Source organism: Pelobates fuscus, chromosome 12 (genome assembly GCF_036172605.1).
Source record: "Pelobates fuscus isolate aPelFus1 chromosome 12, aPelFus1.pri, whole genome shotgun sequence".
In the NCBI taxonomy this organism is placed as follows: Eukaryota; Metazoa; Chordata; class Amphibia; order Anura; family Pelobatidae; genus Pelobates; species Pelobates fuscus.
The window spans coordinates 64,196,125-64,340,303 of record NC_086328.1 but is presented as its reverse complement, the minus strand read 5'-3'; the positions used below and the strand labels follow the sequence as shown (position 1 = coordinate 64,340,303).

Here is a 144,179-nt window from a genome sequence, read left to right as displayed (position 1 = left end):
TTATTAAAATTGGCTTTTTTAAAATTATACGTTTTAATATACCCCACGTGCTTTTGTTTTTTTGAGTTTATTTAAAAAGTTAACATATTGTGATCACTATTTCCCAAATGCTCCCCTACTTGAATGTTGGTTAAAATATCAACATTGTTTGTTATGAGATCCAGACAATAATCTTTTCTAGTTGGTGCTTGTACCAGTTGTGACATAAAGGTGTCATTTAACACATTCAAAAACCGGTTTCCCCTTGCTGAAGTACTAGTCCCTCTATCCCAATTTATGTCCGGGTAATTAAAATCTCCAATAATTAACGTGTTACCCCGATTTGCAGCTTTCCCAATTTGCTCTAACAGCAATTCTTCCTCATTAATTTTTACATTTGGTGGTTTATAACATGTCCCAACCAATAACCTATTTACCGTATATACTCCATAAGCCGACCCGAATATAAGCCGAGGCCCCTAATTTTACCCCAAAAAACTGGGAAAACTTATTGACTCGAGTATAAGACTAGGGTGAGAAATGCAGCAGCTACTGGTAAATTTCTAAATAAAATTAGATCCTAAAAAAAATATATTAATTGAATATTTATTTACAGTGTGTGTATAATGAATGCAGTGTGTGTGTGTGTGTGTGAATGCAGTGTGAGTGTATGAATGCAGTGTGTGTGTGAGTGAATGCAGTGTGAGTGTATGAGTGCAGCGTGTGTGAGTGTGTGAGAGTGTGAGAGTTGCAGAGCCTTGGTGGGGGTGGGTGTTTTTTTTTTTATTATTTAAATTTGTATTATTTAAAAAATTTTGTTATTATTAATTATTATTTTTATTTATTTAATTATTATTATTATTATTATTGTATTATTTTTTTATTATTTAATTATTATTATTTTTTATTCATTATTTTTTTTTCGTCCCCCCTCCCTGCTTGATATATGGCAGGGAGGGGGGCTCCTTCCCTGGTGGTCCAGCATTGGTAGTTCAGTGGGGGGAGAGGGGTGCTGGCAGAGCTGTACTTACCTCTCCTGCAGCTCCTGTCAGCTCTCTCCTCCTCCGCGCCGTCCGTGCAGCTCCCTCTGTCAGCTCACAGTGTAAGTCTCGCGAGAGCCGCGGCTCTCGCGAGATTTACACTGGGAGCTGACCGAGGTGCTGAACGGACGGCGCAGAGGAGGAGAGAGCTGACAGGAGCTGCAGGAGAGGTAAGTACAGCTCTGCCAGCACCCCTCTCCCCCAGTCTGTATTATGGCAATGCAATTGAATTTTAGCACAAAAATGTGCTAAAAAACTCGGCTTATACTCGAGTATATACGGTACCTTTGTTTGCCCCAAGCAGATATCTACCCATAAAGCTTCCACATTTTCCTTGTCACACTCCACATGCCTAAGATTTGATTTTAACTCATGGCTGACATACAAACATACCCCACCACCCTTCTTGTTTTTCCTATCCTTCCTAAATAACGTGTACCCATTTAAGTTAACTGCCCAGTCATGTGTCTCATCCCACCATGTTTCTGTTATGCCTATTATATTGTATTGTTTAGTGTATGCTATTGCCTCTAATAAGAATAGAGAACTCAAGGGGCCGGAAGGTGGGGAGGGAAAAAAACCCAGTACCCTACTCCCGTGCCTCGAGAGAACAAAGGTCACCTAGACTGGGTAATAGGGGGTAACCCTAGAAATTGTAAATGAAAAAAGGAAAGAACCCAAAAAGGATATCTTACAAGAAGACAGCTAAAAGGGTAAAAACCCAGTCCAATCTCAGTAGTAATATAGTAACCAAAATAACAAAGCTTTATTGAAATCTATTAAAATACTGGGACAAAACAGTGATAGACAGAGTCACATAAGGAGGGATATGTATGGTAGAGAAATGGCTCATAATAAGCCCAATAGCAAAAAGAGCCCTCACAAGAAAAAGAGAGGGGGGAGACAGTGTGCTTCACCATACATAACTCAGGGTACAGAAGCAGTAGGAGAGATAAAGGAAAAGGAGAGAAACATACTCCCAACAAATACCTTACTCACTGTGCTAGCCCACTATCTCCTATGTAACACCTTCGCGGGTGTTCTAATCTAGAGTCTGTCTAAACATCTGAAGCCCCAGATACAAAAACCGCTAAGAAAACATAAGTGCAAAAGTGCTCAAAGCAAAGTGCTTAAAAACTAAGCGAAACCCGACGCGCGTTTCGGCGTGACCGCACGCCGTCCTCAGGGGTATCAACAAAGAGGAAAGCTGTCCCGGCGGTTAATTTTATATCCAAGGCTTATTGCAATCACCTGTGTACCTGCCAATCCGTGTGCTCAGACCATCCCGGTCATCCTGCGAATGGGGTTGTGGGGGCGTGGTATAACGCACCACAGTACCAACCCACATTACCACGTCATAAGTGGCCGGAAAAGACCGAACACATATGGATCGAGTATAAGGGGATTAACCCTTGGAGTGCCCAATAATTATATCACACAGATCAAGTGTGAGGGGATTAACCCTTAAGGTGCCCAAATGACTATATCCATTACTTAACAATGCACTATAGTACAGTGGTATATAAAGGGAGAAACAACTCATATAAGTTGTAACCAATGAGTAAGGTAATAAGTAAAATAGTCAGATGGGCAAATATTTATGAGGACAAGCATAGAGAGCATCTGATACTGTGTTTCCACTATAAATGTATCAGAGTGTTCCATGCATAGGATAACCAATATGCCTGTTTATTTGAGTATCTTAACAGTTTGTATACTCAGACATTCAGATGATCAACTTAAATACTTACATCTTAACAGGGATATATAATAAGCGCACAAGTAAAATGGATATCACACCCATCACTGCATGATGGACATATAAACACCGGGGATAACTAAATATAGGAACTAATAGAAATAAATAAAGAATTATATACATATATACAGGCTTAACTCAAGATATCATTTCTTATCAGAATTTTAGCAGTACATTAAATAAACGGGGAGTATGAAAAACCTTCATTCAGCCCAAGTGGAGACAGCGTTTTGAGATGATAAATCCAAAATGCCTCTCTTTGTCTGAATCTTAGGTCCCAATTCCCATTCCTAGGGGGTTGTGGTACATGTTCAAGACCCATGAACCGAATGCCTGCCGAAGAATGGTTATGATGTAGATGTAAATGCCTTGAAACAGGCGTCTCCATATGTCTCTTGACAGAATTAACATGTTCTCGTATCCTGAGTCTAAAATGACGAAGAGTCTTGCCTACATATTTTAGGCCACAGGAGCAAGTCAGCAAATAGACTATTTGTACCTGTTGTATGGCAGTTGAAAAAGGAACGAGGTTTGAAGTTCTTCAAATCACTGCTGTCAGAGACCCTCTTGGATTGTCTACTGATGAACGGACACGCACTACAATGGCCACATTGAAACGTACCCATTGGTAAGTATTTTTGGAAGTAACCTGAAGGAGAGGTAGTCGAGAGATGACTGGGTGCTAAGATATCTCTCAGAATTTTTCCTCTCCGTGCTGTAATCGAAGGAAATGATGGCAAGATTTCCTTTAGATGCTTATCAGATTGAAGGATAGGCCAAAACTTATGAAAAACATTCAACATAGTATCCCATCCTGCATCGTATGTACCGATACAGCGTATTTTTTTCCCCCCAGTCTTACGACCCCCATCTGTAATTAGAGTTACCCGTTCAGTATGGATTGCCCTAAAATAGGCTCTTTTCAAAACCCTATTAGGATAACCCATGGCCTTGGACATATGACGCAGATCATTCGCTTTTAATTTAAACTCTTCCATAGTAGAGCAATTCCGGCGAAGTCTCAAATATTGGCCTATCGGGATACCAGATTTGAGTGATATGGGGTGGTGATTAGACCAACATAACAGTTTATTTGAGGCTGTCTTTTTTCTATACAGTGTTGTTTCAATTTTGCCTCCTTTGGATACCTGTAATGTTAGATCCAGAAAGCAAAGGTTTTGACCCCCTACTTCACTGGTGAATCATAAGTTGAAATCATTGATGTTCAACAGACATACAAATTCATTAAATCTGTCTGATGTATCTAGCCAAATCAGGAACACATCGTCGATGTATCTTTTCCAATAAAAAATCTGATCGACGTATGATTTCAACTTAGGGTCTGCCTTAATACACCTCTCCCACCAGCCTAGATGGAGATTAGCATATGAGGGCGCGCAAGACGTCCCCATAGCTGTACCAGTGGTCTGATGGAAGATTTTTCCATTGAACAGAAAAATATTCTGAGTTAGAATAAATTCAAGTAATTCCATCACAAAGTTCACATAGTGTTCGGGTAAGTCAGTTTCAAGTTTCAACAGTTCACGGGTATGTTTGATACCTAGGTTATGGGGAATAGAACTATAAAGGGCCTCCACGTCTAGGCTACATAGGATAGCATTTGGAGGTAAGGTAAGGTTGGTCAATAGATTCAGCATTTGTTTTGTATCTCTAAGGAAAGATGGTAGCTTCTGTACTACTGGAGACCAGATTTTTTTTTTTTTAATAATTCTTTATTTTTTTGTGCAGGTAAGTACAAAATCGTTGTCAGGACGCCACAACAGCGTACGTATATGTATAACTTTACAGATTGGGTAGAGGCATGAGTTCCTTGCACATTTTTAACGATTATAAGTAGGGTTAACGTTATGATTCTATAGGTTAAACATTAAACATCTTCAATCGAGTTTTTACCGTTACAGTGAAAGAATGGACTGTTGCTGGCTTTCGTTTATAGGTTAAATATTAAACACATTCAATCTAGCTTAACATTAGTGAAAAATAGACCGTTGCATGCTTTTGTTGCAGGAATACACTATTATTCATGCTATTCCCAGCTTAAGTTAGTATTTTCAGTTACACACGTTTTCCATTTTTCGCGTTATGAGTTTTGCGTTAAGCACAATCAAATAACCTGAACGTTACAGGGAAAGATAGACTGTTGCCTACTTTCGTCTATATGGTAAGTACTAAACACATCCGATCGAGCTTAACGTTACAATGAAAGACAGACTGTTGCATGAACTGTGCAAGAAAAATACTGGCATATGTAATGTGCCACAACAGCGCATTTTAAACAGGCAACAAGCATTCAATTTGGCACTTGGGTTCTGCACATTTTAGTACTTGTGGTAAAACAAGCTAGACATAGATTTAGGCATGTTGCAAAGAAATGACATGGTAAACTCATGTCAGTTTTTAGTGGTGAAACAAACTTTAACTGTTCTAACTGACCTCATGAAGGTGATCTTCAACAGAGGTGTACTGCTATCACACACATCCCTAGGTAAGTAGTTATATTGCAGGCTATTCATGTATGTCTGATTTATATAGAGTAATTGAGCGCATGTATGGTGTGCGTTATCCAGACCTATGAATGTTTAAGTGCACAGAGGGTTAACAACCTGCTATGAGGATGTGAGGTGGGTGTGAACATTGGGATTTACTACACATTCTCAAGTGAATATGGTCAGGCTAAATAAAACATCAGCTTGTAAACTTATGAGGCCACTACAGCTTGGGCTAGCGCATTTGTAATATGTGTAACATCAGCATGGCATTTGTAGTTACCGCATTTTGTTTAAACGATAGATTTCACATAACGGAACAATATATGTGTAAGACTTGCTTAGATCTGAGCTTGGGTACTCTTCTCACAGAGATATAGTTGAGATACTACCAGTAATATCCCCGTGAACCCCATGCGAGCAGTTCATAAAACAGAGAGGAAAAGCAGATGATCGTGAGGGTCCATTTGGAGCAGATAAACCTGAGTGGCAGTGTGCCTGGTGGTAAGTAGTAAGTCCTAGTCCCCTCAGTGTCAGCCGATGCCTGTTAGGGGTTGAGCATGTGCCTCCCATGTTGGTCGGTGCAGTAGTGGTGTGGGACACAGTCCCTCTCGGTCCGGCTGTGCATGGATAGGGTGTCTCAGCGTGGGCAGGCATCTGTGTTGGCAGTTATAACGTCGCTCCGGTAGCGGTAGAGAGGGATACTTCAAAACTGAAGGGATGAAGAAGTATGCAATGTTCTCCCTTTCATGGGGTTTGGTTCTTGCAGCTTTGTGTGACTCCTGAGAGCTCTTGAAAACCAGGACATGGCTAGTATTTGGGCAGCTCCATAAAGAATTGTATATAAAGACACTTTCTCCATTAATAAGGAGGCGCAGTGCACCAGCAGGAGCCAGTTCAAGTTCAGGACCCACAAGATTGTTCAGGTACTCAGTTGTACACCAGGTGTATTGATGCTGACAGTACCAGGGGATATGTTCCAGTGACTCTCTGCTTGGGTTGGAGACCGCATAGGTGAGAGTCTTTGGATGAGTCTCGTGAGTCAGCCGATGCCCCTTCTAGAGGCTGGGTTTCCAGGTGCTGCGTGTGGATTCTGCTTTCCTGTGTTGCAGGCAAGCCGCCATTCAGGCCCCCCTGATGGTATGTACCCGACCTGTTCCCGCTGAGGCCACTTTACTGCCGGGGAGGCAGCGCGAGACGGGGGCCAGCTCCAGGGTCTCTTTTCAGTATGGCTCCTGTCCTGCTTCCTCTGCCAGGTGTTTGTGTGGCCGTTTGAGTGATCAGTTGGTCGGCGCTGAGCGGGAGCCGCTCTGGAGGCGCGAGGGGTATTCCCGCCTAATCTCCGCCGGATCGCTGGGCAGATCCAGGCCTCCACCTCCCTCATCGCCCTTCTGAATGTCCCTTTCTGGGCATGAAGCCTGGACCAGAGCGTGGCGCGGATCTGTGCGTGGAACTCCCATGTGCGTTTGGGAGGCTTGATCTGCAAGCCTGGTAAGGTTGGCTGCGTGTGGGCCGCCATCTTGTCGGGGCCCAAACATGCCCTTGTTGCTTGGGGTGCCGTTGCTTGCCCATGCTTTGTTGTGGGGGTATTCGCCCCCATCGAGGAACGGGATATCCCCCGCCGGTCCAGAGGGGGGGGTAGCAGGGCTATGCTTGTGTGCAGGACCCGTGCCGAGAGATCGGCCGCTTCTCTCTGGCCTCGGGCATCGCTCCACCGCAGGCCGCCTGTTCGGCACCGGACTGGTATCCTTCTGCTTCTCTCGGTATCCTGAGCGTGTTTCTGGTCTCTTAGTTCTGTTAGCGGTAACGGTCCGGTCGTTAGTCGCTTGTTTGTATGTGGTACCGCTGGAGCATTTAGATTGTGCGACCGGCCATCTTGGCTGTCAGGCCCCGCCCCCCCTGGAGACAAGATTTTATCCACATAAATGCTTACATTTTGAGTTAAATTATCACAGCCGGAGACAATCGGCCTACCGGTTGGATCTGTTAACGATTTGTGCACTTTAGGCAAACAGTAAAATGTAGATAGACATGGTTGTTTAGTGCACATAAATTCAAACTCATCTTGATTGATGAGTTGATAATTCACAGCCTTAGTAAGTATATTTGAAATATTTTCGTAGGATCTTTTGCTAGTATGTGGTAAGTACTTTCGTCGGATAGTAATCTTTCAGCTATACGAATGTAGTGGTCTCTGTCGAGTATCACCACATTACCCCCTTTATCAGAGGGTTTAAAAATCAAATTCGTATAGCTCTGTAGTTTTTTCAGAGCTATTAATTCCTGTGTATTGAGATTACCTCTAGGGGATAAATCAAAATCATCCACGTTTATATTTTCTATTTCCCTAGTCACCATTTCAAGAAATACCTCCAGATTTTTATAATCCTGAAAATGAGGGGTAAACTTACTCTTGGGTTTCAAATTGGTATATGGAATATCATGATGTATAGTTCCATCACCAGAGTTAAGTAACTCCACAAGAGTATCTAGGCACTCCAGGTCTTTTGGTGATAGACCCAAACTTTGTGCCTTTGTTTCTTTTCGTACTGCATGATATTTGTATAAAGCCAGCCTTCTCACAAAAAGATTTACATCCTTAGTCCAGTTGAACTTGCTAAATGTCGGAATGGGTACAAATGAGAGCCCCTTCTCCAACACGCTAAGCTCAGTCGGACCAAGGATAGTGTCTGAGAGGTTTATTTTAATAGATTTCAATAAAGCTTTGTTATTATATTACTACTGAGATTGCAGTTTATACACCACCTACATCACATGGGCGGGCGGCACGTGACGTCGGAGCGCACGTAAGCCGCGTCTCCACGGACCAGGAAGTGGGGCAATGCAGCAGGCGAAGCTATCGAGGCAGTGAGGACGCCGAGACTTCGAAAAGCAGCGAGGCACAAGTAAGAGGCTGAGCAGCGGAGCAGCTTTTACAAGCTACAAGCTACAAGCTGCTTCAGGTACGGGATAAGTGAGCACTAACCTGCCGAGATATAAAGCCGGTACACTGTGAGCCTACTTGCCATGGATTGCCATGGATTTCCATGAAGCTGCTACAAAGTTATAAAGCTACAAAGTTACAACGCTATAACTGAGGCGTCCACCTGTCACTAACTTTTCATGAGTAAACCGCTACAAATTTACTAAGTTGTTATAAAGACACAAAATTACAAAGCAAAGCTGACACACTGGGGCATTCATCTGCCACTGATTTATACTCCCACCTGATGTTTAAAAGTTAACCTAACGGGACAGTTACCGGGCGCTGCTGACACACGACGCTGAGTGCGATAAGTATACATCTACAGTCTGAAGGTATTTGTGTTTGTAAATAGAAGAGTGATTTTGGCAGAGTATAAGAGGAAAGGAAAATGGTCCCAGAGTATATGAATTAAATTCTGTGAATAAAAAAAAACTTGTCTACCTATTTGCCACTAAATCTCTACTCTACATCTGATAAATAAGAGCTAATTTAAAGGGGCAGTCATCTGGTGTTGCAGTGGAGAGGAAAGGAAATTTTTGGGCGTTAAAAGTATAAAACACATTTTTGTGGGTAAAAAGAAAGGAAAAAAAAAAAAAAAGGAAAAATAGATTTAACTATTCATTTTCCACGGATCCCTACTCCACATTTGACAAATAAGAGCTAATTTAAAGGGACATCATCCGGTGTAGCAGCAATGAGGAAAGGAGACATTTGACAAATAAGAGCTAATTTAAAGGGACATCATCCGGTGTAGCAGCAATGAGGAAAGGAGACATTTGCTAAAACTGACAAAAGAAATATTCAACAGTTAACCCTAGCGGAGTATAAAGTTTAAATTGGAAGCTTCAGCACCTTATATGGCTCCTAAAAAAGATAAAGCCCAAAATATGGAGAAAAAGAAGGCAACAATAAGCACATTTTATTCACCCAAAGTGCCTAGTACAGAACTAGAGAGGCAACGAAAGTCTCTGCCATTAGAAAATGCTCAGCTCTCTGTTCTTCAAATATCAAATATATCAGAGGACGACTCACCACATCTGTCAAAAAACTCACAGGGTTTGACACAACAATTGCTAACTCAAATGTTGGACAATTTACATAAAAAGATTCAAACGGATATTGAAAACAACTCTAAAGATGTCAGAGCAGAAATTGCTACTCTCTCAGAGAAATTTACAAACCAGGCAATTATACTACAAAAAGTCCAAGAGGAATACGAACAAATTAAAACATCTAATATACAGTTAGAGAAGAGACTGCAGGACACTGAGAAGAAGCTGACTGACTTAGAGGATCGCCCCAGGAGAAACAACGTAAGAGTCAGAGGTATACCGGAATCAATCTTACAAGAAGACTTACATGTGTATTTGAACAGTCTCTTTTCCAAAATACTATCCAGACAGACGCTGGGCCCGGAGACCTTCGAAAGATTCCATAGACTGGCTAGACCAAATGGAACCGACAAATCCTATCCAAGAGATGTTATGATTTGCTTCTCGAGTTTTTGGATGAAAAACCAAATAATGCAGAAGATAAGGAATGGGATCCTAGACACGGAAGAATGGAGACATTTAAAAGTTTATCAGGACTTATCCCAAAAGACAAGACAAGCAAGAAGAACTTTTTCCGAAGAAACGGTTATCCTCAGGAATAAGGATATAAGATACAAGTGGCTGTTCCCGACGGCAATTATGGTCTTTTATAAAGATAAATCATATATCTTCAGAGATAACTTGGCACTAAAACAGAAGATGACAAGTTTGAAACTTATCCCTTAGTCAAACCGAACTCCTCCCTTTTTTTTTTTTTTTCTTTTTCTTTTTTTTGTGTATAGAAATGGTAAAATGTATAGAGCTTCATCACAGATTTAAAGTTACAACTAATGCATATACATTAACTTAGAAGTGAATGTACAAGGAGTTTATAACACTTATAATTCTAGAAAATAATTTATAAGTTTTTTTTGGCACTAGAAGAAAAGGTGTTAAAAGGTTTTAGGAACGGCACAGGTGTTACCCACTCACGTATATAATGAATATAACTATAGATTCATATATAGAGTAATAATTATAGATTTATATATAGAGCAACGTAAGGGAAAATGAGCATAAAGTATAAGTTACACTTATTGATACACTATTTATTGTATATGAATGAAAATGAAACGAATGAAGTGAGTTTCACAATTAACACAAGCTTATAATCACATAAAAGGAGGAGAAGGGAGACTATAGATTATGACAAGAGCCAGGGAAAGGGAGTATCAGAAGATAAAAATAGGAGGATAGAATCGCCCCAGATAAAATAAAAGTCAGTAGAAGGGGGACTTAGCAGATAGATCTCGTGGCAGGACAAAGGGAAAGAACATCGTTACGCCTCTAGGAATAGGTCTGGCAAAAAGAAAAAGAAAAGGAAAAGAAACGGAGGAAAAAAAAGGGAAAAGAAGGGCAGAATAATATGAAGGATAGAGGGATTATAATAAAGAACAAAATGCCTACTACCCTGGTCCAGGGTCCTGCGACGGCAGCAGGGTTAAATATGAAGACTGTATACAGAACTTCATATTACGGTTTGAATGAGGTATTAGAAAGTTGGAGTTCCACCAGGAGGTCCAAATATATAGGACCGACCGGCGGAAGTATGAATGGGTCGGAGTGTCGGATGCTACCTGAGGGGAGGATAGAGGGGAGGAGGGTGTGGGGCGAGCAGCGGTAGTATGTCATTAAACATACTATCTATTAACGCAAGGGGCTTAAATTCAGGTCAGAAAAGAGGATATTTGTATAAATTATTGATTGACAGTAAAACAGATATTGGTTTCGTTCAAGAAACTCACTGGTCTAACTCAATGCCTAAACTATGGAACTATAAAAAATTTCCAGTGGTCCATAGATCTAATGTGTTGGGAAAGAGTAAGAAAAGAGGGGTGGCAATCCTTTTTTCAGGTAGCTTAAAATACGAGCTGATCTATGAGGAGACTGATCCTGGTGGCAGGTTTCTTATAGTGATAGTTCGAATTAATGATATTTTGTATACTTTAGTAAATGTTTATGCTCCAAATCAATCCCCATACAGATTTTTGGGAAATTTGATGCAAAAGATTGACCGCGTATCGTCTGGTAGCCTAATCATAGGGGGGGACTTCAACTGCATCATAGATGATAAAATAGATAGGAATAGAATCAAGTCCGTTTATACAGACGGCAAGCAAAGAACAGGCCTATCAAGGATGCAGACTATTATGGCAAAAAACTGTTTATATGATGCCTGGAGAACGTCTAATCCAGAAGCGAGAGATTACACGTTTTTCTCAAATGTTCATCAGACATGCACTAGAATTGATTATTTTTTGGTAAAACCTGAAATTTTGGAGCGGTTTAAGAAAGTGTCAATTGGACCTATAACATGGTTATAACACACCTCACAGGCCCCGGTCCCCCCCCCCTTGGGCCGGGGGGGTTATCCCGGCCCCCGCAAAGGAGAACCAGGGTGGCACGACAGGCTCCCCGACCAGCAAGCAGAGTGAGTACGCAGGTACTCTGTGCCTCCAATATGGCGACCTGAAGGCCTCAGCCAGGCGCGAGGACACAAACCGCCGGTGGGCAGCAAGATAAAACCATAGCCCAGCTACACACCGCAGCAACCTCCTGGCTTACCCGGCTCACATACCCTGGATCTGGATCCGGTCTCCACAGCAGCCTTCCTGAGCCTTGAGCCCCTTGAGGATGTCCCTCTAACCGCAGCCCTAAGCCCACGCACACTCCATCAGCCAGGCAACCCGTTACCGGCCAGAAGTGGAACCGGAACCGAGGGCACAGGCGGCCGCTCAAACAGAGCCCGGGGCTGGCACAGTGGAATACACCGGACCGGCCCTCCAACCAATCCTCCACTCACAACAACACCGGGCTGGAGGCGGGTGAGCCGCAAGATCGAAGGACTCAGCAAGCCCTGCTTTATAACCTGCTCAGCAGCACGATGAAGAGGAGCATGAGAGACAGTGTGATTTCTACGATACACATGGGTAACGGGACGTGAGCCGTTGACATATTATGACATGAATCTTTCAGCGCAGGACCACCAGAGACTGTCATTGCTCACGTGTTTCTATCTTAATCTCACTAGTGTGATCTACTGTTTAGCATCTATATAGGCCTTACTAGTGTCTGTACCCATACTCAGAGTGACATGTAATCTAATATAGGACAACTGTATGACCATTTAGACCAGATGCCACTGTATATCATGCATGTCCCTCTCTCAAGCTTAGACAACCAAACCAACTACTGAGTTTATGCTCGAAGCCTGTAAACATTCATACTGCAACCTGAATCTATGTCAATGTTAATCATAATACCATATTACTATTATGGCAGCATAACTAAAGTTCCTATCCTAGCACTGTTAAGCGTATAGTATCTCACCTTGTCCTAACGACTCCATTGCGTAGCCAAGCTTGTTATTGTTATAACTGTATAAAAATGTGCAACCCATCACGCCACTGTATAACTTGAATACATCTATGAACACGCTGCTGTGGCGTATGTCGATGCTATGAAACAACATGCACAACAAAAATAAAGAATTTAAAAAAAAAAAAAAAAAAAAAGAAAGGAAAAGAGCTTAATGAGCTTTATATTGATCTGGCAAAACAAGAACGCCTACATAAACTCACCATAGATTATAAAATCTTGGAGGTTATTAAAGAGATCAGGGGAAAAATATTAGTAAGAACTCAAGAAAGGATTGATAAAGCTATGTTAACTCTAAAACAGAGATGGTACTATGGAAATAATAAAACAGGGAAAAGTCTTTCAAATAAATTAAAAAATAAAAATAAACTTCAATCTATAAACTATATAACCGTTGGAAGTAAAAAAATGATCTCTCCAACCCAAATAGCTAAAGCATTTGAAGACTATTATAAAAGCTTATACAATATAAAATTTAATGAGCCATCCGAGGGTGAAACAAAACAGTTTCTGGATAAATTGAGCTTACCAACAATATCAATGGAGAAATTGAGCCAACTAAATGCCCCCTTTTCTATTCAGGAGATTAGCAATACCATTAAAGCACTAACAGCAGGTAAAGCACCAGGCCCAGATGGCTTTTCTTTAATCTTTTATAAAAAATTAAGTGATATAATCTCTCCATATATATTAAGAACATTTGAAGATTTTGCTAATCATAAAGCCATCCCAACGGAATTACTCCAGGCCTCTATAATACCAATCCCTAAGACAGACAAGGACCCTACGTATACTTCAAATTACAGACCAATTTCTCTTATTAATCTGGATATCAAAGTATATTCTAGAATTCTGGCCGATAGATTAAAACAAATCATACCCAATATTGTACATATAGATCAAAGCGGATTTGTAGAGGGTAGGGGCACATCTGATAATATTAGGAAACTACTGAATGTCCTATATCATGCAGACCAAAGTTTGTCTCCCTTTGCGGTGGTTACCCTCGATGCCGAGAAGGCCTTCGATCGGGTTAACTGGAAGTACATGGAAGAAGTACTGAGGGCCTTCGGCATTGAGGGTTTCTTTAAGGAGTGCACAATGGCGCTATATAAGGATCCTCAAGCTAAAGTATCAGGATATATGTTTCAATCAAATTGGTTCCCTATTAGAAATGGGACGCGACAGGGATGCCCTTTGGCACCCCTGTTATATATCCTGTCCATAGAACCGTTGGCAGCCGCGATTAGACAGAATGAAGACATCAGTGGGCTAAAAGTGAATAAGATCGAGAATAAAATTGCACTATATGCAGATGATGTCCTACTGACCCTAGCTGATCCTATTAGATCCATCCCAGCCGTATTTCGGCTTATCAACGTATTCGGTATACACTCAGGTTATAAAATAAATATAAATAAAACACAAATCTTGTTAAAAGGCCTGAGTGGACCAGGCGTAGATAAACTCAAAAAAGATTTTAAATGCGATTGGGAAGCAAGAAATATAAAATATTTAGGGGTAAAACTTTCTCTAGATTATAGAGAAATTGGAGAACTTAATTATACTGATATTGCCATCCACTTCAGGAATACCTTAAACAACTGGCAGGGATTGGAACTTTCTTGGTTGGGTAGGATTGAAGCAGTAAATTTCTATCTCCTTCCTAAGTTGACATTTTTATTTAGTAACCTCCCGTTGAGGGTGACATACCAGACGATACGCGGTCTCCAAAGGCAATTATCAAATTACATTTGGCAAGATAGGAGACCTAGAGTCTCATTGGAAATATTACAGAGAGATTGGAAAGAAGGGGGGATCCGTTTCCCAGACATACAGAAATTATATATGAACAACATGGTAGCACACCTAATTAAGTGTGACAATTTTACAATGGCCAGACCAAACTGGTTAGACATTGAAAAATCAGATCTTGGTGACATGGAACCTCTATCGCTCTGGTGGTGCGATAGCGAACTTCTAAAAAATATAAGATCTAGCAACCCGATGAATAACACAATGATCTATATCGTTAAGCACTTGAAAAAGAAATATGGAACAAAACATATATCATTAAATGCCCCATTAACAACTCTAAAACTTTATATAAAGGATATAAATATACAAGAATGGGAAAATGGTGGAGTAGAAAGAATAGCGGAACTTTTAAATAATAACAAAATGTTGCCATTTCCAACACTACAATCTAAATATAATCTCCCTGCGAAGGAAATTTTTAATTACCGTATTTTTCGCTCCATAAGACGCACTTTTTTTCCCCTCAAAAGTGAGGGGAAATGTCTGTGCGTCTTATGGAGCGAATATGAAGCTTTACTTACCTGTCTTGCAGCGTTGGCCGGCAGCACAGGGCGCACCGCGGTAGTGGAACTTGAATTTCATGTTCCGGTTTCCGGCGGGACTGAAAGGAAGTGCGCACTCAGCTTGTGCGCACTTCCTTTCAGTCCCGCCGGAAACCGGAACATGAAATTCAAGTTCCACTACCGCGGTGCGCCCTGTGCTGCCGGCCAACGCTGCAAGACAGGTAAGTAATTATGGGACAAGGGGAGGGGGACAGTATGGGAGAGAAGAATATGGGGAGGGGGATGAAGTCTATGGGGGGGTGGGGGGGGTGGATGAAGTCTATGGGGGGGTGGGGGGGTGGATGAAGTCTGTGGGGGGGTGGATGAAGTCTATGGGGGGGTGGGGGGGTGGATGAAGTCTATGGGGGGGTGGGGGGGTGGATGAAGTCTATGGGGGGGTGGGGGGGTGGATGAAGTCTATGGGGGGTGGGGGTGGATGAAGTCTATGGGGAGGGGGGGATGAAGTCTATGGGGAGGGGGGGATGAAGTCTATGGGGAGGGGGGGGATGAAGTCTATGGGGAGGGGGGGATGAAGACTATGGGGAGGGGGTGGATGAAGACTATGGGGAGGGGGTGGATGAAGACTATGGGGAGGGGGTGGATGAAGACTATGGGGAGGGGGTGGATGAAGACTATGGGGAGGGGGTGGGTGAAGACTATGGGGAGGGGGTGGGTGAAGACTATGGGGAGGGGGTGGGTGAAGTCTATGGGGAGGGGGTGGGTGAAGTCTATGGGGAGGGGGTGGGTGAAGTCTATGGGGAGGGGGTGGGTGAAGACCATGGGGAGGGGGTGGGTGAAGACCATGGGGAGGGGGTGGGTGAAGACTATGGGAGAGAGGAGAAGACTATGGGAGGGGGGGACACTATGGGACAGGGGAGAAAAAAAATATTCTGTACAAACTGTCCCATAGTAAGAAACACTATGGGACAGTTTGTTCAGAATATTTTTTTTCTGGGTTTCTTCCTCTAAAAACTAGGTGCGTCTTATGGTGAGGTGCGTCTTATGGAGCGAAAAATACGGTATTTAAGAATAAAATCCTTTACTATGGGGAAAGACTTTTCGGAAAGTTCCCTAATGGACCAGTTTGTAGCATTCCATTATAAAAAAAAAATCGCCTCCAGATATAATCAATTCGCAAGAAGCCAAAGGCAAATAGATAAAGCACCAGCAATGTATAAATGGGAGCAAGAACTTAATTTTTCATCCTCGGTGGAGGACTGGCTGTTGGGTTTACAAGCCGTAAAAAGATATATACACGGGGTGAATATACAGGAAGTGTACATCAAACTAGTATACCGTTGGTATCTGGTCCCTACTCGCCTTCACAGATTTCAACCCACACTCCTACCAGATTGTTGGAGATGCGGTAGGGAGTTGGGTTCATTCTCCCACATCTGGTGGGACTGTGAGGAGTTGAAACCTGTGAAATCAACCTTAGCGGAACTGGTAGACTTTATGTTTGAAGTTCGGACTGAGATCACGCCTCAAATGTTTTTGTTTCATTTAGATTTACCAAAAAGCAATATAAAATTAAAAATTCTTTGGATTCATATCTGTATGGCAATAAAAATAGTTATGGCCAGAAACTGGAGAAATATGGGTGCGTTAAACTGGCAGGATATATGTATACAAATGGAATACCAACGCAACATGGAAGCTGGGATAGCCAAGATATCTAAAGAAAAATATAATGAAGTCTGGGTCCCTTGGGTTAGATTTATTAATTACAACATGTAAACCCCTCCCCCCCCCCCTCATAGAGATAGCTACCCGCAGGCAGGCAGTTGAGAGAATGGGAAGTAGGTAAAGCACGGCCCGATTGGCATTTACAATTATTATCTATTGTATCGCTATTGTAAAGTTACTTTTTGTACCGTGTTTAAAATTATATAGTTGATAGCTGTATCTGTACTTGAATGAACTTTAAAAAAAAAACATGAAAATAAAGATTTATATATATAGAGGATATTACTACTGAGATTGGACTGGGTTTTTACCCTTTTGGCTGTTTTCTTGTAAGATATCCTTTTTGGGTTCTTTCCTTTTTTTCATTTGCTATTGCCTCTACTTTCCCCATTTTGTTATATAGGCTCCTTGCATTAGTAAGCATATATTTAATATTACCATGAGTCATTTGTACTTTTTGTGAATTATCAATATTACATACCTCCTCTGTTCTGAGCTTTCCCCTCCCCCTATCTCCACCCCTTTGTTCTGAGCAAAAGCCCATGTAATTTCTATCCTATCTCCATTTTATAGATTACTTTGACCCTCCCCCCCTACTACTAGTTTAAAATCTCCTCCAACCTTCTAGCCATCCTATCCCCCAGCACAGCAGACCCTCTTCCGTTTAGGTGCAATCCATCATGACTATACAGGTTGTACCCAAGCGCAAAATCGGCCCAGTGCTCTAAAAACCCAAAACCCTCTTTCCTGCACCAAGACTTCAGCCACGCATTGACCTCTCTAATCTCCCGCTGCCTTTCTGCTGTAGGGCGCAGCACAGGTAATATTTCTGAAAATATTACCTTGGAGGTCCTTTTCTTAAGCTTACTTCCTAGATCCCTGAACTCACTCTTTAGGACCTTCAATTTTCCTCTGACTTTGTCATTGGTACCAATATGGACCATGACAGCTGGATCATCCCCAGTCCCTCCCAATAATCCCTCCACTCTGTCGGCAACATGCCGGACCCGAGCACCTGGGAGACAGCAAACTGTCCGGTTGAGTCGATCAGAGTGGCAGATTACCCTATCTACTCTCTTAATAATACAAAACTTGTTGTAACAGGGCTTTTGAAGGGGAGTTGGCTATTTTTTTTTAGCTGTGGGTTTGTTGATCAGATACTCCAGTTCTGAGTCCCACATGATTTAATTGCAGTGCATTCCCGCCACACATGAATGAACGTGCCACAGTGATTATTATATCTCCAACATTTTAGAGAATGAGAGACATTTTAGACAACCTAGAGCAGACCAGGTACTTGTTCATTGTTTTAAATAGAGTTTTTCAATTCATAGGCAGCGGATTTGCAAACCTTGAGAAGAACTGAGCACCACTGCTTTCTATTGGTTATCTTGAGCTCTTTTTCGCATTAATGACATAAAGGAAAACTGACTGGAGCATCGATCTTTTTGAAACAAGTTTATCTATTAGATAATTATTGAGCATCTTAAAGGACCACTATAGGTCAGTAATACAAACGTGTATTTCTGACCCTATAGGTTTAAAAACACTAGGTTCCAAGCCCTTCATTCCCATAAATAAATTGTTTACCTTTAATCCAGCGCCGTACAGGTCAGCTGGTGCTGGGTTCACCCTGATCCACCTTCTTGGCTGAGATCATCAAAATTGTCAATCTCAGCCAATGCAATGCTTTCCTACTGGAAAACATTGGATTGGCTAAGATCGGCAATTCGGATGATCTTCGTCAATGAGGCGAGGGCAGAGTCAGGAACGACCCAGGAATCACCTCTAGTCGCCATTTGAGTCACTGCCACTGGAGGTGTCACTAGGCAGCAATGAAAACACTGCCTTTTCTCTGAAAAGGCAGTGTTTACATGAAAATACCTGCAGGGAAAATACCAAAATAACTACAGTATGCTGTAGTTGTCCTGGTGACTATAGTGTCCCTTTAATATCTACCTAACTCGCTCATTGGATTCCACAATAATGTTCTAATTTAGAAAGTTGTTTAATCTAATATAGATAAGGGGTATTTTTCTAAATCCCTACATACTTATTAACCCTAGTGTTACACATGTTACATCTAATGGCCATTTCAGTGGAATTAAAAACCATTTATTTAAATATGGATAGGTGTGGTAGTACTTGCTTTGTATTATTGTCTCCATAAAATACTATATTGCTTTCTCTGGCTTTCTATACCTTCCGTTCTGGACTTGCACTGAATGCGCTCTTCCCTATTTTAGTCCCCAGCGGTTCCAGAGAGTCGGGGGAAGTCGTTAAGACTTCAGCAGGGCATAGCTACAAATTCTCTGGAACTCCCGTTCGCAAGCTATGAGCCTCATCTCCTGGTCAAGTCCCATCCTCGTTTTATCCCACTTCTACTCATCCAGAAGAGCGCTTATTGGAGGGAAGGTACAACAGACCCTGAGGAACAATCGCTCCCTGAGATCCAGTGGGAGCTCCTTTTTTCCACGGCACCAGAATGACTGTAAAATGACCAACCACAGGCATTGACTTTATGGAACTCCTTTTAGCCAGGATTCCACAAATGGCCGGTCAGAACTTTAACCTGTGGCGTTTCCCCAATTCCTTATGGATCTGAGTGTTCATTTGCCAGAATGGGCGCTCATATCATAATATGATGTATTGCATGTGTGGGTTCGGGGTTGTTTTATTAATTTCTTTTTTATGTAAGACGTTCTGTATCTGGGAGATAATTGATTTGGCGAGAGGTGACTCAATTATCTCCCAGACACAGAGACGCCAGGGAGGGACTATCTATATAAACAATGGAGACCTCCTGTTGGGGTCTGTGTATAAAACACCACCTTGCCCCATTAGACTTTGTCATTGCCCCAACATCAAGTGTCGTCTGATGTGTTGTGGAAATAAGGGCTACAACACTAAACAGCGCATCCCTCCAGCTTCAGGAATATTCCGGCAGAGATACCCAGCCAGGGTATAGGAGCTCTGCTGCAATAGGGATTTGGGATAGCGCGCAAGTATTTTTGCGACAAACTGGACCTCGTTACGGGTCCTCCGAGGGGCATACTTGCTAGCCTGTGACTATGGCCCCTGTATTAAACCGTATTTGAAAACATTATTTGCGCCTGTTGGGACTTATAACCGGAACAATTAAAACTTTCGAACCGGCACTTCGAACTCCAGAAGCCATTCGAAGTGCCATTTGACTACGTGGTGGTGGCAATCTTGTTTGCACGGACCAAAACCGCAAATAGACTTCAGGGGGAATGCCCTGAAACTATTTTCGGCATGAAAACTTCGCGATTTCCGGTCGGTCCTCCAGTGGCACTTAGCCGCAATTCTATGGAACTATTTTCGGCTACGGGACCATGCCTGCTGTCAGGATAAACTATGACTTCAATAAAATTGCTGAACCCCTGAACTGATCTGGGTGGATATGTTGGTCACCCAGATCAGGGCTATCGGGGGATGTAACATTTGTGGGGATATTATGTGTTTTGGTGTACTTTTGGGACTTTTTGAAAAATGTGTTATTTTTCTGCCTGGCGATAATTGGGTTAATACAGTATCTGACTCAATTATCTCCAAGGCAGAGGGGAGGGATTGTATGCTATGTGTGGGAGTGCCTTACATTATAAATGTTATTTTTGGTTTGTAAGTTTGTGTCCCTGTCCCCAACAAGGTCCATGTGGGCGTACCTTGCTTAGGGACTTACATAAAAGGCCAGTGTAGCTACCACTAAAACAGTCTCACTTTGCCCTCAACACAGAGTTCTGTCTCTTGTTGTAGGGAACTGCTATACAGCTATCACTAATAGCTCTTGTAAGAGCTTCACAGCTATACTCTCTTGGAGGAGAGGCCTTCCCACTGAGTCCCTGGATCCAGCAGTTTGGTCCAGGGTGGGAAGGGACGGCGAGACCCCAACCAAGCTGCGGTGGTTTTTGGGGTCTATGGTGCTTATGGTGTCTGGTGCAGTGGTTATGGTCCTCAGTATATCAGCTAATAAGAATCGATTGGCGGAGGTACCCAGTCGGGGTGCCAGGTGGTCTGTCACACTCTTTTCTTTGTTTTTTATTGTATGCATTGGGGCTGATGTGTACTATGGTCGTTGCTGCCGCCCAGGACTAGTGGGAGTCTGGGCGCAGAACTTATTTTTGTGTATTTAAAGGAATTTTATTACCTATTCTACTTTTCTATTTAATTTAACCCAGTAGTCTAAACTTATTTTTGTGTATTTGAAGGAATTTTATTACCTATTCTACTTTTCTATTTAATTTAACCCAGTAGTCTAAAATAAGATACAAGCACTAGAAGCCCTATCCTTTAAAAGCTGAGGATTACTATTCCCATTCCAAACAAGTGCTCCCAAATGGACTAGGCCACATGTCTCACTTTCCAAACAATACCATCCTTATTTCACAGTATCAAGCTGAGACTTGTAAACATGGATCATCATATTAGGGTGGTAAGTAATTTCAATAATTGGAAACTCCATACTTCTGGATTTAGTTTCCTGAGCAAGATAATTTTTATTCATTCTTGTTCTCTTTCATTTCCAAAATAAATTTGAAAAATAACTTTGAATCATGTCCACACAAGGCTTAGGAACTTTTAATGGGAGTATAAGAAATAAATAAGAACACTTGGGTAAAATGTAAGCACTGATACATTTCATTCTACGTCACCACTAGATTTCTGTTTTATTTTTTTCAGATATATATTCATTGCTCTAAGATTATTTATATATATATATATATATATATATATATATTTGACACATTTGAGTGAGTATAATACCAAGATATATGGAAAATATATTTTTGATTAAATTAAATTATAAGATCGTCTAATAAAATTTACATTTTCTTTATTTAACTGTTATCCAGCACTGTTATTGTTTTCATATTGATTTGATCATTAGAGGTACGACCTGGTATAAAACCTTTCTGATCTTGGTTTATGATTGTATTAAGATGTGATATGTGTCCACACATTTTGACTGGAAGAAAAGAGATTTAGTCTAAGACAAAGGAAGTTTTTTTTTTTTTTTACAATAACAATGTGAAATTCTCTGCTTGACGAGGTGGTTTTATCAGAGTCTATACGGATGTATAAACAGAAATTGGATAAATGCTTTTAGGGAAATCATTTTTAATTAGTGGGGTTAATAGCTTCTTGTTCCAAAGAGATATCTGATTGCCATTCTGGGGTCAAAAATATTATTTTTCTAAGTCTGTTGCAAAACCAGAGGTGCATCAAACTGTTTTTTTTTGGTTTGTTTTTTACCTTCTTTTGGATCACAAAACGTATGTGAGAGAGGCTGAACTTAATGGACGCATGTCTCTTTTTAGCTATGTAACTATGAAATAAGTCTATAGCATTGGTAGGGTCTTTCTCTTGCTTAAGAATTGGAAGATTGTTGACTTAACATTTCTTGGGGCAAAGCACCTTGTTCAACAATATAATTATAATTAAAAGCTGATCACAAGTAATCCTTTGAAAGGTTTAAAAAATAAATTTCAAAAATTTGTGTTAATTTTGAAATAATGCCTTCCACTGCTTGCTATGAACTAGGACAGTTTAGGGTATCTTTTTGACTTTCTGAAATTGTAGGAGTTGGTGTGCTATTCAAATATGAATCTATATCCATTCTAGAAAAGTTATAAAGTTTACTATAATATCAGTTGTGGCAAACCTAGCCACTTCTGGACTGTAATATAGAAAGGTTGTCTGTACTATGTGCTGTGTGTATTCTGCTATGTATCCTGTGTGGTAGATGTAAATGTACTGTGTATCTATGCTATGGTAATTCGCATGCTGGCAGCCGTAAGCTACCAGCATGCAAGTACTTCGTTCGACGAACAGCGGCTATCCGGGCTGTTCGTGGAACGAATGCGGGCTCCCCTGATAGACCACACACTTAGGAGCGTGTGGCACTCGTTAACCGATTGCAACAATGTTGCAATCGGTAATTAGAAGCTCTCCTAGGTGGCTGTCGTTCGGCTACCGACCATGCGGCGGTCGGCCATCTTGGATTCGCTATTCTTCAGCGGTGTTTGGTCGTCGAGCGCCTGGAACTGAAAACGGCTACTCGATGACACGAAAACCGCTGGACTTCCAGACCGTTCGGGAGCCCGGTATTCGGTAGAATCGTTCCCCCAAGTATAATCGACAGTTTGAGGGGAACTTCGATGTAAACTGTATTTGTTGCGGCGTTCGGTCATTTCAGCTGGGATCTGAGCGGTATTCACACAAAAGATGCGCTCAGACCCCAGCTATCTACCGAACGTTCAGTCAGTTAAATGTACCGTATAAAGCTTATAAAACGGATTTTAATGTGAATTGTCAGTTTTGCTACACGAGGGGATAATCCACTTAATCGTCCATTTTAGTGGGAGTATCCCTCTCATGTAGCAATGTACCCTGGGAGAATTACACTGTATTATGGGAGAAATCCCCTGAAACTTCTGTCAGGAAACCCCTTGCATGGGGAACTGTATAAATATAGAGCCTGTGAATAAAGCCAGTTAGTTGACTCCCAAACTGTGTTTCGTCCGGTTATTGGGAGGATTGGGATATTGCCTTACTTTTCAGCGCTGACTGTGGATTTACCTGTGATACCAGCGGAGATCGTGGATTCTACTATTACACTCCGCTACATCAGTTAAAACAGTTACCAATCGATTTGGGTGTCAAATACACTTCATTTTTATTTACTAATCTTGTAATTATGTTGGAGGCAACCCTGTCCCTACGTTTTTGCGTAAGCAGTTTTTTCGGGGACCACCAGGGATCGTGTGAGAGTGCCGCCCCCCTCCCTCCCATGCTAAAGGTAAGAAAGGAGGGAGGGATATAATGCCTACTTTTTATTTTACCCCCCTCCACACACACACAAACCATTCTAAAATTCACACACAGCCCTCTCACACACAGCACTTTCATACAACACAGCCTAAATCCCTATGTACATTTAAACAAATGACGTGGCAGGTGAGCTTATACTCAAATGGCCATTGGAATAAAACTAAAGAGCCTCCATTTTGTTTAAATGTACATAGGGATTTAGGCCAGAGAACAGGTAGCGTTCTCTTTGTTTCTACTATGTATTTTGAGCTGTTGGATACTAAGCTACTGCTGCTGTAAGTGCGGTGCTTTATCTTTGTGTTTGTATAAAAATATGACATAGAATAGCAACACTGCAACCAATCAGGATCCAGCACAGTCTATAAAGGTGTGGTACTCCAAGACTCTTCCTCTTTCTTTGCTGCTCCCTCAGACCAGTTAAGTATTCAAATTTTCATCTGAGTGTGTCATCTGAGTCTGTTTTGACAGGAATTGATGTACTCATTTTTATAATACTCTTATTACTCTCCTCCCTCTTCCGACGTCATCCGCCGCATGTGCGCGCATTTAATCAGTCCATAGGAAAGCATTTCTCAATGCTTTCCTATGGATGCAAGCGTCTTCTCACTGTGAAAATCACAGTAAGAAGCGCGGAGGCGCCTTTAGCGGTTGTCAATGAAACAGCCACTAGAGGCTGGATTAACCCTAATGTAAACATAGCAGTTTCTCTTACAGCTGCAGGGTTAACCCTAGATGGACCTGGTGTGATGGATAGAAATTATTGTATGTAAAATGTATATGTACTGTGTGTACCTGTGCTCATTCATTACTCAAAATGGCTGCTAGAGCACCCCCTCCCATCGACTAAGACCCTCATGTAGCAAGATAGCGTCTCCATTCGGAGCTACACCTAAAGACGATGATGGAGGAAGTACATCAAGATAAAACACTTAACATCTAACCAATTAAATGTTTACTTTTACGAATACCTAACCCTGAACCAATTCAAAAGTTTACTTTCTGTATTTGCACACGTTGCATTCTTTTGCCTTTTTAAGGGGCTACACCGCCCCCTGACCATACACTTGGAAGTTTTCATTTTAACTGAAATTTTGGTGTCAGTGTCATTTCTTCAGCGTGCACGCATCATTTCACTTTAAACATTTGGACAGGGGCAAATACTCAAGCACACACTTGGCTTGGTCTAAAACACTGGTACCCAGACCACTTCATTGAGCTGAAGTGGTCTGGGTACCTATAGTGGTCCTTTAATGTCAGGAAATAATGTTTTGCCCTTTTGTGGGCTGAGGAAGAGAAGATTTAAGAACACAGCTCATTGTAAGTATGTGTTTTCTTTTACAGGTTTTAAATGTATTGCTTTCCACACTGTTATTAGGGCATGAGGGTACCTAGGGTAACCCTAGACACTTAGGGATTTATGGGTGGACAATGTGAAAAATATTTTTTGAGGGGGTTGGATGTTCTTTCTGTATTTTTTCGCCCATGCTATTAAATTGAAAGCCACCACCCGCTGAACAGCGATTACCTGCTGGCCTGAAAGTGATCTATTCACTCCCATTATTTAGTTATGCGGGCATAAAGAAGGTTAAAAACCAACCATATAGTAATGAGGGTCATAGTGACACCCACAGGCTTTTATTCTTTCACTTTTTTAATGTGGTCGCTGGCTAGCCAGCGACCATATGGTTAACTCTCACGTCACTGAACGCATTTTTAAAGTTCAAATGATAATTTTCTTGTAAAAAGCAAGTGAGTATTCAACCTGTGGAAAGTATTTGGTCCTGTTTCAATTTAAAAACTGAGCTTTTATTACAAATTGTATACTGTGTATAAGGCTCGTACGCGAAAAACACATTTTAGAGCACACTAAACACTCTCTTCCAAACAAATGATACAGATCAACCAGAATTGGCTTTAGTAAATATGAGAATTGCAATTTTGGTAGAATTTTGCCCATTTTGTTGTCACTTCTGTTTGCTCAAAGTAATGGTGGCCAAATTACATTATACCAGCTGGTGTGGACTAAAATCCGGTAAATCTCGCCCACCATCAACTAAACAGCCTGGGTCAGTGACGGTCATCCCTTGACATAGAAATGCTGACCTGGCTTTCTCACTAAACCCACTGCCCCGACAGCTTTTGGACACTACAACTGGATTGTGAGCCACGACTCGAGCAGTCCACCGTTTGTTTTTAATATAAATAATACTTTTAAAAGGCAGTCCATAAACGTCATCAGTAATATAGCATTTTTAAGAAACCATAACAGCGCCTGAATGAAGTTCTATAATATGGAAATTAGTACACTATAATTATATTGTGTAAATGCGCTCCATACAATGCCATTACATGTGGCAAAGACACAAATCTATATAGGCTTCCGGTAATGGCATGCATGCGACACTTTTTCAGTGGAGACGTTCACCCCAGTCTCCACCTTTGCAAGTGACTGACCAATGAGAAACGCAGGCGGGTATAACCTAACCGTGATTCGTTGCTTTCAAAGCTGATTGGACACAAGAACACGTCGTCATCACCATAACGCCAATTAGTGACGTCAAGAAAGGAAGCCTCGCCCATAAACACTGGACGAACGGCTTCATTTGCCAGAAGAAAGGTGCGTTCTCTCCACAGTCGTGCATCCTCTGATTGGTCCGGTCGCGTCTAGTCACGCGTTGAATTCCTCACCCTGTGATTGGTTGGCTCGACAGTCTCCTCTTTTCTTCACACCATGACCGAGCGCTCTGTCTCTGCGGGGCCGTTGGGGGCCACTGCCATTCCCCCGCCGGGATGCCCCGCCCCTAGCGGTGACGCGCTGGTGACTGGCCCCACCCCGACTGCCGGAGGTCCCGTTCGTATGAATTTATACGCGACCTGGGAGACGGATCGAGGAAGCGCTGCCTGCGTACCCAGGTTTGACGTCATTACGTTAATTTTTTTTTTTTTTTTGGGCTTCTCCCCTGTGCTTTGTGGGCGGAAATCCTCTGGGGAAGTCTCTTCATATCCAGAACTCATATTTGTATAATTAGTTATGGTATCCGTTAAGACTTTATGAAAACATGATGGCATAGAAAAAAAGTTTGTGTCACAGGAAATAATTGTATACATTTAATTTGTTGTAATTTGCAATTAAAAAAAAAAATCATTAAAAATATGGCGTCAATTTTTAACTTTACGTCTATTTAAAAAAAAAAAAAGTATTGTCTCTTGCATGTTTCCCAACATTTTAACTGGACAATGAGGGACACTTTAATTTTAGGGGTGTGAGTGAGGGTGTGGCCACATGCTGGGCTGTTTTTGGTGATTTACTAATCATTTATAATGCTAAAATGTAATATAGAACTAGAACAATGTATATTATTAACACAGACTGATTTCTAAATACATTTATTATAGTTTAAACACTGAAGGACCACATGACAGTATATGCCGTCATGCAGTGTAAGACTTTAATGACCAGTGACTGCGTAGAGCGTCATGCAGTAAAGGTACAAACAGGGGTTAAATCCCTGTTGTTACCAAGAACCCCCAGGTATCCTTTGATATTAGGTGGTTTCTTTGCCAGTTGGGGCTACAGTTAGTGTCCCCAGACTGACAGGTTAGCTGCGGTAAAAAGACCCTGGGGAGATCTCCCTGCTTGCAACCTGAAGCAGGATTGGTGCTGGGCTCTGCCAGCTGCCCAGCACTGATCTCTGAGTGAGGATCTTCAGCATGAGAGTGAGCTTTCTCTCTCATGCTGCAATCACGATGTACAGAGAGGTCATGAATGGAAAAACTGTTTTCATTCTGTTAGGATGAAATTCGGTAGTTTCGCCGGCATCCTGTCGAAATGACAGGACGTTCAGGAATACTGACAGGAAGCATCGCAAGATCACGGAGGAAAGGCAAGAATTGTGGGAAAATTTCTCTGACCACATGAGACGGAGCACACTTTGCTCCTCCGCTGGTCAAAGATATTCATGCGCAGGAAACCTCCATAAGACAAAATAGTCCCTACATTGTCTTATGTTTTAAAGAAAACTAGAGCAGACACGAAGAAATGAAGAACAGACCCTGACAGAGGGAGAGAGGAGGAATCGACCTGAGGAAAGGTAAGTTCAGCATGACAGTGCTGCTTTAAGTACTATGACTTAGGTTTGTGATCAAATGGTTAAATGAAAAGTGTCAAAATGCTCTTTGTTTCATAACCTGGGGTATGTGCTTTCTATAACTATATTCTTTTGTGTAGCGGTTTTGCATTTTGTGATTACTATTGAAGTTGTATGCTCAGCATGCCAAACGTTTTAACTTTAAAACCATAACTGACTCAATGCAGAATTTGTTTTATAGCTTCTACAAATACCGTATTTATCGGCGTATAACACGCACTTTTTTCCCCTGAAAATAGGGGAAAAATCGTGGGTGCGTGTTATACGCCGATATCCCATAATTACTTACCTGTCCTGAAGCGTGGGCCGGCTTCACAGCTTGCACCGCGGTACAGGAACTTTAATTTCATGTTCCGGTTTCCGGCGGGACTGAAAGGAAGTGTGCACAATAGTGTGCACACTTCCTTTCAGTCCCGCCGGAAACCGGAACATGAAATTAAAGTTCCTGTACCGCGGTGCAAGCTGTGAAGCCGGCCCACGCTTCAGGACAGGTAAGTAATTATGGGAGGAGGAAGTACACTATGGGAGGGGAGGGGGGGGAAGTACACTATGGGAGGGGAGGGGGGGAAGTACACTATGGGAGGGGAGGGGGGGAAGTACACTTTGGGAGGGGAGGGGGGAGAAGTACACTTTGGGAGGGGAGGGGGGGAAGTACACTTTGGGAGGGGAGGGGGGGGGAAGTACACTATTGGAGGGGGGGGGAAGTACACTATTGGAGGGGGGGAGTACACTATGGGAGGGGAGGGGGAAGTACACTATGGGAGGGGAGGGGGGGGAGAATACTATGGGAGGGGGGGAGAATACTATGGGAGGGGGGGGAGAATACTATGGGAGGGGAGGGGGAGAATACTAGGGGAGGGGAGGGGGAGAATACTAGGGGAGGGGAGGGGGAGAATACTATGGGAGGGGGGGGAGAATACTAGGGGAGGGGAGGGGGAGAATACTATGGGAGGGGAGGGGGAGAATACTATGGGAGGGGAGGGGGAGAATACTATGGGAGGGGAGGGGGGAGAATACTATGGGAGGGGAGGGGGGAGAATACTATGGGAGGGGAGGGGGGAGAATACTATGGGAGGGGGGAGAATACTATGGGAGGGGAGGGGGGGAGAATACTATGGGAGGGGAGGGGGGGAGAATACTAGGGGAGGGGAGGGGGGGAGAATACTAGGGGAGGGGAGGGGGGAGAATACTATGGGGGGAATACTATGGAAGGGGGGGGGACACTATGGGATGAGGGGGGAACACTATGGGATGAGGGGGGAATACTGTGGGATGAGGGGGGGGGAAATACTATGGGAGGGGGGAAATTTCCTGGAATTTCTTTCTAAAAATGAGGTGCGTGTTATACGCCGATAAATACGGTATTTGAAATCCTAGACATATTGGAAATTTTAACAATCGGTAATAAGAAGTGAATCTATTTTGAATTAGTTTTCTTTAGTTGCCCTTGGTATGTAGAAATTATTGCATGTAAAACGGATTACAAAGTCGTGTTCCCCATTACCCAATTTTTTTAACTATTGCATTATGTATACATATAGGGAATCAAAATCAAAGGCCATATTTCTACTTTAAAGTATGATTTATACTATGTATGGGTACACTTAAACAGAGGGAAAATTATGTGAAATTAATGCATGACAAGAAAGCTAAAACGGCCTTGGTCGGGGTCAAAGGGATTCTATGTTGTGTTAGGAATACAAATCTGTATTTCTTACATTACAGAGCCATTTGATCTTCCCCACAGCTAAATGGTTGAAAAAAACCTTTTTAACTCTTGCCCGATTCTAGCACTGATCTCCCTCGGCGCTGGATCAGTGTTTCGTCTCCTCTGACGCTATCCGGCAGGGTGGGGGCTAATGCGCATACGCGTCGAGCGCTGAAAGCACATTAGCCCATCCCTATAGGAAAGCATTGCTTCAAATGTGATTTTACTGACGCTGGATGTCTTCATGCAGAACGTGAGGTCATCAGGCGACCAAAAGTCCGTTAGCAACCAGGAAGCGCCTCTACTGGTTGCCTGATTGACAGCCACTAAAGGCAGTCTTAGTTCTGCAATGTAATCATTGCAGTTTCTCTAAAACGGCATTGTCTTACATTGCAAGACTAAGTGGGTGGGGGACAGTGCACCCAGACCCCTTCAATGAGATGAAGTAGTCTGGGTTACTATAGTGTACCTTTTAAAGAACAACTGTCACCTCAAAAATATTTAATATAATACAGTAACCCTTTCATCAAGTATTGAAAAACTCATCCATACCTTTTTAGTACAAGATACTACAGCACCTCTTTTGGTCGGTCTGTGTTTGAAAATCAACCATTTGTCTTTATTGTCTTTCCTGCTTCAAACACTTTTTGTTTTTCCAACACTGTTCGACCAAAGGTGCATGTAGATGGCTTAGGATCCTGTCATGTACTGAAAGTATGGATGAATTTCTGTCAAAAACATATATAATTTCTTTTAAAAATTGATGAAAGGATTATTTAAATATATTTTTAAATTGCAGTTTCCCTTTTACCCGCACATTACTGTATTATTGCTGTGGAGCTCTGTTTTATACTCAAGCAAACTAACAATTTGGAGCTCCTAGAAAAGAGGGACAGTAGGATAGAAACAAGGGACAGTGGAATTTGGGCCAAAAGTAAAGACTCTCGGGAGGTATGCACTTGCAGGGTCTATAGTTTGCAAATACCCCACCCACACTGCCCTTGATGTGCTATGTACACATGCATGGTGGCACCTGGAGGTTGAACTCCAAAGTCTATTTTGATTATATGACTGAATAACCTCTTTGTATAACTGATTGGCTAATGCCTTTTTTTTTTTCTTTTTAAATTATTATTCCTTGTGACACTGGTAAGGTTTAATAGTTGGAGGGGAGGCAGTTTTAAATTGAGTATATATCTTCTATTTATATTGTAACAGATAAAGTGTGTTAATTTCTTCCCAGGCTTTTTTCTCTCACACTGAGGAAACTCATTATGTTCAAAGATCTGGATAAAGATTTATCATCAGTAGTTATTGCTGTCAAACTTCAGGTAACCTGCTATAAGTGCTTTTAATACATTATTACTTGTACGCATTCATTTTTTTTTTTTTTCGTTTTTTCATCTCTCTCTTTTTTTTTTTAATATAGTGTCAGGTACGGATATAAATGTAAGGTACCTGTAGGCATAGAATTCTAAGGCACACCCTGCTGCCCTCCTCCCCTCTCCCCCATTAACCAAAAAAAAAGAGAGGCAGATAAAGTTAGTTTTAAAACATTTATTAACTGGACATTGCAGATATAACATCATAACAGATATGTTTGTGCATATTGCTGCTGAAATATATTGTGTTCCAATCTGTTTATATATAGCTGCTGTTATGCAGTGTGCATCACTCAGTTCTGTCTCTGCTACTGTTACAAGGTTCTTGCTTTGTAAGAGGTGTTGGTGGGTAAATGTGAAGTGATCCTGACCTGCCTCACATACACACTGGAGGAACTGGCAAACACCGAGTTTTACACCCTCTAAAACTATTTGTACAGCTCTGCTATGAAGCATAGGACTGACTGGGCTATAGAGGACAATGGCAAAGGCTCCTGGTACTTATCGGTATTTCCCCACCAACCAGCTAAGCTTCAAAAAAGGCACATTATAAGTACTGAAAACATTGCATAACATTTAATCGTTTTGACCTAAGGTTTGCATTTAGTTATGCATTCGGGTTTAGAAGTTAGTTTTAGGTATTCAGCTATAGTTAGAGATTAGTTTTATGAATTTGATTTATAGATTAGAAGTCTGGACTAGGCCTCTGTACTATCCGTTAAGGAAAATACATAGTTACTAAGGAAAATGTGATTTTTCTTTTCCTGATCATTATACATGGCAACATTTACCTATGGGTTAACTCACTTTACTTACTCACAGCAGAAATGACAGGAAATAGAACTCTTAAATTGGTATAAATAGATCCACCCTGTCCTCATCAGGTAATCTTTGTAGCTTTACAACTCTCATAGAAGAAGGGTGGGTATGTAATGCTGCGATGTATAATGATCAGAAAAATATTATGATAAGTTGTGAGGATATTTATGGGGTGATAAATATTAAAATAATATTTTTATAAAAATGATCAAAAGTTAATTAAATTGTTGTTTATATAAAAAATTATATATTGGCACTGTTCCCCTTGATTAATTTAAATCGAAGAGCTACCCACTATTTTAACTCTTATAGACTCTGGAGCACATTTTATTAGAGAATTTGTATTTCACACATTAATCACAAACTAATTAAAAAAAATATATATAATTTATTGTGACAATAATTATTAATGTGTGACAATAATCGGTGAATATTTAGGTATAACATAAGTTTACAATATGGCAGTTTAATACAGTTTCAGATAGTTCAATAGCAACATTTATATCCATGTAGAGGCAATTTCAACAAGATTTACGACAGGACACTTTCTTTGAAATCAGCTATGACTTGACATAGAACGCAGCATCTCACAGCCTCACAGGACAGCACATCATATGGTCGTAAAAACTTTTCTCTGTCTGTCTGAATCACATTGAGTTAACTCACTCAGTGCTGGCTACAATTCTCACAGGAAAAATACCTTTTTATATTGAAGTTTGACAATATAATCTCTCATACCAGATCAGTTAACCATTCCTTCTCATCCAATGACCAATAAGAATAATTCTAACCAGATTTTACATTTGCAGAAGATCCCTTCCTGACTAAAAATTACTATCCCAAATTCAGATAAGTAAATAACTCTGGATAAAAACTTGGTATGCAGGGGGGCGGGGTCTGACCGCGGAGCTGAGAGGACATTGGCCTGAAGAACTCCTGCAACAAGCTTCATATAAAACAGTCTTTCACGACCTAAATGGCGACTAATCGTGCCACAAAGGACAGGAAATGAGAGGTGACACTGACCGGAGCACAATGACACCCCCTAAGCGACAGTACGAATACTACCCACCCGACAAGTGTCTAAGGCCTACTCGCATGGCGGGCGTGGGAGGGACGGCCGCTCTCCCGCCGCCACAACTAGCTACCTCTGTGTGTATGGGCCCTTGTTCCCTCCCCTCTGGACCGGCGGGGGTCATCCCGGTCCACCTGCCCACAGGGAACACTCACCTTTGGGACGATCTAAAGCGCAATTCCAACCAACGGGACACACGAGGCCCAGCCAAGATGGCTGACGGAAGTGCAGCCCACCCAGAACAACAGACCGCTAGTGACTGGGCAGCAGCCTTTCAGGACAAATTTGACGCCATATGCAGGTGATTCCTACGGGGAACGCTGAACAGACTACGGGGATTCTCGGAGGGGGCGCTCATAGTGGGGGGCAACTTTAACGCCCCACTGTACCCTCGGCTAGATGTGTCAACTGGGCATAGCTGCTTACCACATTCGAGTATCCAGTCAATACGTAAATCAATTAATGAACTGGGGCTTGTCGACTGCTGGAGAGCACTACATCCGGAAGTCAGAGACTATACCCACTTCTCAGCTCTCCACGGTCGTTACTCGCGTATCGATTACATACTGCTCCAACAAGAAGGCCTGTCACGCCTCCGTTCGGCTACCATAGGACCCGCGACCTGGTCGGATCACGGGCCGGTGATGGTGGAACTAGAATCCCCACTGTTTAAGCCAGCACGCTGGACATGGCGAATTAACGAATCCCTGCTCCGAGACCCTGAGGTGGTTGAGGAAATCACACGGGCATTAGACAACTATTTTAAGGAGAACGACGTGGGAGATACATCACCAATAACGATCTGGGAAGCGCACAAGAGCGTCCTCCGAGGCGCGCTCATCAGAATAGCTTCCCGCAAAAGGAAAGCAGTCATGCAGGAGATGGCAGAATTATACGGGACCATCTCGACTTTGGAACTCCTACACAAATGGACGCAACAGGCAACCACCCACGAGGAGTTGACGGATGCGAGACGCAAGCTGAGAGTGCAGGTACCATCGCTCCCTACAGTATTCCAAAAATGTCTTCTACCTTCACGCTAATAGAGGAGGTAAATACCTGGCTCGTCTCCTGAAAGGGGAAACTCCGCGAACAAGAGTGCACAAAATACGTCTGCCTGGAGGGACAATGTCGTCGTTCCCGGAAGAAATTGCAAACGAATTCCAATGTTATTATCATCGGCTGTCCAACCTCACTACACTGACGGAGACGACATCCGGACTAGACATCACCGAGCTTACTGGGACTTTCCTACAGGATAACGTACGCAAGCGGATCAACCCGGACACGACGACCCTTCTAGATGAACCAATCAGCGTTCAAGAAGTAGCGGCGGCCCTGAAGAACACTAAGAGAGGGAAGGCGCCGGGCCCGGACGGGTTCCCAGCGGGATATTACAAAGACTTTTCCGCAACCCTCATACCTTGGCTGACGAAAGCAGTTAATTCCATCACGGAGGGGAAACGCTTCGGCGCGGAGTCACTGGCAGCCACAATCTCGGTTTTACTCAAACCGGGGAAGGATCCCGAGAACTGCTGCAGTTATCGGCTTATCTCCTTACTGAATGTGGACACGGAACTTTTAACTAATGTGTTGGCCACCAGAATACAGCGAGTGCTACCGAGTATCATTCATGCAGATCAGACAGGGTTTATCCTTGGAAGGGAGGCGAGACACAGCACCTTACGCCTGTTCTGAATACAAGACAGAGCACGGAAAGCAAAAGATCGCCTTCTCATCCTCTCCACAGATGCCGAAAAGGCTTTTGATCGGGTCAACTGGTCATATATGATGACTACACTAAACACCATGGGACTGGGACAGAAGATGATGTCGTGGATATCCGCTGTGTATGACAAGCCTCGTGCATCGGTCCGGGTCAATGGCGCGCTGACCGACAGCTTTGAGATTAATAATGGGACGAGGCAGGGATGCCCTCTGTCCCCTCTTCTGTTTGCAATGACCTTGGAGCCTTTGCTACAGGCGGTGAGACAAAATCCTGACATTCATGGGTACACATGGAAAGGCTCGGAACATAAGGTGGCCGCTTATGCAGATGACCTCCTCTTCTTCATCACTAGCCCCCGAATTACAATACCCTGCCTACTCGCGAAACTGGAACACTATGGTAAAATATCAGGATTCAAACTCAACCTGTCAAAGTGTGAGGTGCTGAATGTGACCTTCCCATCGAATGAATACACTGAACTGAGCACTATTTTCCCGTTTCAATGGCGTGAAGAACGGATGAAATACTTGGGTATATGGATAACCACCGACCCCCAGGATATCTATCGACACAACTTCTCTTACTTGCTACGGACAATTACATCAGATTTAGAAAGATGGGCGTACCCGCACGTCACATGGCATGGGCGTATAGCAGTTCTTAAAATTAATGTGTTGCCAAGAATTCTATACTTGTTTCAAACCATTCCACTGGCACTACCAAGAGCCTTCTTCTCACCCCTGAAAACGGCGATTATACGCTATGTCTGGAGAGGGGAGAGATCCCGACTGTGACATGAGACGCTGTGTTTACCCAGGTTCAGGGGAGGCCTAGCGCTCCCCGACTTCAAAAAATATCACCAAGCTGCCACAATGCAACACATTCTGGAGTGGCACGCAGCCGAAAATCCGAAGCAATGGGTGACCCTGGACAGAGGTGACTCGGGCCAAAAGTGTGGCAGGAGAAATTGAGATGCCGTAGGAGAGATGACGACGGGAACCCGGTGGCTCAGACGCTGAAGGTGTGGGAAACAATTTGGGGATTGGCGTTTGTCTTTCCGAGTCCTAGCCCCTTAATCCCGATCACACACAACCCTAATATTGGAGGGGGCCTCCCGGCTGGGGCATGGACATTCCTGGGGGAGAGTGAATATATTACGATCCGCGCGGCGCTAGAGGGGGGACGGATGCGATCCCTGGATTCCCTGCTGGGTGATAGAACACGGACGCCCATGACAACTATGCGATACCTGCAACTGGTACACTTTTATGACTCCGTCCCCCATAAGGAGCTCCTCCACAGGGAGCTAACGTGGTTTGAGGGCCTCTGTCACAGAGGAGCCCGATTGGGTAACGCAGTGTCCGCACTTTATCAACACTTGCTGGTGGGAAACAACGCGGACAATAACCCTTTCAGGAGACGGTGGGAAAATCAGTGGAACAAAACACTCACAACTTCACAATGGGACACAGCACTCCTATGGCAATACAAAAGTTCCTCTAGCTCATACTACCAAGAAGTCAATTATAAATTGATCTCTATGTGGTACAGAACACCGGTGGCTCTACAACGGATATTTCCGGCGGTGTCCCCGATATGCTGGAGATGCCAGAAGGAAAGAGGCACCATACTGCACCTGTGGTGGGAGTGCCGAGCCATTGCACTGTACTGGGACCAAATTCACACGGAAACTAGAGCTATGCTAGGTGATGACGTGGAATGGTCGATGGAACTGGCTCTGCTACATATCACCTCACAATCCATCTCCAGGTACAAAAAGTCTATCCTGCGCCATCTACTCAACGCGGCAAAATCCCTCATTCCCGCATACTGGAAAAAAAATGAAATTCCAACGCGTACGGAATGGCTCCATAAGGTAGGGGATATACAGTCGGCAGAGGCGCTACAGGCATCCATCGCGGGGCGCTCGACCAGGCACGCGGAGACTTGGGGACCATGGTTCTTGTATCAATTGACCGGCCAGTAAGCAGATGGCTCTGGTGCTTCCGAGAGAAGGAGGGACGGGAGACAGATCCACAACCGATCACAGCCTGATTCAGCACCAGCGTTCATCCTCAGGCGAGATGTACCTCGGCTATAGACTGATTATATAAGGGCATCTACTGCCTGATAACAGACTATACACTGTATTTTACAAACTTTCACGCACACACCGATTGAGGCGACACGACAGGTGGCCACTCTGACCGACACTTCCATGCGCACACTGACACATGACACAAGGTCGCGGAAATCAAATGTGAAAAACTACGCATGGTCGGGCGTTCGGTGGGCTGGTCTCACCACAAAACCGACAGAATCACGGATAGCTACACTTAGGGACGGAGACCGTACCAAAACCACCCAGCTACACCTAGCAATGACCAGCCGGTACATCTCCGTGGAATATCACACGACCTTCCACATATGCACCATGCGACACTCCACTAGCGATGGACTGCTCACGACAGGCAATGGCGACACACATAGTACTCGCCCGCAGGGGGTGCCGAAGTTGGAAGGGGGAATCCTCCTCATACCTATCTAACCAAATCTCTGAACGACACCTTACCCATTCTTGACAATAGGAAGCAACAGCTATTCATGGTATCACTGACTGCAACAGACGAGGATAGCACACGGGGACAACCCGAGAGTTTAAAAAAAAAAAAAAAAAAAGCTGACCTACCGCACACACCCACCTCCACAAAGGAAGGTGACTTACTCGGAAATGCATTCCCAAGATACTTAGACATATTATGAACCCCATGGTAGTATCTGTGTCCGTATGTTTAACACTTCATATATTGTAACTAAACTTGTTTTGTTGAAACTTGTTACCAACATGCCAAACGCCAATTGCTACACTTATTTACTATGTTATGTCTGGAGGCCTGCGAGCCTCATACTTTTTCTGTTCCACATCAATAAAACAGATTTACAAAAAAAAGTTATCAGTAAATATATTATTTATTCAACCTGCATGAATGGAATTATATAACCATATATTTCTTAGCTAATTTTGAAACCTTACCAGCCTTTATCCAGGTATATTTCTGCTTTTAGTAAAAATGTGTTAATTTAAATTCAATAAAACCAGCATATTTATCAGCTTCTTGGTAGAATTTCTTTAGCCTGGAGATATTCCATAAAATGTGTATGCAGGTATAATTATAGAGAATTGTGGGAAATAGGAAAATGTCAGAGTTCTGATTAAGATTTCTAAGTTTTCAAGTTGGAAATGATAAGTGTTAGGAGAGGTAGGGTGTTAGGTGTGTCCTCGTTCCTGCTCCAGATGTCAGATTTAAGATCCCTTCTCTCCTGCTATCTTCCATTTTTAAAGGACCAGCTTTCTTTACGGCACTAGTTTAAAGTGGCCAATAGAGTAAGGTGAGTGTGTCTTCCCTACAGGCTATCACCCACCTTTGTTCACCTTCTCTTATTATGGGGCTCTGTATCCATTCTTTAACTTTAAAAAGTAAAATTAATAACTTTTAGTGTTATCTATATCTTGTATGAAATTGTGTGAAGGCACTTAGTAATGTGACACATGTGATATACATGTCCTTTACACACATTCAGCTAATGTTAGTTTAATAATCTGACCTTTCTTCATTGGGATTCTATCCATGAATATTCAATATTATTAACTTGGGTACTATTTATATATGATTAAATATAATTATAGTTAGTTTATATGGATATATATCAACGAAAGGTTAAATGGCGCAAAAGGAGGAAAATATATATGTATAGCGAGCATACACAATATAAATAGAAACAAATAGCTGCAACTCACTGGGAGTCCTGGTGAGATCTCCTAAGTGCTAAATAGGTAATAAGGAATGGTGAGTGCGCTTGCAATAAATAAAATACGGTGTTAAGCACACCTAAAAAATCTGAAGGGCATATAACACATTTGATTACAATGCAATAATACCAAAGTGCTATAGTGCTTTAAGAAATTTACACAATATGTGGAGTGCCAAAGTGCATATATGTGCAGACAAGGGATATCCAATATACCGTATTTATCGGCGTATAACACGCACCGGCGTATAACACGCACCTCATTTTTAGAAAGAAATTCCAGGAAATTTCCCCCCCTCCCATACTATTCCCCCCTCATCCCATAGTGTTCCCTCCTCATCCCATAGTGTCCTCCCCTTTCCATAGTATTCTCCCCCCCTTTCCATAGTATTCCCCCCCCTCCCATAGTATTCTCCCCCCTCCCATAGTATTCTCCCCCCCTCCCCTCACATAGTATTCTCCCCCCCTCCCCTCACATAGTATTCTCCCCCCCTCCCCTCCCATAGTATTCTCCCCCCTCCCCTCCCATAGTATTCTCCCCCCCTCCCCTCCCATAGTATTCTCCCCCCCATAGTATTCTCCCCCTCCCCCCTCCCCTCCCATAGTATTCTCCCCCCCCTCCCATCCCATAGTATTCTCCCCCCTCCCCTCCCCTCCCATAGTATTCTCCCCCCTCCCCTCCCATAGTATTCTCCCCCCCTCCCATAGTATTCTCCCCCTCCCCTCCCATAGTATTCTCCCCCTCCCCTCCCATAGTATTCTCCCCCCCTCCCCTCCCATAGTATTCTCCCCCCTCCCCTCCCATAGTATTCTCCCCCCTCCCCTCCCATAGTATTCTCCCCCCTCCCCTCCCATAGTATTCTCCCCCCCATAGTATTCTCCCCCCTCCCTCCCCTCCCATAGTATTCTCCCCCCTCCCTCCCCTCCCATAGTATTCTCCCCCTCCCCTCCCATAGTATTCTCCCCCCTCCCCTCCCATAGTGTATTCTCCCCCCTCCCCTCCCATAGTGTATTCTCCCCCCCTCCCCTCCCATAGTGTATTCCCCCCCCTCCCCTCCCATTGTGTACTCCCCCCCCTCCCCTCCCATAGTGTACTTTCCCCCCCTCCCCTCCCATAGTGTACTTCCCCTCCCATAATTACTTACCTGTCCTGAAGCGTGGGCCGGCTTCACAGCGCGCACCGCGGTACAGGAACTTTAATTTCAGGTTCCGGTTTCCGGCGGGACTGAAAGGAAGTGTGCACACTATTGTGCATACTTCCTTTCAGTCCCACCGGAAACCGGAACCTGAAATTAAAGTTCCTGTACCGCGGTGCGCGCTGTGAAGCCGGCCCACGCTTCAGGACAGGTAAGTAATTACGGGATATCGGCGTATAACACGCACCCACGATTTCCCCCCTATTTTCAGGGGAAAAAAGTGCGTGTTATACGCCGATAAATACGGTAAATAAAAAAAGGACTGATATACTTGCAGAGCTTCTGGAACAAATAATACACGGCTCTGTAATAGAAATAATACAACACCTAGTGCAATATGTTTGTACAGTGCAAAATTAACAATAAATCAATAAGTATCTCACTCACAATGGTGGAGTGGTTGAAGTACCACCCCAAACTATCAGGCTCCAGGGAGGATCAGCCCCCAGTGATCGTGGGATCCACTCAGTGTAGAAAGAACGTGGGCCAGTCCGGATATGTGTAAACCAAGAATTTCTTTATTACCAATGCATAAAAATATAAAACACCAGTCTCCTGCCACCGATAGTCCGAGAAAGAGAGAGAAGGTCTATAATCAAAGTATCCTCCTCGCAGCTCAATCCTCATGGATACACGGATACACGGTGTAGGTGCAAAAACTTCCGGATTGTTCAGATGCAAGTATATCAGTCCTTTTTTTTATTTATATTGGATATCCCTTGTCTGCACATATATGCACTTTGGCACTCCACATATTGTGTACATTTCTTAAAGCACTATAGCACTTTGGTATTATTGCATTGTAATCAAATGTGTTATATGCCCTTCAGATTTTTTAGGTGTGATTAACAACGTATTTTATTTATTGCAAGCGCACTCACCATTCCTTATTACCAGTTTATATGGATATGTATATATCATTTTTGTGTGTGTGTTGTTTTTGTTTTGTTTTCTGGGCTGTTTCAACCCCCCCTTGCTGCAGACATAAGGTCATGTAAGAAATAGCCTTATCTCTGGCCAGTGTTTGTTGGCTGCATTCCAGAGTTTGCTAATGTATAGAGGCACAGAGAAAAGAAATGTCTGTCTTTTTGTATTCTGTTACAAAATAGTCACCTCTGTTGTAATGGTGACTGACAGTATGCATTTTTAATTTCTATCTGAACACAAAATGTCTGCCAGGGGAGATACCCTGGAAAAAGTGTGATTTAAAAAATAAATAAAAAATATTTGTTCTTATCTCCTGATCAAACATTACCACATTTTCCTGTGATACCAAAGCAGTTTATATCTATAGACTGTAAGCTTGTTTGAGCAGGGTCTTCAACCTATCGTTCCTGTAAGTTTTCTTGTAATTGTCCCATTTATAGTTAATTCCCACCCCTCTAATAATATTGTAAAACGCTACGGAATCTGTTGGTGCTACATAAATGGCGATAATAATAATATAGTAGGAGGGACAGAGTTCAAATACACCTAACTGGTAGTCCTATAGATAATGGGCTGCCTTAGTAAACCTTTTCAAAAAGCCAAACCAGTAATCAATAGGACCTACTCATCATATCTGCTCAGAAAAAAATATTGTACCCCATGGGCTGCTGGTACTCAACTCCCTGCTATCCAAAAATGGGGAATACTTTGGATAAAACTAGTGCCAAGTAGGAACTAAGCGGAAATATCTGGATGTATAAATGAACAAGGATTTATATTTATTCACAAGTCTAGGCTAATACAGAACAAATGTCTTGTAAGTTATGAAACAACCATCTTGCCAGGTTCCTTAGAGAATTATAAGATACATCATAGGCGAACCTCCCTAAAACATAAAAGTATGACCTGGAAATTGTATATAACAGAAATAGATGTCCTTTTATAGAAATAGATGTCCTTTTCTAATATAAATTACTCAATGGACAGCACTTTCAAATAAAAAAAATTGTCGAAGGTTGGCATAGGGGCATAAATTCTCGAGATGAAAATATAATTTTGCCTCTTTATAAATCGCTGGTAAGACCACACCTTGAATATGCTGTGCAATTTTGGGCACCTGTTCTAAAGAAGGATATCATGGCACTAGAAAAAGTGCAGAGACGAGCTACAAAATTGATAAAAGGAATGGAGCATTTTAGTTATGAAGAAAGGTTAAAAAATTTAAATCTCTTCAGTTTGGAAAAACAGCGCCTTAGAGGGGATATGATAACATTATACAAATATATTCGGGGCCAGTACAAACCATTATCTGGAAATCTATTCATAAACAGGGCTATACATAGGACACGAGGTCACACATTTAGGCTTGAAGAAAGGAGATTTCATCTAAGGCAAAGAAAAGGTGTTTTTACAGTAAGAGCAATAAGGATATGGAATTCATTGCCGGAAGAGGTGGTTTTGTCAGAGTCTATACAGATGTTTAAATTGCAATTGGATAAATACTTGCAAAAACATAACCTACAGGGATACAATTTCTAATTAGTGGGCTAATAGCTGCTTGATCCAAGGAGACATCTGACTGCTATTTTGGGGTCAAGAAGGATTTTTTTCCTAGTTTGTTGCAAAATTGGAAGAGCTTCAGACTGGGTTTTTTGCCTTCTTTTGGATCAACAGCAAAAGCATATGTGAGGAAGGCTGAACTTGATGGACGCAAGTCTCTTTTCAGCTATGTAACTATGTAACTATGTAAGTCATGGAATTCCAGACACTACTCCTGAATGAAAACAGTCATACTCTGTTACCACCCATCAGTGGTGTATTCAGGATTTAGGCTGCCCTAGGCAGGATGGTGCTCGTGCATACACACTGACACACACACACTGACAGCCAGACATACATACACACACTGACGTCATATTCCGGCTCCTGGCATCACTCTGCGGCGCGTGAGGGAGCTGAGCAGAGAGCTCACAAATCAGTGCTCCCTCGCCAGTGCCGCCCGCATGAATTCTTATTTAGCCGCCCACCTGCCTGGATTTTTTGTTAGCCACGAGGCTAACAGGGTATTTGCCTGGTCATTTGGGGGCGGCATTTTTTTGCCGCCCCCCTGGAAATTTCCGCCCAAGGGAAATGCCTTGTTTGCCTCGCGGCAAATACTTTTCTGCCACCCATACAGGAGAAAATGAACTAAAAATACAAATGTTGACTAGAAGTATGCATTTGACAATGTCAGAATTCTCACTGCTTCATCTTACATTGCAAGCTACTTACTTGCAGTTGAAGGAAACCTAAAAAAAAAGCTGTCTGTAAGAAAAGGCCAGAGCCTAGAACAGCAATCTGTTATGAAAGATATTACATCAATGAATAGAAATTGCAAATATTTGGAAGTTTCATAAAGCACTGATTTTAATAAAATTTTAAACCGAATACATTTGTAAGTTTTCATTCACTTGCTTTGTGCAAGTGAATTAATAATTTTAAGAAGTAGTTCACTGTTAGGAGCACAAGGGTTATTTATGTGGCAGCTGGCCCACATCCTTATAAAATGTATTTAAAAAATAAATAAAAAGCCTATGAATGTAAAAAAACAACAACAACCACCCATATTACTGTAAAGGAGGTCTTTCACCTCCCTATGCCATTGCTACCCAGTCACTAGAAAGGCCCCATACCATGTTAAACAGGGAGGGGGGCTGTAAACTAAGTAATGATGGATGGCCGTAAGATTCTGGATTGTGCCACATTTCTTTGTTTTATTATATCACTTTATTATTTTACTTTATTACTAGTTAAAACTATTATGGCTTTACTTTATTACTAGTTAAAACTAGTATGACTGTAGTATGGCTTGCTTATAACTAGGGACGTCGACCAAAATAGGGAACCGCCATTACTGTTAGGGATGCACTGAAATTTCTGCTGCTGAAATTTTGGGCGAAAATGGGTGTAGCGGAGTAGAGGTATTATCCAAGGTATCTCCGCTGGTAGACAGGAAAGGCAATACACGACAGGTACAAGACAAGTAGCGTAGTTACAATCCCTTCCCTCCAAGAACTAGACGACACATAGCTTGGAGGTCAACTGAGGTTTTAATTACACACTTCCAGTATTTATGGGATTTCCCATGCAAGGGGTTTCCCTACAGACAATTCAGGGGTTATACAATAGGGGACTACATGGGAAACGGAATAATCTGAATATTTCTCCCATAATACACTTCTGCACGAGAGGGACACTCCCACTAGAATATACAGTTACGTGGATTATCCCCTCGTGCAGCAGAACCAATATTTTACATGAAAATACATCATTTGGATATTATTCGTCAGATTTAGACGAATGGACGTTCGGTAGCTGGGGTCTGAGCGCACATTTCGTGAAAGTGCCGCTCAGATCCCAGCTTAAATAACCGAACGCAAGTTCCCCCCAAACTACCGAATGACTCCATAGAAACCTATTACCGAAGGACCGGGGCTCCCGAACGGCTTGGAAGTCCAGCGGTATTCGTGCCGCCGAGTAGCTGATTTTAGTTCCAGGCGCTCGACGACCAAATACCGCTGGGCTAACAAAGGATCCAAGATGGCCGACCGCCGCGTGGTCGGTAGCCGAACGACGGCCACCCTGAATCCTCTTAATTTACCGATTGCAACAATGTTCCAATCCTTAACGAGAGTCACACAACCTCCTGAGGGTGGTCTCCATTCGGCAGTTTTTTCGTTTCACGAACAGAGATGGAAATCACTGTTCGTGGAACGATTACATGAATGCCGACGGGTTTTTATGCCGCTCGCATGCGAACGCCATAGACCTGCAATACATTTACACACGCATACCCTTGGTTCTTAAAGGGGTACATACAAATTAAAGAAAATACAGTTTTTTAACGAAAATACAGTCTTGAAGTGGCTGCTGTTGCCACAATGGGCCTATTCCGTTTCCCCTGAAAAGAGTAGTGCATAACAATTCGGATGATTATATCTCACAATAAAAGCTAGTAATGATAACATGAAAAGTCAAGAATACTGCACTTGGGCCGGGGGAGGAAAATACTATGGGACAGGGAAGTGGGGGGGAGGGGGGAAACACTATTGGGCGGGGGGGGGGGGGGGGAAAGAACACTAAAAAAGAGGGAGGGGAGAGGAAAATTAAGCGGGGGACACCACTAAAAGAGAAGGGATGTTTTTCATATTATATTTCATTAAAAAGTCTAATATTAATAACATTATAGAAAAAAAACAAAAAACTTTTTACAAATAATTTGGGGAAAAAAGTCAGTTTTGGTTTTCCGCCAAAGGCATCCTGAATTTTCGGTTTCGGACCAGAATTTTCATTTCGGTGTATCCCTAATTACTGTGTTTTAAATAGTATCTTGTCCTTTGGTATTATAGACAGCACTTATATTCCTGTAATTGAGACATTGGCAATTGTAGAGGGACCTTGGTAACCCGGCTGGTTACTCCCTTTCAGTAATAATAGGTCAGACCCATTTCCCCAGTAACTGGACGGCACACAGTTCCAGGGTACAACCTTTGACAATCTTTATTTGGGCACACAGCTTTTTATGCACAGACCCCTGCAGGGGGTCTCCATCCAACACAATTGCAGGCAGGAGGGGGTTGGGTCACAGATAACCATCTCCCGCTCTGGGGGATACTAACAGGACAAAGGGACACAAATGAATACACATTACATACAGGGGGGTGAACTTTGAGGCTTGGCACTCCAGGACGGAAAGGGGGTACAGAGTTAAAACTTATATTGATAAATAGCCCCGGGTCCCACCTGGGATCCCTGCAAAAAGTGGGGCGATCAAATGTACAGAGCCCGAGATATCAGCATCCAAAGTCTAGGGCTTGAGGCTCTGTACATCACTGAAATTAGTTCCAGGGAGTTACTTGGTTTAGTCCAGCGAATTCAAACTTCGTGCCTAAACCAAGCAACAGCTAATAGGCTGAAATGGCATGAACCAAATCACGCCAATCAGTGCTCAGGGGAGGAAGGAGTTTCGCCACCCAATCAGCGTTCGAGGAGGAGAGCGATGTCGCGGCCCAATCAGAAGAAAGGGCGAAAAACCTAATTGCACCAATCCGCTGAAAGACGCAAAACCAATTTGCGCGTATAAGCGCACAGGCATGAGAGGGGCTTTGCTGCCCAATCAGATGAAAGGGCGCGAAACTCCATTTGAAAGGGCAATCCTGCTCTGATTGGTCGCAGCAGGGGCCTGCAGCAGGGGCCAACTCCCAGCTCCAGCGATTCCCCTCTGGCGTGCGTCCCTCTCTCCGGTGGATACCTCCACTCAGGTATCCGCCAGAGAGATTGTTTGCCTTGGCAGCTACGAGCCAAACCTCATAGCTCCCAGGTTTGGGTGTAAACAGTGATCATAGCTCGTCTAAGAGCAGGTAGGGCGATTCCCCGACTCGGGTATCGGAGGCAGTGTGCGCAGGCTGGTTCGGGAGACCAATGCTTCCCTGGTGGGCGTTCGGTGATACGAAGTGGCAGCCACCCAGGGGAAGCACGCGCCGCTTGTTCCCGTGTGGTCTGCAGTTTTCACACCTTGTTAGTGAGGTGTGAACATTCTAACTAAACATTCTAAATGGGGTATCAGGTGTGCCAGTGCGCCCCCGTGTGGTTAAAAGGTATTTTGCAGGATTTAAGGTCAAAATTACAGAAAGGGGGAACACATATATTCCAGGAGGACACATCCACACATAGTAAAAGGGCACAGTTAGGCAGCGGTCCCACCACAGCAATATTATAGGAATACTCTAAATTTTTACTTTATTCACTATATCTTCAACATCAAGTTAAGATATTAGTTTACCAAATAAATACTTATGAAACAGAGACCCCATGTGATTTCTTTGGACTCTTAATAACTGAATTCAGGTGTTTTAATCTGACCCATTGCTAGAGGTGTATAAGAAGAAACATCTAGCCATGCAGTGTGCATTTACAAAAATTGGTTGTTCTGAAGAACTCAGTGAATTCAAATGTGGTACTGTGATAGGATGCCAATAAGTTAGTTTGTGAAATCTCTTCTCTGCTGGATAGTCTACGGTCAACTGTAAGTGTTATTATTGGAAAGTGCAAGTGTTTCGTACCAGTAGAAACTCAGCCACGAAACGGAAGACAACAAGGAGGGTTAATGGGTGTAGGGCAGTTTTTTAGGGGTTGAGCTAGAAGGGGTTGAGCTTCAGCATACCAATACATTTTGGACAGTGCTATGTTTCCAACTTTGTTAGAATAGTGTGGGGAAGTTATTTTTCTTTTCCAGCATGACAGCCCCATTGCCGAAAGCCAGGTTCATAACGACATGGTTGGATGAATTTGGTGTGGAAGAAATTGACTGGCCCCCACAAAGCCCCTGACCTCAACACCATCGAACACTTTTGGGATGATCTAGAACAGAGAGTGCCTGACCTCACATAATTCTCTCCTGAATGAATGGGAAAAAATTCCCACAGTAATACTACAACATCTTGTGGAAAACTTTCCAAGAAAAGTGGCCACTGTTACAGCTTCAAATGGGAGACCGACTACACATTAATGTCTATACATGTTGAATGCAATGTCATAAAAGTCCCTGTTGGTGTATTGATCGAGTGTCGCAATACTTTTGTCCATATAGTATATATTAACCCCCCTTTGAGTACTATAGGGCATTACTGAAAGGGATTTAGGAAAGAAGAAAAAAAAAACACATTTTAAGCAATTTGCAATTTTGTTACAAAATGGTATCATTACATCCTGACTGATCCTGGCTGTCCGGATTCTTGTTTGATCAATAAGCTGTAACACTACATATTTACCATCCTATCCTTGAATATGCTTTAGAAATTGTCTAGAATCCAAGAGAACAGTCTTTTTTTATTAAAACAACACTTTTTTTTCTGCTATAGCTAGTGTGTGTGTGTGTGTGTGTGTGTATATGTATGTATATACAGTGGTACCTCTGTTTACAAACGCCTCGGTTAACATAATTTTCGGTTTACAAATGAAAATCTATTGAAAATAATGCCTCGGTTTACAAATTACAATTTTTTTTGCAATACAAAGCAAAGTTCCCCCAGATGCATTGCGCCCAGGAGGTTTATAGCGCCGCCCGGTGCATGCAGGAGTCTGTGGTTAGCACGTGGTGTCGGGTGTGGAGATGTTGAAGTGGCTTTTGCATCGAGTTCTGGAGCCATTGTGGAATTTTTTTGCAGTGGTTTGGGGACTTTTTGGAATTTTTTCGGTGCATTTCTCAAGTGGTGGAAAGGTAGGGAGCTGAGCTTTGTCGATGCATGCCTTTTACTGTATGCTCTGCATTGTGAATTGGTTTCCATGCCAGCTTATTTTGACTTTTTTTCTGACCTCCAGAACGGATTAATTGGTTTTCAATGCATTCCTATGGGAAACTGCCCCGTCCCGGAGAACGCATTAAATTTGGAAACTGTGTGTGAAATAACATGAAATTCTTATCATGTATTACATTTTTTTTTTTATTAGACTATTATTAGAATTTTTAAAAAGATATTTCAAGATACAAATTTAATCTGTTATTTTACATCTGCATCACTGGACTAAAACTGCGTCAATCTCTATTATATGTGTGTTTTTGTGTGTGGTGTGTATGTATAAATATTTGAGTAATGTTGCGGTCCTATCCCATCTTTTTTCTAAAGTGAACATGTTTTGTAGCGTTTTAAAAAAATAAATAAAAGAATAACCAAGTGTGATCCCTGTCAGGGGATCCCAAATGCTGTTATTTAAAATAAACAGTGTCACTTCTGTGGACAAACTTTTTAAAGAGTTATACCATAGAAGTTATACTGTTCACTTTAAATACCAGCATTTGGAATCCCTTGATGGATCACATTTTGGTTCTTTTTCTAAAATTGTTAATGGGGTTCAAGCCCAGAGTAGAACTGGTACTACCCGAACTGGCCAACCCATATTTGGGATATTTTACCCAAAAGGGGTTTTATTGTATAATTCTAATCTTGTTTTGTCGCCTTTCTTCGTAATTAAAACATTTCATTCCTATTCATTTTGTGGCCTGCCCTACAGGAGGCCAAAATGTGTCCACATACTGCTTCGTTAATTTGTAAAACATTGATTGTATTTTCATTCCATGACATATCTTTGTTGCCTAGTCTGTTATCGAAACATATTCACAGTTCGTTCTTGTTTCTCTAACTCAGTATTATTTACGATATTATCAAAACCCTTACATTTGCATATATCTACATTAAATTTAATCTGGTATTTGGCTGCCTGTGCAGTTTACCTTACAACACCTATTATAATAGGACATACCAAAATGTAAACTCTGTGTTGCAAGTGACAAAATTGCCATATAAACCCTCCCCCGCCCCCCCCCCCCCTCTAAAAAAAAAAACAAAAAAAAAAAACCCTCTAAACTCAATATAGTTATTGCATGCTTGGTCTGCTTTATAAAATCACACTTTGTAAACAATATTAGTATAATGAAAAAGAGACACAGGTAGAGAGACAGTGTCAGGTTGCTAATGATAATTGGGGGGTAACCCCTATAAAGTATAAATTTGAAAAGTAGAACCAAATACTCGTACCCCAAGTTGAAGGAGGAGAGGTGTCCAATTAAATAGAAAACTCTCTCTTCTCTATATGGAGCGAGTATATATGAAGCAACCCATATTAACAGTATACGTAAATAATTTCTTAAAATATAACCTTTAATAAATCATTAAAACTCAGTATCAAAAAAATGTGTAGATTGAGTAGAAAAAATATATATAAACAATAATCTAAAAAAGGCTGTAATCAACAAGCCTTTGATACGTTTCTGAAAGGGCTAAATAGCCTCAGTCTAATTGCAGCCGCGGTGGTTATGGTTGAGGAAAAAATAGTTATTATAGTTATAAAATGATCAAAACATAAACGTAAACACAATCCTCATACCACAAATTCGCCACCCTGGAGGTAAAAAACCAAAACAAATACAGGTTTTAACACCCTCCTGTGTGCTGCAAAAAATGTCACAGCAGCTAGGACACCTAAGCAGTGGTCTGTAAATAGCGTTAACACATAGGGCTAGATAGTGACCAGGAAAAATCCTGATCGGAACTTCAAAGTCCCTAGATAATTACGATAAGTTAAGTTAGCTTAGTGTCCCTGCCGCCGGTAAAAAGGAGACAGCAATCTGCTTCAATTCAATTATTCGAGAGTGCTCTGGAGAGTCAAAGAAACATCCTGTCGGTCCCTAGTTTCAAACTCCATAAATAGACTACGATAATTCATGAACAGGCGTCCCTTTGCTAGAGAGTATACTGGAGAATATTATCAAAGAAAAACTTCTGTCTGTCCCTAGTTTTAAAGCTCCATATCTAGCTACGATAAGACATAAAATAATCAGGCGTCCCGACGCGCGTTTCGCCAATACTTGGCTCGTCCAGGGGAACCGGGTTACTGACTGGTGGTAGTTTAAATATCCCTCCCTTCGTTTCCATTGGTCAATTGTTAGCCAATACTGGAAGGGGAGGGGCTAGGAGTAAGTAAGTGTTAGTTTAACCCTTTGTGACCGGGTACAAGTTCGGCACTCCGACCGACATCAGTAAAAATTACTGTAACATTGTAGAGGTAAATAGTGACAATATTGTCCATAGTTGAATAGTGACAATATTGTCCATAGGACAAAGAGCGTCCACCTTGTAAGCAGTTTCTCAAAAACGATATTTAAAAGCAGTGGTTATGTATATACTATATTTGTATATATACATAGACAGACACTAAGAGTGTAGTGTCCTTATGCATCATGATGTCTAATATTAATAGAATGGCATGCAGTTAAAACGGACTTGGAATTAAGTTTTCTGAGTACATCTAGGGATTGATTGATTCATAAATCGACCACACACATTAGATACAAATACATTCTCATGGGGGCCCAGTGGAGCACTCTGGATCTCAATATGTTCCTTGATAGTGTCTGGGTACATTGGTTTGTAGGATATAGGGCTTATGTGAGCATAAATGGTGGATATAATTTGGAAAGTGAAAAACGAAATCACGTTTATAATGCTGCATGCAAATGCCGAAGTTATATTTCCAACGTCCACTGCCTAGATTCATGCACAATCTCCAATAGGGATTATCCCCTCTCTGTAGGGACAAAGATGAAGGTAGACAAACCAAACTAGTAATGCTGCAGGAAAATGTAAACGTCACATTTTCAACATCTACTAGTTTAATTCGTAAACATATTCAAAAGGAAATAGACCCCTCTCCCTGTCTGCCTACTGTTTCTTAGGAATGAATAAAAGGGGTGAAATTAAATTCTTCATTAAGTCCTCTAGGGTATAGGGTCTGAAAAGAATAGATCCAGCGAGACTCAGCCTTTAGCAGAGAAATATTAATATCACCCTTTCGATGGTTAAGAGCCAGTTGTTGTATCACCTGGAACTTCAAGACTTCAGGTTTAGACGCATGGTTTATTCTAACGTGTTTCGAGATCGGAGTTTCAATGTGTAAATTGGTAATAGAATTAATGTGCTGTAAGATGCGTCTACGTAGTTGCTGATAGGTTTTTCCTCTATACTGTAGCCCACACTCACATGTTATTATATAGATAACATTGGTGGAGCTGCAGTTAATGAATGTATTGATGGTTATCTCTGTTGAAGTTCTTTTATTCCAGACAGACCTAGTGGGTGAAATAAAATTACAGGCTTTACAATGGCCGCATTTGTAAAGACCTTTGGTTGTTAGCCAGGTGGAAGTAGGAGGTGTTTTCAAACCGGGTTTCAAGTGACTATGCGTTAGTATGTCACCAAGATTGTTTGCTCGTCTACAGGTCATAGAGGGTTGTTTCGTGATGGTCTTGCTCAAACTGGTGTCATATTGTAATAACGGCCAGTTTCTGCTTAAGACTTGTTGTGCTGTGTTCCAGTGTTTATCAAAAGTTCCTATAAACCTTGTCAAACTAGGGGTGGTACTGGGTTCCCTAGGTGGTCTATGTAAGCTTTCCGATCTGTCTACATTTGTGGTCCTTTGGTAGGCTCTTTTAAGGATTCTGTTGGGGTAACCCAATGACTTAAATCTAGTTCTTAACTCTTTCGCTTCTTTCTCAAAATCCTCCTGGTTTGAACAGTTTCTCTTAGCTCTTAAATATTGGCCGTATGGAATGTTGGCCTTTAGATGAAAAGGGTGATAGCTTTGCCAGTGCAGCAAACTATTTGTTGCTGTTGGTTTCCTAAATAGCGATGTGCTTACATCCCCATTTTCATGTATGTTAATGTTCAGATCCAGGAAGACCAGGTGTTTTTCGTCAATGACATGAGTGAGTTGAAGGTTAATATCATTGTGATTGAGTTCATCAACCAGCTGTTTAAATTGTGAGAAAGAACCTGACCAAAAGATCAGGATGTCATCTATATAACGAAACCATTTGTATATAGATGGAATGTAATTCGAGTTTGACGCATTAAACACAATTGTCTCCTCCCACCATCCCAAAAAGAGATTCGCATAGCTGAGTGCGCAAGATGAACCCATGGCTGTGCCCCTTGTCTGTAAATAATATTTCCCATTAAAGGTGAAATAATTGTGTGTTAACACAAACCGGAGCAGAGTCAGAATAAAGGTTTGCTCTTGTTCTAGAAAGGTTCCATTACCAATGAACTAGAGAACCAAGGTATACACCAACCATCCAGGTCCAATTTAAACTATGTAGAAAAGTTGGCTCTACAAGAGCTAAAACAACGAGACGACATGGTTATAAAATCCTCCGACAAGGGGGGCAATATTGTTCTCATGGAAAGGGAACAATATGTGGACATGTGTATGGCACACCTATCTGATACATCTGCATACCAGGTACTCAAGGATGATCCAACGAAGGTTTTCTTTAAGGAATTACAGCAGCTTGCACAGATAGCTCTAACTGACAAAATAATCACCCAGAATGAATTCAAATACATTGTTGCACAATCCAATATAACCATAGCAACCTTTTACTGTCTCCCCAAGGTGCACAAAGATATGCACAAACCTCCGGGGAGACCAATTATCTCTGGTAATCATAGTCTGACCGAACGAGCTAGCAAATTCCTAGATAAGATACTAAAACCACTGGTGCAGAAACTAAAATCCTATATACGTGATACAAAACAGACTCTTCTTGTTCTAGAGAATCTGACGGTGCCCCCGTATACCTCTATAGCCAGCCTGGATGTAGTGGCACTATATAATAACATCCCACACGAGAATGGTATAGCTGGAGTAGCCTATTTTTTGCAAAAATCTGGAACCTTTCTAGAACAAGAGCAAACCTTTATTCTGACTCTGCTCCGGTTTGTGTTAACACACAATTATTTCACCTTTAATGGGAAATATTATTTACAGACAAGGGGCACAGCCATGGGTTCATCTTGCGCACTCAGCTATGCGAATCTCTTTTTGGGATGGTGGGAGGAGACAATTGTGTTTAATGCGTCAAACTCGAATTACATTCCATCTATATACAAATGGTTTCGTTATATAGATGACATCCTGATCTTTTGGTCAGGTTCTTTCTCACAATTTAAACAGCTGGTTGATGAACTCAATCACAATGATATTAACCTTCAACTCACTCATGTCATTGACGAAAAACACCTGGTCTTCCTGGATCTGAACATTAACATACATGAAAATGGGGATGTAAGCACATCGCTATTTAGGAAACCAACAGCAACAAATAGTTTGCTGCACTGGCAAAGCTATCACCCTTTTCATCTAAAGGCCAACATTCCATACGGCCAATATTTAAGAGCTAAGAGAAACTGTTCAAACCAGGAGGATTTTGAGAAAGAAGCGAAAGAGTTAAGAACTAGATTTAAGTCATTGGGTTACCCCAACAGAATCCTTAAAAGAGCCTACCAAAGGACCACAAATGTAGACAGATCGGAAAGCTTACATAGACCACCTAGGGAACCCAGTACCACCCCTAGTTTGACAAGGTTTATAGGAACTTTTGATAAACACTGGAACACAGCACAACAAGTCTTAAGCAGAAACTGGCCGTTATTACAATATGACACCAGTTTGAGCAAGACCATCACGAAACAACCCTCTATGACCTGTAGACGAGCAAACAATCTTGGTGACATACTAACGCATAGTCACTTGAAACCCGGTTTGAAAACACCTCCTACTTCCACCTGGCTAACAACCAAAGGTCTTTACAAATGCGGCCATTGTAAAGCCTGTAATTTTATTTCACCCACTAGGTCTGTCTGGAATAAAAGAACTTCAACAGAGATAACCATCAATACATTCATTAACTGCAGCTCCACCAATGTTATCTATATAATAACATGTGAGTGTGGGCTACAGTATAGAGGAAAAACCTATCAGCAACTACGTAGACGCATCTTACAGCACATTAATTCTATTACCAATTTACACATTGAAACTCCGATCTCGAAACACGTTAGAATAAACCATGCGTCTAAACCTGAAGTCTTGAAGTTCCAGGTGATACAACAACTGGCTCTTAACCATCGAAAGGGTGATATTAATATTTCTCTGCTAAAGGCTGAGTCTCGCTGGATCTATTCTTTTCAGACCCTATACCCTAGAGGACTTAATGAAGAATTTAATTTCACCCCTTTTATTCATTCCTAAGAAACAGTAGGCAGACAGGGAGAGGGGTCTATTTCCTTTTGAATATGTTTACGAATTAAACTAGTAGATGTTGAAAATGTGACGTTTACATTTTCCTGCAGCATTACTAGTTTGGTTTGTCTACCTTCATCTTTGTCCCTACAGAGAGGGGATAATCCCTATTGGAGATTGTGCATGAATCTAGGCAGTGGACGTTGGAAATATAACTTCGGCATTTGCATGCAGCATTATAAACGTGATTTCGTTTTTCACTTTCCAAATTATATCCACCATTTATGCTCACATAAGCCCTATATCCTACAAACCAATGTACCCAGACACTATCAAGGAACATATTGAGATCCAGAGTGCTCCACTGGGCCCCCATGAGAATGTATTTGTATCTAATGTCTGTGGTCGATTTATGAATCAATCAATCCCTAGATGTACTCAGAAAACTTAATTCCAAGTCCGTTTTAACTGCATGCCATTCTATTAATATTAGACATCATGATGCATAAGGACACTACACTCTTAGTGTCTGTCTATGTATATATACAAATATAGTATATACATAACCACTGCTTTTAAATATCGTTTTTGAGAAACTGCTTACAAGGTGGACGCTCTTTGTCCTATGGACAATATTGTCACTATTCAACTATGGACAATATTGTCACTATTTACCTCTACAATGTTACAGTAATTTTTACTGATGTCGGTCGGAGTGCCGAACTTGTACCCGGTCACAAAGGGTTAAACTAACACTTACTTACTCCTAGCCCCTCCCCTTCCAGTATTGGCTAACAATTGACCAATGGAAACGAAGGGAGGGATATTTAAACTACCACCAGTCAGTAACCCGGTTCCCCTGGACGAGCCAAGTATTGGCGAAACGCGCGTCGGGACGCCTGATTATTTTATGTCTTATCGTAGCTAGATATGGAGCTTTAAAACTAGGGACAGACAGAAGTTTTTCTTTGATAATATTCTCCAGTATACTCTCTAGCAAAGGGACGCCTGTTCATGAATTATCGTAGTCTATTTATGGAGTTTGAAACTAGGGACCGACAGGATGTTTCTTTGACTCTCCAGAGCACTCTCGAATAATTGAATTGAAGCAGATTGCTGTCTCCTTTTTACCGGCGGCAGGGACACTAAGCTAACTTAACTTATCGTAATTATCTAGGGACTTTGAAGTTCCGATCAGGATTTTTCCTGGTCACTATCTAGCCCTATGTGTTAACGCTATTTACAGACCACTGCTTAGGTGTCCTAGCTGCTGTGACATTTTTTGCAGCACACAGGAGGGTGTTAAAACCTGTATTTGTTTTGGTTTTTTACCTCCAGGGTGGCGAATTTGTGGTATGAGGATTGTGTTTACGTTTATGTTTTGATCATTTTATAACTATAATAACTATTTTTTCCTCAACCATAACCACCGCGGCTGCAATTAGACTGAGGCTATTTAGCCCTTTCAGAAACGTATCAAAGGCTTGTTGATTACAGCCTTTTTTAGATTATTGTTTATATATATATTTTCTACTCAATCTACACATTTTTTTGATACTGAGTTTTAATGATTTATTAAAGGTTATATTTTAAGAAATTATTTACGTATACTGTTAATATGGGTTGCTTCATATATACTCGCTCCATATAGAGAAGAGAGAGTTTTCTATTTAATTGGACACCTCTCCTCCTTCAACTTGGGGTACGAGTATTTGGTTCTACTTTTCAAATCAATATTAGTATAACTCCTTTTTATTATAAACGTTGCACCAATGTTATTTTGTTTTACAATGTTCATACAAATATTGAAATTGAGAAATTTTATCACAAACTTAAAATCTAGTTTGCTGTTCTTGGCAAGATCTCTAAATATTTTAGTACTACATTCCTGTGTTTTTTTTGTTTTTTTTTTGTGGCTTTGTAACATTCAGCATTCAGACACTGCCTTTTTTGTTTTCCCCTCTTATTTCATGTGATTTATTCTTTTATTTTCAGGGCTCAAAGAGAATTCTACGCTCAAATGAGATCTCTCTTCCAGCAAGTGGAATTTCTGAGACTGAGCTGCAGCTGACATTCTCTCTGCAGGTGATTTACAATCACTACACTAGTTGTTCCTTTGTCTCATATTTCCTTCTTATATTTCACTGCCTTTGTGTATATCTTTCTCCATGGAGTTAATATTTCCAGGTTACTTCCCACAACTATCAATCCTACCTATCGCTCATTCAATATTAAATTACTCTATATTCTATCCACATTATTCAAAGCTCTTAGCTACTTCAAAAATAAGTCCTCATTTGTATTCTTCTCCTTTGCACATCTTTTAGTTTTCTATTCTATCTCTTTCTTTCTTGTATACACTTTCACCTCTCCTTACAATGTTTGTTTTATTCCTTATTTTTTTTTTTTTCAGTATCCTCATTTCTTAAAACGAGATGCTAATCGTCTTCAGATAATGTTGCAGAGACGGAAAAGATATAAAAACCGAACTATTTTAGGCTATAAGAGTCTGGCAGTGGGAGTAATAAATATGGCTGAGGTGAGAAAGCTCTTGAATAGGGAGCAGAAGAATGAGAGAAGAGCAGCTGTTATAAATCTATCATACACATTGCAGCTGCTAATTTTTTGTCTCTATTTTATGTTTTTCCATTTCATTTTAGGTCCTTCAGTTTCCAAGTGAAAGTGGCCTTGTCTTATCTCTACATAGCCATGTTAAGGATGCATCTTTACCTGTGGCTGAGATAAATATACATTCTCTGTCCAGTCAACCAATCGACCACGAAGGACCTAAAGCCAAACTGTCTGGTATTAATCAATCAAGCGTTCATGATTATACATGTACTTTAGCACATTCACACAAATCTAATCTGTGTGGGGAGATATAAGATAACTTGGTTATCTTTGATTAACTTTGGCAAGACACTAATCCAGAATCTCACCAGCTCTTCTTGAACTGCAACTGCCATTTTTCTCAGGCAGAGTTTAACTTGGGCTGTTTGAGAACCATGGAAGTAGTAGCTTAGCAAAAACTGCTCTTGTCAACTAGTATGCAGTCATCTGGAATTGCCAACAAGTGTGAAGAATTGGATATACTTAGTTTTCTTCCTATATTCTACAGCATGGTGCCTGCTTGGGAGGTTGTAGCAGCTGGACACTTAGCTGCCTGTTGTCAAATGACACAATGTCATAATTTGTAACATTTGAGTGCTTGCTAGTTAACACAGTGTTTCCCAACCCAGTCCTCAAGGCACACCTACCAGTCCAGGATTTAAGGATTCCCCAGTTTTATCTAAGGTGTTTTTAGAAGAAAAAAAAAAAAAAACACCTTAGACAAAACTGGATAATCCTTAAATCCTGGACTGGTAGGTGTGCCTTGAGGACTGGGTTGGGAAACACAGAGTTAACATACCATATCTTAATTTGGATGTGCAGTGGTCTTATGTGTACACTCTCTGGATCTCTAGAATTTACTGCAATGTCAATAGCAAAGCAGTTAGGTGAACAGCTGATTAACATTGCAGCTATAAATTTGCTTGCAAAGCCTAGATAACATTTTATTCTCTTTAGTGACATCGTTTTGTTTTTTATTAATGAGACTTGCACTTTAATATATATTAATGGATATCCGATGCATAAATAAAAGGCCTTTATTTCTTTAATCAGCCTACTCATAACAGAAAATATAATTAAATATGTCTGCAGATCGTTCTCCGGATATTGAAAACTACTCAGAAGAAGAAGATGAAAGTTTCTCCTCAGAGCAAGAAGGGAGTGATGACCCCATACATGGACAGGTGCATTATAAATTGAATTGTGTCTTTTAAAACCTTATATTTAAACATAATTTTAATGGAATATTTCAAATACAATAATGACTACAGCCCATGCTGTAGTAGTTCTGGTACTTGGAATATTAATTTAATGATGAACTGTGCTTACTAACAATTAAAACAAAAACATTTTCCCTCTTAAAAGCAGATCATTCCAGCAAGAGTCAAGCTATCATATATCATCACTGTGCAGCTTTGCATATGTACAATATGGGATATGTTCAGCATACAGTATTATTGCAATATTTTGGGTCCTCTTGAAATTAATTGGATCAGGAAAGCATAATAGAACATATCAGTTGAATTGAGTGTTGGTCTTTTCAGCAAACATCAAACTGTGATAAGTGTAATTGTAGAACGGTACTATTTAATAACATAAAGTCATGATTTTATGAATGACATGGAGGCAAATAATGCATATAAACTTTCTTTACTTTCTTTACTCCCAATAGCAGCAAAGAACAACCAATAGAAAAAAATATACAGAACACAAGACCTTACATTACCCAGCTGTCATTCCCACTAAAAAAATCAGGGCACACTCTAAAGACTTCCTCTTTCTTTGAGAGATTACAAATTAACGAACAATAAAAATAATAGACAATCAGAATAGACCACTACACCCCAACAGAACAAAAAATACAAAAGTATTAAATCAGATAACAAAGGTGACCACCAGATAGACAAAACTATAAAGGAAAGAAGAGGCCAAAGATTAGAAAGCAACCAGGCTGGTGAAGGGAGGTTATCTGCTGCTCGTACTAGTGCAAGCAAGACACAGACCTGTACTAGTTGCAAAAGCAGGCTAACTTGATAGAAGTGTTAGTTCGGTGGGAGATGTTAAAAACAACCCCATCATTAGTGAAGGAACAGACTTCCTTGTCCAAAGCATGCACATCCAAAACAATCTTGCAGAATATAAGACTGACGTAAGGATAAATCCATGTTTCCAGGCCATTTTTTTTTTTTTAAAACAGCCAGCATCCTGTTAACATCCCAGATATAGGAGTAATTGCCCCTTGGATCCACCACTTCTTGATCTGGGTGCCAGCTGAAGAGCAACAGGAATCTTGTGTTCAGATGGGAAGTCCATGTGAACAGGTCGATTTTACGAGATCCCCAAAGCTGGCAGAGAATGGAACGTAGACCCTGAGATGGGGGTCACTAAGACTGCTGGAAGTATAAGCTGGGCAAGAGCTAACCACAACCTGGGCTTAGACCCATTCCAAGCCTCCTCTTGATATCCCCATATTCTGAGTTGGACTCTCTCTGAACAGTGATTGAAGCAATTCCACCGCTGTGTCTTTTCAGCCTGATGCGGCAAGGCTCTCTTGTGTCTGTGAAAATTCCCAGATTTTACTAGTAACATGACGTAAAGTCATGATTTTATTAAAGACACGGAGGCGAGTATTATGCATAACTCTTTCTTTATTTCCTCAGCAGCAAAGATAGAGGAATATAAATATTGTCAAAAAAATGAAAGAAAAACTGTATAGGCATAACGGGTAGCCAATCACATGGTAGAGGAAGTGGCTATATAAGTCCTGTGTCTCCCACAATCCCCCTCTTTCTTGCGAAAACCGAAGACCAGGTAAGAAGAAACGATGTCCTACTTGATCAGCACAGGAAACAGGAACAATGCGACAACATCAAGCTAAAAAAGACAGAGAAATATGGTAATTTCCAGACTCAAAACTGTAGACTTACCAAACAGCATCATAAGGAGTCACAAACAAGAAAACCGGATTCTGAAATACAAAGGATAAATAATTAGTGAACATAAAAGACGTATCAAACCATCCAATCATATAAATAAACATACATAATCAATACCTAATCAATACATAATCAATACATAATCAATACATACCTATTGAACAGGAAAAAATCCGTAGAGTCTCAAGCATCTCGTATCCCCATTCCACACCGGGAGGGCGGGAGGGAATAATACTCGCCTCCGTGTCTTTAATAAAATCATGACTTTACGTCATGTTACTAGTAAAATCTGGGAATTTTATTAAAGACACGGAGGCTCATATTATGCAAGTTCAAAGCTGTGCAACTATTCGAGATGCGATGTGTTCAATAGGTCTGAAATAGAAATCTCTAAAAGTCGATTCTCTGGACCAATCTGCCGCCCGCATGATATCCTCCAGACGACATCCGACCGAGGAGGCTTTAGAAGCCATCGCTCCCCGTACAGAATGGGGCGTAAACACAGAGGTGTCTATACCCGCAGAGGATAATAGTTCCCGTATCCAACGTGCCAGGGTAGGTGTAGAAACCGGTCGATAAGGCGACTTGAAAGATATGAACAAATCGTGTAGATCAGCAGAGCGAAGGGAACTCGTGACATCCAGATAAACTCTGAGGCAATCCACCGGGCAGAGCGCCGGACAGCCAGGAAACCTGGGATACGAAAAGGACTTGGATGCAGATTTAGTCCTCCTGGATATATCAAAAGTAACACCTTCTGGGGTGAATGCAATGGCGTCCCAATCCATGGCCCTGACGTCAGAGACCCTCTTGCAAGAGATCAAACAGAGTAACATCACCAACTTGGATGACAGGCGTTTCAAAGACAGCTCCTGATTAGGGTACCATGAGGAGAGGAACTGCAACATCATGTTAACGTCCCAAAAGGCAGAGAAGCGAGGCCGAGGAGGGCGCGCAAGGCGGATACCCTTGAGAAGACGACATACAAAAGGATGCCTGCCGACAGGGGAACCATCCAAACCCCTGTGTCCGGCCGAGATAGCCGAGCGGGAGAGGTTAATCGTGCGGTACGCCTTGCCCGAGTCAAACAGGGACGTGAGGAACTCTAGGATCAAAGGCAAAGGGGCAGATACGGGATCCACTGCCCGTTCCAAGCACCAACCAGACCACGATCTCCATGAAGCCCGATAGGCAGTTGGAGTGCCTGGGGCCCAAGCGTTATCGAGGAGTAGGAGAGTTGTCTGCGGAACGCCTGGGACAATCCAAGGTCCCCTGAAAGGAACCATGCTATCAGTGGTAGCTGGCGTTGTAATACTAGTTCGTGTGGGTTTCCATCCGGGTCCAGAAGGAGGTCCTGGAAGATTGGAATCAACCGAGGATAATCGATCGACAACTCCATCAAGCGGGGAAACCATGGTCGAGATCTCCAAAGCGGGGTGATTAGCGCTACACAACAGTCGTGGCGAACCAGTTTCGAGATCGTGCGCGCTATCATGTTGAATGGAGGGAATGCGTATAGCAGGCCCCGTGGCCAGTCTTGAAGGAAGGCATCGGTCGCCACCGCTGCCGGATCCGGCCTCCAGCTGAAGAACTTCGGTAGCTGAGTGTTCAGACGAGATGCGAACAGATCCATCTGGAACTTTCCCCACAACATGTCCAGGCTTCGGAACACCGAAGTGTGTAGACGCCAATCTCCAGAGTCTCTTAAGTGTCTGGAATTCCAATCCGCTCCCGAATTGTCTAGTCCCGGGATGTGTTCCGCTGTCACCGAGACGTTGTTGAAGAGGCAGTATTGCCAGAAGTCTTTCGCCAGAATTGCCAACATCTTGGATTTCGTACCCCCCAGGTGGTTTATGTAGCGGACCGCTGATACATTGTCCATCTTGAGGAGAACGCAGCAATTCGCCCGTCCTGGGGTAAGGCTGCGGATCGCGAAAGCTCCAGCCAGGAGCTCCAGGCAGTTGATGTGCAACGATTTCTCCACGTCGGACCATCTGCCTCCTGTGGAAACGTCGCCACAACGAGCACCCCAGCCGTGTAAGCTGGCATCTGATTCGATCACCACGTCCGGGATGGAGCCGAAGATGGCTCTCCCATTCCACGCCTCCATGTGTGCTAACCACCACACCAACTCGTCTCTGGACTCTGCGTCCAAGCGTATCCGAGACTCGTAGGAGTGACCTGACCGAAGGTGTGACCCTTTGAGTCGCTGGAGGGCCCGGTAGTGTAGTGGGCCCGGGAAGATCGCCTGAATAGAGGCCGCGAGAAGGCCAATTACTCTCGCCAGCTGTCTGATGGACAAGTCTGCGACGCGCAGAGCTCTTCGAATCTCCTTCTGAATGGCTTTCACTTTGGAACCTGGTAGGAACAGGAACTGCTGGACGGAGTCCACTCTGAACCCCAGGAACTCTATGGACTGGGCGGGATCTAGGACCGATTTGTCCCAGTTGATCAGGAAACCCAATTTCTGTAGCAGGGTGGTAGTCCATTCCAGGTGTAGAAGGAGATCCTCCTTCGATTGGGACAAAATCAGAATGTCGTCCAGGTAAACAATGAGGCGAACCCCTCGGGTACGGAGGAACGCCACCACAGGCTTCAGAAGCTTGGTGAAGCACCAAGGGGCCGAAGAGAGACCGAAAGGCAGGCAGGTGAAACGCCAACGCCGCCCGTGCCATGTGAAATGGAGATAATCTCTGAATTCTAGAGCAATGGGGACCGTGAAGTAGGCGTCCTTCAGGTCTAGTTTGGCAAGCCAGTCCGACTGGCGCAGAAGGTCCCTGAGGCAGTGTATACCTTCCATCTGGAAGTGCTGGTAACGCAGGAAGGCGTTGAGGGGACGAAGATTTATTACAGGGCGAACTCCGCCTCCTTTCTTGGGCACTAGGAACAGATTGCTCGTAAAGCCCTTGGCGGCGAACGGCAGTTCCTCTATAGCGCCCTTGGAGAGCATCTCTCCGACCTCCGCGGAGATCATCTCGTCTTGTTCCCGTGGAAGGGACAGTTCTCTGGGGGAGTAGAACTGGACAGGCATTGAAACAAAATCTAGGCGATACCCCTTTACACACTGCAGAACCCAAGCATCCGAGGTGAGCTCCGCCCACTCTCGGTAAAATAAGGCCAGTCTCCCTGCTACCTGAACGGGAGGGAAAGAAAGGGTACTCACCGTAAGGACGTCTGCTGGTGGCACCGCTGCGGGGGTATCTGGAGCCCCAAGCCCGACCTCGGCCGGGTGGACGGTTCCTGTTACGCCCGGCCCCTCCAAAAACCTTAGGCGCGAACACACGTTTCATGCTCGCCTGCGCCTTGTCAATCGCCGTGAAGGTCTTGACATACGACCCCATGTCTTTAACGAAGGAGGTACCAAACAGCAAACCCTCCTCAGTCGGGTCAGGCTCCGCCACAGTCATAGTGGCCAGTTTAGGGTCGATTTTTAATAATATCGCCTTACGTCTCTCCGCAGATATCGCTGTATTGGCGTTCCCCAGCAAGCATATGGCCCGTTGGACCCAACCAATGGCCACGTCCACGTCCAAAACTGAATCCCCAGTTTTAGCAGTATCTAGAAGCTCATAGAGCTTCGAGAGGGGCCCCAGTGTGTCCAGGATCTTGTCCTGGCATCCCTTCAGGGAATTGTCGAGGCCCTTTTTGGGCTTCCAGCCCGACTTACCCAGGAACTGGGCAATCTGTGGGTCAATATCTGGTGTTTTACCCGCAGCGCCCGGGAGAGAAGGGCGAGGGCATTCGGCCCGCAGCTTATTGCGGCCTTCTTTGGAAAGGGGTGTGCGGATACGTTTGGCCACATACTGGGCAATATGATCCGGGGGGACCCATTCAGCGGACCGGGGGTGACGTAGGTCGTCTGGGTCGAACAGGGGGTTACCCTGAGGATCAAGAATAGTGTTGTCAACCCCGGAGGGGCCTAAGACTGGACCCCGGGTCTTGGCGGAGGACTCTGATGGGTTAACGCCCGTAAGGGGCAAATCCTCGCCAGACACATCATCATCACCAAAGGAGTCATACTCCATATAGTCGGATTCCTCCTCCACACTCCGGTCGGTATCCGACCCATCATCAAGGGCTCTAGCCCGTTTCCATAATCTAGCCTTTTTAGCCCGGCCAGGGGCTCTTTTGCGCGTGGGGTGCGCGCTATCTGTGACCGCCTCAAGCGTGTCAGTCATGGCAGGTAGAACCTGCATCGAGGAGTGGGAGCCGACGTGTTTGGACTTGGCCTTCGCCTTACGGGCTCCAGGCACAGTCTGAGCAGGGGAGGGGGACCCCACGCCCGTAGGGGCGGGGGAGGCCAGAGTAGGCAAAACCAGGGAGTGCATTGATTGTGAAAAGGAAGTAGTAACAGCTCCCATGGCCGAGGCAATAGCCTTCTGAATGGAGGAGGCCATAGTGGCTTCCAGCATGGCCTGAAATTCTTGGGAGGCCATAGCGCCTTCAGCGCTGTCTGAGTGGAAGTCCCCAGGGGGACCCGCAGGCCCATCCTCCCTATCCTGCATGCTGCAAAGTTGCAGTGGGCAATTAAAGACTGCTAAATGACACTAAGGTGGATGAAGAAGAGCAAAGGGTTGAGTAACCCACGGAAAACGAAACACACAGACCGTCTAGCGTTCCCAGGGGACCCGGCAAAGCAAAGGTGACCGCACGGCAGCACAGGGGAAGGATCGAGGTCCGCCCAAGATGGCCGCCGCACGTGAGGGAAGGCGCACGCGACTGGGCACCCGGCGGGGGAAGGGGCTCGTGCACCCGATCCGCCGAGCCCGCCCGCGAGCGGGGAGGGATGCGTGCGCAGCCGCGGCCGACAACAGAGCGGTTGCGGCAAAAGCACAGAGCTGGGAGTCGTGCGGGAGCACGAGGGTGATAGAAAAAGGCAGGTTACAGAAATCCCCGGGTAGGGGGGAAAAAGCACCAAGGGGTCCCAGGGGGAACGCTAGTGGTAACAGGTAACTAAACAACCATAAATATTATATAATGAACTATCATACAAATAAACGATCATCAAATTTGAGTCAGAGAGAAACAAAAAGTACTTATCTGTCTGAGGAAGCAGCAAAGAAAGAGGGGGATTGTGGGAGACACAGGACTTATATAGCCACTTCCTCTACCATGTGATTGGCTACCCGTTATGCCTATACAGTTTTTCTTTCATTTTTTTGACAATATTTATATTCCTCTATCTTTGCTGCTGAGGAAATAAAGAAAGAGTTATGCATAATATGAGCCTCCGTGTCTTTAATAAAATCGTTTTCAGGGATGGGCTGTATGCCATCATTCACATTCTAGAGGCAGTAATGTGGAGGGATTCCCAATGACCTTCTTGCCACGAAAACCAGAGGCAATACAGGCTTGGGCCAGGATTTCAAGAGAAACACAGAGTAAGCACTGAGCAGGGATCCCACGAAGGGCCTGTTGGGCCTGCATCAAACCCTGAGCTAAAGATTGATAGGGCAGAGGACATATTACACATGGCAGAAATAGTGACCTCAGATACAGAGTGCTACAAGCAGGCGGCAGGGTCTCCAAGAGCATGAAAGGAAGGGGCTTGAAACCCAGAGGAGAATAGAGGATCAGAGAGATCCAAGCAAGTGAAAGGAGGATTCCTCTTTTCTCTGTGGCTAGCAAGAAGGCAGAGTCCCTAGGTTTAGACATGAGCCCAATGCAGACTAACCAGACCAAGCCAAAGGGAAACCACTTGGGATGGAGCAGCAACAAGGCAGGCAATTTGAAAGAGGCAGTAGCAGGCAAAACCCACAGCACACTGAGCAGCTCATAAAGTGTCCGGAATTAAGTTTTGGACAAAACATCTGCAGGGGATGTACAGGGTAGCGTTAAATAAGAAATAACCACTTTTCTTACCAATTTTTAAAACCAGCGTTTTAACAAATGATAAAATACAATTCAAATAACAGGTATGGGAAGTCAGTACTCCTTTGTTTCTGTAAAGAGAGAAGTCATTTTAATGTGCTCTCTTGGATATAGTGGAAAGGACAGCTGAATGGGTTGGGGTATATGAGGTGATGTGTCTCGAATATTTGTTAGGTAACGTCAGGGAAAAAGTCTGGTACCTGTAGTCTGCACCTCTGTTGGTTGCAGACCATGAGTAGCTGTCTTTCGGGCTCTTGCAAATCTGCCACTGATTACCACAGTAAAGCTCTGACACTGTAAGTGCCTGAGCTTGCAAAACAGCTACTCCTGGTCTACACCCGGCGGTCGTGCAGACCAGATTCCCATCACACTGGACCACCAGATATCAGCATGTCTCTTTTATCTACATAGTAACAGGGTAATGGGAATAGATATAAATAAATATATATAATTTTTTTTTCCAAAACAACTAATTTAATATATCTCCTGTACAAACACTACACCCCTATACACACATGGATGATAATGTATGACTAGGGAGGGGCGCCACCATTAAGGTTTTTCGCACAGGGTGCCCAAAGGTCTAAGGCTGGCCCTGTATCCTCATCAAACTCAAATATACATAGATACATGTGAAAAAAAGACAAATACATGATAGTGCAACCTGTAGGCTAAGAAATAATATAGGAATGTTTACACAAAGTTTGAAAAAGGAAAATAAAAAGATAAGGAAATACTAAGAGTGAATTGTGCAGGTAACTTACAGACTATGAAGCCCACCCTCGGCTCTACATGCTGTGCTCATTAATGGATATGATGGCATATCTCTTTTATGGTGAAATAGTTAGGACCCCACAGTAGATTCATGATAACACAGGATGTAAATATTTTGTTTTACTTGAACAAAGTTGAGAGGTGTGCAGGTATGAATTTCCACAATTACGGGCTGAATATTCACTTACAACGAGCTAGTGGAAATTTTGAGCCCTTTGTGTATAAATCATAATCTCCTGCATGTACCTTGGGGCATTATGATCTGAGGTGGGGTTTTTATCAGAGTTTTGCTGGGCAGGGGCAGTAGAATATATCAAAGGGGACAATGGTATACTGCCAATGAAGAATCTCTTTTGTTAGCAGCTGGATTTAGGTTTTAATTTGCTGTGAGAATCCCTGGGAAGGTACATTATACTGTTTTGTTTTGTTTTTCAGGATTTTTTCTATGAAGATGAAGATGTTCGTAAAGTAAAAAAATCTCGTAGGAAAATTCCAGCCTCATCTGCAATAACAAGAGTAAGTGTGCTTGCTATGCATTTAATTCTAAAATATGATGGCTCTGAAATTTACTTTTTTTCCAAAAAGACTAAGTACATTGTAGCAGAGAGCTGGTATTCCACAGCTATTCTCCACTTAAGATCCCAGTGAGGCTCAGGAGCAAGTATTAAAGATCCAAAGAATAGTAATTCCAGCAGGCAAAATAATCCAACAATATCCCAACAGCACTCCCAATAACTGGACGACACACAGCATCAGGAGCAGAACTGAAATCTTAATTCACACAACTTCCTTATAAAGGGTTCTCCCTTGCAAGGGAGGGATTTACAGTAATTAGTACATTAGCCAATAGTACAGTAGTTACCACCCATACCTCTCCTCCCCTCAGTGTGACACATAATCCACTTATAACTTATACACTTTTACCCCGATTCTGGATGTACCCCAAAACAGCCTGGTATAGTTATTTAAATGGTACCCCCTGGTAGCCCTGATCTGGGTGACTAACATATCCAAAATTCACCCAGATCGGACCAGGGGTTCGGGAGTTAGGTGGAGGGTGTAATTTGACCGACCGCACACAAGGTGGTATCCGAAAAGGGTTCCATGCAGTTTGGCCCTGCGGTCGGTCTTCGTTCGGGAGATAAAATACATAGAAAATACTGCCATCCACGATTAACTTTCCCTTCATACGAATCCCCCCGTTCGGTACCTTAAAACTACCGAACGTGGTTTTGATTAACCACCTCGTTCGGTAGTTATGGAGCTCTGGAGGTCTCAGCGGTGTTCGGGTAATCGAGTGTCCGATTTGAGTTCCAGACACTCGACGACCAAACACCGCTGAGATTTTCTTGCGTAAGATGGCCGCCGCCACGTGTACGCATACCGAATGGCGGCCACCCATATACATCCATAAAGTGCCTATTAACTTGCGGTCAGAGAAGTGTGAGCGCTTAATAGCCGACACACTTCTCTCTGGGGTGGTCCATTAGTTCGGTAGTTTCCATTTGTATAGCGTACGGATGGAAACTACCGAATAACATACGATTAATACATATAAGTACCATAGAAATGGGGAAAAGACCACACGAATACAATAACGAATACAGTCACATAGGAATGTTACAGGACAGGCTTAATACATTCCGCTACATACATCAACATTTTTAAAGTGATAAAAGGACATATAGAATTGTGAGGCAAATTATTAAAGCGGCACTGTCATGCCGAATCCCGTTTTTTGTGGGGGTTTTTTAACCCCCCTCCCGCCTCCACTACATCCAATTGACCCCTTAGTCACCCCCAAATGCCCCTAAGCCCCATATTACCTATTTTTTATTCTTTATTTTCTGCCGATCTTTATTCAGGGCGCCGCCATCTTTGTGTGGGTAAGTGAAGTCCCTGTGGGACACGTCATCTGCCCACACTAGACAGACTGTGAGATTCCCGCACATGCCCAGTGAAACACCTGGACATGCGAACGGGAATTTAGTCTATTCATTCATTCATCAGACAGACGAATGAATGAATAGAAATATCAGACGAACAAACAAACACTGAGTATCAGTGTTCGTTTGTTCGTCCAGTTTATTACAAGGAGGGAGCTACCGGCGCGCAGCTCCCTCCTTGTAATATGTAAAGATAGAAGCTGCAGGGAGCAGTGCTCCCCGCCACTTCATAAGCCCCCCAGGTCCCCCTCTCACTCTATGGGGGTCAATATGACCCCCATAATAGCACAAGGGAGATTAAAATCTGCCTGTGGCTGCACACTGTAGAATTTTTTTTTTACATAAGTTACAATAAGGGGGGGGCGGACCTATTGTCCTCCCCCCGTCCCCCACCCCTGAGCGGCGGGTGGGGGCCATATTGATAATGAGGGGGGGACCTTCTATCCTCCTCCCCTCCCCCCCGGCCCTTACCCCTGAGCGGCGGGCTGGGGCCATATTGTAATGAGGGGGGGGGACCTACTGTCCTTCCCCGGCCCCCACCCCTGTGCGGCGGGTGGGGACCATAATGATAATGGGGGGGCGACCTACTGTCCTCCCCCCCCTTGCCCCCACCCCTGAGCGGTGGGTGGGGGCCCTAAATAAAGATAGGGGTGGGGACCTACTGTCCTCCCCCCGGCTCCCACCCCTGGGGGCCCTAGATAAGAATGGTGGGGGGGGACCTACCGTCCTCCCCCCGGCCCCCACCCCTGAGCTTGGGACCCCTAGTCACCTTGATTGGAGGAGGGGGGGATTTTCATTTAGGGCCCCCACCCGCCACTCAGGGGTGGGGGCCGGGGGGGACAGTAGGTCCCCCCCTTATTGTTTTTTTTTAGGGCCCCCACCCACCGCTCAGGGGGGGGAGGACGGTAGGTCCGTCCCCCCACCTTTCTTATCTAGGGCCCCCACCCACTGCTCAGGGGTGGGGGCCAGGGGGAGAGGACAGTAGGTCCCCCCGCTTATTGTTTTTTTAGGGCCCCCACACACCGCTCAGGGGTGGGGGCCGGGGGGGCAGACAGTAGGTCCCCCCCCATCTTCATTTAGGGCCCCCACCCACCGCTCAGGGCTGGGGGCCAGGGGGAGAGGACAGTAGGTTCCCCCCCCCTTATTGTTATTTAGGGGACCCCCACCAGCCGCGCAATGGGGGGAGGGCGCCCGGCGCTGGATTAAGGTAAGTAGCTGAAGGGGTTTTAACCCCTTCAGCGCCAAGGGAAGGGGACCCTGAGGGTGGGGGCACCCATAGGGCACAATAGTGTCAGGAAAACAGGTTTGTTTTCCTGACACTATATAGTGATCCTTTAATTTTATTTTGAATTACTTCCATAAACACAGTTAACTGTTTAAATACTTTATTTTTGTATGTAAAATATATTGGCATTAGTCTAATTAAAACATTGGTACATTTTATACCTAGCATTTAGTTGTCTTTAAGTGGGTTTTGGCACAAAAAACTGTGTTTCTAGGTTTTCAATTAAAAAATCCACTCTACACAGTCTACCCCAGGGATTCTCAGCCTTTGCTTGACATGAGCCCAACTTATATTTATGACATTTTCTTGACAACTCTTTGTTCAAATGTACTACCATTCTTTGCTCAAATATACTATGCAAAATACTTTAATTGAACGCCACCTAGTATGGGGAGACCAATTTCACTTGGAAACAATCTTTTGTTGGCTATTTCCTGATCCCCAATAAATATGATGTGCCTCTTTAAACCATTGGGGAAACTAGTAAAATAATATTGGGACCCACATTTGTATTCTAAGTGATGGGTTAACTGGTTGAATTCTGTAGTGGGTATTTTGTCATTTTCCAAGGAGAGACCCCATTGGCTGCTTGTGGCTAGGACAAATCATAAACTCAAATATCATCATCACAGAAGCATTTAACATTTTCTCTCAGCTTTTTTTTTTTTTTTTTTTTTTCGTGGCTTGGTTTGTTAAACAAACACTATAGTGTTAGGAATACAAAACTTACAGACTATAGAGCACACCCTTGACTCTACATGCAACACTTAATGGATATGATGGCATATCTCTTTTAGGGTGAAATAGGTCCCCATAGGAGATTCAGAAGATAACATTAACATATAGTGTCCTCATTGGAAATTCAGGGGATAACATAATAGTGTTACTCTGCCTCCATGGAGCCCCCCTGATAACAAAAGGGTTAATAACCCTTTACTTCACTTACCTGATTCCAGTACCAAGGTCCCTCCGCGCTGGATTGGTCTCCTCCACCCACAATGTCACAGCGATGGGGGAACCTAAAGCGTGCTTTATCAGTGCTTTCTTGTTATTTTCAAGATGCTGGACGTACTTATGCAAAGCGAGATGACGTCCAGCCAAGGTACACAGAGTTAAATTATTATTATTTATATAGCGCCAACAAATTCCACGGCGCTTTACAGTATGTAGACGAACAAACATGTAGTTGTAACCAGACAAGTTGGACACACTGGAACAGAGGGCCCTGCTTCATGAGCTTACATGCTAGAGGGAGTGGGGTAAAGTGATACAAAAGGTAAGGATAGTATTAGACTAATGACAGTTCCAAGAGAGGAATCAATCGGGAGCTATTAACAGTTTAATTGATACATTTTTATGAAGAAGTGGATTTTTAATGATTTTGTGAAGGAGTGGAGACTGGGTGAGCATCTAACGGAGGAGGGAAGTGAGTTCCACAGGAACGGTGCAGCCCTCAAGAAGTCTTGAAGGCAAACATCAGAGTTCGGAGTACGGACAGAAAATAGACGTAAGTCTTCAGCAGAGTGTAAGAGACTAGACAAGACGTACTTGTGTATTAGGGAGGATAGATAGGTGGATAGATTTTTAATGCTATAAATCATGTAACGCACCAAAAAGTGCCTGTAGTTATTGTCTGGAAGACACACTAGTGGAGGAATTAACTCTGCAATGCAATTATTGCAGTTTTTGAGAAAGGGACAGCGGTACTGAACCCAGATTAAGTGGTCTGGGTGCCTATAGTATCCCTTTAATTCTGTTAACCTTTTATTGAAGGTCTAAGGGACAGAACAGTTATTTTCTTCTCTCTGCTAGTTTACAAAATAAAGTTTTGTTTTTTCTCAAATCCTCAACTGTTTGAATCTAGCTCTTTTGCTCTCACATGTCTACATACTAAGCTTTAAACAACTCTAATATCATTATTTTCTCTCTTGCAGCAGCCAAATATTAAACAGAAATTTGTAGCACTTTTGAAAAGATTCAAAGTTTCAGAAGAGGTAAGATATATTACATTGTATACCTCACATTCAAACTTGTATACCTTAAAATGTAAATATGAGATGACACTAAAACTCTATTCTATAGAAAGACCAATCTATACATAGATAGTGGAAAACATACAATGAATGTCTGTCTGTCTATAGATTTTAAAATATATTTCTGGTGTAAACGTCATAAACACGTCTTTCAGAACTGATGTTTTGGCCATCACCATGGAAAGTTTCCCACACGTTAACACACAGAACCAAACTTGTAGCTGATCACCTCTCCTACTGGATTTTTGTTTTTGTGATATAAGGTTCATCAACAGAACGTTTTCTGTACCAGACCTCATTTATTTTTCACAAGCCGTGTATGTACTTTCTCATAGTGCCCCTCACTGTGTAGTAGGATATATTATACTTTAATGAGTCTTGAGTCTTGCAAGCCATGTTTAGAGATTTTGAAAGCTTACTCAAGGCACCATGAACACTTCAGTGTTTTAAAGTGGTTGTGTTGCTTGCTGCCATAAGTGTAACTCCACTTCTGGCAGCATCGTTGGCAAGCCCACAACAAGCGATCTGGGGTGGCTAATGTAAATTCTGTGCATATTAGACGTCTGTCTTTAAAATGGCATGCTGGTTATAGGCATCCAATGGTGGCATTGCCACCCAACTCTCTCTCTGCAGAGAGCGGGAGTAACATAAGCAGGAGGATCCAACTGCAAGGAGAATTTGACATTAATGTCTGGAAAAAAAGGTAAGTGTTTATTATTATTGTTATTATTATATATTTTTATTTTTGTGGGGGGACCAGCACAGCAAGGTTTTCTTTTAACCAAAACAGTTTTCACTGATTTGCTTGGAGTAACCCTTTACTGAAACCCTCAAAGTACCTAAAGCGCTTCATCTTAACCCCATCATGGGTTATGGTATGCTATGCTGCAGGCAATCGATTACGCTGATCTGTGTTACGTGATCACTGTTACAGTGTCTCAACCAATAAATTGTGAAATTGTTCTCTGCCCCTCTTTTTCTATGAGGCAAAAGAGGCAGAGAGATCATTGCTACAGTATCCCTTTCTGTAAAACACAAGTTAAAAAAAAAAAAAAAGATTTTTAACCCTTTCAGTGCTGATCACAGTATTAATCCAGTCTGATTAGGGTAATTAGTAACTTGGCTCTACTAAGATTTTCTATATATATATTATTTTATGTATATATTATTTTTTTGGGGGTGGAGGGGGAGTAAAATCAGCTGTGTTTTATTTTTTTTATTTATTTTATTAGCTCCTTCCATGCTGTCTGATCACTGTTCTGTACAGTAACTTTTGTACGGTATTGTATCAGTCATAGGTGTGATCAGAGGGCTCAGTGATTTTTTTTTTTTTTTTTTTTATTAATTTGGTAATTCTTATATTCTTATAATTATTTAAAATTTTGGTTGGGGTGTAGGATTTTCTGTTGATGGTAGTGGGAATAAGCGGTTCGGTGAGGTAGTCGGTATTAGGCAGTGAGGAGAATTAATTAAAAAATCACCTAAAGTGGCACACTATTATACGGTGGGGGAGCCTTACACCATTCTTGCAGGCTCAGGGACAATCTCGCACACAGTGAAACTCTGGCATCCTTTGACATTGAGCCCCTAAGAGTGTCCTCCACTAATGGTGCCCCACCACCACCTTCAAGAAGGTGCTTAGGATGCTCTGCAGTGCAAGATGAAAGCTGGGTATTCCAAAGCTTTATTGCCCCGGATATATTCCCATTCTTGGTTACACCTTGTCATGACAATGACTGTAGAGGTCATAGTTATTACTTCCTTTCCTGCCCATCTCTACCTGCTGTGATCCTTGTTTGCAGGTAGCACGGTCCTCTAGGGTAAACAACAGGCACAGTCCTTGTAATTGCATATACTCCAGGCACTTTATTTGTAAATCCACACAGGAGACAGCAGTAAATGAAAACATAAATATAACACAAATCCCTATAAACAAAAACCTAGCTCGTCTGAGCACTAACTAACATTAGGTACCCTATCTCTCAGGGGTTAAACTAAAACAAAACAATATTGGTTTCACCAACCTAGTTCTTTGTCCGCTCTCAGCACTCCAGTATTTGGTCAGCCTGCTTCTTCCAGCCTTCCAGAGAGAAACTAACATTCTCCCCTTACCTGCCTAGCAGGGAGGGGTTTATTCCCGCTGCTGCAGCTGATTACCTGCAGCTGAGCAGTAGGTTGGAGACAGTCCAAAAACACTGGCCTGGATCTATGTCTTCCAAGAAAACCACTAAACTGCGGAGTGGAGCACTGGCCCACCCTGCTCTCCAAATGCTCCACCCCAGGGGCCCATAACTAAATATTCATTCTGGTTATATACACAGAACCATACACTCCCCCTGGGGTTAAAAATCATATGCCTCTCTGAACAATTCTGTCGAGATATAGACTCCCTCACAGACCACCCCATTCACCTTATCACACTGCCCTCTGCATAACAGACTATTTTAGGGTCTACCATACAGAGCGGAATTAGTGAATCACCACATATGTGACTTTGTTTGTCCTGGACCCTTGACCTTTTCTTGTCCTGATTACTCTGTAAGCGGCCTGTATAGACTTATTGGCTTGTTATACTGACTACTCTGCGTTCTGGATCCCCTGGACCTTGGCCTGTCCCTATTTAGGTTAAGCCAAGGAATTGCAAAGTGGCCATACCAAACAACTTTAAATATGACCTTTAAAATACTTGTTGACATGGTATGCTATCAACTTTTTAAAATGGTATGCTAAAATGGTGGAAATGTTATTACCCAGGCTTCTATACTATCTCAAAGGTGTCATAGGCCCAGGAAATCACTTTGTCAAATTTCCAGTTATGAAGACTGAAATGGTCATGCCCCATGTTTTGCCCTGTAACATTCCAAAACCCCAAAGCATCGCTGAACACAAATATTTTTTTTTGTTTGTAAAATGTATAATAATTCTATCAGTGAAAGTGCAAAAACAAATGTGAGCACTAACTTAGACAATAATTTAGTTTGACATGACCTTTGTTTAATAAAACCATGATGAATGTTGCATGCATGATTCTGCCCAATGATTTCCTGAAAATAATTTATTAATAACCCTTCAAATAGTTTCCCAGGCACAGAAGTTAAGCTCACAGATCTATAATTTAAAGACAATAGTTTTGAACCCAATTTGACTGTAATACACAAGGTGTAATGATGCCAAATGAAGTACATTTTATTGAAGTAGTGTGGATAGTTTAGTGCATGCACTTTATCCACAATTCTTATTTTATGAAACATATTGGATTGGACAGAAGTCATCATTATTGATGACTTTACCATAGTGAAACTGCTGTAGTGGGGGTTATTATCCTGAGGCAGGGTAACAGGTAAGTATTTTCATTTATTTTTAGAAGGGGGCCTTGAATCTAAACACTAACAGGAATACTCCGAACATTAAAAAAAATAAACATATTTAACAGGGGGAAAAAAAAATGAAGTCACATTGACATAAGTATTCGGACCCATAACTTACTACTTAATTGAAGTTTGAGTCTTTCTGAGTATAATGTGACAAGCATTACACTCCTGGATTTGGATAGTTTCTGAAATTTTTTTTTGCAGATCCTTTGAAACTCTGTTAGGTTGAATGGGGACCACTAGTGCACTGCTATTTTCTGGACTCTCCAGAAATGTTAACATGCATTCAAATCTGGGCTCTGACTTTGCAACTCAAGGACATTCATATAGTGGCACTAAACCACTCTTTCATTATATCTGTATTTAGGGCCATTCTCCTGTCACAAGGTGGAACTTTGACCCAGTCTAAGGTCCTAAGTGTTCTGAACTAGGCTTTGAATGATATCTCAATATTTTACTGGGTCTAGATTCCCCTAAACCCTGAGCAGTGTCCCAGTTAATCCAACTGAAAGTACCCCAAAAGCACAATGCTACCAATACCACACGTCAACTTTGGGATGGTAATGTGCAACTCATGAGCTGTGTCTGGTTCTTCGAGACATGATACTTAAATTGAGTGGAGACCTTACATTTAAATCATTGTTTCAGCAGACTAGATTGTTTCATCAAACCATCATTTTTTTTTTTTCTTACAATCTGAGAATCCTGTTGGTGCTTTTTTTTGTGTGCAAATTTCAAGCAGGTTTTCCGGTGCCTTACAGTAAGGGGAGGATTTGGTTGTCCTTTGGGAAGTTTCTCACATCTCCAAATTTGATCCCTGGAGATGATTCAGAGGAATTGGATGTCTAATTTTCAAATTGAATGCATCACATTTTCAAGTGTCCTAGCAAAGGGTCTGAATACTTAGGTCAATGTGATGTTTCAGTTTTTTCTTTTTAATAAATTTACAACTTTTTTTTTTAATCAATATGGAGTATTGAGTGTAGTTCTATAGAAAAATACAAATTACTGTAGCGTAAGGCTGCAACAGAAAAATATGGAGTATGAGTACTTTCTGAATGCACCTTTTTTTTTTTTTTTTTTTTTTTTTTTTTTTTTAGTACCACTCATTCAGATCTGATCTAGTTGTTGCTTCATTACAGTTAGATAGTTGAAGATGACTTCAGGCAAACAAACGGACAGTTGCAGCATAAAATGTGAACAATTTTAACTTTGGTTTAGTAAATACAGACCACCTCATGCACTTGTCTAATTGTTAGAACTAATTTTAGCAGGAATTGTATATACTTCACTCTTTTCTTTTCTCCCTTTGACATTTTTTATTTCTTTTAGGTTGGCTTTGGACTAGATCATGTTTCACGTGATGAGATACGGGAAGAAGATCTTGATGAGTTATATGATAGTCTTGAGATGTTCAATCCAAGTGACAGCTGTCCTGAGTTAGAGGAGAGCGAGAGTGTCCTGAGCACTCCCAAACCTAAGCTTAGGTGAGGTTGTTGTATAATTATTTTTGTTCAATTTAAACTAAACAAAATTTTAATGGGCAATCATATTTTATTGCATTATGCTGTGTTCCTTGTTTGAAAAGGAGTGGAATTGCAGTTATTCAGTAATATTTGTTTTTTTCAGACCATTCTTTGAGGGGGTGTCACAGTCCAGTTCACAAACAGAAATCGGCAGTTTAAACAGTAAAGGGAGCCAAGGAAGAGATGTTAGCAGCCCGGTGAGAAAACATTATCTCTGTTTGATTTTTTTTTTTTACAAACTTCTTTTCCAAGTTGCATCAATCAGGTTGCAAAATGCATGCCAAAAAAATAAGCTTGATGATTTTTAACTTCAACTCAATTGTCCGTTCATCACAACTCGCTATTTATCTTACTTTGACCTCTATATTATATTTTTGGATACATTTTTCAAATGATTCTTATCTGTTAGATAAACTTTTCAAATGATTTATCTACAGAAATGGCCATAGACTTTTAATGGTGGCTTCTGTAGAGAAGTCATTTGAAAAGTTATTTCGAACAGATTAAAGTCATTTGAAAAGCTTAGTAAATCGAGGCAATTAAGGCCTCATTTTATATTTTTTGCTATGTTTTCCAAATGATTCTAATCTGTTAAACTTTTCAAATGATTTATCCACAAAAATACCCATAGACTATAATGGTGGCTTCTGTAGAGAAGTCATTTGAAAAGGTATTTTCCCTCCAGATTAGAGGCAGTGCATTCCAACAGGGATTTCCACTAATCTGGATCGGAAAGGCAGGCAGGCAACCAATTTGTAATCCTTAAGGCTCCTCCTCATATTGGTATGAAACCACCTGGAATCCCCAAAACCCCAGTTCTCTGCCTGGGTAGGATGCAACTTACGGGAACAAGGTGAGATGGTAGACTGCAGGGAGGGATCTGTCTGACGGATTCCTGTGGCAAGTTCTGTGCTTTTTTTTTTTTTCTGGTGGAACGCAAGCCGGCGTTTCACCGGGCTTTATGCCGCCTATCATCCGAGCCGGGTGCTGGAAATGGCGAAGGTGCACTCTGCACATGTGCTGGGAGGTCCTGCAGATTCCCAAGTTGAGTTGCGTTCCATCTAGAGATCGCGGAACACTCTGCACATGCGCGAAGCGATCTCTTATAAATCAGGCGCGAAATTTGAAAAAAGACTCGCGTTCCAGGACCTGGGAACTACATTACTCGGCAGCAGCTCCCTGCTTGCCATATGCTCGCAGTCCTGTTGCAGTGTGCTCTCACCTGCCTTCCAGCACACTCAGAGGCCATTACGGTAAGACTGCCCTAGTTTTCTCCTTAATGCCCCTTGCCTGATTAAATTCTATTTTATTATAGATTATAAAAAACATTTTTTTTTCCTTTTCTTCTCTTCCACTATGTCTAATTTAGAGCAGACAGATAAACCTGGAGAAAAAGGGAAAAGCTTAGCCAAAACGAAGCATTTGATGTGTGCCACTTGTTCCCAGCCTTTACCAGATGGCTACAAAAAGAAAACGTGTGGCAATTGCTGTAAAGAGGCTTCAAAGGAAGCTAAAAAGACAGAAGTTTCATCTCTCATGTCATGGTTCCAGAATAGCCTGCAGCAAACTTTGGTGGAGTTAAAGGAAACTGCTCTGTTATCAACCCCGGCAGCCATTCAGTAATACCCTAAGAAAAGAGCGAACCAGGTTCTCCCACTTCTAAAAGGAAGAAGTCGGGTTGGGAAATTCTGGCATTGAGTTCTGATTCATCGTCTGATGAGTACTCTTCCGAAGATTCCAGTGATTCCTCTGACGAGGAATGTTGCTTTCAAAAACAGTACCTACCTAAACTCATCAAGGAGGTCTGCAGCCTCATGGACGTGGAGAAATCTCCTTCAGGTACTTAGGAAAAAAGAAAGCTTAAGTCTTTTCCTATGCACTTTTCTGTTCAGTAGTTGCTGCTTAGAGAATAGAGATTTCCGGCCAAGAAAGCTTTTGTATCCAAACCAAAATCACTTAAAGAAGACCCTGATAAGCAACTAGAGACCATTCCTAAAGTGGATATACCAATTGCACCGCTAGGGAAGAAAACCACACTACCTATTAGGGATTTCAGTGGGCTCCAGGATGCGATGGACAAACGAGCAGAATCTTGCCTAAAGACATTTTTTTCCACTGCAGCGGCCTAGAGTAAGGCTCTCGTTTCAGGTTCCTCAGTAGCCAAAGCTCAAAGATATTGGCTTGATACTTTGGAGAACATTTATATGGGTGAATCCAGAGAGGATCCGGTTAAATTTTGAGAAATGTTAAGATGGCTGCGGATTATTTGGCTGACTCTTCATCAGAAGCAGTGAAATTTTCAGCAAAAATGCTGGGGCTCTCTAATGTCACCAGTCGTGCAGTATGGTTCAGAAGTTGGTCAGCTGACTCTGCTTCTTAAAATTCATTGTGTGATATCTCCTTTGAACAAGGTAGACTGTTTGGTTCTCAATTGGACGACCTGCTAAATAAAACGTATGGCGCAAAGTAGGAAAGCCTTGCCTGAAGAGAAGAAGAAAGATTGGAACAAACCCTTCTTCCACAAAAACAGATGCTATTACAGAGATTCCTTCGTAGGTTCTCCTATAAGAAGAATCAAAGAAGGCCATTTTCCTTTCAGGACAAGGGAAAGCAGAACTTTCCAGAGAAAAAAGGAAAGAAGATTAGGACGCCATTCCTGGAGGAGGCAGACTTCTGTTATTCAAGGCAATATGGCAGAAAACTACTACAGACAGTTGGGTCCGGTCAGTAGTTCAAAGAGGTTACAGTATAGAACTTCTCGAATTTCCTCCAAGAAAATTCCTCTGTTCAACTATACATTCCCCAGACATTGTGGCAGTTATTCTCCAACAGGTTGGGGGTCTTATGGCAGAAAACTGTTGTAGAAATTCTTCAAAAAGGAGAAGAATTCAAAGGTTCTTATTCAAGAATATTTTTGGAAAAAAGCCAGATGGCTCTTTACATCCAATTCTGGATTTAACATTAGTGAACAAGTTTGTGCTTGAGCAAAAATTTCGCATGGAAAACATCTTCTCCACATCTCACATAATTCAACCAGGTTCATGGCTATGTTCCATCGATTTGCAAGATGCCTATCTGCACATACCAATAGCAGCAAACAGCAGAAGGTTTTAAGAGTTTCCATACAAGATCAAGATCAGCTTCTGCATTTCTACTTATTATTCTTATTATTTTATTATTTATATAGCGCCATCAGATTCCGTAGCGCTGTAAAATTCAGGGCCTTTCCCTTTGGCCTATCTTCGGCTCCAATGGTCTTTTCCAAGTTACTCGTGGTTATCACGGCAGAATTACGGAAAAAAAGTCTCCATATCGTACCATTCCTGGACGACTGGTTACTTATAACAAAATAATCACAAGTGGAGCAGTATTGGATGTGCAATATAAAATATATAGAAACTTAGTCTGTTAAGCCTCCAGTAGATGGCACTCAATTAGTGTACATAGAACATGAAAGAAAAAAATTGCAGATAGTATAGATCATTTTAATAGTAAACAATTCTCCTATTATGCAAAACTATCTCTCACATAATGTGCAACAAAAGAGTTGTGTATATATACTCTGTATCACTTTAAACGGTAATTATACCTTAGAGTTAAAATGTGTATATACATAAAGAGATTGCCTCTTTGAGAAATGGGTGCTGTACGTTTTACAACATAATTTTATTATGCATAATGTGCAAATATAGTAAATGACAAAAAACAAATCAATAAAAACACTGCCTCTTACGAGAGCACGGGTAGTAAGTAAACACTGCATATGCCGTTACTCACTAACAAGGTCAGTTCAGCGGGGCTGTGAGCGTCTCTGTATGGAGAGTGAAATCCTCACTAACTTCTGCCGACAAGGTCTCCGGTTCCCACTGTGCGATTCAGACTTGTAAGCTCCGCCCCCTCTGGATGACTTCTACACGTTTTGCCGTTTGACAGTTTCCTCCGGACGTTGTGATAACTCTATCTTGGATTTAAGGGCAAAATCTGAAATTCTTATTGGTGGTTTGTTAATTCCACTATTTGCATATCTCATGTTCACGCCTTAGCTTGCAATGTCCAGTAGTATGTTGCCCATATATATGTCCCAAATCACAATATATTCTGCAGTGGTGTAACTAGTAAAATAGTGATGCAACTCATAAAATAACAAACATTTATAATAGCCTAAAAAATGTATGTATGTATGTAGCGGAACGCCGTAAGCCTGTCCTGCAAACTGCCTGTGTGACTATATTCATTATAATTTTACCTGTGTTGAATTGCTATTCATGTATGTAAAGTGTGAATTATATGTTATTCGGTAGTTTCCCTCCGTACTATATACTTATGGAAACTACCGAACGGAGGGACCACCCCGGAGAGAAGTGTGCCAACAATTAAGGTTCACATTCTCTCCAAAACCACAAGTTAACATTGTATCGGGGTGGCCGCCATTCGGCATGCGTACACGTGGCGGCGGCCATCTTACGCATGAAAATCTCAGCGGTGTTGTGTCGTCGAGTGTCTGGAACCCAAATCGGACACTCAGACAACCAAACACCGCTGAGACCTCCAGAGCTCCGTAACGACCGAACGGAGAGTCCTAACAAATCCCCATTCGGTAGTTACAAAGTACCGAATGAGGGAATCACTATCTGGGTGAATTAAAGTATGGATGGCTGTTAGAAATGTCTGTTTTATCTGCCGAACGGAGACCGACCGCAGGGCCCATTCACGTGGAACCCTTTTCGGATACCAACTCGTGTGCGGTCGGTCAAACTTCACCTTCTGGTAACTGCCGAACCACCGGTCCGATCTGGGTGAATTTTGGATATTATATTCACCCAGATCAGGGCTACCTAGCGGTACCCTAATATTGAGGATATGTGATGGTTTAGGGGTACATCCAAGTTTGGGGTAAAGTCCTGTACAAGTTAAGGGGATTATGACTCACACCGAGGGGAGGAGATGTGTGGGAGGTAACAAGCCCTGCATTGGTCACTGTCATAATTATTGTAGTTCCCTCCCTTGCATGGGAGCAGGCTTTATAAGAAACCCTGAAATAAACAATTGTCAGTTCTACTCCTGAAACTGTGTGTCGTCCAGTTATTGGGAGTGCTGTGGGGATATTTCTGTACCTTTTTACCTGCTGGAAACTCTGCTGTGGATTTACTAATGACTTGTTCCTGAGCCTTCCTTGGATCTAAAGTGGAGAATAGCTGCGAGAAATCAGCTCTCCGCTACACCTGGGTTTTAGTTTTCGGGGTAGGCCACTGTGCTACTGCCTCTACTTTGGCTGGTTCCGGCTTTTGTTTACCACAGCCCACTCTGTGGCCCAGGTACTGTACCTCGGCCATCCCAATGCTACATTTCGCTGGCTTTAAGGTCAAGCCAGCCTCCCTGATTCTGTCTAGAACCGCTCCTATATGGGCCAAGTGTTCCTGCCAGGTATCGCTAAATATGGCAATATCATCGAGATACGCGCAGGTATAGTCTTGGAACCCATCTAGGAGGCGGTCCACCATCCGTTGGAAGGTAGCCGGTGCGTTTTTCATCCCAAACGGCATGACCTTAAATTGGTACAAGCCGAATGGGGTGACAAAGGCGGACTTAGGGATGGCGTCCGGGGCCAAGGGAATCTGCCAATACCCTTTACACAAATCAATAGTGGTAAGGTATTGACCCCTGGCCATCCGGTCCAGCAACTCATCTATCCTAGGCATCGGGTATGCGTCGGATACGGTTTTCTCATTCAATCTCCTGTAGTCCACGCAAAAGCGGGTCGTGCCGTCCCGCTTTGGTACGAGGACTACGGGAGAGGCCCAGGGGCTATCGGAGGGCTCAATGACTCCTAACTGAATCATCTCTTCAATTTCCTTGCGCATATTCTCCCGTACCGCTTCAGGGATGCGGTACGGAGTCTGGCGCATGGGAAGTTGGCCAGGGGTTTCTACTCGGTGGGTAGCCAGAGGGGTGTATCCAGGCACATTAGAAAAGGTCTCCTGCTTTTCTTGCAGTAGTTGTTGTACCTCGATACGCTCCTGTGGGCTTAACCGATCCCCCAGTACAACTGCTCCTAAATCCCCAGCCATCTGTCCGTCCTCTAACAGATCGGGGAGGGGTAGGCTGTCGCCTTCTTCAGAGGTGGGGGCGCAGATAGCTGTCACCTCCTCTGATCGCTCTTGGTAAGGCTTCAGCATGTTCACATGGATCATGCGTCGCCCCCCATTCCCTGCGCAGTGGCCGATTATATAAGTGGTGTCACACCGTTGCTCTACCACCTTATAAGGGCCTTGCCAGGCGGCCTGTAGCTTATCGTGTCGGACAGGTTTTAAAATTAAAACTTTCTGTCCGACCTGAAAGCTACGGTCCCTGGCGCCTCTATCGTACCAGGTGCGCTGACGCGTCTGAGCTGCCTGTAGGTTTTCCTTTACCGTCTTTGTGAGAGCTTCCAGGCGATCTCGGAGGGCCAACACATATGGTACAATAGGGGTGCCGTCAGCGCTACGGTCTCCCTCCCAGTGTTCTCTAATCAAGTCCAGGGGTCCCCTTACTCTCCTCCCGAAAAGCAGTTCAAAGGGAGAAAATCCCGTAGATTCCTGCGGCACCTCCCTGTAAGCAAACAGTAAGTGCGGCAGGAATTTTTCCCAGTCTCGGTGGGTCTCTGCGAAGGTTCGGAGCATCTGTTTTAAGGTGCCATTGAACCGTTCGCAGAGCCCATTAGTCTGGGGGTGGTACGGGGCACTAATGATGGGCTTAATCTTACAGAACTTCCAGAGCTGTTGGGTGACCTCTGCCGTGAACTGAGTGCCCTGATCCGAGATGATCTCCCTGGGTAACCCCATCCGGGAGAAAATCTGCATCAGCGCCTCAGCCACCGTCTCTGCATGGATATTCGTTAAGGCTACCGCCTCGGGGTAGCGAGTGGCGTAGTCCACTACGGTCAAAATGTACCGTTTGCCTGATGGGCTAGGCTTCCGGAAGGGGCCTACAATGTCTACTGCAACCCTATGAAAGGGTTCCTCAATTATGGGTAGGGGGTGCAGCTTTGCCTTACGCTTATCCCCCCTCTTTCCTACCCTCTGGCACGTATCGCAGGTATTACAATACCTGCGCACCTCCTGGCTAATCCCTGGCCAGAAGAAACTTTGGGTCAGCCGATATCTGGTACGGCTGACCCCCAAATGTCCGGATAGCGGAATATCGTGCGCTATCCGGAGTAATTCGGTTCGGTACCTCTGCGGTACCACGAGCTGTCTTGCAGTTATGGGTTCTGACCCAGCTATCTCTTTACTCGTTTCCCGGTATAATAACTGCCTGTCCCATACAAATCTTTCCCCCTCCGCCCCAGGTTGGATAGAGGTGACCTTGTCTCGATATACTTGTAAGGTAGGGTCAGTGATCACCTCGGCTACAAACTCGTCAGGAGGGGCCCACGGCATACAGTCTAGGGAAGGGGAGGAATCTCTTACCTGGACCTCCGGCAGTGCGTTGTTGTTGTGCTGGGTGCGGGCCTGTTGCCTGGTGACTACTGGGTGTGCTTCCTCAGTAGTTTGGGGTTCAAAGGCGGAGGTGAGTTTGCCCAGATCATTCCCTAGGACCACCTCAGCAGGTAATTGCGGCATTAGTCCCACTTCCACATTCCCAAACCCCGCACCCCAATGCAAGTGTACCCGGGCTGTGTCTAGCCGATACACGGCTCCCCCTGCAACCCTGACAGCCACAGTCTTATTCAGTTTGGCTTTGTCCGAAACCAAATGACTTTGCACCAGGGTGATGGTGGCTCCCGAGTCTCTGAGCCCCTGCATAGGCTTCCCTTCGAGATATACGGTCTGCCTATGGTGCTGTCGATTATCCGCCTGTGCTTGTAAGGGATTGGCCTCATGCAGCACTTCCCACTGTTCCACAGTCGTGACTGGAACGGCAGAGCTGTAGGGAAGTGGTACCTCATCTTGGTAGTGATGCGCGGCTGCTCTCGGTGGTGGTGGTGGAGGCCCTGGTCGGATCCAGGTGTTGCGGTCTCTAGACTGTGGACACTCTCGTTGGAAATGTCCCCACTTCTGGCATCGGTGGCATTGCACAGAAGCAGGTGTGCGGTATCTCTGCTGTGCTGCTGCTGGTGCTGGTGGAGGGAGTTGTCTTGGTGGGGGTTGAGGGTTAGGAGAGAAGGAATTCCCCCCTGGTGGCCGCATGGCAGGTTTGGTACTCACTGCCTTGGTCTGTCTGCGAGCGTCCATAAAATCATCTGCCTTTTTGGCAGCCTCGGTGAGGGTGGTGGGGTTACGATCCCTCACCCATTCCTGTAGTTCTGAGGATATCCCCTCATAAAACTGCTCCAACAGCAGCATTTGTAACAAGTCCTCCATGGACCGCGCTTTACTGGACTGCATCCACCCAAGAGCTGCCCTTTCCAGTCGGCAAGCCCACTCTGCATGCGAATCTTTGTCCGCCTTTTTCAATTCCCTGAAGCGCCTCCGGTATGCCTCTGCTGTTATTGCATACCGGGCCAGGATAATTTCTTTTACCCGGTTATAGTTCCTAATTTCAATATCAGGCACAGTGCGGTAAGCTTCAGCTGCCCTTCCTGACAGCCGTCCTGCTAATATGGGTACCCACTCTTCCCTTGGTATGTTATGCAGCGTACACAGTCTCTCAAAGTCTTGGAGGAAGGCATCTATATCCTCCTCTGCTTCCACATACGTTTTAAAAGCTTGATAGGGAATTTTGGGCTTACCCTCTTGTGCCACAGCTCCTGCTGCACTTCTTTCCGGTGTTTGTGGTCTCCTGTTTCTCATCACAAACTCCTGCACCTCTGTCATCGTTTTAGAGATGATCTCTGTTGGTGGGTTTTCTCCATAAAAGGCCAGTCTGCATTGTAAGTGCCTTTGGAACTCCTCCTGTTCTGTTTCAGGTCTTTGTTCCGTGGCCTGGACCTCTTCTGCTCTGTACTCTGCCATTACTTCGGTGATAAGCGTTGCTTTGGATTTGCTGCTGGCAGAACCACCTTTCGCTTCTAGAAGGTCTTTCAATGTGGTTCTCTTTAGCGTGGAAAGGTCAATCTCCATTAATCCTTGTTCCTCTGTGAGTCTGGATCCCAGCGCTGCCAACCAATGTAGCGGAGAGCTGATTTCTCGCAGCTATTCTCCACTTTAGATCCAAGGAAGGCTCAGGAACAAGTCATTAGTAAATCCACAGCAGAGTTTCCAGCAGGTAAAAAGGTACAGAAATATCCCCACAGCACTCCCAATAACTGGACGACACACAGTTTCAGGAGTAGAACTGACAATTGTTTATTTCAGGGTTTCTTATAAAGCCTGCTCCCATGCAAGGGAGGGAACTACAATAATTATGACAGTGACCAATGCAGGGCTTGTTACCTCCCACACATCTCCTCCCCTCGGTGTGAGTCATAATCCCCTTAACTTGTACAGGACTTTACCCCAAACTTGGATGTACCCCTAAACCATCACATATCCTCAATATTAGGGTACCGCTAGGTAGCCCTGATCTGGGTGAATATAATATCCAAAATTCACCCAGATCGGACCGGTGGTTCGGCAGTTACCAGAAGGTGAAGTTTGACCGACCGCACACGAGTTGGTATCCGAAAAGGGTTCCACGTGAATGGGCCCTGCGGTCGGTCTCCGTTCGGCAGATAAAACAGACATTTCTAACAGCCATCCATACTTTAATTCACCCAGATAGTGATTCCCTCATTCGGTACTTTGTAACTACCGAATGGGGATTTGTTAGGACTCTCCGTTCGGTCGTTACGGAGCTCTGGAGGTCTCAGCGGTGTTTGGTTGTCTGAGTGTCCGATTTGGGTTCCAGACACTCGACGACACAACACCGCTGAGATTTTCATGCGTAAGATGGCCGCCGCCACGTGTACGCATGCCGAATGGCGGCCACCCCGATACAATGTTAACTTGTGGTTTTGGAGAGAATGTGAACCTTAATTGTTGGCACACTTCTCTCCGGGGTGGTCCCTCCGTTCGGTAGTTTCCATAAGTATATAGTACGGAGGGAAACTACCGAATAACATATAATTCACACTTTACATACATGAATAGCAATTCAACACAGGTAAAATTATAATGAATATAGTCACACAGGCAGTTTGCAGGACAGGCTTACGGCGTTCCGCTACAATGTATATGTGTGTCCTGAGGAAAGTCCCGATCTGGGACTGAAACGTCGATTATACATAGCATCTTTTTTTTCTTTTTATGTGAACGAATAAAAGTTATATTTTATAAGGAGACTGTGAGTGTGGACCATCACTTTGAATATATATATATATATATATATATATATATATAATATATAATATAATATATCTATATATATAAATAAATTCCAACATTACTCATAGCGTCTTCAGAGCAACAAATAATAAGACGTCAGAAGGGCAACCATGACCCTCCGTAATCATGGCTGGATTATAAACGAAGACAAGTCAGTTAACCCCATCTCATTCTATCCCTTTTCCGGATCTCCATTTAGACTCTATTCAAATAAAGGTTTTCCTTCCAGATGAGAAAATACACAAGTAAAAGGTCACCATTGACAGCTTGCAAAAGGAAAAAGTGTTGCTTTATAAGAGAAGCTATGAAACTTCTGGGTCTGTTCACTGCAACAATTCCAGACGTAAATTGGGCCAAGGCACATATGAGACCATTGCACAGGAATATACTCTCGACCTGGGACAGGAAAAATACATCATTAGACCAGTCCATAAATTTAAGCTCTTTGGTTCGACTAAGCTTCCATTGGTGGATGACTTCACATTTCCTTTCAGAAGGTCCTTCTTTCCAACTCAAGACTTTTGTTCTGGTAACAGGCGCATCAAATATCAGATGGGGTGCTCATGGGTTCAAAGCTGACAAAAGGTATTTGGAACCTGCAAGATGCAAGGATGTCTTCGAACTTCAGGGAACTGAAAGCCATCTGATTGGCACTTCTCGCATTCAAAAGGCATAGGATGGCCCATCACACTCAGATAAGGTCAGACAATTTTACCGCAGTAGCCTATGTGAACCGTCAAGGGGGGACTCGTCCATTTCCTCTGGAACAGTTGTGCTCCAACATAATGCGTTGGTCAGAAATTCACCTGATATCAGTATCTGCAGTTCACATAAAGGGAGAAAGAAACACTCTTGCAGACGCTCTCAGCAGGAATCATCATCTCATAAAATAGTAAATTAGTGATGCAACCCATAAAATAATAATAATCAACATTTATAATAGCCTAAAAAATTGTTATATAATTTTATATGAAACAAGGAGATTGGTCTCTTTCTCCTCTGATTTTTCAGGAAATTATAGAGAAATTCGGTCTTCCAGTGATAGATCTCATGGCCTCCAAGTAAAACAAGAAGACAGCTTGACTTGCTTCCATAAATTCAATGGACAAGCCCGACTTCCTGGATGCAATGTTGATTCAGTGGGATTTTCCACTGGCTTACATCTTCCCTCCAGTTATCCTCATCCCACGTATTCTACAAAAAAATCTTCCAGGACAAGTCAAAGATGATCGCAAAACTTCCCTTCAGCCTCAAAGAAGTTGGTACTCCATTCTGCTGCACCTATCCAACAAGAGGTTTTGGAAACTTCCTATGTCTGAGACAATTCTGGAACAGAAGCTGGTTTCGCTTCATACCCATTTAAATATTCCAATTAACGGCCTGGTATCTGAACGCCAGATCCTGAGATCAAGGGAACTCAGTCCTGAAGTGGTGGATATCCTATTAGCAGATAAAAAAGACTCCACTTCTTTAGTTTACACTAGAATTTGGAAAAAGTTCTGCTCTTGGTGCTATAATGTGGGGGTCAATCCTCTTTCGGCTTCAGTTGCTCAGATTTAGAAATTTCTGCAATTGGGGGTTGCTGAAGGCCTTCGTCCTGCTGCTCTGAAGGTCCACATCTCTGCTATTAGTTTTTTCAGTATTCGAGAATTGGCTTCAGATGCTCTTATTTCCATATTTTTTAAAGCACTTTCTAGACTCCTTCCTACCATCAGGGAATTGGTTCCCCCTTGGGATTTAAATATTGTCCTCTCTGCTCTTTGTGAGGCACCATTCGGAGTCTGTCAGTCTGAAGATTCTTACATTGAAGACAGTATTTTTGGTTGCAGTGACATCTGCTAAACGTCTAGGTGAACTTCAGGCCTTGGCCTCTTCTCCTCCTTTACTAGTATTTCACCTTGATAAGGTGGTCCTGAAACGTCATCCTTCTTTTCTTCCTAAAGTGGCCAGCTCAACAAATATAATTAGGAAATAGTTCTCCCTACATTTTGCCAGAATGCTGCGGAACGTAAATTCCATTGCCTGGATGTTAAACGCTGCCTCCGGTTTAGATGGAAAGGTCTACTTCATTTTGGAGGTCAGAAAGATTATTTATCCTTCTCAGATGTCTCCTCCTCTGAATTTAAGGGCTCATTCTACTAGAGCTGTTGCTACCTCGTGGGCGTTAAGAGCTTCGGCTTCTCTCTCACAGATTTGCAATGCAGTAACTTGGTTGTTTCTACATACCTTCTCCAAACATTATAGGTTAGACTTACTGGCCTCTGAGGATTCTATTTTGGGGCGCACGGTGTTACAAGCCGTGGTGAAGTGATGTTTCCAGCCCTTAGGGGATTGCTTGTTTATCCCTGTTGTAGTGCACTGCCTCTAATATGGAGGGAAAAGTTCAAATTTTACTCACTGTAAAAAATGTTTTCCTTAAGGTTAGAGGCAGTGCACATATTTCCCACCCTAGTTATTAAAGATATTTTTGCAGTTATTTGGCTAATGTATTTACTGGGGGTTTGGGGATTCAAGGAGGTTTTATACATATAGGAGGAGGAGCCTGAGAGGAGTCTTCAGGATTAAAAATTGGTTGCCTGTCTGCCTTTTCGATCCAGATTAGAGGAAATCCCTGTTGTAGTGCACTGCCTCTAATCTTAAGGTAAAAGAAATTTACGGTAAGTAAAATTTTAACTTTCTAACTTTCTAGATTGGAATAATTTGAAAAGCTTATTACATCAAGGCAATTGCTAAAGATAAATGGTTCAAAAAGTGAAAATTCCCAGAAGATGGTTGTATGTCATGCAGACAACGTAGAAAATTATTTAATGCATTGTCTTCAGTGGAATGATATTTGCCAGGCTCCTTTTGTTAAGAAACTTTGTTCTGATGCTAATAATAAGTGCAAGGAATTGGTAACAAATAAAAATTGCCCTTATTCTTCTTGGTGCATGGATGGAAGAAAGAAGATACTATTCTAAAGCTTCAATGAATTTGTGACCCTTATCTGCATTTCAGGGTGATGTTTCAGCTGAAGTAAAATTGTCCCGTCGAGAGGATTCTATGGATACCGAAAGCCAGGTACACAGGGTATAATGCAAGCAGAAGCTAAACTCAACTCTTCAGGAAGCAGTGTGTACATTTCATAGCCTAGAGACAAGCATGTACTATGTCTCTGTCTGTAAGCATGCTTGTATTATGTTTCATTCACTCTTGCTCATTAATAGATTTGTCAGGTTTTTTCTTTCATTCACATGATTTGTTTTTTCTGCAGCTGTCTGGATCTGTAGCACCCTTCGTTTCCCTGTATCCAGATGTGTTCTCACGGCATGCTTATTTTTTGTATCTCTGTATTACAGGACGTTTCTTTGGATGTCTCGCAGGATCTTGACACACTCTCAGATTCATTAAGTTTTTCTGTGCCTGAGAAATCCAAATCTCTGAAGAGTCCAAAGTGAGAAATGACTCCTTACTATAAATTAAGTACCCAACACTTGACCATACATATATCGTTTCTAATACCCTAGTAGCAATGGGGGGAAAAAAATAAAGTAAACTTTGTTTTTTTTTTTTTACCGTTTTTAAATTCCCATCACTGAAATATAAAGAAATTTTAACTAAAGTTAATGAAAGTGTATTGTATTTGAAATTCCTGCATGTACAGAAATGTTTTGATTTAAAATTCCTTCTTGTTCTTATGAATGTGTTGGTTTTGCCTCTCCTTTGTTAAGGCACTACTGTTGTGCAGTGTTCGTTGTTTAACTGAGTTTGTGTGGTAATTCTTGTAATCAAAGACCTATTACTGTTTTTGCATATTTAAGTTAAAGGGACACTATAGTCACCTGAACAACTTTAGCTTAATGAAGCAGTTTTGGTGTATAGAACATGCCCCTGCAGCCTCACTGCTCAATCCTCTGCCATTTAGGAGTTAAATCCCTTTGTTTATGAACCCTAGTCACACCTCCCTGCATGTGACTTGCACAGCCTTCCATAAACACTTCCTGCAAAGAGAGCCCTATTTAGGCTTTCTTTATTGCAAGTTCTGTTTAATTAAGATTTCCTCATCCCCTGCTATGTTAATATCTTGCTAGACCCTGCAAGAGCCTCCTGTATGTGATTAAAGTTCAATTTAGAGATTGAGATACAATTATTTAAGGTAAATTACATCTGTTTGAAAGTGAAACCAGTTTTTTTTCATGCAGGCTCTGTCAATCATAGCCAGGGGAGGTGTGGCTAGGGCTGCATAAACAGAAACAAAGTGATTTAACTCCTAAATGGCAGTGAATTGAGCAGTTAAATTGCAGGGGAATGGTCTATACACTAAAACTGCTTTATTTAGCTGAAGTAATTTAGGTGACTATAGTGTTCCTTTAATTGAAATGGGCAATAAAAAAAAAAAGATTTTCAAATCTGCGAAAAAAAATTATTGAAAAATGAAGAGGAGGGGGAAAAAAAGAGAATTAAGGGGATGACAAAAAGGGAGGTGTAGACATACAAATATGTAATGCACAGCAATAGGGATTTAAATAGCAGTGGAAATATATACATGAGACTTAGGGCTAACCTAGTAAACCTTATTAGCCTAATTAACACTTTTTTATTTTCTCTATATTAAAGTAAAATTGAAAAAGAAAAAAAAAAACGCTAAAGACTAATTACTATAGAATTTCAAACTCATTTTAAAAAATAGTTTTTGAAGGCTGTATTCAAGCATTATATTTTTGAATATGATTGAAATTGGATGTTTTTGTCTCCATTCTTATGCTTTATTTCTGCAGTGTTACTCCTCAGAACAAGAGGAGTATCCCTATGAGGGAGAAGCAATCCAGCAAAGTAATTGGTGAAAGAAGTCAAAGCACAGAGAATGAAAAAGCCGCAGATATAGCACAGAGTATACAGGTGAAAGTGAATTTGGTTTTGCCACTGAGATAAACCAAATGCTAGAGATAAGTCCTTATTATTTAGAAGTGACATTCTTTTGTTTTTCTTTTTCAGGTCCCTCGGAAACTGCTACTTGACCAGTTAAATCAAACCCTCTCAGACCCATCTCTTCCAGAAACCATCATCATTGTACAAACTTCAGATTGGCAGGGACAGGTATGAAATAATTGCATGTTATACACAAGATACTGTTTAAATTATTGTAAGGCTCTGTATTGCATCTAGATCTTTAGTACGCGCACACACATACGCATTTTCCATTGTTTAGTTTATTCCAGTCCGTAGTTACACTACCCACTTGTAATGGATTATGAGCATATTACACAAGCAAATAAATTACAAAATAAAATTAATAAAGATGAAAAGGAATGATGTATGGATCTATGATATCGTGTAACTTTATTAATTTTAGCAAACCAGTGCTGCTATTAAGAAAAAAAATGTAGGGAGACATGAGTCACTTTGCAAAATTTCCATCTTTTTGACATGTCAACAGCATTGTCATTAGTTTGCTGATACTTCTCAAAATCTTATTGTTATAATCAATTAACTATTCCTTTTTAATTCACAGTTTGTCTCAAGCCTCTTTCAACAGCAACATAAACCCTGTGTGTGTATAACATGCTCATCCGATGTACAGTGTGCTCTAACTGCAATACTGACTCGTATACAAAGACAGTGAGTATATAAATATTTTTTCATTTTATATATATATATATATATATATATATGTGTGTGTGTGTGTATATATATATATATATATATATATATATATATATATATAAAAATCTATTTATATTTGTATAAATCACTTTGTAAAAATGCAGCAACCTTAGTTCACAAGATTACATTTAGCCACTGTAAAGTTTCTAATGAGCCACGATGAGTCTTTAATTTTTCAACTTTATTTTGGAAAACATGTTATTTCTTCATGATAGATTTATCTTTGTGTTTTATATAAAAATAATAATAATATATATGAAAAGGTATAATTGAAAAAATATTTTTTATAACATTTTATTTTTACTCAAATGTTAAGATTTTATAGGGATTTGTACAAAGACAAAAATGAATATTGTATTCCTTGCATGAAAACTGTTCACATGCTTACATCTCAAAATGATTTAGTAAATCAATGTGATTGAATTAGTATTTGTTTTTAAAAGTAAAGTTTCTCAGTGCCACAGCCTTAATAAATCTAACTACACCCATGCTAATGTTTCATGAAAGAGTATGTACATAACTTAAAGGACCACTCTAGGCACCCAGACCACTTCAGCTTAATGAAGTGGTCTGGGTGCCAGGTCCAGCTAGGGTTAACTAATTGTTTTATAAACATAGCAGTTTCAGAGAAACTGCTATGTTTATCAATTAGTTAAGCCTTCCCCCTAATTCTCTAGTGGCTGTCTCACTGACAGCCGCTAGAGGCGCTTGCGTGATTCTCACTGTGAAAATCACAGTGAGAGCACGCAAGCGTCCATAGGAAAGCATTATGAATGCTTTCCTATGTGACCGGCTGAATGCGCGCGCAGCTCTTGCCGCGCGTGCGCATTCAGCCGACGGGGAGGAACGGAGGCGGAGAGGAGGAGGAGAGCTCCCCGCCCAGCGCTGGAAAAAGGTAAGTTTTTACCCCTTTCCCCTTTCCAGAGCCGGGCGGGAGTGGGTCCCTGAGGGTGGGGGCACCCTCAGGGCACTCTAGTGCCAGGAAAACGAGTATGCTTTCCTGGCACTAGAGTGGTCCTTTAATGGCATGCTGTGATTACTAATCACACAATGGACTCCTCAATCTTGACTCTTCTAATTTTTAATATAACTATACAAAGTACCAATAATATACGTACTCTTGGAAATGTACAAGTGCTGTGTTATGTTTCTATGTGTATATGAATGTGAGCATGTGTCTGTATGAATATTTATGAGTATATATGTGTAAATAATGTCAGTGCTTGTATTTGTAATTTTCCTAACGAAAAGGTGTTGGGACATTGCAGAGAGGGAGACACGGAAAAAAAAATCTACAGTTTAGGGGAGGATGCCAATATGCATATCCGTATCTGGTGCATGTTAAAAGGATGAGAGAGCCAACTGTCAGGTTCTCTTTACATGCTAGAGTTGAATGGGCCTCATCATGGTTTTGTTTGTTCTTTTATTATTATATTTTTTTTTTAAGGGGATCTTATTTCTGCAAACTACAAAGATGTTTTTTTTTTGTTGTTTTTTTTTTTGCAGTTGATGTAAATTCCAAACTTTTTTTTTTTTGCATTTTGCAGTTAGCATGTTTTGGGGGTAGAAAATAATCCCACACTCAACCTTTACTTAAAAGTCAGCCCATGCCCCTTGCTAATAAAATAATGTACATGTATAATTTTTATTTTCAGATATGCCAGAAAATTGACCTGCAATTCATTGACCGTCCCTAATGCACACAAGCCCCATTCCCTAGATGCAGTGGACTGCAGCACATACATTCTTCACTATCCTTTCTAGTTTCCCGTTAGCCCTGCTGAGAAAATCTTACTAGTCTGTCCCACAGACACATGTATCCATGTATACCTGTGTTAACCAGGCTCCCTGTAGTGTATTGTAAGGTTATAGCATGACTTTCATCTTAGGAGATTTATTTCTAATGCACAGCATATTCATGTTAATATATAGATAGATATGCAATTGCAAGTATGATCATCAGGTGATGATCGAAAAACCTGATTTCAAGCAAACATATACAAGCCTTTGACTGGAATTCAAATATATATATTTTTAGCCTGGCTAAAGTTAATGCTTGACATTTCAAGCTCTGGTTTTGCATTGTCTAAACTTTGAATACAACATGGTGTATAGATTGATTGAAGTCTGGCAGTGGCAACTGGTTACCTCCGCTAATTCCTTTCTCTCAGCCAGACTGGAACCACTAAAACAAGCAGACATCCATTCCCCCACTAACCAGACGAAACATAGTTCTGGGAGTCAACTGATTTATTTCAGGCCACACACTGCTTTTATGCACAGACCCCGTGTAGGGGTCTTTAATACAATAATACAGGGGTTTCATTCCCAGGATCCTTTGTGCCTGAGCGATAATTGCGTGAGAAAAACCTATAATTCAATTCTGTCAGGTACAAAAAATCTATACAATATGTACATTACCCCAAAAGTACCCCCACCATAACTAGGTTACAAAAGTTATATACCTGGATAGCATGGATCTGATTGTATAACATATTCTAATATCACTCAGATTAGTTCGGTAAAACTGGAATGCCACTGGGGCAAAGTTTTGACCGTCCGGACACGAAGTGATAGCCCAAAACAGTTTCAAGGAAATAGATGTCCCGGATGGTCTCTGTTCAGGGGTTCCTGTGCGAACACCATGCAAGGGATTCTCTTAATTTCAAGGTACGAATGCTCCCCCTGTTCGATAGTTCCCATCTCTTAAATTTCGTTGGCATAGTTGGTCGGGAAGTAGAACAGGCAGCGGTCTAATCTTTACCGGGGTTCGTGTGAGTGCCTAGCTGAAAAGAGTTTCAGGCACTCGACGACCGAGTGCCGCTGCCCATGTTCGGGAGATAAAATGTGCACCCCTCCTTTGTCGACCAAGTGCGTTCGGTTATACGCCCAGAGGAAGCATTCATTAATAACTTCCCTTGTGGTTTCACACTGAAGTTGCTGGTGTGAACGTTCTATAGGGGTACAGGGCTGGTCCTCGTTCGGGAGGCAAATGGATTGTGTTCCTATCTTCTAACTCGCGAACAGAAAAAGACAACACATTCGAAATTGGGTAAAATAGATTAAATTGGTGGTAGGTTCCGCCACATTGCTTATGAACGTCAACGAGTCCAGTAGGGCAATAAGCAGAATGCTGAGTGCTTTCATTCTCATAAAGTGGCTATTTCTAAAAGATGAATTGATCTTGTTTTGTATGTTGGATAGTAAAAATGCAGAAGTTACACATTCATGTTTCTGCTAGTAAATGCAGCATCATCTGACTATTTAGTAGTGGCATACCTACCAAGGTCGCAATAGTTGCAGCTGCAACTAGGCCCATCACTTCATGGGGCCCGGACGCAGCAGCGACCCCCTACGTTCCGTGGGCTGCCGCAACCATCTGTGTGTAGCGTGGCCGAACATACCATGGTCTGACAGGAAGTGCTCAGCCACGCTGAGTCAGAAAATACATGATGGGAGTGGGGTGAGAGAGACCAATGGAGGGGCTGGCAGGGAGAGAGGGAATGAGACAAATATAGAGGCCGTGGAGAAGAGAATAAATAAGACAAAGGGAGGGGTATGTTTATGTTGTATATGTTGTTTATGTTGTATGTTTATCATTTTAAATTGTAATTGATATGACAACATTCACAATAATTCTGGAAAGATTTCATATCTAGTTTTTTTCCTTGTTATTATGGTACTGGGTCAACTTACCAAATGAACCCCTTAGTGACCAGGCCATTTTTCCGTTTTCTTACTGTTGAGGACCAGGGCTCTTTTACATTTCTGCGGTGTTTGTGTTTAGCTGTAATTTTCATCTTACTCATTTACTGTACCCACACATATTATATACCGTTTTTCTCGCCATTAAATGGTCTTTCTAAAGATCCCATTATTCTCATTATATCATATAATTTACTATAATTTTTTTTTTATATTTGACCCCAAAAATCTGTTGCGCATCTACAACCGCCAAAAAACACCCATGCTAAATAGTTTCTAAATTTTGTCCTGAGTTTAGAAATACACAATGTTAACATGTTCTTAGCTTTTTTTGTTATTACAAGTTATAGGGCAATACGTACAAGTAGCACTTTGCTATTTCCAAACCATTTTTTTTTTCTTCAGATTATCCAAAGTTACATTGTAACACTGATATCTGTCAGGAATCCCTGAATGACCCTTCACATGTATATATTTTTTAAAAGAAGACAACCTAAGGTATTAAAGTTGGGGTATTTTGACTCTTTTCATGCAACCATTCTACCACCAATCTATGCCAAATGTAAAAAAAGAAAAATAATTGGTGATTTTTTTGACACACATGGCAATTTAAGAATACATGTACTGAAAACTTCAGGGTTACTGCCAAATAACACCCCAATATGTGTTCAGCAACATCTCCTGAGTATCGTGATACATAGAAACATATGTGACGGCAGATAAGAACCATTCAGCCCATCTAGTCTGCCCAATATTTTGAAATACTTTTAATTAGGATAGCGTTGTACCTATCCCACGCATGCCTAAACTCCCTCACTGTGTTAATCTCTACCACTTCAGCTGGAAGGCTTTTCCATGCATTCACTACCCTCTCAGTAAAGTAATACTTCCTGATATTATTTTTAAACCGTTGCCCCTCTAATTTAAGACTGTACTCTTGTTGTGGTAGTTTTTCTTCTTTTAAATATAGTCTCCACCTTTACTGTGTTGATTCCCTTTATGTATTTAAATGTTTCTATCATATCTCGTCTCGTCTCGTCTTTCCTCCACGGTATACATGTTAACATCCTTTAACCTTTCCTTGTAAGTTTTATCCTGCAATCCATGAACCAATTTAGTAGCCCTTCTTTGAACTCTCTCTAAGGTATCAATATCCTTCTGAAGATACGGTCTCCAGTACTGCGTACAATACTCCACGTGAGATCTCACCAGTGTTCTGTACAATGGCATGAGCACTTCCCTCTTTCTACTGCTAATACCTCTCCCTATACAACCAAGCATTCTGCTAGCATTTCCAGCTGCACTATTACATTGTCTTCCTACCTTTAAGTCATCTGAAATAATTACTCCTAAATCCCTATCCTCAGATGTTGAGGTTAGTGGGGTATCAAATATCCTATACTCTTCCCTTGGGTTTTTACGTCCAAGGTGCATTATCTTGCACTTATCAGCATTAATGTCAGTTGCCACAGCTCTGACCATTTTTCTAGTTTACCCAAATCATTTGCCATTTGGCTTATCTCTCCTGGAACATCAACCCTGTTACATATCTTCATATCATCATATCATATCAAAAATACGTATCTTACCATCAAGACCTTCTGCAATATCACTAGTAAAAATATTAAAGAGAATGGGTCCAAGTACAGTTCCCTGAGGTACCCCACTGGTAACTAGACCTCGCTTTGAATATACTCTGTTGACAACAACCCTCTGTTGCCTGTCATTTAGCAACTGCCTAACCCATTCAACAATATTGGAATCCAAACTTAAAGATTGCAGTTTATTGATAAGCCTTCTATGTGCAACAGTGTCAAAAGCCTTACTGAAATCTAGATAAGCAATGTCTACTGCACCAACATGATCTATTATTTTAGTTACCCAATCAAAAAAAATCAATAAGATTAGTTTGGCATGATCTCCCTGAAGTAAATGTTGTCTCTGATATTGAAATCCATGTGATTTTAGATGTTCAGCAATCCTATCCTTTAACGCGGTTTCCATCACTTTTCTCACTACTGAAGTAAGGCTTACTGGCCTACAGTTGCCCGACTCCTCCCTACTACCTTTGTTGTGAATGGGTACAACATTCACTAATTTCCAATCTTCTGGAACTACTCCTGTTAACAATGATTGGTTAAATAAATCCATTAATGGTTTTGCTAGTACACCACTAAGTTCTTTTAATAACTTTTGGTGTATCGCATCAGGCCCCATCGACTTATTTGTCTTTATTTTTGACAGTTGAAATAGAACCTCTTCCTCTGTAAACTCACATCTAACAAATGACTAATTTGTCCTTTTTCGTAACTGAGGCCCCTTTCCTTCATTTTCATCTGTAAATACTGAACAAAAATATTCATTAAGGCAATCAGCTAGACCAGGGGTTCTCAACCCCGTCCTCAAGGATCCCCTACCAGTCCAGGATTTAGGGATTACCTGGGTGTGTCTAAGGTGTTTAGAAAAAAAAAAAAGTCTACGGTGTTTTTTTTTCTTAACACCTTAGACACACCCAGGTAATCCCTAAATCCTGGACTGGTAGGAGGTCCCTGAGGACTGGGTTGAGAACACCTAAGCTAGACCTTTATCCTCTTCTACATACCTTCCTTCTTTTGTTTTTAATCTAACCAATCCTTGTTTCACTTTCCTTTCTCATTTATGTATCTATCTGTTTATCTGCTTTTGTGTGGTGTGACTCAGTCACTGTTCTTATGTTAAACCACACTGACTGATGATCACTGGATCCTAAACTTTCACCTACAGTAATATCTGATACCAAATCTCCATTTGTTAACACTAAATCTAGTATTGCCTCCTCCTCAACAAGTCCTCAATGAGACCAGCCCAGCAGGGAGTTTAGAATATGTGTGCTCCTGGCGCAAGCAGCTATTTTGAATTTCCAATTCACATCAGGAAGATTAAAGTCACCCATGATGATAACTTCCCCCTTCATTGTCATTTGAGCTATTTCCTCAACTAGTAGATTATCTAACTCTTCTATTTGTCCTGGGGGCCTGTAAATCACACCTACACAAGTTACTGTGTGATCTCCAAATTCTAACGTAACCCAAACGGACTCTATGTTCGCCTCATTAACTTTTATTAGGCTAGATTTTATGCTATCCTTCACATACAGGATCACCCCTCCCCCTTTCTTGCCTTCTCTGTTTTTTCTATATAAAGAGTACACTGGTATTGCCATGTCCCAGTCATTTTTAATTATACCATGTCTCAGTTACAGCTACTAAATCTACATTCTCAGTTGCCATTATTGCCACAAGTTCATGGATCTTATTCCCTAAACTGCGAGCATTTGTAGACATGACTCTAAGTTTATAATTTTTTAACACACTCGTTACAGTTACTTTCTGTCCTTGTTTTGGGGGGCAATTGTATTGATGTTTAATCCCCCTTTTGTCCCCCCCTCCTAGTTTAAATACTTCCTAGCAAAACCTCTGAACTGCTCGCTGAGAACATTTGTTCCCTATTGAGAAAAATGTAAACCATCTTTTTTGTACAGTTCATTTCTATTCCAAATAGAGCTACCACGAGAAACAAAGCCAAATCCTTGCTCCAGACACCATTCACCAAGCCACAAGTTAAAGTTCCTAATACGCATCCGCCTGTCATTATGAGTGTTATGCACAGCCATAACTTCAGAGAATGACAGTGTGGAAGCAACCTGCCGTATATAATTGTCAAGAACACAAAACACTTCCTTTTACCTCAGAGACCTCATTACAAGCCAAATCATTTGTCCCAAGATGGACAAGTACCGTATATACTCGAGTATAAGTCGAGTTTTTCAGCACATTTTTTGTGCTGAAAAACCCCAACTCGACTTATACTCGAGTCAATGTCTGTATTATGGCAATTTACATTGCCATGATACAGACAATGGGGCTGTGTAGGAGGGGGGCTGGCAGGGAGCGTTTACTTACCTCTTCTGCAGCTCCCTTCTCCTCCGCGCCGGTCTGGTCAGCTCCCCTGTCAGCTCCCAGTGTAAGTCTCACGAGAGCCGCGGGGTCCTAGCGTGGCCGTGAGACTTACACTGGGACTTGCAGAGGGAGCTGACCGGACCGGCGCGGAGGAGAAGGGAGCTGCAGGAGAGGTAAGTAAACGCTTCCTGACAGCCCCCCTCCTACACAGCCCATCCACTGGACCACCAGGGAGTGAGAGCCCCCCTCCCTGCCATGTATCAAGCAGGGAGGGGGGAACGAAAAATAAAATACAAATATAAATAATAAAATATTAATAATAATAAAAATAAATATATTAATATAACAAAAAACAACTAATATTAAAATTATAATAATAAAAAAAAATGCCCACCCCCCACCAAGGCTCTGCATCACACACTGCATTCATACACACACACACACTGCATTCATACACACACACACTGCACTCATACACACACACTGCACTCATACACACACACTGCACTCATACACACACTGCACTCATACACACACTGCACTCATACACACACACTGCACTCATACACACACACTGCACTCATACACACACACTGCACTCATACACACACACTGCACTCATACACACACACTGCACTCATACACACACACACTGCATTCATATACACACACTGCATTCAAACACATACACTGCATTCATTATATACACACACTGTAAATAAATATTCAATTAATATAATTTTTTTAGGATCTAATTTTATTTAGAAATGTACCAGTAGCTGCTGCATTTCCCACCCTAGTCTTATACTTGAGTCAATAAGTTTTCCCAGCTTATACTCGAGTATATACGGTACATCTAATTCCCCTTCCTGCTTTGATTGCTTAACAATATTACAAATACGTCTCCTGTCTCTGTGAGCAGTAGCTCCAGGAAGACATCTCACAAAGCCACTATTGTTCAACTCCACACCTCTTAAGATAGAAAGCAGTTGTTGCTGGGGGATTATTTCAGGACTCACCTTGTCCCTTTTGTCCTTGGGTGCATTCTTGCTCACCTTGGGTATGGGGATGGTGGTTCCACAAACTCTGTGCCTGAGCCTTTCTCCATAACACCACTACAATCTGAAAGTGCAGAAAATGAATTATGTAAAGACACAGACTGTTCAGTATGCATTTTGTCCACATCTCTAAGTCTACCAGATCCTACAGTAATCCATCTGCCATTCCTAGGACATCTCTGCGGCAGTGGATTTGCAACAGTTCCAGCCTGAGATTGTTTACCGGATAAAGAAAATAAAAATCTTAGTTGAAGAATCAATAAAACTCTCCAGAATATCTCCAAATACACTTTGTAGCAGCTGCGTAGCACCCATGTACAGATGTGTCGGATTCCCTGGGGGCTAAAAGACCTTATTTAGAGGGTGCGCATTCCAGTTTTCCAACTTGAAATTTTCACAGCTGGTCATCATGCACCCATGTCCTATTTGGGACATTTTTGAAGCCGGCCAATGTAATTTACCCCCATTAAACCATATATTTCTGAAAAGTAGACACCCTAGGGTATTTCAAATGGTGGTATTTTAACACTTTCCTTGCACTAATTCTACCACCAGTCTTTGCCAAACTTTTGGGTAGAAATGTTTTTGTTATTTTTCACACACATTTTACTTTAGACATAGATTCTCAGCTCCTGTTATGTAATACTGCCAAAGAACACCACAATATGTGTTTAGCAACATCTCCTGAATACAGTGATACCACCTATGCATAGGTTTGTTGGGTTGTTTGAGGGTGCAATACCAAACTTTTGACATGTGTTTTTCAAATTTGACATATCTTCTTTTTGGGGGCCTTTTTACATATTCCAATTTATTTTCTTGCCATGAGCTTGCATATATTTGAAAAGTTGGCACTCCAAGGTATTGTATATGAGTGTTTTGATGCCTTGGATGCAGTCGTTTTAGTCAAAAAAAATTGAGAAACTGTGTGGTGGTAATTTTGCAATTTTCATTTTTACACACACATTTGTTTGTGATTTAGGGGAGCCTGTTGTTTGTTATTGCAAGAACACAGTCCAGGTTGTTTTCTGCAAAGCATCCTGGGTACACAAATGCTGCCCATGCATAGGTTTGCCAGGATTTTGGGATTTTGGGAAGGTTCAGTTAAAATTGTATGAGTTGAAATTGAGTATTTCTTCTGATAAGCCTATCTTTAGTTTGGGGCGTATCACGAACCCCAGTTTTATTTCATGCCATGAAAGTGTATATATTTTAAACGTAGACACTACGAGATATTGAACAGTAAACGTAACGTAAAATGGACCAGTGTGTGGTATAGTTTGATGCATAGGCTGTCCGGTGTCCTTTCTCTGCCCCCTCTTGAAACAGACTATGCATCTTTTTGGGGGATTCTGCTTTGCCGCAGTAGGGGGATTTTAAAAATAAAGTGTGTAGCCTCAACTCTACTCTCCCCCATCACCCCCTGGGGAGCAGGTGCATCTTGCATTTCAATAAAAAATCCCTGAAATGATCTGGAGCTGAAACTGTAAAAAAGTCAGTTGCATTCCGGGGTTTGATTTATTTATTCTGCATTAAGTAAATTGCAACCTTTTTGTACCAGGCCCTTGTCTTCGTATTATTAGGTTCTTTTTGATTGTACGGCAAGCTACTGTTTTAAAACAATACAGTAGTTTGAACAAAGGGACACTTGTCTAAATATTGTCTGTATACAAGTGGTACCCTTTGTTCATCAGAGGGAATATCAGGTCCCAGACAATCTTGCCACTGGTTCCCATATGTTCTGGGCAACCTGGAGGATCAAAGTGGCTATCCTTTCTTTCGTACTCCCGGAAGGAGTATACCCAGTCTCGCTGTCACAGAGCTTATACACATTTACACTATAACTGGAGCACTTGGAAGGAATATACTGCTCGAATCCCAGCCTTCCCTTATACTTCATCAGGGATTCATCCACGCATATATTCCTTTCGCTGCAAACCTGGCAGCGAAATGGGTAATCAGGGGTGGATTTTATACAGCCTGTCAAACTGGGAATGCTCCCAGGCGGGGCACAGGCTGTTGCTGAAGTGCATGAAATGTACAATAATTTCATACCTCTTCCTGAACATACACTGGGAGTAAATGGGGGTAGAGCAGATGGGGCTACTGCTACAGTAGGAGCAGATGGAGGGCTTCTTTGTTATGCCGATCAGCATAGCCAATGCCCAGAATTTTTTTCAATTCTGGCACATCGATGGGGGCCCATTGCTGCTTTGTCAAAAAAGACTCAGGCTTAGAAGCACAGAACTGATAGACATATAAATTAGTTTGGGCGACAATGTTCCCCAATACATCATCGCCCAGAAACACCACCACTTCTGGGGGCTAAATCCTGCGACATCCACATTGATGCCATGATTTGCGGTGAAGGGTAGGATATCTGGCCTCTGGCGATGAGGCACTACCCACTCCTCAGCAGCCATCTGAGGAGGGTCCTCTTGGAGGTGTCCCTACAGGCCGTGTAAACACTGCATTTTCTCTGAAAAGATAGTGTTTACATGAAAATTACATTAAGCTGCAGTTGTTCTGGTGACTATAATGTCCCTTTAATAGCTCTGAAAAGATCTTTTGGGTCTCGTAAAAAAAATTAACCCCTAAGAAAATGCACAGACAGCAAAAAAGTGCTGCTGTGCAAGAGCCAGTGATTTACAGTATAGTGATCACTGGGAAGATTGGGATTAATGGCACTGAAAAGAGCCTTTGGGTCTCACAATTTTACAAATCCCTACCTAAATCACAGAAAGTGAAGAGAGGGAGGAAGATCCACACTGATCAGAGTCAATATTTACTAATATGGAACTGATCAGACAAATGAGGATCATAGTTAGAATAACATTATTATAGGCAAAAGTGTGTATGTGTGTGTGTGGGGGGGGGGGGGGGGTGTTAATTTTTTTTTGTTTTTATTTGATTGATTTTTATCTTCACTCAGTGCCTCGACCCCTCGAGGCACTCAGCACACAGGCAGAGCATCGGAAGCCTGCCACATGGAGCAAACCGGAAGTGATCGCTCCAAGGGAGTGATCACATGACGGCCCGGCACTATAGAGAGGTTTTGCACGATGCCTCGACATTAAGGCATCGCTGCAATACCCTTAGAGCGGCTGGAAGCGATCATGATTGCTTCCAGGACTCAAATTTCCCGTGGACGTATCAGGTACGTCAGCGGTCCTTAAGGACCGTTTTTTGTTGGACTTACCTTATACATCCGCAATCGGGAAGGGGTTAATGATGGTTGGCTGATAATCCGTGAGAGAGAGATTTTAAAGGCATGGGTATTCTGCTATTGCGCTATTTGTTTCCTTATCTTTATAGTCATAATTAACTGTTTGTGCCTGTTTAACCCCTTAAGGACCAAACTTCTGGAATAAAAGGGAATCCTGACGTGTCACACATGTCATGTGTCCTTAAGGGGTTAAAGGTGATTTAGAAAACCTGATTGGGCCTCATGTAGAAGCATTCAGAAGGTACTGCATTTACAAATTCAATTATTTCCTTGCGCATCTTCTTCAGTAGTTCTTCCTTCTTGACCATGTAACAAAAGTGTGAGATCTACATCAACTGTCTCATTGGTTCACTATCATTCTTAATACATTCATAGACTTAATGTAGGTTAGTCTATTAAGGTTTATTACCATGTATGTTTTCTTACAATATTTATCTTGTTTCTTAAAATGTATATATGTAAATGTACCTGTCACATACCTCTAAATGTCTTTTGTTTACTTACTGTTGGCATTTAATTTATAAATCTCTAAATCTGAGGTTTTATTTGTCCTTGTTACCTCTTTTAAATAATAGCCAAGCTTTTTTTTTTTATTTTATTTAACAATATTTTTGACAGAGTTCAAGAAATATGCATAAAGTAGAGTGTCACTCACTAAAATTTCCATCCGTAGTGCCTCCAGACTGTTTTGGACCATTCCCAATGTATCAATAATCATGAAGAAAGTTGGACCAGGCACCAATAGATGATGTTTATAAATACAATGGTTTTCCAATAAAATGTGCCTAAACACCATCTATATGTGCCCATTCCAACTTTCTTCATGATTTCTGAGTTCAAGAAAGACTAAAATGCTTCTGTAGCGTTAATATGATAATGTGCCCTTCAATGAGTGTAGAAACTGAATAAGTTAGACATTTTCATTAGTGAATTCATATAGATCAGGAGCTGGGCAAGCTCTGTTTCTTTTTTTTCACTGTTTTGCTATTGAAACTTGTGTATATGGTGATCTTCATAAAGTATAGTTGTTGTTTTTTGGTTCCCCAAGCATGTAGAATCCCGCAATGTACCTACAAACCGTTTTCTAGATCCGCGGTTTCAACCAACGTGCAACAAATTACATCAGGAGTTGTGATTAACCCCACAGCTCTTAGTCATGAATCAGTAAAGCAGTGCTTCAAGCCAATAATGGTTAATGATAGCCACCCCTATAGAGCAATGTTGAACCAGGAGAAACTCATGTTTAATTACATGTATTCATTACCAATTAATATATACATATGCCCTAATACATATTCTCTCATATATGATCTGTTTCCTTTAAGTGAATAAACACTTTTGTGTTTTACACAGATTTCTCTTTGTTTATATATGATTTTGCTGTGTAAATTGGATATAATGTTTAACATCCTCGCCAAATAACTCTTACTATAAACTTTTTGTTCACCTGAAAAGCATTTCCCTTTGAGATGCATGTGAAATATTTTTGATATTCTTAGCTGCAGAACTTACTTTTACAACTAAGATGATCCGCCCCCTTTTGCCTAGCATGAACATCCTTGTTTGTTTGTCTTGTACAGTATCCATTGAAACATTGTGGAACCAGGGAGAAACATATAACCTATTATGAACACTTTCTCTGATGCTGCAAGGATGAGCTTTGTAGGCTTAAAATATGTATTCTTTCTTCCTTTTTACAACCTCTGCAGACTTGATGGGTTTTAACGGTTTTCAAGTTGGATATTTAATCAAACTCTGGAAGCTGCTCGCAGTTAAAGGGTTACTCCAAGCACCATGTCTATTTCATTGAGTCGAAGTGGTCATGGTGCCTGGTGTCTGTATGTGCAATGTTTCACTTTGAAAGAATTGGATTTGCAAAGTTCTAGGCTGGCTAATGTTAGTTCTGTGCAAAATTGACATCTGAAACCAGCACACACTGCTTGCTGGCACCAGAGTGTTAATGGCAACACCCCAGCAGATGAGAAAGGTTTAACCCCTTAACGACCGATGACAATTCAGGACCGTCATCAGAAACATCCCTTTGAGGACTGATGACGGTCCTGAACTGTCATAATTACTTACCCGATCACAGCCATTCCCCCGCCAGCGAACGGCGTTGCTCTGGGTCTGTGGGGACTGCCTGACAGCCCAGACAGTCCCCCCTCTGCAAATTAGGCCCCCTATCGCAGAGCGATCACATGGCCGCAATAGGTGTCCAAGTATCTGCCTGGAGGGGGACTGCCTGAACTTGACAGACAGTCTCTCTGCTGCTGGAAAATACAAATATAAATAAAAATGTTAGTATAAAAATAAATAATATACGTGTGTGTGTGTGTAATATATATATGTGTATATATATCTTGTGTGTATATATAATGTTATACTAAGTGTATTTTTATATATAAAATATAAAAATACACTTATAATTAAATTACACGTGTGTGTGTAATATGAAACAGGGTGGAGGCTGCACTCACCTGAACATGCATAAATGGGGTGCTGCTGGGGGCCAAATTATACCATACACAAGATCCAGCACTCGATCATATACATAATTACACAAATAATTTCATAAATATTCACGTAGACTTGTGTATATATTTATATATATTTAAATTCCACGTGCATATTTATGTAATGTTTTTACATAATTAAGTGATTTTATTGATTTGCTATTTGAGGGACCTGCCTGACAACCCAGGCCAAAAGTCCAGAGAATTGAATTTGCTAGCAGTGTATTTAACTCTGTAACTTTCCATGACACCTTATAGTGTTTTTGAAAGTTACAGGGTCAAATAAAAGGCTTGGTTTTCCGTTTTTTTTTTTCCAATTTGCCAGATTGGTTATGTTCCCTTTGAGAGCGTATGGTAGCCCAGGAAAGAGAATTATCCCCATGATGGCATACCATGTGCAAAAGAAGACAACCCAAGGTATTGCAAATGGGGTGTGTTCAGTCTTTTTTAGTAGCAGCTTAGTCACAAACACTGGCCAAAGTCAGTGTTCATAATTGTTTTTTGCATTTTTAACACTAAAAAATATAAATGCTAACTTTGGCCAGTGTTTTTGACTAAGGGGCTACTAAAAAAGGCCTGACATACCCCATATTGAATACCCTGGGTTGTCTTAGAAAAAAAAGTATGTGCATGTGAGGTGTGATTCAGAGATTTATGACAGATAAGTGTTACAATGTCACTATTGATACATTTTAAAAATATATATTTTGTAACAGCAATGTCCTACTTGTACTTATAGCCATATAACTTGCAAAAAAAAGCATGTAAACACTGGGTGTTTTTTTTTTTTTTTTTTTAACTCAGGACAACATTTTTAATCTATTTAGCAGTTTTTTCATTAGCTTTTGTAGATGAGTAGAAATACAAACAAACAAGTCCTGCGCTCAAACTCCCATCACTCCTGGGCGGCAGCAATGATCATAGTACACACCTGCCCAAATACATATAGTAAAAACCAAAGAAAAAAGTTACCTGTGCTCTTTCCACATCCCTATGTATTTTAAACAAATGGAGGTTTTTAGTTACCTCCAATGGCCATGAGAGGATATGCCCACCTGCCACGTCAAGGCAGACCTCTTAGGTGGGTTCTAACTCTAACCATTCCCCTTGCTTCCATGAGCTTCTGGCAAATATATCTCTAACGAGACAGAAAGGGGTATTTTTTTTTTTTTTTATATACATCCCTACATGCTTATTAACCCTCAATAGGGAACACGTAGGATGGGCAGCAGCATTGCAACCTGACTGTGTGATACAAAAGTGAATACAAACACAAAGATGAGTACAACATTTTTTCAAATAAAAGTAAAAAAACATGTTTGTCTGTTTTTGACATGATACAAATAATGGTATGTCAAGAAAGCCATTCTTGTCCTGAAGAAAACAATATATAATTTGTATGGGAACAGTAAATGAGAGAGAGAAAAATTACAGCAACACACACTACAAAAGAGTTAAAATAGGTCCTTAATGTACAACATTACCAAAACAGTCCGGTCCTTAAGGGGTTAATGTAACCAAAACCAATGTTCTGAAAATACAGTTTTTCACTGTTTACTAGAGTTGGGAAGGATTCACAGCTAAGAGCAGGGAGTTAAAGGGACACTATAGTAAACAAAACAACTTTAGCTTAATGAAACAGTTTTGGTGTGTAGATCATGCCCCTGCAGGCTCAATGCTTAATTACCTGCCATTTAGGAATTATATCACTTTCTTTATTAACCCTAGTCACACTTCCCTGCATGTGACTTGCACAGCCTCCCTAAACACTTCCTGTAAAGAGTCATCTAATGTTTATTCTTCCTTTATTGCAAGTTCTATTTAATTTGGATTTTCTTATCCATTGCTATATTAATAGCTTGCTATACCATGCAAGAGTCTCCTGTATGTGATTAAATTTCCATTTACAGAGCAAGAGATAAAATTGTTTAAGGAAAATTACATCTGATTGAAAGTGAAACCATTTTTGTTATGCAGGCTGTGTCAATCAGAGCCAGGGGAGGTGTGGCAAGGGCTGCATAAACAGAAACAAAGTGATTTAACTCCTAAATGGCAGTTAATTGAGCAGTGAAACCTGAGAGGCATGATCTATACACTAAATCTGCTTCATTGAGCTAAAGTTGTTTAGGTGACTATAGTGTTCCTTTAACATTCCCCCCTTGCAATTCTTAACGTAATCTCTCTGTGTACAGACACGGATTGTAATATTCTATACGTTATTAGGAATCTTATAATTTTAGGAAGTGTGAAGGAATGCTGTGTGATTTACAACCAAAGGAGGTTTAGCTACAGATATAAAGTCATTTCATTCCTAACTGGCAGAGAATTGAGCAGTGAGTCTGTAGGATGAAAAACACACATAATTAAATAAACTGTCTGAAATGGTATTGTTTGCTTCAAATCGCACTACTTGATACAAAATGAAAGTGTATTTCTGTACCATACTTTTTTTTTATTGCTTGGCTTTATGTAATTTAAACGGTTGTCACTTTATTTCAGTTGTCATACAGCCCCTGGGCCCCCGAGGCCCTTGAAAGTTGTCTGTGTGGGTGGTCACACTTTCCTTAGTTTCCTGCTTGGAGCCTATGTTACAAACTTGGCCGGCAGAGCCTCAGACTGGTTGGGTTACTTACGATTCCTCTTGGTTCCTTTGGGTAAGTTAAACATTCTTGGGATAGCAAATGTAGCTTGACGAGTTTATTGTGGAAACATGTTAATTAACGAATAATTTACACTGTAATCTACACAATACGTTTAAGTGTTCTTTTAAATGAAGCAGTTTTAATAATTATATCACTATTGTTTCTTACAGGGTCTCACCCTGTATGTAAATACCTCTCATCCTTGGACTCACGTTATGCTTCACTTTTCTTTGATGTTTCTTGGAGGGATTTATTTAGCAAATCAGAAGCTCCAGCTGTGGGTAAGACAATGCTAATCTCTACCTGTTAAATAAAATTGAGTGTATGATATAACTACAATACATCTTATTGTGAGGCCATAAAAAGCAGTCAGTCCATAAGAGGGAAGTGTAGAGTTATAACTTATTGAAATGTATTTTCCCATATTCAAAATCTACTGGAGCAAGATGAAGGACACAACTGACATAATAGGGAATACCAGGCTATAAAGTACTAGTTCTATGTCCAAAATCACCTGAAATCTCTTATTGCAAGAGTATTTTAAGCCTTTGCCTTTACATTGCAAGTTATACAGTGCTCAGTATGCCTAGCTGCAACTAGATCTATTCATGAAAAAATATTTTATTTTGCTCAAATAATAAAATCATTTCATTTACATAAGTTAGTAGAAGCTGGGGGGGCGTGGCCGTCCGCGGAAACTGATGGACGCTCACTGATTTTGCTCCTCGAGACCCGGGAACAAATCCACAGCAATCGGAGCATCTGCCTCGACATGGGGAACCCTAAAAAGCAGGATCACTAACCCGATATTTTAAAGATAACTTGGACTGCGAGGAAGGGGCCGTGGAGGTAAAGATGGCGGAGACGGAGCCTCCCGCCGAAACAGTCCAGCTATGTCTATGACCTCTCAACAATCTACAAACACAGATAACGAACCTGACATTAGAGAAATCTTAAAAAACCCGTCTAAGGATGACCTAAGACAGATAATGGGGAAATTATAAGCCACATTTCACACAAAGATGGAGGCCATGGGATCTGAGGTAACACAATTACACTCGCGAGTTACAGATTTAGAGGAGGAAAGGGATGTCATACAAGCACAGATTACTAATCTATCCACAACAATGGAAACTCATATACAACATCTCTCTTCCACTCAACGTCACATTGACGATATAGATAATCGAGGCCGCAGAAATAATCTAAGAATACGAGGCCTACCAGAAAACCAAGGGGAAGATTTAATCTCCACGATTTCAGAGCTATTTAATCTAATTTTGGGTGAGCCCACTGATAACCATATCATTCTAGACAGAGCACACCGCTCCTTACGTCCTAAAGGCATTACTCCAGACACTCCTAGAGATGTCATCTGCAGAATACACTACTTTACCATAAAAGATAATATACTCAAAACCCTAAGAGACACTACACAACCTTTACTGTACCAAGGCAACCCTATTACAATATATCTGGACGTATCTTGGTACACACTCCAGGCGAGAAGAGCCATAAAACCAATTACAGAACACTTACGCAATCGGAATATCAGATATAGATAGGGCTTCCCCTTCGCACTGTTGGTCACCAATAAAGGCATAACCCATTCAATAACATGCATCCAAGATGTACCTCCTTACCTCAGAGCTCTAGACCTCCAAGATACACCAATTATGGACTGGAACTCACCATACCATAACATGGATACCCCAGCTCTCCCACAACGCCAGAAATGGCTCACCCCAGCGAAAAGAAGAGCGGACCAGCGATTCCAAACACCTCCTCAAAGGAGAGACACAACCAGACTACATTGTGATCAGCAGGACCCAGAAAGAAATTAGTGAAATGCTTCTCCTTTATCACTTAACCGCAACAGAAGCTACAAAACACACTCTTAATCTCCAATACACGGTGAAAACAAAGGTTCCCTAGCAGTCCTATATACTTAAGCTCATACCTAGGACACAAACGCTATCACAAAATCAGAATACAACGAAACAACCTAACACACATAACCAATAGAAACTTACCTATCAAGCTATACCATCTCCAGCTACACAATCAACGAACAACTTGTCACCGTTAAAGATACACACACAAAATGCAAGAGGCTTAAACACTCCTGAACAGAGAACTCTAGCCCTAACGGACTTCAGTAGACTTAAAGCAGATGTAGTCGTTATACAGGAGACTCACAGGAGACTCACTTCCGCAAAGACTCTGCCCTGGCCCTCAAAAACAGAGACTACCCCATGGGATACTTTGGTCACTATACTGAGGCAAAAGCTTGTGGAGTAGCCATCCTGATGGGAAGGCAAATACAATTCACATTTATAGCCCAACAATCAGACGACTCAGGCAGATACATTTTTGTAAAGGGAAAAATCGGAAACACAATAATAACATTTGCCAACATCTATCTCCCCAATAAAAAGCAAAACCACACACTGACAAAAATATTGCAAAAACTCTCCAGTTTCCACAAAGGTATATTACTATTGGGAGGGGATATAAATATCTCTCTAGATGGTAATTTAGACTCAACATCTCCAACACAAAATTACCTAACCCAAACAAGACAGTATATAAAAAACACCCTATACAATGCTCAACTTTACGACTGTTGGAGGGCAGCACATCCCACGACTAAAGAGTATTCAGTCTTCTCACGCCCTACGAAAACTTACTTGCGTATCGACGTGCTTTTTCTCCAAAACAGATACCTGCCATTACTTAAAGCCGCAAAATATGGTCCCATCACTTGGTCGGATCATGCCCCTCTAACTATAATTATACACATCCCAGATGTCCCATCCATGACATCCAAATGGAAACTAAATGACCTGATATTAAATAACAAAGAGGCCATAGACCAAATAAAGATAGCCGCACATAACTACTTTGTAGAAAACTCCCAACCGGATACCTCTCCAGCGCTTGTTTGGGAAGCACACAAAGCAGTATTGAGAGGAGAATTGATCAGAATAGCAGCCTCTATCAAACACAACCGGATACAGGCAGTAGATCAATTAACAAAAGACATCAAAATACTTGAGAATGTTCAACGAACAGCACAATCCCTGGAAAATTAATAAAACATTACTGGCCAAGCGTTCAGAACTGAACACATTACTCCAACTCCACGCCAAACGCAAGATGACACTCACTAAACACACATACTACTCTAAAGGGTGCAAAGAAGGGAAACTCTTAGCTTCCTCCCTTAAACAAGAGAAACAATCCACATTCATTTCAGCTATCAAACTAGATGACGGTTCCACATCACATCAAATGCCAGATATAATGAAGGCTTTCCATAAATTTTATACACACCTATATAACCTAAACCAGTCTCCTCCGACTTCAGAAGACATAATACATTTTCTCAAACCTAGAATAAAAAATTCTCTCCCACTAAATGAAGTAGTTTCCTAGAAGATCCTATCACAATAGACAGATTTCTACAAACAATTCACACGATTCCATTAGACTAAAGCCCTGGCCCAGATGGTTACATAGGCAAATATTACAAGCTCTTTGCCAGTACTCTGGCTAAGCCCTTCACAAAAACACATTCAACATACAGGCTTTGGCCACATCAATCCCCAAATCAGCTCTTGAGGCCACTATTGCCTTGATCCCCAAACCAGGAAAGGATCCTGCACTATGTGGGAGTTACCGACCAATCTCATTGATCAATATAGACCTAAAAATACTAACAAAGATAATGGCCACCAGATTAAAACCTCTACTCCCAAAACTCATACACCAGGACCAGGCTGGATTCGTCCCGGGTAGGGAAGCAAAAAATAGCACGACAAAAATCATGAACCTAATGTTCTGGGCTCAGAAACGTAAGAAACTAAGCACTTTACTCTCAATAGACGCCGAAAAGGCATTTGATAGAGTGAACTGGGCAATCATTTTCCATAGGATGCGCCATCTAGGCTTTGGGCCACGATGGCAAGAATGGCTAAACGCAATATATTCGGTGCCCACGGCCAGACTGCGCATCAACGACCAACTATCCCAACCTGTGCTGATAACTAACGGCACCAGACAGGGCTGCCCGCTCTTACCCCTCCTATTCATTCTGGGCTTGGAACCATTCCTTCAGGGAATTAGAAACAACAACATATACAGGGATTTAAAATCAGTCAACAGAACTATAAAATCACTGCCTTTGCTGATGAACTATTATTTACGATAACCAACCCAATGGCCACAATACCAAACATATTAAAGGAAATCGATGAATACGGGAAAATCTCTAATTTCCAAGCCAATCTTACTAAATGCGAACTGCTACCGATCTACACTACCAACTCATTAAATAACCAACTCCAAAGGTCATTTAATTTCACATGGGCTAAGAAATCCATTACATATTAAGGGGTCCATCTCCCGACTGGCCTTGACCAGCTATACAAGCTGAATTTTCCTCCACTAATAACAACTATCCAAGCAGATCTAAAGAGATGGCACAAGCCATGCTTTGGTTGGTTGTGTAGATCAAACATTGTTAAGATGAACATACTCCCACGTATACTATACCTCCTCCAGACATTACCTGTTGTAATACCAAAAAAGGTTCTTCAACACAACCAGATCCATTATCGCAAACTTCATCTGGTCCCAAGCACAACCTAGATTAGCATATGCTTTGCTAACGCAAAGCAAGGACAGAGGAGGTCTCAACATCCCAGACATGGATAGATATCATAAAGCGATACAGATATCCAGGATCCGAGAGTAGACTAAACAAACCCTAGAGCATCACTGGATACATATTGAACGCTCTCTCTCAGGACCCCCTCTTCACTTACTCCCGTGGATCCACTCAGATCCACAGAACAAACACACTAGTTCGCACCCAACAATAAAAGCAACACTTGAGGTCTGGAACACCCTCGCAAAAACCACTTACATAGCACCTTACCCCTCGCCTCTGTATCCGATAACAAACAATCCCCTGTTCTTAGAGGGCCGAGCTGGATCATTATTCCAACAATACACAGACGGAAAGGACTTAAAGGACCACTATAGTGCCAGGAAAACATACTCGTTTTCCTGGCACTATAGTGCCCTGAGGGTGCCCCCACCCTCAGGGTCCCCCTCCTGCCGGGCGGGGAGCTCTCCTCCACTTCGGCTGAATGCGCATGAGCAGCATGAGCCGCGCGCGCATTCAGCCAGTCTCATAGGAAAGAAATTCACAATGCTTTCCTATGGACGCTGGCGTCTTCTCACTGTGATTTTCACAGTGAGCAGCGCGGAAGCCATCTTGCGGCTGTCAATGAGACAGCCACTAGAGGCTGGATTAACCCTAATATAAACATAGCAGTTTCTCTGAAACTGCTATGTTTATAGAAAAAAGGGTTAATCCTAGCTGGACCTGGCACCCAGACCACTTCATTAGGCTGAAGTGGTCTGGGTGCCTATAGTTGTCATTTAAGACTTCTAGACATCCTACAAGACCACAAGATTAAACCTTTAACCCAACTTCTTCCCAACACAGTAATATCGGGCAACCAATACCTACACTATAGACCACTAACACACTTCATCCAAACCAAAGCACTACTACCCAAAGGAGACTGAGAGCTCACGAAATTCGAAACAATATGCCAAACCCAAACTAAAACAGGGAAAACAATATCCACAATGTACAAACTGATCCAGGAACTACAAAACACAATTGCCCCTAAATTCACAAAACGTTGGTCAGAGGAACTACCACTTGTCTTATCTCAACAACAATGGAGACAAATATTTATAACCACACACAAAGCAACGGTTTCAACACTAAACCAGGAAAGCAATTATAAAAGACTCACCCGTTGGCACCTCACTCCTGAAAAAATTCACAAAATATACTGCACACCCGAGAATGCCTGCTGGAGATGTAACCAACCCCATGCACATCACTCGCACATCTGGTGGCAATGCCCATTAATAGCCAAATTTTGGTAGAGAATACATACTCTAATACAATCAATCACCAAAATACAATTACCATTTACACCAGAACTTTTCTTATTCCTTTTGACCCCACCAGGGCTCAAAAAAACAACTAAATCTTTAATCATACACTTGATAATGGCCGCAGCACAAACAATCCCCAAGAACTGGAAACAAACAAGTCCCCCCTCAGTCAGGGAATGGATTTCAAAAGTTGAAGCGGTTAAACAGTTTGCCACAAACAAGAGGTTTGACAAGAGGTTCGGGACCTTGGAATACATTTCTATTCACACAATCCAATGGAACTAAAGACGCCAACGGAAACTTGCTCTAAAAATAAATTTAATATAGTGTTTAACCTTCCTTTTACACCACTTCACGTGTTTATCTAATGCAACACCCAGTATCTATACTTCCACAAACAATGTTAGTTTACTCCTAAAAAGCCTTTCTCGTTTTGAAACCAACATGTTATGCAAAATGATCTCGAATTCAGTTCACTTGTACTTATCATAGTATTTCTAAACCAGTGATCTGGTATTATGTACCATCATTAATGTACTCTGTATTACTATTTTTTTTTTTTTTAAATCAGTAGAGGCCTGCGTGCCTCAATACATAATGTACATCTGTGGACCTGCAAGTCCCACCCCTGTTTATGCAGTTACGATTTATTCAGTGTATTGAATCTTGAAAAACAATAAAAATATTAAATAATAAAAAAAAAAGTTAGTAGAAGCTGCCACGTGGCTTTTTGCAAACAGCTTCATTTTTGTTTTTCATGAACAAGTTGTGTATATTTTGGATTGATAAATGTATGAATAAAGACAAGGTGTTAGTTTTGGGTTTGCGAAAAAATGTGTCTGGCATGATTGTTTTTTTGCATTATGCTCTGTCAGATGTATTTTTGCACCTTCAGTTCCTGGATTGTCTCTTTAAAGAAACATTGTAGGACATGACACCGTGAAAAGGAGCGAAGTGAACTGCTAATGGCACTAGAATAAAGGCAAAAGTAAATGATCAGTTTTACAAATTTAGAATATTTAGATGGGTTACAAAACTATTAAATAGTATTAGAACTAAGGAATTATCAAAAAAAAATCCTTACATAGTACAGTGCTCATTTAAGTGAGAGCTGTGCAATAATTGAAGGTGTGTTTTTAATGTAAAGAAAAATAACAAATGTTAATTATTAATGATTTGAAATATTTTTTCCCTCCCTTTAGAGCCTTTTGATGTTATTGGCCGCGTCATGCAGTATGTAGGTGGAGCCAGTACCGCTCTCCAGCTACCCATCGCAGAAGCCATGCTGACCTGCAAGCATAAGCTGTGAGGATTCAAAATCCCTTGAATTATTGCAGTGGGGTTGGGGTAAAAGTGTTAGTTAAGAAAGAAAGTAGTGATGAAATAAAAATTAACACTGTGAATAATGATTTGAAGAATAATACGTTCAAAAATCCAATTGGACAGAAATCATGCTAGTTTAGTATTTCTATCTATATATTTTCAAAATATATATATGTTCAACAAGACATTGAGTCAATTTATGAAGGGTGCTATCTGAAAACAAATTATAATATTGGGATAAAATGCTTGCTTTTGTAAATTACCCAGCTAATTAACAGAGATCCTTGCAGAATATGACACTCTCTCCTTTCTTAGTCAGGAGGATGATTCATATCAGAAGTTTATCCCTTTTATTGGCGTGAGTACTGACCTTTTTTCCTATTTCATCTACCTTAATCACCATTCACTTGAAATTCTATCACATTACTGATACCCCTTTCCTCTGCCGGTTTGCCTGTTGACAAATTGAATGTTAGTGCTATTAAGACTATTCAGACTATTCTGGCCTTCTCCTCCAATCTTTCACAAATGATTAGATGCCAGACACCCTAAACAAGAAAGACTGAAATACCTGCTTGCATTCATTTTTTTATGTCAATCGTATTTTATTGAAAGTTTTTCACAGGTATCAATAACAGCACGTAGCTCATAAGTCAAACAAAAATGTGTGCATAACATTTGGCAACAGTGAAACGGCTAACCTGGTCTTGAGTCATTATTAAGGTACATTCTCATGGTACCAGAGTTAGCTAAGTTTTCTTTTACATATTCACTTGACTGCTTCCACCTGGGTTTACCTGGTCACAACTGCGTGCCTCTGTAATTGGTGGTACACGCTCCCGTTTCCCCTAATATTGGCAACGTATTTCCTGTATCCCTACCTCGGGGGCATCCCCATAGTACCCTGAAGCCTTCGTCGTATTGGATCAGTAATGCTCAGTACCTGTGTGGGTACAGCGTGAGGGACTAATTTCCGTGGTTTATGGTGTAATTTTTGGTCATATGCGTCTCCACAGAGAGGGGAATATGGTATTCGCTGCCCCTTGTTATTCCTTTCTTGGTGGGGTGCCTTGTCAGGGCTACCAGCTGTGTCAAATGGTCAGGATTTGTCCGTGGGTTTGTGTCTAAGTGATTGTTAGCTCTTGTGTCTACGTACGTGTTTACTTCTGTTTCAGTTGTGTAGGTCTGCCTAATTGGCATTATTCGATCTTATGTCTTGTGGTCAGGTTTCGATTCTAGTCCTTGAGTGTACTTGGCGTTACCTGTCTGTCTATGTAATGTCTTGTCGGTTTAGGGCCAGCTTCCCTTGGTGCCCTGTGGTGTGGAAAGTTCGTCAGGTAAAGGCTGGGTACGAGGGAAGTGGGGGGGGGGGGAGAGCAGGGTAGGAACAAGTAGGGTCGGGGGGGGGTCAAGAGCCCGGGTGAGGTCTCCTCTGTCTATGCAGTTTCCTTGTCCCGTCTATATGGGGTGTGTTCCGACTAGTCTACGCAGCTCCAGTAGCTACTCTGAGCCCCATGCCTGTCCCGAAAATTTACGCGAACCCCCTGGAGACAAAAAACCTCCAGGGGTACCACTGTAGCGCGCACTTGTCCGAACGTCCCTGCAGGGAGGCCGTCAGTATCTCCATATCATAGATGCTCTCCACCTTGTCTACCCATTGTCTGAAGGAAGGCGTGGACGTGTGTTTCCAGTGCAGGGGAATCAACGCCTTTGCAGCATTTAACAGATGAATGGTGAGGTAGTGTTTATATTTCTGCGTGGGTGTGTGGTGTAAAAGCATCGACATAGGTTGGAAAGGGATGGCGTCTCCAGTAATTTCTCTAATTTTTGTGTTTATCAGCTGCCAGTACGTCACTATACGTGGACAAGACCACCATATGTGTAAGCTCGTTCCCAGGGCTGTGCCACACCTCCAGCAGTCACCCGCACCGGCTCCGCCGAAGTGTATAAGGGTATCCGGTGTTCGATACCATAGTGATAGCAATTTATATCCGGTCTCTTGAATCTTCGAGCTGATCGAGCATTTGTGGGTTAGGCGGACTATCTTGTCCCAGTCTTGGTCCGAGAGTTGTGTGCCTGTTTCCCTTTCCCATTTGCTCTTGTATCCCAGCGGGTAGGTGTCCAGGACCCTTCTCAGGGATTCGTACATGCGCTATACCCCGTGGTCTATATGACTCCTCTTCGTGCATATCCTTTCAAAGTCCGTTAGTTGCCTATGAAGGTGATCTCTACCGGCTAGGCTGGCGACATACGATTGCACCTGGTGGTAACGGAAGTTGTCTAACTGGGTGGGTTGTGTGTCTCCCAACAGGTCGGGTAGTGGCCGGAGCTTTCCCCTCGAGCACCACTGATCCAGATACAGCCAGTCCGTCTGTTGGAAGTTCTTCAGCGCCGCTGGGTGGAGTCCCCCAGCCAGGTTCGGGTTGCATGTAATCGGGGTCAGCGGGTTCGGCGATGTTGTTAACTGATGGGTGTAGCGGACTTTGCACCAGATATTGAGCGTCGCATCCATCATGGGGTTGTCTGTACGTAGCTCTGCGAACGTGGCGCCCCCCAGCCACAGTCTCGAGGGGATCTTACCCCCCGTTTGCTGTAGTTCCATAGCCACCCAACGTTTTGGGCTCGCGTTCACATGCCAGTCCGAGATCCTGTGTAGGTGTGTGGCTCTGTAGTACATGGATGCCGATGGCAACCCCAGGCCCCCGGCTAGTTTGGGTCTCTCCATTGTTAACCTGCGGACGCGCGATGGTCTATGGTTCCAGACGAACCCGCGTATAGCTTTAACTAGTGATTTGAAGAATGATTGTGGGATTGAGATTGGCAGGGTGGCAAAGAGATACAGCAACCGTGGTAACACGTTCATCTTGATCGCATTAATCCGTCCGAACCAGGTGATGTAGTAAGCCGTCCAGCGTTGGAGGTCCGATTGTATTTTCCGGAGGAGGGGTAGAAAATTTAGTTGGTAAGTTTGTGATAGGACTTTCGGCAGCCAGGTACCGAGGTACCGGATCTTCCCCGTGCACCACGAAAAGGTGAATTGGTTACTGAGTCTTTGGGCATCGTCTTCGTTCCTCATTATCGGCATTGCTTCCGACTTGTCAAGGTTCAGCTTCAGATTTGATACTTGACGGAAGCCGTCGAAAGCCTTTAGTAGGTTGGGCACTGAGACCAGGGGTTGTTCCAAGAAGAACAACATCATCGGCGTAGGCCGCTACCCTATGCTCCTCCGTACCCAAGCGAACCCCCGTTATACCCCCGTCCCGTCTGACCGCCTCCAGGAAAGGTTCCAGGGTGAGGGCAAACAGGAGGGGGGACAGGGGACAGCCTTGTCGTGTCCCATTACATATCGGGAAAGGTTTTGTTAGGGCTCCATTTATTTGTATCCGAGCTGTCGGTGTAGTGTACAGGGCCGAAATCCATGCGCGCATATATGTGCCAAAGCCCAGATGTCGCAGCGTTTCTTTCAGGTATACCCAGTCCACTCGATCAAACGCCTTTTCGGCGTCCGTCGAGAGGAGGACGACGTCCTGTTTCCTGGTTTTTGCACTATGGATTATGTTCAGTGCCCGTATGGTGTCATCTCTGGCTTCCCTACCTGGGATGAAGCCCACCTGATCCGGGTGGATCAGGTCCGGCAGCATCCGGGATATCCTCAGTGAGAGGGCCTTCGTGAACAGTTTTAGATCTGCGTTTAGCAGCGAAATTGGCCTGTAGCTGGCACATTTAGTTGGATCCTTCCCTTCCTTGGGGATCACCGTCACTATGGCCGCTAGGGTGTCAGTGGGAAACGCACCTCCATCCCGTAAGGCATTTAGGCTTGCCAGAAGTCTCGGCAGGAGCTCTTCCCGGAATGTCCGTAGGTACGTCAGGGGGAAGCCGTCTGGGCCTGGCGCTCGGTGCGGTTTCGATTGTTTCATTGCGGCCGCTAATTCCTCCAGGGTGAGGGGACTGTCGAGTTCCTCTGCGAGTTCCGGTGTAAGTTTACGGGTGACATGCTGAGCCAGGTAGTCCGTTACTCGTCGGTAATGGGTTTGTGCTGCAGCTCCTTGTTGGGTTCGGGACTGGTTGTACAGGTCCATATAGTAGGTCCTGAAAGTGTCCAGAATGCCTTCTGGCATCCCTGTGGTTCGCCCGTTTTGTGTGCTTATCCTGTGTACGTGTTGGGATCTACGTTTCTCCTGGAGCATCTTTGCCAAGAGTTTGCCACTCTTGTTGGAGTGCTCGTAGAAGAACCTGGCGGATTTCCGCATGGTGTGCAGCAGGCCCTGGGAAAGGAGGTTCGTGAGTGCCCTACGGGCTTCTGTAAGCCGTAGATGTGTGTTGTCGTCTAGCGTGTGCTTGTGTGAATTTTCTAGGTCGGCTATCTGTTTCGTGAGGTCAGTAAGTTTGCGTGCTCTGTCCTTCCTGCGCTGTGTGCTAACGGATATGAAGTGCCCTCGAGCTACACACCTATGGGCTTCCCACAGTGTCAGTGGGAACATGTCTGCGGTATCGTTCTCCACAAAGTAGTTCGTGATAGTCTGTCGGGCAGTGGTACAGGCCTCTAGATCGTCCAGCAGGGACTCATTGAGTCTCCACTGGCGTTCCACGGGTTTGAACAGTGGGGATTTTATTCTCAGCGAGACTGGTGCGTGGTCTGATTGGTGTAGAAGTCCTATTTTGGCCTCTCGGAGAAGAGACAGGCTTTCCTGGGGCATGAATAAGTAGTCTATTCTGCTGTACTGTTTGTGTACCGGAGAATAGTAGGAAAAGTCTTTATCCTCAGGGTGTGCTACTCTCCAACAATCCACTAACCCAGCTTTGGTCAGGGATCTTCGGATCGATCTAAGGCAGTGCGCCGGGACCGTGCTTGCGCCCCGAGAGGAGTCCATTCGTGGATCCAGAGGGACATTGAGGTCTCCAGCCAGCACCAAGAGGCCTTCCCTGAACCTGTCCAGCTTGGTTAGTGTCCTGGCTATGAATGTGTGCTGTCTTCGATTGGGGCTATATATGCAAGCGAAAGTGTGGGGTACTTCCTTTATGGAGCCCTTAAGGAAGATATATCGTCCCCCAGGGTCAGTGAGTGTAGCCTTGTGTTGGAATTGTACCGTATGGGCGAATAGGATTGCCACCCCTGCCTTCTTCACGTCCGGGTGGTTGGCGAAGTAACCCTGTGGAAAGCGCCTATTCTCCAGTTTTGGAGCGTCATTACCTCTGAAATGCAACTTCGAACCTTGGTCAGGAATAGTATTTCGGGGGTACTATAGTAGAAACCTCTCCGAACACAGACCAGTATTTACAGTGTAGGTCAGTTGCGTGGGGTGCGAGGGAGGCCACCTATGGTGTCAGTCGCCTTCTCTTGTAGGTGAAGTCATTAGCGGACTCCTTCAGCTCCCAACCCGCTGGGTGCATCCTCAGTTGGGTCAGAACCCGTTATGTCTCCCTGTCCTAAGTAGCGTGGGGTACCCATTGTGGTCCGAGTCACCCTCCTGGACCCATGTGTCGGTCGTTCTATGTGCTGAGAATAGGTGGAGACATCCACTTTCTCTGGCCTAGTCTGTTCAGTAATGTTCGGGGCCCCTGTAGTCACCAACTCCATGTCTGCATGGGCTAGATCGCCTCCTAAACCTCCCCGCTTCCTGAAGTGGGTACATAACATACTGTAATGGGGGGATCTCAGCGTCTTACTGGGTGGCCTACTTGTGGGACTAGTAAACCATAACAATATCAAAACCTGGTAAAACATGGACATAACATTTAATTGTGTGGGCATAAAATCCCTCCTTCCCGCGTTATCTACACATTTCCCCGGAGACGCAGTCGTTCCGCACCGCGTCCAACTCCGCACCCGCCAGAGAAGGATCTGCGGCCGGAGCTGAGTCGGCCGCATGTGTGTCCCGGGCGCGTGGCCAGGTCCCCCTGCCCCTCCAGTGCATTCATTTTTTATGTGCACTATTGCGTTAAAAAAAAAATATTATTCCTTTTTTGGAAAACCACATTTTTGATCACACACAAAATTATTATATTCTTCCTTCACATCTCATTATTTTGGGAGTTGTACTAAAGAGGACTTGTGAAGAGAATGAAGTTAGGTTAGTTAAGGTCAAGGGACGAAGCAGAGAATTAAAGGGTTACTCTATCTACTATAACCACTTCTGCTTTTTGAGGTGGTCAGCTTGAAACACGACATAACTAGAGTAATTTGCACTTGTCTAGCGGGGGCTAGGCAGCCCACAATTCTGTTTTGAATTGTGTCTTCCTAATGTCAATTCTATGCATATTTTATGTTTGTCCTCCGCATGCACTGCATTCTACCGATAGATGTTCATTGCTTCTCCCTTGCAGGCTCTGGGGGGGAAAGTTTGTTTCTACCCTCCCTCCCTCCTTGACTGCAGTCTCTTCCCTATTTCATTCGCTAATTTTTTCCCATCCCCATTCCTCTTTTTCCCATCCCCAATGCCAGCCCAGTGTAAGCATGTGCTTATAAATTGTCCCATCAAAGGCTTCTCTATGAGAACCCTTTTATTGGACCTCTGCGTGGCTCCAGTGAAGACACAAGAGGGAGTGTCGAGCAGCACTGGGAGCGCTTGGCTTGGCTCTGGATTAAGGTAAGTAGGATCTTAGTTTAACCCCTTAAGGATGGCGGGTGTTCTATGCCATCCTTGAAGGGGTGACTCTAAACACCAGCGGGTGGCATAGAATGTCTCCGCCGTCCTATTCACTTACACGATCCTCGCCGTTCCCCCGACGGCGATCGTTTTTCCTCCCGGTCTAGGGGGACTGCTCTGAAAGAACTGAGAGGCAGTCTCCCTGCTGCTGGAAAATAAAAATGTTAAAAAAAAAAAAAAAAATATATATATATATATATATATAGATAGATATAATGTCATATGAAGTGTATTTTTGTATTAATATAAAAATACACTTAGAATTAAATTCCATACGTATATATATATATGTATATATCACACACAAACGGCACTTTCATTGACTATATCATTGTTGTGATACGTTTTACTGTTTTGAAACACTCATATTTATGTTTAGCAAAGTCTCCCGAATATAAAAGTACCCCCCATGTACTGGTTTTAAAGTGTTTTTGAAAGTTACAGGGCCAAATATAAGGCTTGCCCATTTCATTTTTTTTCATTGAATTTTGCCAAATTGGTTATGTTGCCTTTGAGACCGTGTGGTAGCACAGGAATAAGAATTACCCCCATGATGGCATACCATTTGTATTTGCCATTTGGAAAAGTAGACAACCCAAGGTATTGCAAATGGGTTATGTCCAGTCTTTTTTAGTAGCCACTTAGTCACAAACACTGCCAAAGTTAGCATTTATATTCGTTTTTTGCATTTTTCACACACAAACAAATATAAATGCTAACTTTGGCCAGTGTTTGTGACTAAGTGGCTACTAAAAAAGACTGGACATACCCCACATTGAATACCCTGGGTTGTGTACTTTTGCAAATGGTATGCTATCATGGGATAATTCTAATTTCTGGGCTACGATACAGTGTCAAAGGCAACATAATCAGTCTGGCAAATTTCAATGTGTATGAACTGAAAAATGAACGTTGCTATATTTGACACGTTGCTATAACTTTCCAAAACACCATATAACCTGTACATGAGAGTACTGTTGTACTCAGGAAACATTGCTTAATACAAATATGTGCATTTTATTGTACTAAAAATCTAACAGTATTATGACATTCACAGTTAAAATGCCACTCAGAACTAGTACAATTTGGGGGGGAGGGGGGGACCAATAGGGCATTATTCAAAGAAGTGAAAAAGGGTTGGAGTAACATTTAAAGTCTATGGGGAGAAAAGGTAGAGATATGTTAGGAAGTAAGAAAAATGAAGGGAGTGAGATGTTCTTGTATGCAACTGTAAAGAATAAAAATATAGAGTAATAGCTGCAAGCCAGTATGTTGGCATGATTTTTGGGAATAATAGAATATAAGGACCGCCTGTTACAAATATTGGAGTAGATAATGTTTTTCCTTTTTTTTTGTTACTGTTCCCAATTAAAGCGCACTTTGGATAGTGGGCTTGTCTTATTTTATATTTTTAATTGGGATGCATATAGGTATTTTCACAGCCATTTTTTATTTTTTTTATCCTGACTTTTTATGACTGAAAGACTATCCCTGGTACTTTCTGACTAAATATACCTCCTTTTGACAAACTGGATTTTTCTTTCCTTTCCCTCCTCTCACTGGCCCCTCCCTCCTGTCCCCTTGCAGGTTTTGAAAGTCGGATTGGTGGAGACGTCCCCCCCAAACACTGGTATGTGAGGAAAGAACACCACTCCCCAAACTGAACCAACCCACTGAACCTTGCATATATTCTGCATTTATGTCATCCCTCTATCATTGTCCTTCATTTATTTATTTATTTTTGTAAATTATTTTTAAAGATGCAGAGGATTCTGCTTCCCTCGCTCTTGGTCTTCCTTCTACTTCTCCCCCTTCCTCTTCTGGGCTCCCTAGAGATGGCTCTGCAACACCTCCATCATCACCATCACTGGGTACTGGCCCTCAGGGAAATACTGGGTGAGAGTGATCATGTATTATGCATACAGCTGAACTGACTGACTTAAGGGAAGAGAAAATGGAGAGGCAAATTTATACTGAATAGTGCCATTTTAACACCTTATCATTCAATTCTTGTTTCTCAGTCCTACCTCTGATGCACTAGGTCTACAGGTTGATTATTGGCTGAGTTGTGACAGACGTAGAGAAAGAGAAGGAGGTGGGAAGAACACCCTTCGGAGTATCTTTCGCTCTGTGGTTGTATCACGTCTTCCAGGGCCAGACACCCCACCTGGGAGTATGAGCTTAAGCATAGTGACTACAGAGCCACGAAACAAGAAAGGTTAGTTACCAAGCAAAACGTTTTTATTTTTTTTATTTCTGCAACATCTTTGCAAAACCAATGATATTATTACGTCTCAAGCAGTGGAAGTTAGTGCATGATTGTAAGTTAAATCACAAATCTCCTGTAGTTGTAGGACAACTTCTGAGTCTTTCAGCTTCTGATGGTTGACAAACCAGTTTTTGCCTGGCTCATGGGTGCTGAACAATGGCATTACCTAACCTTATTTATGATCCATTTTTTGGTTGGTTAAAATTAAAGTTTATTTTTGTTTTTGTTTTTTTATTTATTGTTACCATTAATATACAAAAAAGGCCACATTCCTAAATATTTTTTTTATCTGGCAAATACAAGGATTTTTATTTATTTTTCTTAATTATTTGTAACCAAATGCTAATTATTGACCTCTGGGAAAAAAAAAAAAGTAATAATACATTTTGGATTGTGCTACCAACTCCTAAGTAAACCCTGTGAAATTACCCATTGCCTATATTTAAACCAACAATGACTGAAGCTTTGATTTGTAGAAGGTGTAGGTGAACCTATTGGTATTGAATAGCAAATATCAGGGATGTTTCTAAATAATTTGCTTTTAAAATGTAGTAAATGTGCTGTGTACTTACCCTACCTAAAAGTAAAACAAAATAAAACTTGAAAAAGGCGTAATATCATAGCGTTGTGTCACTTAACATTGTCCTTGAGTATTAGGAGTAAAGATCCTTTTTTAATTTACGAATCATAGTATGGAATGGGTGAAAAAGTAACTGTTATTGATTTACAGTTGTTTTTTTCTCTTATAGTGCCACTTTTCCTGAGTAAAAAGCCAAAAGAAAAAGAGACTGATGCGAAAAGTCAAATAATCGAAGGAATAACAAGGCTAATCTGTTCGGCTAGACAGCAACAAACCATGCTGAGAGGTAATAGTGGGTTTGCAAGTATAATACAAATGGATAGATAGGTAGGAATGAGAGGAATTGTTGACAAAAATCGCAAGTAAAGTGTATTTGTAGGTGTGGCAAAAGGAATAAAAAAAAAAAGTTTTTAGAATAGTGAAAGGAGAAAGTCAGAGGAAAAATTAAATAAGGGCAATTACCCAGAGTCCGACAGTTTACTGAACAATAAGTCACGGTTAAAATAATAACTGAGTTTTAAAATGGCAGGGTTAAAACAAAAATCTCCAATTTAGTGAGTTGGAGATTATGTCCAAAATCTATTTTTGTTTAAATTTGCAATTTGCTTGTCAGATTACCACAAAACTAGCTTATTTACACTTTTTATAGCTTTATAAAGTACAAAAATATTTTTTATCGAATTTAAGCCAAATCCTGTTTCTTCTCACTTTTCCATTTTGTTTGTCATTGTGCTTTACCAATTACTCATTCTCTATTCCATTCCCATTTTCATTGATTGTCTTCAGCATCTTCTTTCATGAACATCATAGTCTCCCAACCTTCCTTATATTTAATAATCCACATTTTTTTTAATGCTTCATTTTATACTTAATTTCTCTTTTTTTTTTTCTTTTGTGGAATATTTACACTGCATGTCATAATTTCCCTCATTTATTTTTTCCATTCATCACACAGTTTCTGCACTTCATCCCCTCCTTAATTTGACCTGTTTCCTTACTTGTCTTTTTTTATTTTTTTTCCTCAGTCACAGTTGATGGACGTCTTTTTGGGGACGTGAAATTCTTCCAGGTTGCGTCCCAGTGGCCAACTCATGTCAAACATTTTCCAGTCGGCATATTCAGCTCAACGGGGAAACCTTGATACACTCAACATATGTACATCATATACATGCAATTATATATCCATTTATTATATTTTTGGATCACTTACAGATACATTCTGAGATTGGAAGAACACAAATATTGTAACTTATTATACACTGTTACTCAAACATGCACAGTTCTTTACAACTATAACAGTGTTGTACAATATTACTCATACATAATTCAGAGCAATACACACTGTTGCTCCTATTAAGTACTGTTACACTTTTTTTTTTTGTGTGGTTCATATGCACACCTACCACACACAGTATAACACATGTAAAATTCTGTTACATTCATATGAATATCCATATCTACACATATCATAAATACCTATTACATGTTGTATTGTATAATTTTATATTTATAGTGCCAATTGTGTACACTGCACAAAGTTATAATACAGTACATAATGCATATATGGATGTGATATAATACAATGGTAGGTATCCGTACAAACATAGTGTGTGTATTAACATACAATAAGTGGGAGATCCTAACGCGCTTAATTGTAAAGTTCAATGTTAACTAAAAAATTGTGACATTCTGTTCATATATATATATATGTATATATATATATACACACACACACACACACATACACACACAAAGACTCCTCACAAGGTTACATGGACTTCTCATTATATAAATTTACATTATATGCATTTCAGAATCTTATATGTATAGTGCCAACCATGTAGACAGCACACAAGTTAAATATAGTCTATACAAGATGCTGACAGTAACATGAGCACAAGGATCATTTAATATAATGTAGCCCGAAAAGGTGTACAGTCTAACAATTATCATACAGTGTTATGCAACGTAACACTCCTATTTTCTCAAATATTAGTCATATTGCTGTAAACCTACACAAAGTACTAGTGATGATTAACCTTTGGCACTGTCCATGATGCTCAGGCTACCGAATGGCCATAATATCTTTTTGCACCGTACAACATTTGATAGCAGCTGAAGTGCCAACAATAACCAATCACCGCAATATAACCATAACACACAGCACAAACATTGTTACATAATTACAAATTGTTACAAACCCCTGTCAAACTGAACTACACAAATACTCCAACTATGTGCTGTAACATGATCCATTGTGAGTCTCAAGCGCCTTACTTTTACCCTTATGTAATAATGTACACTCCGTGGTCCTGTATTTACACACTGCCGTTCTGAATCTTTAGTCATATCTTTACCGTGTTTTACTAATGAGCTATCCCTGACACCACCACCCCCCCTTCCTGCCAATATCATAACATAAAGTAGTTGTGAAGCACAATTATGACAAGGCTAAGATGAGATGTGTCCTTCTGTTCATGGTCATCCAGTCCAGTGTCTGTCATTTTCCCTTCCTCGTTTTGCCTGGTGTTGCACAATATGTATATAATTTGCTTCTTGCTTCTTTTTATGTTTTGTATTGTTTTTATTATTTCCATTAAATTTTTTGCGATTTATATAGCCTTGTGTGGCTACTTCGTTTGTATGACATAGCTATGCTTCTTAACCAGTTGGTTTAAAGGGACACTCTAGGCATTTCATCTCATTGGAGGGACAGTGCCTAAAGTTCCCTGGCACTGTCCCTCCATTCAATGTTTAATCATTTTGATCAGTTTAACAATAAATAATGAATTATGGTCACCCACTGCAAAGCCCCTACTGGACGTATGGCTAAGGAGGGATTACACACCACCTTCTAGCCATATCAATTATACCAGCAATGGGAATGTTTATAGTCTGAAAGTGGTCGGAAAACACTCTTAGCCACAGCTGCCCTGTTAATACTAATGTTTCCTCATTTGCCAAAGCAGCACAGAGAGGATGGAAAGCTGGGGCTTCTCATTTAGCGTTAAAACATTAAAAACAGTTTAATGATCAATGCAAGGATGGCGCCAAAGTACTCCAGAAGCTATAACAACTTAATTGAGATGGAACAGTTACAGTGCCTACAGTGTCCCTTGATTTTCCCTTTCAAATGCTGGGTGTGATTGTGCTACTTGTATTTGTAGACGTGTATATTTGTGAGGTTTGTGGCAATATAATATGGAATTGCAAACAGCAGTTTCATTGCATGATAAATTTTACATCTGACAAGTTTGTAACCGAAAATAATGCATTTATAAAAATTCCAGTTTTTCTCCATAAACTGTCATTTTCAAGACAATATTTTTAACCAGAGACCAACATGGCTATACCTAGTTGTAATCATCTGGTTTTTAATGATTAAATTGTCAAATTTTACCAATGCAAAACAATTCCTGCAGTGCTCAAATTAAAACGTTTAATAATTCAAGTTAAGTGGCGCTTTATTTTTCTTTCCTTAGAATTTCTCATGTATTTTAAAGTGTGATAAAAGTCACAACTTGTCCAAAAACAGTCTTATCATAACAACATTTTGCATCAGAATATTTAACTGTCAAATGTGTATTAACGTACATAAAAGTAAAACTGTAAAATCAAATTGTTGTTTTCCAAAACAAACCTTGCGCCTGTCTTAGAATAAAATGCAAACCTTAAAAATAACCAAAAATGCAAATAAAGGGTTCCTGTCCCCTTACAAAATGATGCACATTGACATGTTAAAACCCTGGATAATATCAGACCATGTAGAAGTCCCTCAACATTTATTTAATGTAGTTATGTTATGGTAGTGCTCTAACTTTAGTGAAACAGAGCTACTGCACAATAAAAAGCATGTAGGGAATGCCATATGCATAAAGCATAACTATATAAACACAAGCAAATATATATTGTGAATACCAGGAAAACATGAAACCACTAAAATAAAAAAATATTTTATACACAATCAGGATGCAAAAGTCATAGACCACAAAATATAAACTGTATAAAACACATGATAGCAGCTATCCAACAATGCTAGATAAACTAACCTTAAAAAACGCTACGCTCTAAATAAAACTGTGTACATCCACATAACCACTTTGCAGTCTTAGCCACAACTCCACTGGTTGTGACTCACACCTCTTTTATTTAAGAAGATTTAATTTTTTAATTCCGATTATGCTGGACTCTCTTTATTTCCCTCAGCTGCAAAGAAATGTTTAACATTGAACTCAATATAGGACACCGTCCAATAACATATTTCTTCCTCGCAACCGGAACAACCAATCAGATTCCACTCTCCAGCATAATAGGCAGTGTTCAGTAAACTACTTCCTCTTTCGTGCGATTCCTTTAAACAGAAAAGGAACTCCAATCAGAGGATAGTGCCAACAACAAAGCGGGTTTCCAATTCAAGCTGTAAGAGAGAGTAGCATATTGTAATATTCAAGTATAAAACTGGATTCATGCATAAAATAACATCGTGTAAACTACTAGGAAATATCCGATAAAGATTTTGTATTCAGTCAAGGTTTTTTTTTTTTTTTTTTTTTTAAATGGAGACATACATTAGAAAGGTCAAAACCCAGATCACCTTAACAGGGTACAAACCTGCAATCAAAGAAACTTACTGTATGCAACTTACCCAGAGAACACCACCATCAAGGGAAGGGTGGGAGGGATAATACTCGCCTCCACATTGTTAATAAAATCATGACTTTACATCATGTAAATAGTAAAATCTGGTAATTTTATTTAGACACAAAGGCTCCTATTAGTACTAGTATTAGGCTAGTTTAAAGCTGTGGAATAACCCTCCAGCAAAATGTTGAATTGGCTTAAAATAAAATTCTCGAAACTTAAATTCCGATGACCAATTGGCAGCTCATAAAGTATCGTCTAGTCGGCAGCCTACTGCAGAAGCTTTAGAGGCCATAGCACCACGTACAGAATGTGGAGAGATTCAGAATTATTAATGCTGGCTAATGTCATAATCCATTTCACCCATCTGGCCAAAAAAGGAGAGGATACTGAAAGGTGTGGCTTGCGGAAAGAGATGAACAATTGAGACCTCCGAGACGAAGCTGTACAGAGTTCATATTCCCGTAGACATGCCACCGGGCAGAGGAGATGCTTCTCTGGAAAAGCTGGGTAGAGAACAGACTTGGAAGAGGTTTTGGTCCTTCTAGATATGTCAAAGAGGACGCCTTCCAGTGTAAAGGAATGATCGTCTGTGTCAAGAGCTCGTACATCCGAGACTCTTTTGCATAAGATGAGGCAGAAAAACGTGACTAGTTTTGGATAAAGTTGTTCGAGGGGTAACGTAACATTCTCTGGCCATGACTCTAGAAAATAGAGAACAATAGAAACGTCCCAGAGTGAAGAATAACGAGGTAGCGGAGAGCGTGAAAGACGTACTCCGCGTAGGATTCGAGAAACAAAGGGATGTCGTCCAATAGGGACACCATAGAGGCCCTGATTTCCAACGGATACTGCATTGAGAGTGAGTCGGAGATAGGCTGTGTACAGCAAACAGGGCCGGCCTTAGGGGTGTGCGAGCTGTGCGGCCGCACAGGGCACCATGGAGCAGGGGGCGCCGTGCGGCCGACACAGCTCACACATGGCCGGCCGGGATAAAAAAAAAATTATTGCGGTGGGGGCGGAGCTAAAAGTGCCGGGTAACTGCTGCAGGGGAAGCAGGAAGGAGTCCCTGCTTCCCCCAACAACCAGAATCCAGGAGCTGCAATACTTCCACCTCCATAAGGAACAGAGGTAACTATGTGTGATTGTCTGACTGTGTGTGTGTGTCTATGTGACTGTCTCCCTGTGTGTGTGTGTGTGTGTGTGTGTGTGTGTGTGACTATCTGTGTGTTTGACTGCCTCTGTGTGTGTGACTGTCTGCCTGTGTGTGTGTATGTGACTGTATGTGTGTTTGACTGTCTGCCTGTGTGTGTTTGTGTATGACTGCCTGTTTGTGTGGCTGTGTGTTTGACTGTGTGTGTGTGTGTGTGAATGTCTGCCTGTGTGTGTATGACTGACTGTGTGTGTGACTGTATGTTTGACTGACTGTGTGTGTGTGTGAATGTCTGCCTGTGTGTCTATGTGACTGCCTGTGTGTGTGTGTGTGACTGTCTGCCTGTGTGTGTGTGACTTGTAAATTGTAGAAAATGAATCCAGGCACTCCAAATGAATTCCAAGAAATAGGCAATTTATTAGAACCAGCAGCTACAAAGGGACGTTTCAACCCCTCAGGGTCTTTTTTGAGCTTGAAAAAGTCACATTCTGTGTTTCTATGTCTGCCTGCGTGTGTGTGTGGCTGTCTCTGTGTGTGTATGTGGCTGTCTGCCTGTGTGTGTGTGTGACTGCCTGTGTGTGTGTTTGGCTGTCTGCCTGTGTGTGTGTGTGTGTGTGTGTGTGTGACTGCCTATGTGTAACTGTCTGGGCAGACTAGATAGGCCGAATGGTTCTTATCTGCTGTCACATTCTATGTTTCTATGTCTGCCTGTGTGTGTGGCTGTCTGCTTCTGTGTTTGTGTGTGGGGCTGTCCGTCTGTGTGTGTGTGACTGCCTGCCTGCCTGTGTGTGTGTGTGTGTGTGACTGTCTGCCTGTGTGTGTGACTGTCTGTGTGTTTGACTGTCTGCCTGTGTGGGTCTATGTGACTGTCTGCCTGTGTCTGTGTGTATGACTGTCTGCGTATGTGTGTGTGTGTGTGTGACTGTCTGAGCAGACTAGATAGGCCGAATGGTTCTTATCTGCTGTCACATTCTATGTTTCTATGTCTGCCTGTTTGTGTGTGTGTGTGTGTGGCTGTCTGCCTGTTTGTTTGTGTGTGGCTGTCTGCCTGTGTGTATGGCTGTCTGCATAAAAGTATGTGTGTGTAAATCAGACTGTATGTGTGGCTGTGTGTGTGTGACTGTCCTCCTGTAATTGTGTGTGAGTGTGTTTATCTGCCTATAACTGTGTATGTGTGTTACTGTCTGTACCTGTGTGTTTCTGCGACTATCTGCATGTGGTGTATTTGACAGTGTATATGTATAACTGTGCATCTGACTGTGGGACTGTGTGCACATAACTGCAAAAATATACACCTGCATTCACACATAGGCTTAAATGTATATTTTCATCTGAATTAAATATCCATCACACAAAGCCAATAAACCCAGCACAAATATCACATACAACCAATACACGCATATCACACACACTGTTAATACACCCATTACAAATATCACACACAGCCAACACATAGCATACATATCACACACAGTCATCACACCTATCACATACACAGACAACATAAACATTACATCATATTATAGTGAGATGTATTACAGTGGAGCTCTGGTATATAAAATGCACATTACTCTGTTTTATAGTTAGGGACAGGCCCGGACTGGCCATTGGGCATACTGGGCAAATGCCCGGTGGGCCGCGATGACCGTGGGCCGAGGCCGGCAGGGGAGATCACAGGATCACAGGATCTCCCCGGCCCGCGCTACCCGAGCGCCGGCCCTGCTGTGTGTCACCATGGGCCGGTGGGGAGATCAAAGATCTCCCTCACCGGCCCAGAGACACTGTTACAGGCGGCCGCCGGCTGGGGAGGGCGGGAGGAGAGAGGACCGGCGAAGCTTTAGCCAGCAGCTCCGCCGGGTCCTCTCGCGGGATTCTGAGCGTTGCCGCGGTTACTGCGAGAGTGAACTCTAGCCTGCAGGCTAGAGTTCACTCTCACCACTGGACCACCAGGGAAGGCAGCATGGCTCTCCCCACCCCCAGGCAGAATGGCTCCCCTCCCTCCCACGCTAAAGGTAAGAAGGGAGGGGGGGATATAACTTAAAATTTCTTTAATTATTAATAAAAAAATATATTTTCATTTAAATAAAAAATACATTCACACACACACAGCACCCCCAGACACACACACACAGCATTCCCAGACACACACAACCCCCAGACACACAGCACCCTCGCTCACACACACAGCACACTCCTACACATATATATATATATATATATATATATATAATATATAAAATAACCCTCAGTGAGTTAACAAAGAAAATTAGAAACCTAGAAAGTGACGGCAGATAAAAACACCCTCACACACAGCACCCCTCTTACATACACACACTGCGCCCCTCACACATACAATACGTCCAAATATATATGTATATATATATATATATATACACACACACACTACAGCACCCCTCACACTACACCACTACACACATTACGCTCCAGATACAAGCTAGATCCCTTACCCTATATGCACTCTTAATCCTCTATACACACACACACACACACACACACACAATCTCCTATACACACTCTCCTTTACACACTAGACCTCCTACACACACACACACACACACACACACTGCACCACCTACACACACACTACATTCCTTGTCAGCAAACACATACAACATTCTCTAAACATACCCTCTCTACAACCCCTACACACACTACGTCACCTATACACACACACACTACAGCCCGTATAAACACACTCGCTACATCCCCTTTAACACTATGCCCCCTATACATACACTCTCTACAGCCCCTAGCCACACATATTACACCACAAACACAAATGAAATTGACCTATTTACACAATACCACACCACACTCTACACACACGCAATCCCTCAAGCAGGCTCCAAACACATGCACCATACACTTTCCTGGTCCTTTTGTCCTCTGGTATCCCACTTGTGGAGACACCAGAGACAATTTAAAAGCAAACACAGCGCAAGCATGTTATTAAATTTGCTTGCGCTGCACAGAACAAATTCAGGGCCTTTTTCTAATGCCAGAGCTCTTCAGCGCGGCTCTGCGCATTGAACCAACATGCTCACTGTGGTGGAACCAGACCCGCCACTTGTGCCTGGAGAGGACTGCTTGCCAGCCTCTTGCCCTGGGAGGTTTGGCCCTTGAAATAACTGATGTGGGCATGTTGTATTGTATTATGCTGCTACTGGCCCTTTAAGAACCATCTGGGGACATACTGTGGAGTTACTGGGTGGCCACCATTTCATGTATCAGAAGCACATGGTGAGAACAATGGATGGCGGCCATTTTAACTCACAGACACTGTTGTGACTTTTCTACACGGTGCCATCTCGACGGTATTTGGTGCACAAAGACATTGTGCAGTAGTTTTAAACTATACAACAGGGGACACATTATACTGTAATAATTTTTTATATAATCTGTATCTTCCAAACTACTGAACAGATCTGGGTGAATTTGGGATATGTGGTTCACCCAGATCCCCTGGTTCTGAGGATATATGGGGTTATTGCATGTTTTGGGGTCCCTGTGATATGTTTTTATAAACTGTATTCCTCTGCCTGTGATAATGAGATAACACATTGTGTTCAGTAATCATATCACAGGCAGAGGGGAGGATTTTGTGTGGGAGTGTCTGTGTGTATTGTACGGATTGATTGGTTGTTCTGTAAAACCATGTGGGCTGTACTATGTTTGTGGATTGGGAATAAAAGAGGCTGTATGTGCCAGTACAGTCAGATTCTGCTTAACCCTCAAACCGAAGTGTCGTCTCGTTATTGGGGGAATTGGATTGTATGCTGACTGCCAGGAGTGTAACCCTTTTGTATGGTTTTTCTGTTCGGATATTTCCAGTGTTCATGTGTTTTCATTTCGAGAGATTGGTGCTTACAGTAGCTGTCGGTGTATCTGGAAAGAGGAATATCGCCTAAACGGTTTTTAACCTCTGGTGATCAAAACGGTCCGTTACAATTGGTGGCAAGCGACGGGATCATTCCCACAGCCCAGAAGGACAGCTACAAGGTGACCCCATTCCCTGGATTTACAAATTGAGGGCAACGCTAGTACCCGTACAGCGCCCCTATCTACAAAAGAACCAACTTCAGCAGAGCAAGCATGGCACCCAGCTACACTCAGGAGGAGTTCAACGCTATGCTGAAAAGGCTGCTGGTTTACTATGGACCCAACCCCTCGGAGAGATCCGTGCAGCATGTCAAGAAAATAATAGGAGAGTACCTGCAATTCCAAGCAGATTTGGCCAGGGGGAAGAGATCCCAGTGGCAGAGTGAGTCCCTGGGAGCTGAAGGTGCCGTCCTTCCTCCCCTGCGGCAGAGTGAGTCCCAGGGAGCTGAAGGTGCCGTCCTTCCTCCCAAGCGGCAGAGTGAGTCCCAGGGAGCTGAAGGTGCCGTCCTTCCTCCCCAGCGGCAGTGTATATCCCAGGGAGCTGAAGGTGTCGTCCTTCCTCCCCAGCGGCAGTGTGTATCCCAGGGAGCGGAAGGTGCCGTCCTTCCTCCCCAGCGGCAGTGTCTATCCCAGGGAGCTGAAGGTGCCGTCCTTTCTCCCCAGCGGCAGTGTGTATCCCAGGGAGCTGAAGGTGCCGTCCTTCCTCCCCAGCGGTAGTGTGTATCTCAGGGAGCTGAAGGTGCCGTTCTTCCTCCCCAGCGGCAGAGTGTCTTGCAGGGAGCAGAGACCGTCGGTCTCGCACCCCAGCCGTAGGACAAAATATTGAAAGGGGAGACAGTCGGTCCCCCCCTTCACAAGCAGAGAGAGTGTCAGGGAGAGGAGCCTGCTACCCACTCTCCCCAGCGGCTGAAAGGGTTCCAGAGAGAGGAGTCAGTGACCACCTCTCCCCAGCGGTAGCTTATTTCCCAAAGGGGAGAGCCTATTCTCCCATATGGGACAAATGAGGCAGTTGGTCTCGCCCCACAACAGCAGGACAATATATTGAAAGGGGAGACAGTCGGTCCCCCCCCTCCACCAGTGGAGAGAGAGAGTCAGGGAGAGGAGCTTGTCACCCCCTCTCCCCAGCGACAGAAAGTGGGTAAGGGAGAGGAACTTGTTACCTCCTCTCCCCAGCGGCAGCCTAGCCCACCAAGAGGAGATGATAAGCCCCACACCAGTGCAGATGGGACCGTGGTCTCTGCACATGCCTCCCAGGGGCAAGGGATGGTCGGCCCTGTCCCCCAACAGCAGGGAGGTTCATCTGTCAGGATCGGGACAGGGATCCAACACGCAGAATACAAACAGGAGCTAGGTACGTATACCGGACCTTAGAATGGCCGAACTAACGTAAGGAGTAAGCAAAGAATGGTCAGAGACAAGCCGAGGTCGAGGGAACGAGAGAGCAGGTAGGCGAGAGACAAGCCGAGTCCGAAGGATAAGAGAGGTAAGCAGGGTAGACAAAACAAAGCCGAGTCAGAACCAAAAAGACAAATAGAAAGAAGAGCACTAGATGGCCACACCATTACATATCCTAACCATTACATATCCTAACCTCTTTGAATTCCACTGCTGGAACGCATGATTCAGTGGAACGCGGAAGTGAAGGTCCACTTCCGGTTCCGGTTTTCGGCCGGTACAGAACCCGGGAAATTCAACTAATACTGAAAGAAATCAGCTGGAGATGACCCACTGTTCCACCAATGAGGGAGGAAAGAAAGGAGAACGCCCAGATGATCATCAATTAACTCAGGGACTAGCCCTATAAAACAGGACTGGTGGGAGGGTGGGAGTAGGCTGTATTTTTTCATGTCTGTGATTTCTACATGTAATTTTAATTCATTTGGTCCCTGAGGAAGTTCCAATTGGTGAACGAAACGCGTAGGACCTCTTTTTAAAGCCTGTATTCCTATTTTTATTGCTGGGTGATTTTTTTCATCCTTAATAAATTGTTTTATCTTTTCCACCACCTGGAAGTCCTGTTTTTCTCATCTATTGTCTGGAGCAAGTGGAGAAAGGCATCAGCCCCCCATCATTACCGGGGGAGGCACCTTTGAAACGCTATCTTTTCATCTACATCTCGTGAGTGCATTTCATGATCACTTACTAATTACTCTATGTAGATTTACACTATGTACACTTTTATGTTTCAATTATAGATCTCTCAGCCGTATCCCAAATATTCCTGTTGTTCCATATTTTGCTGTGTAAAGGTCATCCGATCTGGGTGATGACCTGGGAGGCTGTCTCATTTGAAATACTGAGATAAGTATATATTTTGTCACTTATATATTATTTATTGTAGTGATTTCTTTACACTTATATACTTGTCCATAGATTGTAAAATAGATTGGAGTTTAACCGGATCCATTCTAAACCCGTCTCCAGAAATAACGTAACCAAGAAAGTTTATCTGAGATTGGTCAAAGCTACACTTTCCAATTTGCAGTACAATCCATGTTGTAGAAGTTTGCGCAATACCCTTCTGACTTGTCTGTGGTGAGTCTCAATCTCTCTAGAGTGTATTAGTATATCGTCCAAATATACAATAACGCATTCATGTTGAAATTCCCTAAGAACCTCATTAATTAGGTCTTGGAATACTGCAGGTGCATTGCAAAGCCCGAAGGGCATAACTGTGTACTCATAGTGACCATAACGGGTATTGAAAGCTGTTTTCCACTCGTCTCCCTGCTGAATTCTCACCAAGTTATAAGCTCCCCTCAGATCTAACTTGGTAAAAATCTTGGAGCCTTTCAGTCGATCAAAGAGCTCAGTAATCAAGGGAATAGGATAAGCATTTCTGATGGTTATCTTATTCAAGCCCCGATAATCAATGCAAGGCCGTAGAGTGCCGTCTTTCTTATCCACAAAAAAGAAACCGGCCCCAGCTGGAGAAGAGGATCTCCTAATAAAACCCTTGTCTAGGTTCTCACGTATGTACTCCTCTAGGACTAAGTTCTCCTTAGTTGATAAAGGATATACCGTACCCCTCGGAGGCATAGTACCAGGCAGGAGTCTAATCTTACAGTCAAAGGACCTATGTGGAGGTAAAGTATCAGCCTTCTTCTTGTCAAAGACTGCCTTTAAATCCAGGTACTGAGACGGTATCTGTAAATCTGTAGGTTGGGGAGAATTAATCGGGGCGTCAACTACGCAAACCGGTGAGATTTTCTGCAAACATCCTTTTTGGCAATCCTGACCCCAGGAGACTATCTCACCCAGTTCCCAGTCAATAATAGGGTTATGCTTTTTAAGCCAGGGATACCCCAAGACTATAGGAACTGAAGGAGATGAGATAAGCATGAGGGATATTCCTTCCTCGTGTAGAATACCAATGGTTAACTTAACTGGTAGGGTTTCACGAAAAATAACAGGTTCTGATACTGGTCTACCATCTATGGCCTCAACGGCCAAGGGTGTATCCCTTAGCTGAGATGGGATAGAGTGGTTAGTGACAAAAGCTTGGTCAATAAAGCTTTCAGCTGCTCCGGAATCTATCAATGCCATAGCATTAAGTACTCCCTTCTCCCAAGCTAAAGAAAAAGGAATCAGAAGCCTATGATCTTTATAATCATATATAGAGGACAAGATAGAAACACCCAAGGCCTGTCCTCTTGAGAAACTTAGGTGCAAGCGTTTCCCGGACGGTTAGGGCAATTTAGGCGTAGGTGACCTCTTACTCCACAATACATACACAGCCCCTCCCTTCTCCTGTACTGTCTTTCATCTTCTGAGAGACGAGTGTTACCTATTTGCATAGGTTCTGGGAGAGCTAAAGTTGTAGCTTCAGAATTCTGAAATGAGGGGGCTAGTCTTATGGAAGGTCTACGGGTTCTATCTCGAGTGTTCTGCCTCTGTCTCATGCGTTCATCTATTCGAGAAATAAATGAAATTAAATCTTCCAAATTTTCAGGAAGTTCTCTTGTGGCAACCTCATCTAGAATCTCATCTGATAATCCGTTCAGAAATACATCCATATAAGCCTGTTCATTCCACTTGACTTCTGCCGCCAAGGATCTGAACTCTAACGCATAATCCACAAGGGTTCGGTTATGCTGTCTAAGACGTAACAGTAGTCTAGCTGCATTGGCCTTTCTTCCTGGGGGGTCAAAAGTCCTCCTAAAAGCAGCGACAAAGGCATTATAGTTATAGACTAACGGATTATCATTCTCCCACAGAGGGTTAGCCCATCTAAGAGCTTTGTCAATGAGTAGCGTGATTATAAATCCAACCTTCGCCCTGTCTGTAGGGTAGGCGCGGGGTTGTAACTCAAAATGGATACCTATCTGGTTTAAAAAACCTCGACAAGTATCCGGGGAGCCGCCATTGCTTAAAGGGGAAGTAACACGGGAAGAAGCACCCACTGTGGCTACCTCTAGGCCTGTACTTACAGGAGAGATGGATGGATTACGCATCTCTTCTGATTGATTACTAGGATGAGATAGCAGTGCTTGCAGCGCTAGAGCCATCTGGTCCATTCTATGGTCCATGGCCTCAAATCTTGAGTCAGGAGAACCGACCCGAACGTTTGTACCTGCAGGATCCATTGGCCCTGTCGTAATGTCAGGATCGGGACAGGGATCCAACACGCAGAATACAAACAGGAGCTAGGTACGTATACCGGACCTTAGAATGGCCGGACTAACGTAAGGAGTAAGCAAAGAATGGTCAGAGACAAGCCGAGGTCGAGGGAACGAGAGAGCAGGGTAGACAAAACAAAGCCGAGTCAGAACCAAAAAGACAAATAGAAAGAAGAGCACTGAGTGACCAGACTAGCTAGAACCACGACAGGGCAATGAACCATTACACACAACCCTATTTTATACCTTGGCTCTTTAATTGATGATCCCGCCCCCGACGAGTCCTGATTCGTTGCTCGGGACTTGATTGACAGGTCGGAACGTGATTGTCGTCATGACGTCGGCTACTGAGCGCCGCGTCATAAAAGGAGGCGGAGCTGTCGCGGCCGGCGTGTAAATGGCCGGGAGGACTGTGAGGATCGGGTGAGTCAGCCCCCCTGAGAGGACGGATGTCTAAGTGTCTACCCTCCTCCGAGGTAGACACTACAGGTACCCTGACATCATCCAAAGGGGAGACGGCCTGTCATGCCCTCCTGCAGCAGTACCGAGTTCAAAGTGGGGAGCCTACTACGCCATTCCCTCAACTGGGCTCCAACCAGGCTACTCCCATGGTAGCGCTGGCAGCAGGGCAGAGTACCGCTGGTCTCTGCCCACTCAGCAACCTACCGATCCGGAGCACTAGTACCCCCCAGAGCCGAGATGGAGCTCCTGGACATGGACAAGCTACCCACTACCCCAGGGTAGTAACTTTTTCTTGTGGGTGGGTTATACTGCGGATTCTGTTTTGTGGGTGGGTTGCTGGACTAACCAGGCTACTGACCGGCAGGAGGTTCGATACCCTGTTAGTCTGGTGGGTAAAGTGGAGAAATGTGGTGGAACCAGCCCCGCCACTTGTGCCTGGAGAGGACTGCTTGCCAGCCTCTTGCCCTGTGATTATGGTCCCTGGGAGGTTTGGCCCTTGAAATAACTGATTTGGGCATGTTGTATTGTATTATGCTGCTACTGGCCTTTTAAGAACCATCTGGGGACATACTGTGGAGTTACTGGGTGGCCACCATTTCATGTATCAGAAGCACATGGTGAGAACAATGGATGGCGGCCATTTTAACTCACAGACACTGTTGTGACTTTTCTACACGGTGTGATCTCGCCGGTATTTGGTGCACAAAGACATCGTGCAGTAGTTTTAAACTATACAACAGGGGACATATTATACAGTAATTATTTTTTATATAATCTGTATATGTTCTGTGGAATCTGCATTAAACTGTATCTTCCAAACTACTGAACAGACCTGGGTGAATTTTGGATATGTGGTTCACCCAGATCCCCTGGTTCCGAGGATATACTTATATATATGGGGTTATTGCATGTTTTGGGGTCCCTATGATATGTTTTAATAAACTGTATTCCTTTGCCTGTGATAATGAGATAACACATTGTGTTCAGTAATCATATCACAGGCAGAGGGGAGGATTTTGTGTGGGAGTGTCTGTGTGTATTGTACGGATTGATTGGTTGTTCTGTAAAACCATGTGGGCTGTACTATGTTTGTGGATTGGGAATAAAAGAGGCTGTATGTGCCAGTACAGTCAGATTCTGCTTAACCCTCAAACCGAAGTGTCGTCTCGTTATTGGGGGAATGGGATTGTATGCTGACTGCCAGGAGTGTAACCCTTTTGTATGGTTTTTCTGTTCGGATATTTCCAGTGTTCATGTGCTTTCATTTCGAGAGATTGGTGCTTACAGTAGCTGTCGGTGTATCTGGAAAGGGGAATATCGCCTAAACGGTTTTTAACCTCTGGTGAGCAAAACGGTCCGTTACAATGGGTGGCAAGCAACTGGATCATTCCCACAGCCCAGAAGGACAGCTACAAGGTAACACCATTCCCTGGATTTACAAATTGAGGCTAACGCTAGTACCCGTACAGCGCCCCTATCTACAAAAGAACCAACTTCAGCAGATCAAGCATGGCACCCAACTACACTCAGGAGGAGTTCAACGCTATGCTGAAAAGGCTGCTGGTTTACTATGGACCCAACCCCTCGGAGAGATCCGTGCAGCATGTCAAGAAAATAATAGGATAAAGGGGAATATCGCCTAAACGGTTTTTAACCTCTGGTGAGCAAAACGGTTTGTTACACTCACTTTGAGAGGGGACGTGCTTGTAATTGGTGATGACAAAACACACCCTCTCTGGCCCCGCCCCCTTCTTAGGGTGCTGCTCTGATTGAAAAATGCCCGGGCCTAATTTTATTCCCAGTCCGGCCCTGGTTAGGGAGCTCGGTGATACACTAATAGACACATTACTTAGAGTTGTATTGTGGTATTGATACCGGAGAAACTGACGGAAGCAAAGCACAGAGAGATGGACACAGGTTTCTTCAGGAAGGAAGAGATTCTTTATTGGATCACCGATCGGGACTCAGAGGGACTAACGTCACCAAAAATACAGCAAGTTCTGAGCCCCGGACAATAGTGCAGGCTCCTTATATAGGCACATAACTCCTCCCATATTAAGCTCCACCCGCACATTCTCTTGACCAATCAATACAAATAAGAATTAACTTCCTGCTTGACCGCATGGCCTGTCCAGCACAATGGAGGAGGGGAATACTACATCCTGTATTCTTGCACATGCTCCGTACACTACTGATCGTATCTTGCCTCGTGCAACCAACTGATCGATACGTCAGCATATGCACGTACACATGCCACGTGGTAATCTTGGCCTACTAAATTTATTTTTACCGAGATTCCACCACATTCCCCCCTTTGATGCCTCTTGATATTTCATAATTACTTGAGGCATCACTTAACCTTGGTTTGCATACACCGCAAGTTACCTTGAACCAGACCAGACTTATCTTATGATGTGAATCTTAAACACTCATCTTCCTGCATTGGTTCTCCCTGATCTAGAGCCTTATATTTATAAATTGCCATTATCTGTGCAGCAGCCTTCCTCTCTGCTATATTTTCTATCAGGCTTTGCACAGACCTAACTACTAAGGGTATAAGACACGGCAGGAGTAGACACAACATTAAAATCAGTAGGACTCCACCTACTACTGCCTTAAGCCCTCCAAACCACTCATACCAGCTACCAAACCAACTGCTTGGATTATACCCTTTCCATACCTGAGTAGGCACATGCGCTAGTTTAACCATATGGCTAGTAAGCTCAGCTATTGCTTGCCCTTCGTCATCTATTTGAAGACAGCAATTGCTCAGGTTAAACTTCCCACATACACCTCCCTCTACTGCCAAAAGGTAATCCAAGGCTAATCTATTTTGGTAGACTGCTGTCCTCATCCTGGTATTATGCTTCGCTAGAAGATTGAGCGCTTGTGATGTCTCGTTAGTAATAATCTCAACCACCGCCTGTAATCTTATAATACGGTTGAGCATATAAATAGGGGTTCTATAACCAAAGGTACCGTCTTCTGCCCACGTGGCTGGCCCATAATAATCTATAATACGCTGGGGAGGCCATTCATTATCTTCCCAGGCGCTTATCTCTATGGGTCCCCTTTTCTTCCTATGATTCACATCATACACTTTAACACCTAAAGTCTCACCTGTTTCAATAGGTAACAAGAAGAAGGATGGTTTGAGCATACCCAACACACATGCCCATTCCCAGTCCTGT

At 42.4% G+C, this 144,179-nt stretch overlaps 1 protein-coding gene across 1 annotated transcript; it reads left to right on the top strand.

The window, feature by feature from the left end:
• Positions 1-26,211: 26,211 nt before the first annotated feature.
• On the top strand, positions 26,212-127,901 carry PACS1 (phosphofurin acidic cluster sorting protein 1). Its single transcript, XM_063438260.1, has 24 exons — positions 26,212-26,551; positions 30,738-30,825; positions 56,045-56,134; positions 56,463-56,588; positions 56,710-56,854; positions 57,752-57,843; positions 66,676-66,756; positions 71,406-71,465; positions 76,208-76,362; positions 76,505-76,598; positions 89,682-89,744; positions 90,023-90,117; positions 91,442-91,562; positions 91,659-91,760; positions 92,176-92,282; positions 109,267-109,421; positions 109,580-109,690; positions 116,597-116,699; positions 117,033-117,075; positions 124,952-124,994; positions 125,125-125,260; positions 125,386-125,582; positions 126,383-126,499; positions 127,239-127,901. Exons 1-24 carry the CDS (start codon positions 26,370-26,372, stop codon positions 127,352-127,354), a joined length of 2,622 nt encoding a protein of 873 aa, XP_063294330.1. The 5' UTR covers positions 26,212-26,369; the 3' UTR covers positions 127,355-127,901.
• The last annotated feature ends 16,278 nt before the right edge of the window (positions 127,902-144,179 follow it).

What these genes read in the sequence shown, in the direction of transcription:
- PACS1 (XM_063438260.1), top strand. Translation starts at nt 26,370, where the DNA reads ATGACCGAGCGCTCTGTCTCTGCGGGGCCGTTGGGGGCCACTGCCATT. An exon ending in AGCGCTGCCTGCGTACCCAG is followed by an intron (nt 26,552 to 30,737) that starts GTTTGACGTCAT and finishes ATTTCTTCCCAG; the next exon opens with GCTTTTTTCTCTCACACTGA. An exon ending in CTGACCTGCAAGCATAAGCT is followed by an intron (nt 116,700 to 117,032) that starts GTGAGGATTCAA and finishes CTCCTTTCTTAG; the next exon opens with TCAGGAGGATGATTCATATC.